This window comes from Pleurodeles waltl, chromosome 6, assembly GCF_031143425.1.
Source record: "Pleurodeles waltl isolate 20211129_DDA chromosome 6, aPleWal1.hap1.20221129, whole genome shotgun sequence".
Taxonomy (NCBI): domain Eukaryota; kingdom Metazoa; phylum Chordata; class Amphibia; order Caudata; family Salamandridae; genus Pleurodeles; species Pleurodeles waltl.
This window is the reverse complement of record NC_090445.1, coordinates 822,823,286-822,967,464: the sequence shown is the minus strand read 5'-3', so window position 1 is coordinate 822,967,464 and position 144,179 is coordinate 822,823,286.

The window sequence follows — 144,179 nt, the reverse complement described above, 5'->3', positions numbered from 1 at the left end:
ATATTTTCGTCATGCAGTTTGGCGTTGAAGACCACCAACGCAACGTGCATTCTGGGAGGTACATCCATGCTCTGATGGATGATATTTCGTCTTCATTTACGGAGCTCCCCCAGGGTCTCTTGGATGTGGTCTCGGACGCCCAGGCTGCTACGACCCAGATTATCCAGTCTGGGCTGGACACGACCGACTCGGTGGCCAGGGCGATGGGCACGGCTGTGGTGGCAAGAAGACAGGCCTGGCTCCGAAACTCAGGGTTTTCTGCGGATGTGCAGTCGACCCTGCTGGACCTCCCGTTTGATGGGGACAGACTGTTTGGAGCCAAGGCAGATTCGGCCTTGGAACGATTTAAGGAGAGCAGAGCCACAGCCAAATCGTTAGGACTGCAAGCTCCTTCTTCCTCTGCCTCTTCTAGATTTTTCAGGAGGTTTCGGGGATTTGGGCGTGGCTCTTCTTCCTCTTCCTTTCGGGGGAGATTCCAGCAACCCGCCTCTTCCCTCCCCTATAGGTCATTTAGAGGGAGGGGGAGGGGTGGGGCCCGTACCAGAGGAGCCTCTCAACAGCACTCTGCCTCTTCCTCGTCCTCTGGAGGGGTGCAGCAGGGGAAGCAGCCTTAGGCTTCCACCGTTTCCCACTCACTCCTCTCCTGTAGGGGGAAGATTACAGCATTTTCTCCACAAGTGGAAGTCTATCACAACGGACACTTGGGTTCTCGGCATTGTGGGGAAAGGCTACGCCCTTCCCTTTCGGGAGTTCCCGCCCCTCATCCCGCCCCGCCCATCTTATTGTTCAGAAGAACACCTCCTGTTGCTAGAACAGGAGGTTCAAGTCCTCCTTTCAAAGGGCGCGGTAGAGTTGGTCCCAGAGCAGGAAAGGGGTCGAGGTTGTTACTCAAGATACTTCCTGATTCCCAAAAAGGATGGTCGGTTGAGACCAATCCTGGATCTGAGGATCTTGAATTGGTTCCTCAAACAGGAAAAGTTCAAGATGCTGACCCTAGCTCAGGTACTTTTGGCGTTGAGCAAGGAAGATTGGATGGTGTCTGTCAACTTGCAGGATGCTTACTTTCATATCCCGATACTCAAGTCGCACAGGAAGTATCTCCGGTTTGTGGTAGGGTCGCAGCACTATCAGTTTGCGGTCCTCCCGTTTGGTCTTACTTCAGCACCTCGAGTCTTCACAAAGGTGATGTCAGTGGTTGCGGCGGAGCTCAGAAGGAAGGGGATAGCAGTATTCCCTTACTTGGACGACTGGTTGATCAAAGCCAAGTACCCGGAGCTTGTGTCGCATCATCTGCAGTCAACAACCCAGTTGTTGTTCGACCTGGGCTTTTCGGTGAACGTGCCCAAATCTCACCTGGAGCCCTCTCAGAGCCTCCTGTTCATAGGGGCAGTACTGGATACAACATTGAGTCGAGCCTTTCCTCCGCCTCAGCGGATTCAAGATATTCAGGAATTGGTTCCAATGTTTCGAAATGGAGCGGTAGTTCCAGTCCTCAAGGTCCTTCGTCTGCTCGGTCTGTTCGCCTCCTGCATTCTGTTGGTCACGCATGCTCGCTGGCACATGAGGGCTCTTCAGTGGTGCCTCCGAAGGCAGTGGTCTCAACACAAGGGAGATTTAGAAGGTACTGTCAAGATCTCCAGAGATGCTGCTGTGGAATTGAAGTGGTGGATTGCGGGCAACAATCTTTCACAGGGAAAGCCGTTCGCGCAGTCGCCACCAGTGGCCACGGTAATAACGGATGCTTCCACCCTAGGATGGGGAGCTCATCTGGGGGATCTGGAGATCAAAGGGCTTTGGTCTCCAGAGGAACAGGTGTTTCATATCAATCTGTTGGAGTTACGGGCTGTACGTCTGGCTCTCAAGGCCTTCCTCCCATCCCTTCGTGGTCAGTCGGTACAGGTCCTGACGGACAATACTACCACGATGTGGTACATAAACAAACAGGGAGGAGTAGGGTCGTACCTTCTCTGCAGAGAAGCTCTTCGGCTATGGTCCTGGGCAAAGGACCATCAGATTTGCTTGGTGGCAAATCATCTGGCCGGGGTCTTGAATGTACGTGCGGACAGTCTCAGTCGCCAATTCTCGGCAGACCACGAGTGGCGTCTCCATCCAGATCAGGTCTGTCTAATCTTCCAGATATGGGGGTTTCCTCGGATAGATCTGTTTGCCACTCTAGAGAACGCGCATTGCCCGTTATTCTGCAGCCTCCAGTATCCGATGCAGGGAGCGTTGGGGGACGCGTTTCAGATAACCTGGTGCGACCAGTTGCTTTACGCGTTTCCCCCCATACCCTTGATTCCTCGAGTGTTGAGGAAAATTCGCCAAGACCGGGCCCAAGTCATCTTAATAGCTCCGGATTGGCCAAGGAGGGTATGGTACTCCGACCTTCTCCAACTCTCACTGTGCCCTCCGCTCCGTCTCCCTCTCAGGGCAGACCTCCTCTCGCAGTCGCAGGGGCAGGTTTTACACCCCAACCTCCAGAGTCTGCACCTACATGCTTGGAGATTGAACGGGGCAACCTGAGTTCCTTCTCTCTCCCGCCTGATGTAGTGGATGTTATCTTAGCGGCCAGGCGACACTCCACTAAATCTATCTACGCTAATAGGTGGTCTAAATTTGTTATGTGGTGTGGAGAGAGACAGATTGATCCCTTACATGCTCATCTGTCACATGTTTTGTCTTTTGCACTGTCTCTAGCGCAGAAAGGTTGTGCAGTGGCTACCATTAAGGGTTATTTGTCGGCCTTGTCAGCCTTCATTTGTCTTCCAGACCAACCATCGTTATTTAAATCCCCTATTGTTCTCAGATTCTTGAAAGGTCTTCTGAATCAATATCCTCCAAAACCATTTGTTATGCCTCAATGGGATTTGTCCTTGGTCCTGACTTTCCTTATGGGGTCCCCTTTTGAGCCTATGCATTCTTGCCCCTTAAGGTATTTGGTTATTAAAACAGTATTCCTGGTAGCTATAACATCTGCAAGGAGAGTGAGTGAGTTGCAGGCCTTATCGGTTAAACCCCCTTATATAACGTTTTATGGGGATAAGGTGGTGTTGAGGACCAAGGCTGCTTTCCTTCCGAAGGTTGTTTCACCCTTCCATTTGGCTCAGACAATCACTTTGTCCACGTTTTATCCTCCGCCTCATCCTTCAAAGGAGGAAGAAAGACTACATCGCCTGGACCCAAAAAGGGCGTTGAGCTTCTATATCGACAGAATGAAGGATATCAGGCTGGAGGATCAGCTGTTTGTCGGATACGTGGGCAAGAGGAGAGGAAAGGCAGTCCACAAGAGAACACTCTCCAGGTGGGTTGTTCTTTGCATTAAAATCTGTTACTCTTTGGCAAAGAAGGATCCGCCTGAGGGCATTAGAGCTCACTCCACCAGAGCTAAGTCGGCCTCTTCGGCCTTGGCCAGGGGTGTTCCTGTGGTCGACATCTGCAAGGCCGCAACTTGGTCGTCCCTTCACACTTTTGTGAAACATTACTGTTTGGACTCTGAGGTCAGAAGGGACGGTCATTTTGCACGGTCAGTGCTGCAGGATTTCTTGGTTTGACCATTTAGGCACCCACCGCCGGGCGTGGTACTGCTTTGGGACTCTATTCATTAGGTGAGGAATCCACAGGTAGTTGTATCCATCAGAAGAACGAGTTACTTACCTTCGGTAACGATTTTTCTGGTGGATACATTAGCTACCTGTGGATTCCTCACGGTCCCACCCGCCTCCCCGTTGCCTTTTTGGTCTCTCCAAGCAATCCTTGAGTGTGCTCCTTTTGGTCTTCAAAGTTGCAATACATTTTGCATATATGATATTTGTATATATGTGTATATTTATATATAAATCTATATATATTGTGTATATACATGATTCGTATGTATAAATATATTTATTTGTTTAAAAAAAAAAAAGAAGGTTATATTAAATCTACAGCTATTTTATTGCAATGTTGTGTGATTTACAATATTAAGAGATGTTGCTTTGCTCTTTCATTACATTGGGTTATTATTATTCTCATGCACGTAAAAAATGTTGGTACTGTCATCGGCACGTTGGCGAGGACCTCTTATTGCCTGTATGACGTCAGACGGCGTCGCGTGGGCTAGAGTGACGTCCTCGTCGACGTGCAGAGACTAGTAAGAAGATTTCCGTCTAATGCTGGCGCCATGGGAGTATTCATTAGGTGAGGAATCCACAGGTAGCTAATGTATCCACCAGAAAAATCGTTACCGAAGGTAAGTAACTCGTTCTTTTATCCCATCCGGTGGGAGTGCCACCTGACAGGAGGCAGTGGGTCAAGCCAAGGAGCTTGAGTGCCTTGGCCTTGTACCTTCCCCTGAGACCCAGCCTCCAGCGGAGCACCATCACATTTCAGGGGAGGGAGTGGATCGGGGGAATTTTGACTAATATTGTTCTAAGTTTGAAAATGAAGTGGGCAACAGGACAGAGTGTACTAGCTCCCAAAATGTTATTGTTTCGACCTAGGGGGTTGCTCCTATTGCATATGGGGAGAGGGGAAATTGGAAAGGGGTTCTGTTTTTTTTTTATTTACTTGCAGATTTTGGAAGACATGTTCTCCTCTTGTACAGCCAGGTCCAGTCTGGTGGTGATGCGGTGTTTGAGTGTGGATCGTCCTCTCGGATGAGTGGACAAGAGGAGACAGTGGAATGCTTAACAATAACCGCAAATGGCAACCCCATGACTAAATGTTTAATTTGGAATGTGAGAGGCATTGCCTAGTTTGAGAAACCTAGACGGATGTATGCCTACCTTAAATGCTACAAGGTGCCCATTACATTTCTATAGGAAACGCATATGTGGGGAGACTGTATTCCTTGTTTTCGAAAGTGATGGAGATGCCAAATTTATGCCAATTCTTATTCAGGATATGCCCGAGGGGTGCTTGTCTGGGAGGCTGTCATAGGGCACATGTTGTTGATCTGGAGGGCCGATACATTATCGTGTACTGAACCCTAGATGGGCAGGAAATTTGCTTTATAAACATTTATGCACCAAATGTTGACAGCCCAGATTATTACAACTGTGTCATTACAGCAGCGTCGCTGTACCTCACTTTGGGTGTGGTACTGGCAGGGTACTGCAACTGCGTGTTGAGCCAGGCAGCACCCTCGGGCTCATACTAAGCCCCTTATGACCAAGGCCTTACAGGACATCATACAGGAGCTGCACCTCCACAATGTCTGCAGGAATAGACACCCGACAGAAAAGGTATTTTCGTGCTACACACCCGCAGAAGGGACTCACAGCTGCATGGACCAATGCCTGGTCTCTCCTGAGATCACACGTAGGTTCTCAGAGATCTCCTATCTGGCCTGCTGTCTATGGGGCCACTCCCCGATCCTGCTGGGCTTTGGGGGAGAACCCAGATGACCAGGGATCCCGTTATGGCGGTTGCATGCGGAAGCACTCATGTAGCCCCCATTCACGGCCACAGTCACAGAGTCATTAGCGAACTATTTTATTGAGAACTGTGGTTCGATACGTAATAGAGCCAAGGAAGAGGTAATCAAAATTGTCCAGGAGAGAAATATGCATTAAGATGACCTTTGGGGTTCACTGGCAGCTCGAACAAGAACTGGGTGCACCGGAGGCATTACTCCCCACACACCCTGACAGGCTAACTGATTGGCAAAAGGCCTGCACAACACTGTTGGATGACTGGCGTAGCCTCGAGAAATACACTCACACAGCATATAGCCAATGTCTACACATCCAGGGGGCAAAACAGGGGCAATTTTAGCCCATCTGGTCTGGCACTGCCCTAAGACTCCTGTGCTGATGCTCCACAACAGCTTGGGGAACCCGGTCTATACACAACGGGCTATTGATTCAGTCTTTTGTACTCATCCAAGTATTGCATACCATGAGCACCTACAGATCTCACCCACGCGCCTGGAGGATTTCCTCTCCGACCTTCCACTCCATGTTCCAGAGCCCAGGAAGACTTAGACAAAAACATCACTTGCAATGAAATTCTCATGGCAACACATAGCCCTTAAACAAAAAAAGGTCCGGACAGCGATGGCCTGCCCATTGAATTCTAGGATAGATATGCCGACCCATTGGCCGATAAACTTTTGGCGGTCGCTCAGCACAAGGGGACGCTTCCAGCTACGATGTGCAAGGCACTCATGGTGATGATCCCCAAGCCAGGTAGAGACCCAAAGACTACCTCGCCATACAGACTGATTTAATTCCTAAATGTCGATGTGAAATTCATGAGTAATGTGTTAGCGGCCCGTTTACTTCCTCGCCTAACGTCACTTATACACACTGATCAGTCAGGGTATGTCCTGAAAAGAAATACCCTTCACAATATTCAACGGCTTTCACACATATATCATGCTCCACAATTACAGGACGACACCTATGAACTGGCATTTTTAGATGTTGAGCAGGTGTTTGATGTGAATTGGCACTCGCTCCGGTGTAGGCCACAGATTCATCCAATGGGTCCAACTACTATATTCCGACCCATAGGCTAGGGTACGCTCGGGCGGTGTGGTTTTGGAGACTTTTAGTCTGTATAGGGGAACCAGACAGAGTGCCCTCTCTTGCAGCTCCTGTTTGCAATCACTGCGGAGCCACAAGCGGAGAGACAGTCCAGGGTGCTGGGCTCCAGAGGTATAACATTGGGAGAAACCACACATGTGGGCTTCCTATACGCTGACGATGTCCTGATGTATCTGAGACGGCCGATGTACTCTGTGCCAGTCCTTTTACAGGTTAGGCAGGAGTTCAGCAAATTCAGCAATTCGTTAACCCAGACAAATCTAGATTATTCCTGCTAGGACAGGTAATTGGGATTCCACTTAAAGCACTGCCTCTCATCGGTCTACCGTGGGTGACTGAAAACATTTGATACTTGGGCATTAAGCTGGCACACACAGTGCCGACATTGCTTGCCCTTAATATTATAAAAGCAGTGGAAGGGCTTCCAGCCCCAATCCTTTTCTGGAGAGAATGACCCCTGACCATTAAGGGTAGAATAGCCATCACAAAAACAATACTGCTGCCAAGGTTCCTCTACGCACTGCAGGACATATGCAATGCGATTCCTAGACATTATTTCCACACCATTGACAGCCTTTTGATAGACCTGCTCTGCGGTAATAAACGGAAGCGTGTCGGGTGGTCTACCCTGAAGCAGGCCTGGAGGCGGGGGTTCCCCGTATTGAACTATATTAAATGGCAGTTCACCACCAGCTTTCTGTCCACTGGTTGGATCCTGAGGATAATTGGGAGAAGCAACTATAAAAGGGCACCCACGGTGAGGTCTTTCTACCTTCCCTTTTAATGAGTGTATTGCATGTCTCGCCAGATATGCCCCAAGTTGACTGATTGGTGGCCATTATATGGGAACAGGCGGTCCAAAAGATGGTTAGATGTGGGCCTTACTCCTCAGATATGTCATTGTGTACTATACAGCCCTTTCAAAAAATTGCTGACTCTATATCAGTGTGGAGGTGGAGGGAGGGCAGATGCACCTTGATGAGAGTCCTTTATCCCGGGGTGCCAGTTTACTGGACCAGAGGAAGCTATGGATTCCTTTTTGTTAGATACAGGGCAATACTTACAATATGTTAAGCTCTCAACTACCGCACATTAGTTGTGGCCCACTTTCCCTGACGTGCCACTGAGGTCTAACATTTTAATGACACTATTTGGTACAGGTACTGTGCTCACTTTGCCAATGGATTCAAGCTAGCCTGGCTGATGAGGGTGATACCCTGAAACCGGTCCCAGGATGCTTGTTTCTGGTTCAGAGAGGAGCTGGCCTGGAAGTTTAGGCTGGACTGTTCCCATGGAATAGGGTCAAGACTGATTTGCATATAGCTGGGTCCAAACTGGGGTGGCATGGTGAGCAAAGGAATGATGGATTAAACCCAGATCTGTGACTGGGGGTGAGTGTTTGAAAAGTTTCAGCACTCTGTCCATCATCCTTTTGTGTTGCACTACTTGTCATGGCCCAAGGGCACTGCTTGATTTCTCATATTTACAGGGCTTTACATGATGACCTCCTGGCGGCACCACTACGCATTCAGACTAAATGGGAAGAGATGCTGGGGGAACTCTTAAGAGCCCGTGAGTGGATAAAAATCCATGAAGGGACTTGCACGGTCAGCTCCAATGCCTGGTTTAAGCTACTCCAATATAACTGCATACATCAGTCATATCTCACTCCTAACATCCTACACACTATATATAACACCCGATCAGACAATTGCCCACCCTGCAGGAACATGGCTGCAGAATTTCTACACATGGTATGGGCATGCCCGTTGCTATTGCCTTATTTGCAAGATGATGTGCGGGCTCTTAACTGGGCCTCTGGGTTGGCCAAGCAGTTGGAGATTAGGCAGATGCTGCTGGGCCTCCTGCCTTCTCCCCTCCCAAAAAAACTCAGCAGAAAGTTCGTCCTCCTGGGCTTGCATTTAGCAAAATGACATACTGTTGTCAAATGGATGAGTCTGCTGCCGCCTGTTTGTGTGGGCTGGCCCCAAGATGTCTCCAAATGGGCAACAGTGGAGGAGGTGCAAATGTAGCATGTACAGAGAGACAAAAAGATGGGTGTTGACCTGCATGACTGGTCCACCATGCTGTCTGACTTGAAAGAGTTGCAGGATGAGCCCCGCCCCCCTTGAGAACGAAAGGGAGTCCTTCGGGGTGGGGGGGTGGAGGAGGTCATTGCGTATTTTATAGGACCACCTTCAGGACCTTACACAGTCAATCAATCAATCATTGGATTTATAAAGCGCACTACGTACCCGTGAGGGTTTCAAGGCGCTGGGGGGGGGGGGGCTGGTGTTACTGGTCGAAGAGCCAGGTTTTGAGGAGTCTTCTGAAGGTGAGTAGGTCTTGAGTCTGTCGCAGGTAGGTGGGGAGGGTGTTCCAGGTTTTGGCGGTGAGGTATGAGAAGGATCTGCCACCGGAGGTCTTTCTTCGTATGCGGGGACGACGGCGAGGTTAGTGGAGCGGAGCTGACGGGTGGGGGTGCAGAAGCTGAGTCTGTTGTTTAGGTAGGCTGGTCTGGTGTCGTGGAGCGCTTTGTGAGCGTGGATAAGAAGCTTGAAAGTGATCCTTTTGTCCACGGGGAGCCAGTGAAGGTTTCTCAGGTGGTGGGAGATGTGGCTGTGGCGGGGTACGTTGAGGATCAGCCGGGCGGAGGCGTTTTGGATGCGTTGGAGGCGTAGTAGGTCTTTTGCTGGGATGCCTGTGTAGAGTGTGTTGCCGTAGTCCAGCCTGCTGCTGACGAGGGCCTGTGTCACTGTTCTTCATGTTTCTGTCGGGATCCACTTGTAGATTCTGCGGAGCATGCAGAGTGTGTTGTAGCAGGAGGAGGAAACTGCGTTGACCTGTTTAGACAAGGTGAGGGATGAGTCGAGGATGAAGCCCAGGTTGCGAGCGTGGTCGGACGGTGTTGGCGGGGTTCCTAGTGCGGTGGGCCACCAGGAGTCGTCCCAGGCGGAGGGGGTGGGTCCGAGGATGAGGACCTCCGTCTTGTCCGAGTTCAGTTTCAGACGGCTGTTTCTCATCCATTCGGCAATGGATTTAATTCCCTCGTGGAGGTTGGTTTTGGTGGTGTGCGGGTCTTTGGTGAGTGAGAGGATGAGCTGGGTGTCGTCGGCGTAGGTGAGAATGTTGAGGTTGTGTTGTAGGGCCACTTGTGTGACGGGGGCCATGTAGATGTTGAACAGCGTCGGGCTGAGGGATGAGCCTTGGGGGATGTCGCAGATGATGTCAGTGGTTTCGGAGTGGAAGGGGGGGAGGCGGACTCTCTGGGTTCTGCCGGAGAGGAATGAGACGATCTAGTCGAGGGCTTCTCCTTGAATTCCGGTTTCGTGGAGGCGTGATTTCAGGGTGCGGTGGCAGACTGTGTCGAAGGCGGCAGATAGGTCCAGGAGGATGAGGGCTGCTGTTTCGCCGTTGTCCATTTGGCGTCTGATGTTGTCTGTGGCGGCGAGAATGGTGGTTACGGTGCTGTGGTTTCGTCTGAAGCCAGACTGGGAGGGGTCTAGGATGCCGTTGTCCTCGAGGTGGCTGGTTAGTTGTGTGTTGATGATTTTTTCAATCACCTTTGCTGGGAAAGGGAGCAGGGAGATGGTTCGGAAGTTCTTGAGGTCGTTGGGGTCTGCTTTGGGCTTCTTGAGGAGGGCGTGGATTTCGGCGTGTTTCCATTTTTCAGGGAATGTCGCTGTTTCGAAGGAGATGTTGATGACCTTCCGTAGTTGAGGGGCAGATGGTGGAGTCGGCATTTGTTGTATACGTGGTGGGGGCAGGGGTCTGACAGAGATCCTGAGTGGATGGAGTTCATGATCTTGCGTGTCTCTGTGTCGTTCAAGTTGGTCCAGGAGGTCAGGTGGTTTGCACAGGTGGAGTGTTCGGGGGTGGGGTCTGGCGTGGGAGTGGCGTCAAAACTGTTGTGGATGTCAGGGATCTTCCGGTGGAAGAAGGTGGACAGTGCGTTGCAGAGTTCTTGGGATGGAGGGATGTCGTTGATGTTGGCGCTGGGGTAGGAGAGTTCTTTCACGATGATGAAGAGCTCTTTGCTGTTGTGTGCGTTGTTGTCCAGGCGGTCTTTAAAGTGGGATCGTTTGGCTTGTCTGATGAGTTGATGGTGCTTGCAGGTGGCATCCTTGGGGGCTGTGAGGCTGTCAGGTGTGCGTTTGAGGAGCCATTCCTTTTTTAGCTTCCGACAGTCGCGTTTGGAATTTAGGAGCTCGTCGGTGAACCAGGTAGCTTTTCTTCTGGCTTGGTTGTCAGTGGGTTTTTTGAGTGGCGCGAGGGTGTTGGCGCAGTCGTTGATCCACAGGGTGAGGTTGTTGGTGGCGGTGTCTGGGTCAGTGGAGTCGGGGGTGGGTTCTGGGCGAGGGCGTTGGTAAGCTGGTCTTCCGTAACTTTGCTCCAGCATCGGCGGGGTGGTTGTTGGGTGTGATGGTGCTCAGTATGTTTCTTGTAGGTGAAGTGGATGCAGTGGTGGTCGGTCCAGTGGAGTACGGTGGTATGTTTGAAGGTGACGTGGGCACTTGAGGAGAAGATGGGATCAAGCGTGTGGCCGGCGATGTGGGTTGGTGTTTTGACGAGTTGTCAGAGGCCGTGGTTGGTGAGGTTGTCGATCAGAGTAGTGGAGTTGGTGTCGTTGTTGTTCTCCAGGAGGAAATTTAGGTCCCCGAGGAGGATGTAATCCGTTGAGTTGAGTGCGTGGGTGCTGGTGAGGTCAGCGAGGGATTCGCTGAATGGTGCTCGTGGTCCAGGGGGTCTGTAGATGAGCGTTCCTCTGAGAGTGGTGTTGGGGTAGGTGTGGATGCGGAAGTGTAGGTGTTTGGCGGTCTTGAGGGAGTCGTCAGTGTGGGTGTCGACCTTGAGGGAGGATTTGTGGGCGATGGCTATGCCTCCTCCGAATCCGTTGTTGCGGTCCCTACGGATGATCTTGTAGCCATCTGGGATGGCTATTGCGATGTCGGGCGCCAAGGAGTCGTTCCACCAGGTTTCAGTCAGGAAGGCTACATCTGGGGCAGTGGAGTCGAGCAGGTCCCAGAGCTCGATGGCGTGCTTGCGTGCGGAGCGGGTGTTGAGGAGTATACAGTGGAGGTGGTTAGTTTCGGTCTTTGTTGGTTTTGTTGTTCTGTCGCAGGTGAATCTGCAGGTGCGGCATGCAAATGGTCCGTGGGTGTTCCTTGGTGAGGAGTGGGAACATGCTGTGATGCGGCCGGGATTGAGGGCATTGAGTTGGTCGGCCGTGTAGCGGCGTCTGGAGGTGCAGGGGTCTGGCGGACCAGGGGGGTGGCGCTGGGCGCGGACCAGGCGCGGTCGGGCACAGACGGGCTTGCCTTTGGCGCGCCTTCGGTGGGCCAGCGGCACGCCCGCTGTGTGGCTGCCATAAGAGGAGGGGAGGATGGGAGTGGCAGCTGGGAGGCGGGAGGGCTTGTCCTATGAGAGGGCTGGGGGGTGGGGCCCCAGCAGCGGGAAAATGGGAAGGAGCGGTGAGAGAAGGAGGTGGAAGGCGGGAGGGGTCGCAGGGGACGCAGCGGCGGGAAAATGGAAAGGAGTGGTGAGAGAAGGAGGTGGGAGGCGGGAGGGGCCGCAGGGGACGCAGCGGCGGGAAAATGGAAAGGAGTGGTGAGAGAAGGAGGTGGGAGGCGGGAGGGGCCGCAGCGGCGGGAAAATGGAAAGGAGCGGTGAGAGAAGGAGGTGGGAGGCGAGAGGGGCCGTAGAGGACGCAGCGGCGGGGGAAAAAGCAAGAGAGGGAACGAGAAGGAGGTGGTAGGGGCCGCAGGGGATGCAGCGGCGGGGAAAAAGCAAAAGAGGGAACGAGAAGGAGGTGGCGCGGAAGGCAGAGCGGGGAGCAACCTACCTGCAAGCAGGGTCAAAGGTTGCTCCCTGCTAGCGCACCACGGCTGCCATAAGAGGAGGGGAGGGTGGGAGTGGCAGCTGGGAGGTGGGAGGGCTTGACCTATGAGAGGGCTGGGGGGTGGGGCCGCAGGGGATGCAGCGGCTGGAAAATGGAAAGGAGCGGTGAGAGAAGGAGGTGGGAGGCGGGAGAGGCCGCAGGGGATGCAGCGGCGGGAAAATGGAAAGGAGCGGTGAGAGAAGGAGGTGGGAGGCGGGAGGGGCCGCAGGGGACGCAGCGGCGGGAAAATGGAAAGGAGCGGTGAGAGAAGGAGGTGGGAGGCGGGAGGGGCCGCAGGGGACGCAGCTGCGGGAAAATGGAAAGGAGCGGTGAGAGAAGGAGGTGGGAGGCGGGAGGGGCTGCAGGGGACGCAGCGGCGCGAAAATGGAAAGGAGCGGTGAGAGAAGGAGGTGGGAGGTGGGAGGGGCCGCAGGGGACGCAGCGGCAGGGAAAAAAGCAAAAGAGGGAACGAGAAGGAGGTGGGAGGCGGGAGGGGCCGCAGGGGACGCAGCGGCGGGGAAAAAGCAAAAGAGGGAACGAGAAGGAGGTGGCGCGGAAGGCGGAGCGGGGAGCGACCTACCTGCAAGCAGGGTCAAAGGTTGCTAGACGAGCTCTTGTATTTCTGCAAGGAGCAGTTCATGTTTGCTACAGGAATACAAAACTGATGCAAACGGGTTGCAAGTCTTTGCTCAGTGTCTCCAACAGCTGTTTATATAAAAAGAAACAAACATGTGTCCCAACAGTGTCTCTCGAGTCTCAATAAATCGAGGCGTATGGTGATCCTACACAGGAGCGGGGGGATGTTAAGGGATTTGTTGTGTTCAATAGATATGCCTAGAGTTCATTGATTCTGATTTTACTGACTACTCTTTGCTTGTATCAAATCAACAGTGTTACCCTATGGCACTATACATATACTAATTGGCAGATGTCGACAAAGTTGTTCTGTTGATGTACGGTCAAAGTAATGATGCATTTATTTGCCTCTTTGTCTGTAAATTGTGGACATTTCTTCTGCTAAACATTTGAGACAGTTGGAGCAATTCTGGTGATATCTAAGCATCTCTGCATTGTTCTAGGTCAGTTAGTTTTGGGTCGGACCTTGGGTTTCTTTACAATGTATCCTCCATTTCTTGGCAGATTACTGCTCTACTTCCTTTGTATCTGAGCCCTCTTTGGTGAAGAAGGACGCCTGTTGTCTGTTTTCCATGCGCACCATAACAATATTTCTGGAGTGAAAGTGTTTGGATTAGTAAACAATCTCGTTCTTTTCTGCCTTCCCTCAAAGCACATGTATTGGGTCCTGCATTGTCTTATGAAATCCACGAAAGGTTGGCCTTGGAGGGAGCTACATCTTAAACAGGATCAGAGCTGTTTGTCGAAAATCCACTTGGATTTTGCCCTCTACATTTTTTCCTATCTACAGGAAGTGTTTTGTTTGCTGAGGTCCTGGGATGCATTTGTCTATTGCGTTTTTTTCTCCCTTATCTTGAAAGTTAGATGCATGCCATTCTTTCGGGAATTGATGTGTGTTCTGTTTGGTCTGGAGATCAATTTGAAAGTAGGTTGCTGTTCACATCTTTATTTTGTAAGGAGTAACATGTGGAAAGGGTGATAAAGAGGTATGATTGTATGATGAAATATCGACCAATGTTGTAGAACAAAATATTGTGATAGAAACTTTGGCCACAAAAATATCGTCTTTCCACACAAAGTACAAATATACTGTGGTCAAAAATACCATCATCCAAAGTACTGACATTCTAATGGTACATTCCGCAAGGCTAAAAATGGGGCAGAACTGATGTTTATTATAAACTCACATCCATGACGCGTTTCGGCATCTCAGCCTTGATCACATAACCCCAAAACTCCCACTTAGTGCAAAATAGACTGAATCATAGAAACAAACAAATGGTACACAAAACAGGGTGGCTCGTCTCTATATCAATATAAAAGAAGGGAAACCAGCTCAGTAACAATGTCTTGCAAACAACGACACCATTTTATGCTGTTTGAATTATCATCTAAGTGACATAAGCGGCATCAGTATTTCGATTTTGGATGTGTCTCATAGTGTATCTTCAAAACCAAATATATCTCTCCACAAAATATCTAAATGTATATCTTCAAAAACAAATATATCTCCCCAAAATTTTATATACATGGGTACATCATAATTTAAACGTTTAACAGACGTCCTTGCTAGGATGAACATGTGACATCAGACTCAATAGGATGATTGTTTAGAAATAACATAATGGCTGTATAGCACTAACATAAAAAACAGAAGTAATTCTGCTCAGATCTAGACATCGTAAGACATTCAAGCAAGCGCCTTATTAGAGCCCAAGAGCACACAAACCAAAGGTCAGTATGTCATGTATTTTCTACCTGATAGACATACATAAATCACACAAGTAACAATATGGTATATGCACGTAAAATAAATTCTAGAAATATGTCTTATTGCCCGGTTGAGCAAGCTTCTTTGCAGTCTCATATGTAGAAACAATATAGAAAATAAATCTTATCTGGCTCCATGAATCCTCCAAATGATTTCCACATAAGCCGAGGGAAAGGATAGAGGCTGCTTAAGCTCAAACAGGCATATCCACCTGACAGAGCTTTCTTTCCTTATCTTTCCTCCTGAGAATAAAAATGGATATAAAAGATGATAAAAAATACCCAATATGAGCATTCTTCAAAGAAAAAAAAATATTTACATAAATTTATGGATAAGTCAACAATCACATAAAAGCATAGAAATGGGAACGTTATAAGAGAATGTACATCTACGATGGAAAAAGTCCAACCATATGCCGCCAGAGTCTGTTTCTTCCATTATGAGGCAACCCAGAAAGGGGGCCCCAGAGACAAAAAGGGGGGAGGAAATTATGGAAGATTGAAAGAGTTAAGGAACAGAGACAAATTCTGCAAAGTGGTAATACACAGACTACTAATCGGTTTCAACTTCCTATCAGATGTACCCTTTTTTTCATCAGTGTTCCATTCCCCTGGTGTAGTGGTTTAATCTCAAGCTCTATTATATAGCACAACTCTCTTTGTCTTCACCTCAGCTCTCTGTCCCCCCTCGTCTGTCTGCATGGATATGTTCGATGGCAAAGTGGGATAACTTACTGCTATCCTTATAATGGCCTCTTTCAAATACCTGGCTATAGGGTAGTGTGGTCTCCTCTTATCAATGGCTTGCATGTGTTCCAAGATTTTCTTTTTAACAGGATGAATAGTACTCCCCACATACCTCTTGCTGCAAAGGCATTCCAGTATATAAATCACAAACAGAGCACTACAAGTGTGAAATTGGCTGATATTCTTAGTCCCCTTGACATATGGAACTATTAAATCTTTCCTGTTGTTGCTATATCTACATGTTTTACAATTCCTGCATGGATGGAATCCTTTAAAAGGATCTTCAGGTCTGTTGCTGACTGTGATGTCACTTCCTACTAGCATGTCTCTTAGACTTCTCCCTCTCCTGTAGGTTCCTTGTTCACTCTGGGGCCCAAGACTGGAACAGTAATTATTATCCTCCAGTGTTTCTTAACAATACGTGTGACCCTGTTGGCTCTAACATTAAAGGTCGTTATCAGTCTCAGAGTGTTATCCTCATTGGTATTTCTAGGCTGTGTATTTTGGGAATGGGTGACATCTTTAATATGCATTTTAGCTCTCCTCAGGGTCCATTTGTGGTATCCCCGCTCTCAAAATCCCTCAATTATGATGACGTCTCTAGCATAATCTTACTCATAAATGCAGTTTGTTTTTGCCCTGAGCAGTTCCCGTATTGGAATGTTTCATCTGTTGGTATACAGACTTTCACTCACGGCATGAAGAACACTGTTTCCTGCTGTGGATTTTCTGTGGAGAGAGGTGGTGAGTTTACCTGCTCCAATCTCTACCACAGTGTCCAAGAATTCAACTTTGTCTTTGCTAATTTGGAATGGAAAATCTAAGTTCCAATTATTAATTTTGGGTTTAGCAACAAATTATCTGGCTGTTCTTTCGGTGCCATTCCATATGTTGAAAAGATCATCTATATAGCAGAGCCACAGTTCCACCTGTTCCATCCCTGTCATAGTTTCAGGTGCCATGGACACCTTCTCTTCCCACTACCCCATGAATATATTTGCAAAACTTGGAGCAAAGCATGTGCCCATCTCAGTACCTGTTCTCTGCCTGTATGGTCACCATAAAGAGGAATATATTGTTTTTAAAGCAAATTCAGGTCATGTTAAACAACATATTGGTATGGGAGTATAAATGTATAGGTCTTGCCCTCAGAAAATTATGGCAGGCCTCAATCCCTTGTTCATGATCAATACTAGTGCATAAGGAACATACATTCAAAGTCCTGAGGGGGAAATTGTCATTCCACTCCATAACTTCTGCCCCTGATGTATGATGGAAGTGTGGTAACATGTTCTCTCACAAAGGGGTCAATATATCTAGAGGTGTTTTCTAGCACACTTCCCCTGGAAGAGAAATGGGTCTCCCTGGAGGTTCATTTTGATCTTGTGTATCTAAAGTTGAAAGTATAACATCGGTATTTGAGGGTATTCTGTTTTGTGATACAAGTAATTATCTTGCTCTAAAATCCCAAAATCTCTACAGTTTTCAAGTTGGGCCCAGAACTCAATCACCAGGGTGGAATATATCTCTTTCTTGGTCTTTTCATAGACTCTACCATCTCTAAGATGTCTTTCAGCGTCTCTCAAATAAAGATCTCTATGCAGGATAACAATGTTACCACCTTTGTCAGCAGGTCGAATGACAATAACAGGGTCATTAGCAATGTTCCCTCTAATTTTTTTCCACTGTGTGCGGTCTCTGTGCGCTGCAGCCAAGGATACGTGCGCCAAGAAATTGACCATTCACGCGCGCGCAGCGCATAACTAGCCAAGATCTTTGGCATTAGCCTCTCCATACCACTAAAGCAAAAAAGGGATATCATTGCTCCATGCAATAGGGCATCAAGGCAGTTTTGTGACCTGGTTGCACACCCCAAGGACATGACCTGTTAAGTGCCACCTACACCCCAGTTAGAGAAAACAGAGGAACATTGCCCGCGGCTTTTAAACGCTGTTTTCATTGACTTCAATCCAGATTCAAATATGAGCATTTTCTGCAATAGGAGAGCACGACTATCGCTCTAAAAGGCTTATTTGATCTGAGAAAGTGATAATGCATATAAACAACTATGAAGTATGACAATGATGGAAAAGTTGATAACAGCACATTTCCTACTGTTCTGAAGCATTTCCTAGCTCATTAACCATTAATTTTCAACATGAATATCACTTGCTCGCTTGTATGCTAGGGTACGCCAAATGATGTTTAAAACACTCCCCGCGGCATTTAAACGCTGTTTTCATTCACTTCAATCCAGATTCAAATATGAGCATTATCTGCCTTAGGGGAGCACGACTATCGCTCTAAAAGGCTTATTTGAGCTGAGAAAGTGATAATGCATATAAACAACTATGAAGTATGACAATGATGGAAAAGTTGATAACAGCACATTTCCTACTGTTCTGAAGCATTTCCTAGCTCAATAACCATTAATTTTCAACATAAATATCACTTGCTCGCTTGTATGCTAAAGTACGCCAAATGATGTTTAAAACACTCCCCGCGGCATTTAAACGCTGTTTTCATTCACTTCAATCCAGATTCAAATATGAGCATTATCTACCTTAGGGGAGCACGACTATCGCTCTAAAAGGCTTATTTGAGCTGAGAAAGTGATAATGCATATAAACAACTATGAAGTATGACAATGATGGAAAAGTTGATAACAGCACATTTCCTACTGTTCTGAAGCATTTCCTAGCTCATTAACCATTAATTTTCAACATAAATATCACTTGCTCGCTTGTATGCTAAAGTACGCCAAATGATGTTTAAAACACTCCTCGCGGCATTTAAACGCTGTTTTCATTCACTTCAATCCAGATTCAAATATGAGCATTATCTGCCTTAGGGGAGCACGACTATCGCTCTAAAAGGCTTATTTGAGCTGAGAAAGTGATAATGCATATAAACAACTATGAAGTATGACAATGATGGAAAAGTTGATAACAGCACATTTCCTACTGTTCTGAAGCATTTCCTAGCTCATTAACCATTAATTTTCAACATAAATATCACTTGCTCGCTTGTATGCTAAAGTACGCCAAATGATGTTTAAAACACTCCTCGCGGCATTTAAACGCTGTTTTCATTCACTTCAATCCAGATTCAAATATGAGCATTATCTGCCTTAGGGGAGCACGACTATCGCTCTAAAAGGCTTATTTGAGCTGAGAAAGTGATAATGCATATAAACAACTATGAAGTATGACAATGATGGAAAAGTTGATAACAGCACATTTCCTACTGTTCTGAAGCATTTCCTAGCTCATTAACCATTAATTTTCAACATAAATATCACTTGCTCGCTTGTCTGCTAAAGTACGCCAAATGATGTTTAAAACACTCCCCGCGGCCTTTAAACGCTGTTTTCATTGACTTCAATCCAGATTCAAATATGAGCATTATCTGCCTTAGGTGAGCACGTATATCGCTCTAAAAGGCTTATTTATTAATGTGCGCGCTTGCCGAAGGGGCCTGCGCGATGGGGGAAGGAAAGGTGCGCGCGCGCTCGCGCGCGCACCTTACAGGGAACATTGGTCATTAGTAAAGGTGGAAATGCCATTCTTTTCATTCTTTGAAGGATTCCAAATCACTTTACTTTTATCATGCCTTAATAGCTTTAATCATGTATTACATGTTTCTGAAATACATTGATTGCACCTAATGGCATTTGAGGTACAAACACAGATTTAGGTTGAGAAGTCCTGGGAACATTAGAATCATACACTATACTTAGTTCCTTTAAAAAATTATCAACATTATTTACAGGAGCACCTAGCAGATTAACAGTTTCTAGATTGTGTAGAGTCAGAAGCATATCTAGATCTCCTGCAGTGAGGTCACCAATAATTTTAGGTCTAGGCATTCTTTCTTTAGTCCTATTACAGTCTGGTTTTAACGTGTGCCATTTCCATAATTTCAAGTTCCTCACAAGCTTGAAGAGATCAATGTGATTCTCAGTGAAATCAAACCTGTAGGTAGGGCAGAAACAAAAGTGTAGGCTCAGGACCCTTAGTTTATTTTGGTTGAGGGTTCTTTGGGAAAGATTTCCAACTGATTTGTTTACCATTAGTTCATCCATTATTGGCCTTTTTGTTCGCTTTTCTTACCACGTCTCACCAAGGCTTGCGTCTGTTGTCCTTTGTTTTCCTTTATTTCTCACTGGTGTAATTTCTTTTGCTTCTGCTGGTGCCTTCTTGTCCTTTTGGTCTTGTGCCTCTACCTCTCCTTCTGCCCATGGTGTTCTGTTGATTTATTACCCGCCCCCTCTCAGGAGGCAGTATTCCTCTAAAAAAGTTGACATGACAAGTTTAGGTAGTGTTGGTGGATGCTATGCTGGTTTCACCTGTCTCTGAGATATCTGTTTTGTCTCCTGTCACTGAGCCTCTTTCTGACAGGGCAGTATCATATTGTGAGGGCACTGATTCATTGTCATTCTTCTAAGATTCATCATATTTACGATTTAAGGTCAACTTATGGCCTTTCTGATAATCCTCACAATCGCTTATTAATTTAAGCTGTTTCCTCATTTTTATCTCATTTTCCAGTTTATCCACCCTAGTTTCCATCTCTTGGGGGAATTTGTTCATAAAGTGTTTTCTCTTTACATGCTTTAACTTCCTCAATAATCACCCTAATCTCTTTCAATGTTCACTCTCTGACTAGCCACACATATTTTATTTGGATTTCCAGCACCATTAATGAGCCTTTTGTTGAATTTTCTGCCCATTCCTCCAAGATCCTGTGGTCGGGCGACTCAAAGGTCAGGACAGTATAAATTCTCAGGCCTCGTGGGATCATATTATTTTCTAAATAATTGCTTAGCGAAGTGCCTTCCCACAACTCTGTCACCTCAATTTTTGTCAGCATCTCTAAACTTCTTAACTTCATCATTAACTCTTGGTCACTATCTTTGTTGGTTATGTTCCCTTTCATGCTACTTTCTGAGAATAAAAGACTAGCATCATTGCCCCTTCATTCTTTTCGGCTTTCCGCCATGGGTATGGATGTGTAGATTATAGAGTTTTAAGGCAGGAAGAATCTTCCTACCTACTACTGTACCACTTGCCTCCCTGGAAATTTCCAGGTGACTCCTCACTCAATATCATATATATTTTCATGGTCATCGTGCTTCCTGGTAAGTAGTTCTGTGCCTCGGAGACCGCAGATGTAAGGTCCACAGAAGTGTTCCCCACCTTCCTCCTGTCTACCCCTAAATTCCCACAGCCTCCGCCGCATGCACGGGACTCACAGAAAATGGGAGAGGCAACCCAGTCCCTTACCTCTGACTCCTGATCTCTTGGCACTCCTCTCGCAATAACGCATTGCAACCAGTACTGTCTCCTAACATCCCAAGACAGTGGTGTCAATTTCATCACCAGTTTTACACCCATAGGTTGGAAGAAATATTCTAGGTGTTGAATCAAACACCTGCTGTGCGTCGGGCAGAAAGGTAGATTCTCCCGTTCGCGTCCACAGTGTAACATAATATTGGCTGAGTAAATTTCAAGGACTGCCCGTAATTTCGCTCTGCCGTCTGTTGTCTATGATGAAAAGCTTAACGGACAGCATTTGTCCGTAGTTCTAGCCTTTCACCAAAGGACAACGGACGGCAGGGCGAAATTACGGGCAGATCAGTTTCCCCTGCTGGATTGAAAGGCAGGGACTCTCCTGTGCTCTGAGGGAGGGAGGGGCAGACAGATAAGGGTGTCTCCCTCCCTAAAGCAATGCAAATGTGCACAACTGGTAAACCTGCAAATGCAAAGGGGCTTGAAAACCTGCATTGACTTTAATCAAAGGAGTCACCTGAAGCATTCTGATGGCAAAGATATTTTTTTTTAGAGAGGTACTGTAATGGTGTTCTAAGGTGAGCTGCGGAGTGTGTGGTTTTAATGGAGTGTTATAAAAAATGTTAGTTTTCAGTATAAACAGTATTCAAATCTGTATTTGAGAAGCACTTTTTTTATTTAACCAAAATGTATTTGCGCATTTTGTAGCAGCCTATATTATTTTGTAATTGTATTTATATAGCACGAACTACCCCTGACGAGACGTCAAATGCATGTTTAAAATAAGGACTTACACATTCACAGTTCTTTCAGTGACGTCGGTACCTCTAAGCACAAACAAACATTGGCAAAGCCAATAGGTCTCGCCTATGCAAGAGTTATTGGCTTTGCCAATGTGTTTTAGCCATGTTATACACCATGTGGCTGCTGTTCATGGCTAAAAGTTAGTGGCATAGTGGTGTGGAGTAGCGTAGAGTGGCATAGGACCAGTGGCGTAGAGCCCAGTGGTGCAGAGTACACTGCAGTGGGGTACAGTGCAGTTGTTTAGAGTGCATTGGCGTAGAATGCAGTGGCGTAGAGTGGTGTAGTGCACAGTAGAGTATAATGCTGTAGAGTGCAGTTATGTGGAGTGATGCAGAGTAGAGTGGCATAGAGTGCAGTGGCAAAGAGTGCAGTGCGTAGAATGCAGTAGTACAGAGTAGATTGGTGTACTGTACAATGGCAGAGAGTGCAATTTTGCAGAGTAGAGTGTCAGTGTAGTGATGTAGAGTGGAATAGAGTGGCACAGAGAGCAGTGGCATAGAGTACAGTGGTGCAGAGTAGAGGGCAGCGGCGTACAGTGCAATTGTTTAGAGTGCATTGGCGCATAGTGCCGTGGCATAGAATGGCATGGGGTAGAGTAGCATAGAGTGCAGTGGAGTAGAATGGCACACAACAGCGTGGCAGAGAGTGCAGTAATGTAGAGTGGTGCAGTGTCATAGAGTGCAGAGTAGACTCATGTGGCATATAGTGCAGTGGCGTAGAGTGGTGCAGAGTGGAGTATTGTAGAGTGGTGCAGTGCAGAGTAAAGTATAGTGCCTAGAGCGCAGTGACGTAGAGTGCAGTGACACACAGTGCAGTGGGACAGAGTGCAGTAGCATAGAATGCAGTAGTACAGAGTAGAGTAGTGTAGAGTGCACTGTTGCAGAGTAGAGTGTCAGTGCAATGGTGTAGAGTGGTACAGAAAACAGTGACATAGAGTACAGTGGTGCAGAGTAAAGGGCAGTGGCATACAGTGCAGTTGTTTAGAGTGCACTGGCGTAGAGTGCAGTGTCGTAGAGTGGCATGGGGCAGTGTAGAGTGGCATAGAGTGCAGTGGGATAGAGTGTATTGGTGCAGAATGTGGTAGTACAGAGTAGAGTGGTGTAGAGTATAGTGGTGGCCAGTGCAGTGTTGCAGAGTAGAGTGTCAGCATGCAGTGGCGTAGACTGCATTGAACTAGAGTGCAGTGGTCAGACTGGTGAAGAGTGCAGTGGCATAGAATAGCCTGTTTCAGAGTTGAGTAAATTTTGCGTAAAGAGATGCTGGGTAGAGTGCAGCGACATGGAATGCAGTGGTACAGAGTGCAGTGACGTAAAGCAGATTGTTTCACAGTAGAGTGAAGTGGCTTAGAGTGGAGAGGTGCAGGGTAGAGTGGAGTTGCGTAGAGTGGCATAGAGTGTGATGGCATAAAGTAAAGTGGTGTAGAGTCCTGTGGCATAGAGTTGTATGTTACAGAGTAAAGTGCACTAGCATAGAGTGTATTATCTCCGAGTGAAGGGGAGTGCAGTGCAGTGTTGCAGAGTGGCATAGAGTGAAGTTGTGCGGACTAGATTGGTGTTGCCTAGACTGAAGTGGTATAGCATGCAGAGCTGCAGAGCGCAGTGGTGTAGAGAGGCGTAAAGTGCATTGGCATAGAGTAGAGTGGTACAGAGTAGAGTAGAGAGGCATAGTGTCAAAGAGTGCAGTGGCACAATGTGGAGTGGTGCAGAATGGAGAAGAGTGCAGTGCAGTGGCATGGAGTGGTGTAAAGTGGATTGATGCAGAGAAAGATGCAGGGGTGTGGAGTGGTGCAGAGCAAAGTGGAGTGGGGTGGATTATGCATGGTGTGGTAACACACTGCCATTACAGACACACACACTTTTGATTGAAATGACCATTACATTTGCACAGACATACAGTTTTTCAAATCAAACTACACTGTGCACAGACGATGATGTGTGGAAATTGCATCACCTAATGCAATTATTTGTTTTAAAAATATCAAGGAATTTGTTTCCAGCACAATTCAGAATTAACAAAAATGTGCTTCATTTGTACTCCTAATTCTGATATAATCTGATGTTTATTTAAATGTTGTCATGTGATAGAAAAAACTCTTTCCTAACCCCAGTATCCAGCAAGATTGTCGCATAAATCCTCTCACTTTGAAGTCAGAGAAAGAAAAGTAAACAGTAAGTTCTCACCGAAAACAGAGCCTGACATTTGACTTTGTTCTTTGAATGCACAGCAAATGTGATGAGAGAAGAACAAGATTTACAGGCCTATTTACAGAAAGGGAGCACTCGGAAGGATACTGTAAATAAGGTTTGGGCAAGGGAAGGAAACTTAAGCTGCATAGCCTAAAACAAATAAAGCCAGCAAATTGAACGCAACAAAATGTGAGTTACAAACCACGAGGCAAATGGCAAGCAACAGGCAGAATGCATTCCCAAGGAAGCTTTATGAATGTACTTAAAGTGACTGCCATGGGATACTTTGTGGGGAAAGTCCAGTATTTTAGTCCAGTCCATATCTTGCAGAGGTTTGGCCACATCAGTCACCCAGGTAGTATGACAAGAAGACCTGGAGTGGTTTCCATGTTGCAGGAAAGGTCTGTACACCTATTTATCAGTTTGCCACCATTTCCTATGGTACAGAGCTTCTTGCACACCACTTGTAGGGTTAGTGCTAGGTGGCAGACATGAAATAGGGCATTTAATGATTATTTAAGGTGGTTGTAAGTAAGGAGTTGACAGGGGTGAAGATGGTAGTCTGCCATAAGGGTTTGGAAATTTAATAGCTCGCTGTCCAGTAATAAATCCCCCAATGTTAAGACACCTGCAGCATGCCACTGATGGAGTTGCTCTGAGCACAGCCGTCCTGTACGAGTGGGAAGGCTTAGCAAAGATAATGCAGGAGCACAGGGTTTCTTCGTGTCAGTGAGTTTAGAGGTTCTAGCAAGGCAAGAGAAAGCTGTGTGTGATAACTCCGGGAGGAGATCCATAGAATGGTCAGCAGGAAATATGAGCAGTACATTAAGCCTTCCTCAAAAGTCTTTACTGATAAACCCCATCTCATGCAGGGAGGTGGGCAGAAAGCCAGCGAGCCACCCATTGGACCTGTGCAGCTGAATAATAGCATTCTAAGTCCAGAAGACCTAATCCACCCACAGTTACAGGTAGCTTTACAGTGGAAAGAGCTACCGGACGGCACCGCAGCGACCAAATCAGATGTGTGGCATGTCTGAAGAAAGAATGAAGAACGAGCAGGAGAAGGTTTGCAAAATAATACTATCATTGGGGTAGCACACCATCTTCACCAGTGCCACATGACCTACTACAGAAAGCAGAAGAGAAGATCAAAAAGAAAGGGGGAAAACAGTGGCATATGTTAAAGAAACACAAATTACAATGTTAACATTTTTACTTTTTGTTTGTGCAAATATTTTGAAGATTCTAGATGTACTTGACACTTAGGGATAACTCAGATCACTAGCTTGGCTTTTGCTCAATTTCAAAACCATTTAAAGACATGGACAAAGCGGGCAATTGCCTTGCACAACCTTGCAAGGGGTTTGGCCCCTGCTCACCCTTCACAAGCACGAACAGCAGACCATTGCAACAGAAGAGTTTGCCAAGGTGGATGGGTGTTGCTTGTTCAACCACTTGACAGTGCCTCTTCTGCATCTCTCCTGAGTGCAGAGGCAACTCCCCAGGTACCCATACCTTCTGATAGTCTTGGTGGACCCATCTTGTCTGATTTTAGGAATTGTCCCACCTTGTTCTTCTCTTCCTTATTTATCCAGTTCTTAGCAACAACCCTTTTAATCACTTGCAGTGGATCTCCCATTTGATCTCAATTTCATCCTCTTCTTTTATTATCTTTGATTGGTAGTCTGGGCTCTCATTTCTGAGATAAATGTAGAGTCCTGGACATACACTCTAGTGCTGTGAGACTGCAGACAATTTGTGGGTGCCTCACATCCTGACATTAGGTGTGAGACTGTCGCCTACACCATCTGCCCTGCCTCATTAATTTTTTTAAAAGTTGAAAGTCCAGGGGCAGTCAGGGTGAGCCAGATGCTTTTGTTCAATTTGTTTAAACTAGCATAAGGTTCATTACCTTAATGTTTCCCAAGCTGTTTGCCAGGGGTTTTAAAATGCTCAGAAACATAATCAAAATTTTGCTATTTGTTTCTCTTCAAGAAAGATTGGGTAGATTTGGGTAGGGGTGATGGCCTTGACACAGTGCTGAAGGGCATTCATTTACTACTGAATAAGGATGTAAAGTGACACCTGAATGTACCATACTAGGAGGCAATCACAAAAAGACCACAGTGAATAAATAGTGCTATGTTAAAAAAAGAGTAAATTAATGCACTGACAACATAGTGAGGCATGGGCTCTTGCGTGTGTCTGTAAAACTGACGTTTGTTCTGGAATTTTTGTCCTGAATTTTGACCCCTTGTCCTGATTTTTTTACAATCCTGTCCAGAATTTGCCTAAATGCCAGGTGGTCACCCTAGTGATTAGTGAGACTCAGTAATTCAAATCCAAATACTCCATTATGCTGCCAAACTTGTCAAATATACAACAGTCCGTAACAAAATAAACCCGTTCCACAATTCAAAAAATGGTGCAGTATTGATGTTTATTATAATCTCACATCCATGACAAGTTTTGGGCTCGCCATCTTGCATAACACCAAAATATATATGTGTGTACATATATATATATATAGTTATAACTGGAGGCCTCAGGTAACTATAACTTGCGCCCCCGCCATGCACAGTTTTCCATCAATTATTTGACTTCTGATGTTTCATTGCTATTTCTTTTTTACGTTTTAAAAGTTGTCATGAGTGTTGTAATATCTGGGGTAATTAGCAGTGCATAGTGAGGGTGCAAGTTAAAGTTACCTTAGGCCACGAGTTATAGTTACTTAAAATAACTCTAACTATAACTGCTGAATTTCTCTGGTTTTCTGCAAGTAAATTCTGAACCTAACTTTGAAGTCCCTGTAACCTTTGTTTTTCTTTTTTTGTATCTTTATTTTGCAAAAGAACATAAACAACCAAACTTCATGAGGAACAATCAGTATATAGCCAAAGATGCTTATCGCCACACAGTAAATTTAAATAAATGCATCTGTGAGTACAACATGCTGCACGTGGTCCATAAAACAAAACATTATCGTAGGATCTATAGCGCTATGCTTCTAAATGGAACTTGGATGTCGCGGATATGTAGTCAAATGAGGCATGGGAAGTGGCAAATTGCATGGGTAGAGTTAGCGCTCCCTTATTTGAGGTGATGCAAGTGTGTTGATTCAGTGATTTGACACACCCGGGTTCCTACCCCCATCATCAGTTGTGTGTCGACAGCTGCATTAAAAGCCAGTAAAAGCCAGCAGCACTCCATTGTTTTCAATGGAGCTGCCAATGTTCCAATGTTCTAATATGATTTTAAAAACCTCCTCCATGAATGATATTATTTGTGGACAGTTCCACACCAAATGCAAGAAGGAGGCTTGATCTTGTCCGCATCTGATGCAGTTTGCATCTGAGACCAGTCCTATTTTAAATAATTGTAAGGGGTATCGGTAGAGGTGGAGCAGGAAGTTAAAGTAGTCTGTAGTTGGGGGGAAGGTGTTCCAGTTGACTGCAGCAATAACACCATTATTCATCAGTGAGTATAGCTGAGATGTCCTCATCCCATTTAGTGCGGGCCCTAGATGTAGAGAGTGGGGTGGAAGCTTGGGTGGATGTGAAGAGACAGGTAATCAAACGCCGAGGTGATGGGGCTGCAAGAATGAGTTCTAAGGGTGACAATGAAGGCAGTGCAAATGGGAAGGTGGGCTGTAGGGAGTGACATGCTGTCTGCAATTGATAATACATAAGTGTGCCTAACGGGGTGTGGCACTCCCCTTCCACCTCAGGCAGTGTGCTGATCGAGTGACCATCGGGATACAAGTCTGCAAAGTGAAGAATATTGTACTTATGGGCTCCTGCTCCTGCGCCGGGTTCCTGAATAGGAGGAATTGTTGGGTTATTGAACAAGGGGATGGAGCGTGTGTACAGTATGGGCAAGCCAGCTCATCTTTGCAACCCATCCCAAGCCCAGAGAACACATGTGACTGAGCCAATATCGGCTGTAGGTGCTTTATAAGGAAGAAAGAGCACCATCGTAAGAGGGCATGGTGCTGCTCTATCCGCATCAATAGCAGTGTGTGGTTGAAATGGGCTGGGATGTACCCAGAAGTGTAAGTACTTAGCTTGCACACAGTATGCATATAAGGTCATGTCTGGTGCTCCCATTCTCAAGTGAGAAGTTCCCTGGATGCCCAAGGCTGTCTGTCCGCCCAGACCAGGGTGATCAGGTTAGATTTTAAGTGTTTGAAGAAAGGGGCAGTCAGGGGGATAGGAACGTTAATTAAAAGGTAAAAAACTTTAGGGAGGTTCACCATCTTCACTATTGAAATATGGCCTGTGAGGGAGAGGGGCAAGAGATCAATAGTGGTATCCTATCCTGTAGACAGGTCATTGCCCTTCTGTAGTTTCTTGCCACAAGGTGGCGACACCACGTCTGAGCCAAATACCAAGATAACAGACCCGCTCTGCAGCCCATTGAAGGGGAAACTCAGGGGAGAATGGCTGGGTACCATCTGAAAGGGGAAACAGCACAGATTTTTCCTGGTTTACCTGAATACCTGAATGGCGACCAAACCGAATGATCTCTTGTAACAGAGGAGTCAAATTTTCTAGTGGGTTACAGGTATACAGCACAATATCATTGGCGTACATTGAGACCACCAGGGCTCTAGATGTGAGGCCTATGCCCCTGTGAGCATGATGTTGCCGAAGGCGTGCCACCAGAGGTTCCATCACAATGGCGAATAGTAGGGGCGACAGCGGATAGCCATGTCTAGTTCCCTGAGTAATCTGGAAGGGATCCGAGACGATCCAATTCGTGTGTACTCTGGCCAAGGGGAGTGTATACAATAGACAAATCTGTTTATGAATTAGTGGCATCTAGTAGGGCTGCTGTTGCCGCAACACAGGGAGCAAGATGGTGTATAATTACAAAAATAGTGCAGAGATTATGAGAAGTGGACCGTCCTGGCATGAAACCTACCTGATCGGGCCGTTTTATTTTCAGTAGGAGTGGTAGTAATCAACTAGCTAGCACCTTGGCGTGTATTTTATTGTTAACATAAATGAGGGAGAGTGGTCAGTAAGAATCACAGTGCGACACTGGTTTGCCCAGCTTAAGTAGGGTGACTATAATGGCTTTTTGTAATGAAGTGGGGAGGCAGCCCATATTTAGGGAGTCTTGGTATATGGCCAGGAGGTGTGGGACCAGCAGGGGGCCTTACTCTTTATAAAAATGAAGCTGTGAGGCCATCTCTGTCCACTTTATCACCGTGGAGGTCTGCAATTACCTGTGTGTGATCTCCTCAATCGTGTTAGGGGCCTCGAGTTAACCGCGATGGGCATGGTCTAGCCACACCAGCGGGACCATGTCAAAATATTCATTAAGTTCTGGACCATCAAGCACAGAGGTCTCTTGGTATAGTTGAGCATAAAATGAAGAAATTACATGGGAAACATCTGGTGTGGTGGATACTAAGTTATCATCCAAATCGAAAGGTTCAGAGATATGAGAGGCATGATTAGGGCATACAGTCGCCCTCGTCATATCTTCGTGTTTGAGCTTATCTAAGTAATGCATCTCCCGTTTAGCCTCCTCCTGGAATTCTTTCAATTTGGAGTTAACAGCGGCCAAAAGATCGGGACTTTTTGAGTGGAAATAGTAAGTCTCAACGGTTCGGATCTCTTGTTCAAGGTTGGCCAGTAACCAAGGGATGGATTTCAAGACCTCGGCCTGCTAAGCTATGCAGGTGCCTCTCACAACCACCTTAAAAGCAAGTGGGCAGGAAAAGGACCGTGGCATGGAGTCAGGGAGCTGGAGCTCCAGTAAGACAGGCGATTGGCCAGATAAAGTGTGAGGAAGATGAGTGACCCCAACTGACAATGTCCTTACCTTTGGGGACACTATCAAAAATATATACAGGACCAGGAGCCGTGATATGTTGAGATGCATGTTCCTTCGAGTGTGTGCAGGTGTGTGAGTCTCCATATGTCCTATAACTGATTGTCTTTCATGATCTTGTGGAGCATTTTTAAGGCGTGTGGGTGTAGACCTCTGGAAACACCAGATCTGTCCTGCCGGTCCTCCAGGATGGCATTGAAGTAGCCGCCCCAGATGAGGGCCTGCGGACCAAGACCCTGTACCTTGGTCCAGAGCGTGGAGTAAAATTCAGGATCATCCACATTTGGTCCATACACTGCCGCCAGTATAATGGGATGGCTACACAGTGCTCCCATAAGGAGTACGTATCTGCCCTCCAGGTCGAGCACAGTATGAGTCAGTTGCCAGGCAAGTCCCCTGTGTAAAAGTATTGTGACTTCCCTGGCATAATTTTAGTATGTTGAGGAGTAAGTGCAGTCCCAACCCCTGGTTTGCAGACAGGGGGATTAGGGGTCAGACAGTTGTGTTTCTTGTAAGAAACATATGTCGATTTTATGTTGATGTAAATAAGAGTGTACGAGGTAACCTTCCTGCCATCATTGAGGCCGCGTACATTCCAGGTTAAGCACTTCAGAGTGGCCATAGCGATGGAGCATGTGTCATCCAGAGGACCATGGGCGCATGATCTGTTGATTGTTGTGTGGCATCGCACGCTGTGCGGGGTAGAAACCTAATTGTGTACCTCAACATAAAGGGCAAAAACAGACAAGCAAAAAACATAACTGAACGACAAAATCCCAAACCCTCCCCCACCCACTCCAATCCCAAAACTCGGTTGAGACAGAATACCCATCACCCACCTTGTCTTCCCCATACTTTCAAAGAGGAAATAACGATGGGAAACATCCCTTGGGACGAAGTTGCACCAGGCATCAGCCCAACCTAGTGGTTAGGTGGCAGAGCCCCGGATAAGGGGCTATGTCTGAATATGTAGCAGGCGTAAAGTTGACACAGTACTCATGCAAACAATTGGGAGTGAGGGGCCACCCAGATTGTCATTCAGGGAGGCCCGCTCGGCAGCCCCGGGTGAGCCCCACAGGTATGAAGTTGCGAAGTTCGGCCTGCACACTCTGAGTAAAGTCAGAAAAACACTATGGGGGACATTACGACCCAGGCGGTCGGTGTAATAGTGGCGGTAGCACCGCCAACAGGCTGGTGGTACATACCGCCATATTATGAAATTGGCGGTTTGACTGCCACAGCAGTAACGACTGCCAGGCTCGAGACTGCAGTCCCAGCCCGGCGGCTGCCACTAGGCCACCCATGGAAATATGACCCCACCCACCGCCACGGTTTCCGTGCCCTCTGTACCGCCACGAAAACCATGGCGGCAGGCACTATCAGTGTCAGGGAATTCTTTCCATGGCCTTGATAGGGGTCTCCCACGCCCCCCTCCCCAGAGTCCTTCCCCAAACCTCCTGACCCCACCAACATACACACACCTACATGCACATACATACACACATGCATACCAACATTCACCCGCGCATGCATACATTCATACACACACACAGCAACACTCACTAACATACATTCTAGCACACACGCAATCACACAACACAACATACACGTACACTCACACCCATTCATGGACACACGCATTACACACGCCTCACACCCGCATGCACGCAAACAAACACAGTCACACACCCCCACACACACACACACAACACCCCTAGACCTACTCCCCTTGTTGGAGAACCCAACTTACCTGCTTGCAGGGGGTCCTCCGGAGGGAAACAGGACGTGGCGCTGCTGCCAGCAGCAGCGTCCGCCAGCAGAACACCGCCAGGTCGTATCATGGCAGTGTTCTACTGGCATGGAACTGATGCTGGTAGCAGGGCCACCTTACTTCTATCATGACCGTAGCCGGAATTCCACAAGCGGAATTACAGCTACGGTCATAGTTTGGTGGGCGGTTGGTAGCCACGTCGACGGTATGTTGGCGGCAGCATTTACCACCAATGGTATAATGAGGATCTATATGTTATTGCCATGGTGGTGCATAAAGCCTTTTTTGCGGGCCAGTCGTAGAACCGTGTCCCTGTCCCAGTAATTCAGGAGTTTAGCAATTATCGGACTGGCTTGCGCACCTGGGGGCAGTCAAGGGCCAAGCGATCGATGGGCCTGTTCTACAATAAAAACTGGACACAGATTGTCACCAAATAGGCTACGTAAAATAGTCTCAACAAAGTCTTCCATTTTCGATATGGAGTTGGACTCTGGGACACCTGTGATGCAAAGTTTACTACGTCGGGTCCTGGCTTCCAAATCCTCGTTCTTGGTCTTGATTATGTCAAGTAACTTGTCCATTTTTTAAATTTGTTTCTTGGATTCGGCCTGTTGGTCACTGATGCCAGATATCGGGGTTTTTAGGTGGTCCAGTCTGGATTTGTGAGTGTCTACCCGCTGCTTGACCTGATCAAGGCGAGCAGCGCGCCAGAGTCCTCAACCTCCTGAAGATTCATTGTTGCTCCGTAGATTTTCTCCCCCTCCATTTTTTGCCCTCAAATGTGAGTTTTGCCTGTTTGGTATCCGTCTTGCCCATGATCCAGGACGGCAAGTGCAGTCCAAGGAGAAATCCGGCCTCCACAAGCACTCCCAACCAACACCAAACTATGGCGCCAGGAGGGGTTCCGCCAGCACAGGGCATGGGTGCCAGTCCAGAGGCACAATTGCATTGGCCGGGAGGGTCCTGCTATGCCCCGCCACAACCTCTTTGGCGGGGGGCATGAGCAGGCCCTCATATCTATCTTGGATAAAGAGTGGGTGCTGGTACAGCAGGGGGGTACTATACCATGTGCTTGTCTAGGTCAGCACCCCCTCAGCATATAAGTATGGCCTCACTCTGTGAACAGGTCCTCCAAGGCAACTGTTCGGGCAAGGCAGCCCAGTCCTGGCGTCATTGGGCATTTTACTCAGTATTCAACAGGGCACCCTCGCTCATCCAGGTAGGGGAAGCATTACAGGTAGGACTAAAGAGGGGACCCTAGAGCAAGGACAATAGAGCTCACCCACATAGGCCCAGAGCCCCACTCCGCCCCTACCGTCCCTGCTGCCTATGCCACAGGAGCCGCTGTCACGTGCAGGGCCACCAGTCACCCACCGTGGTTCATACCCCACCGAGTGCCGTCCTTCCGCACTCCCTGTCTCCGGGGAGCACGGCTATGTGTAGGCCTTGCGTCTTTCTGCCATTCTGTTCCCCAGTGTGCCTATGTATCAGGCCACATTGCGGGCCGCTCTCCCGCATATCCTTCTCGACTGGCTCTCAGATCCAGCCACGTGCCTGCCGACTGCTCAGGGCAGGGGTGCCCTCCAGTGCAGCCCCCTCAGGTTCACAGGAGGTCACCGCATGCCAGTCTGTCAGCTGGGCGTCTCGCTAGGCCACGCCCAGCCCTAGCTCGGCCCAGCGGTCCAGAGGCAACTCACAGACATCTGCAGCCCCCCACGTATTCACTGCAGCTTCGAAGCGCTGTGTCTCATGATTAGTGAGCTTGATGGCCTCTATATGCCTGGATTTTAGAGGAATTATTGCTACCGACAGGCAGAGCCCTCTAAAGAGCGGCCATTTTGCAGCCCATTGAGGCCACGCCCCAACCTTTGTCGTTTTAAAGAGAATTTCTACTTTTTTTACGCAAAGTAATTTTAATTACTATACGTTAATTCAACCACTGCTGTGCATGCCCTTTGGCCGTGCATAGTGTGGGTTGGCCGCAAGGTCTGCGGCCAACACCCCCCTAACCATCCAAATCCACACTGTGCACGGCCTTTGGCCATGTGCAGCAGGAGTTGGCTGCAGGGTCTATCTCTCTGGGTGCGAGAGGGTATCTTTGGGTGTGAGACCGGGTGTGAGAGTGTCTGTCTGGGTGTGAGAATTTCTATGTGAATATGACGGTGGGTGTGAGAGTGTCTCTGTGAGTGGGTGTCTAAGTGTCAGTGTGGGTCTGTGAGTGTATGTTTGAGAGTCTGACTGGGTCTGTGAATGAGTGCATGAATATCTGAGTAGGTCCGTGAGTGGGTTCATGAGTGTCTAAGTGGGTCTGTGAGTGAGTGTGTAAGTCTGAGTGGGTCTGTGTGTGGGTGCGTGAGTGTCTGAGTGGGTCTGTGACTGGGTGTGTGAGTTTATGAGAGGGTCTGTGGGTGGGTGTGTGAGTGTCTGAGTGAGTCTGAGTGGATGTACGAGTCTCTGAGTGGGTCTGTGAAGGGTGTGAGAGTTTGTAAGTGGGTCTGTGAGTGGGTGTGTGAGTGTCTGAGTGGGTCTGTGAGTGGGTGTGTGAGTCTCTGAGTGGGTCTGTGAGTGGGTGCATGAGTGTCTGAGTGTGTTTGTGAATGGGTGTATGAGTGTGTGTGTGGGTGTGTCAGTAGCTGTGTGAGTGACTCTGCCACAAAGGAACCTGACCTGCCCTTGTATCCAACAAAAGTCCACAGCTTTGCTCAAAATATCTACCGAAGTGGAGTTCTTTTTGCTTCCTTGTGTAAATGTCCATTACCTATTCTACACTACAGCTGTATAATGGAGCACAAGGAAATGTCACCGTGACTTTGTGTGCGTTTTGGCAACATGACTGTATCTGTTGTCTGTTTCTCTAGAATTCTGTGATAACATGAATCCTCCTATAGAGAGGTCAACCAGACTACAAAGACGTAAATCACCACCAAACCAGATCACTTCCTCTTATCTATATAAAGTAAGTGCTACTTTGTTTTGTAGAAATGTCCTCATATTCCTAGCCATCAAGAGCGCGTCATCAAAATCAAAGCGAAACGCACTGGGGGCCCTCTGGGGATTCTTTGTAGTCTCGTTGGCCTCTCAATAGGAGGATTCATGTTATCACAGAATTCTGGAGAAAGACCCACGAGGAACAATCACATTGCCAAACTCACACAAGGTCATTGGAGACATTTCCTCGTGGTCCATTCAGAGCTGTCGTGTTGAATACACAATGGACATTTACTCAACAAGGTAGCACTTACTAACTAACCAGTAGAAAGTACTCTAGTTTGGTAGACATTTTGTGCAAAACTGTGGAATATTGGTGGATAAACAAGCAGGTGAGCTTCTGTTCTGGCCATAACGCTTATTTAACAGAAATTCAAACCTCGACAGGAAACACTTACAAATATAAACATGGCAGGTGCCCCAGGGGAAGCTATCTGAAAGTTATCTGAAATCCTTCATGGAGGTGAATGCATCATTGATCTATTGATCTGTCTGTGACTGTGTGGAGTGGGTTCTTTCTTGACCCTTTCCTGGGGGGCCAGAGGGGGTGCGCAGCCCCCCTCCCCAGCCTATTTTGGCCCAAGGGACCCTATCACCCTGGGCCCACCTCTATTAAATGGAGGAAGGGAGGCCACACAACTTCCTCCCAGGGATGATTTTGGCCCCAGGGACCCCATCCCTTAGGGCCCAGCCTTAACGTATATATTATTGGGGGAGGAGTGGAGCCACAAGGCCCACCTCCCTGGGTTGATTTCGTCCCCAGGGACCCCATCCCCCAGGGCCCAGCTTTAACAAAAACAAATTGGGGGGGGAGAGGGGAGCGGCCCCCTCCCGAGCTGATTTCGGCCCTGGCGACACCATCCCTTGAGGCCCAGCCATGGCACTCAGTGTGCGATGGGGAACGCAGGGGCAGCCTCTAGGCCCCGAGGTTCCTGTCTGTGAGAGCAATAGTTTCCTAATCAGAGGAAACCTCTGCTCCAGCAAGCGAGAGCTGTTTGACAGCTCTTACTTGCTGTAACCAGAGTGTTTGCTTTGACTTGGCAGGAGCTGTTGAAGCTCCTGCCAAGTCAGAGCAAACAGCAATGTCCCAAGGGTGGACTCTGCCTGCCCCCGCCCCCCCTGCAGCCCCGGGGACCACCACCTGCCTAGGGCAAATATTTAGTTCTGTGCGGGGATCCCGCGTGCTCCCGGCAGCCCCGGGGACCACCACCTCCCCAGGGCTAAAATACAATATTCGGGGGGGTCGGCTTTGGACCCCCAGCCCCTGGGACCACCACCTCCCCGGGACAATAGTGGTTGGATGGGAGCCGCGTGGACCCCTTAAGGAGCCAATGATGGATCTGGGGACCACCACCCCCCAGGGCTGGCTCCTACTATTTGCCAGGGTGCCAACCCCTGGGACATAGCTGTTTGCTTTTGCTTGATGGGAGCTGATAGTTCCCACCATCAAAAGCAAAGTCTGCTTTCTGACAGCGGGAGCTATCAAACAGCTCCCGCTCGCAGAAGGCAGAGTTTTCATCTGTTTCCCTGTGTGCGAAAATGTGTCCCGCAATGCAGGCTGTTTGAGGAGATCGACAGTGGGCGGGACTGCATCTCCCACAATTCCCTGTGCTGCCAGGAGGTGGAGAGAATGTGACAGGTTGACACTGTGTTTTTGAGAGTGCTTAGAGTCCCACACCGCAGGACCCAAGTGAGAGTGCTTAAAGTCCCACAGCGCAGGACCCAGATGAAGAGTGGGCCCGTCTGCATATGAGCAAGACAAAGCTAGGCCATGTCCTTTTTATCTCACCTCCAAACTTTGTGTCATTATGAGTAAGCAGAAAATGCCTCCATTCGCCCATACTACTGCCCGAAGGCTGCACATTAAGGCCCTTTAATACTCTCCTATTTGGCCTCTGCTGTTGGCGTGATTTATCTTGTGAAGCGATCTTGTCAGTAGACCAATAGCTGGGATTGGGACAAGGAGGGATGGGAATGCCCCAAGCCTTCAATTTGGTAAATATGCTGGTTCTTCTGAGACCCTTGAGGTGCCCACCCACATGAACCTGATGGGACCTAGAAGTACTTCAGGATGATTCAGTCCCCAGACTGTCACAGTTGACGTGCACCATTCTAACGGGGAAGTTAGGCACGGCCTGCAATCTCGCAAAATAAAAAAAGAGACAGTAAAAATGTGAAGAATGTCCTAAGTCCACTGCTGTTGGCCTTTCGTTGAGGGCTGATGTGGGAGCCCCTATAAGGCCTGTTGCAAGTACTGGGAGTTCTGTGGACCTTAATACTTGTGATAGTAATATGTTGGATACTTTTGTGAATCCGTTATATACTAGATTCAAACTACTTCTAAAGAACTCTCTTGCTGCCATTTTTAGTCGCTTGTCGAAGATAGTAAAAAACATTGCTGACTTACCCAGGGTTGGCTCCCCTTGCTGTTCGAAAAGTGCCCAAGATATAATTCAGCCTTTGCCATTAAGATAGGATCCTGACCAAAAAGGAGTGGGAGGGCAGCATGCTACAGAGGGAGGTGTATATACACTATCTCATGATCATGAAGGGGTGTAGGTAAACTCTACTACTCACATCTTTTATGAGCAGCCCTTACCCTCATTTTCCCAGGCATCAATTTCCCCCCCCCCCGGCTGTTTGCAGCACAGTGGTAGCACCCTTTCAAAAGGGGGAGTATGGGCTCATTCAAGCAGCTGAAGAGGACAGGTACACCCCTAGATAATTTCCCTGGCACCTGAAGCCACCCCCTTTGTTGCTGTAATTGTAAATGTCCCTTAAAGTGCGGTGCACAGAAAATACTGAACAGCTAAAGATCAAGGCTGTTCACAGGTTTACTGGACGTAGGAGAAGCAGACCTTCTTTATTCAACCACATAATAATGGTCAGGCAGGTTGACTGGGTGGGGATGCACCCCATTACCATTGAAACTGATTGTGTAGTCATAAATTTCAACCAGCCTAATTTTGAAGAAAAGAAAATGCCTCACAATTTGGGCAGCCAACATTCCATGATTCAACTTCTTCCCCTGGGTTGTTTAAATCCCCCTTTGTACCTCTCATTTTCCATTCAGGATTATGCACCTTGTAGTAGCCCAACCAGATTATCAAATTACCAAATTCCTTCGCTCCCAGCCAAGACTATTTACCCTGTATTATTCCAATTGCAAACAGATTTGACCCCTTGAGTTGCATGGATACAAATGATTGACTGAGTACCACTGTAGTGTTACCTTCCTCTTCCAGAGTTACTACTACACATGTAGAGAATCTTGGGGTTGTTCCTACTAAGGAATCTAACTTGTTAGATGTGCTTTTCTATAACACTCTACGTATGGGCATCAGATATAATTATACCTTATGGCTCTATTTCATTAAAAATGTTAATATTTTATGCTTCCAGGAAACGTAGACGGTGTCCTTATATTTTTTCCTGCAGGGTTTTATTTCTTATTTTGCACTATCAACTTCAGACTTGATGAGTATATCTAAATATTCGGCTTATGCTTATTTCTCTCAAACCAGATTGTAAAATCACAGTTTATGATACTCAGTCCCCTGAATTATTAGCAGTCTTGTTATCTTTTCCCAACTCATTCAACTTCTTGGTACTTAATTGATATAATCCAAATGCTACCTTAAGAGCTCCAGATGTTTTGGGAAGTCTCTCTGCCCCTTGCTAAAATGACTTTTAGTCTGGTCTAACCCTGAAACTGAGATTAATAGATTACGTTTGTGGGACTATCTACTAATAGAAGGGGTGGGGAGAATCCCCTGGTTACTTTATGTTAAGAGCCCTGGGGGGGCCAGAACTGTTTAGTCATCCTGAGTGTATTAAGAAGTCAGATTTGTTATGAGCAAAAATGAATTTTCTTGGTTATCAGCAGTCTGCTAAAGAATAATTAGAAGTGAGAAAATCCACTGTGCAAGCGCATGTCTTGATTACCGCAACATTATCAATTGAGCCCTATCTTTGTCACTTACCCAAATGATAGATTTGCCTTACCAGGTTTTTATTAAAATTATTCCATTGCCTTTTGGCATTCCTAAAAGTGTTGGATCAACTTAGTTATTTGAGACCATGTGACATGTTTTCAGACCAAGATACATTGCACATTACCCTGATCTGTTGTTTTATGCTGTTGTTCAAGCTAAGTTAATTTGGCCTTTGTTAAGAAATATGAATTTCACACAGGCCAGCCCTGATCTTTTATAAATGTTTTTTCTGAGCTGAGCTGTAATTTTTTTGCCATTTTTTCAAATCTGGCGTTGTAAGAATAAGGTTTTAATGGATGTTTAATTGTTTTATTTGTATGTGCTTTTATTGTTTGTGATCAGATTGAAAAAAGTTATTTTGATGATGATGAATAGGAACTTGGGAACTGGCTTACTCTTTTGTGTATGGATATGTGTCCCGCTCTAATCCCTCACTACTCCTCCCTCACCTGCTCCCATTTTGTACTAAGTATTTCCCATATTTCAGTCACTCTCACATCTACTAGTAAAATGTATATTTACGTGTCTGGCGACTCTACAGATGGGGCACAGATCTCCATGAAGAAAAAGATGGTAGTCAGAGGAACCTCCACACACTGGTCTATGAATAGCATTTTGTAGTACTAGTATAGTACTACAAAATTGAGTTTGTGAATAGGCCCTACTATCCACTTTACAACAATTGTAAAATATTAAACAAGTAACAATAATTAATATATACTTTAAAAATAATGAGACAATGTGGCCTACTGGGCGCCTTCTGCACATTTGATGGGATTGCCTGATAATTCGCCCATTTTTGGCTGAAATTCTTGCACAGAATAAGGATATTTTAGGGTATCCAATTCCGGATACCCCAGACTTTGCATTATTGGATCTGAAGGATGAAATGCTGACACATCAGACAAGCGGAGACAAAGCGATATTGTGGCTGTGTTTGGTGCCGCCAAGATGGCAACTGCTGCAGCGTGGAAGAAACAGTAGGTCCCTGGGCAACACCAGTCGTGAGCTCGTCTCCGCCAAGCACTTACTCTTGAGCACATGGCAGATATTTTCTGAGACGATTTCAAAAACTTTGAATTTATTTTGGGGCCCTTAGTAACATACTTATCTACAGGACTGCCCTGGACGGTCTTCCATACCCGAACATGAGCCCTCTATTGTTTTCAGTTTTGAGGCACCTTTAAGCATGCAATGCTCCAGGGTTTAGTAGTGTGGCCCTTCTCCTCTTTCGGGGCCCCTTCCCATGCGGCACCTCTCGCACTACACGATTCTCTCTCCATTCACTGTTGTACATTTATTTTTTATTTTTACTAGTTCTTACCCTCATTCTGATACCCAGGACATAATTTTCCCCCTGAAGTATTGACGATGGACTCATGAGAGTTAATGGGGTCGAAACCAATAGGGCACAGTGGTGGCTTTGTTTTGGATTCGGGGGGGTCAACGCTGATGTGCACAGTGATGTGGATGTAACGGTTGCATTGTTACTAGAATAATCTGTCTTCCACCGAATTGGGCTTCAAGTCAACACTGCACTTGGTTTTGGAGGGTTGCCGACATGTTACTATGAAGGATGCTGTTCCGTATGCTTTATACTATGTTGTATTAGTAAAATCTTAAAAACAAAGTTTTGACAAAAATAAATAATGATACACAAACAAGCCTAATACACAACACTAGCTCTAAAAACATAAGATAGCAGTTTGCAAAGGTATACAAATATTTTTATAAATTAAAAATATTTACACATGCAGATAAAAATGTAAATAAACAATTTGCACAATTAATGCACTAATCATTTTAAACATATTTTACTCAAACACTACTCATCCACTTTCCCAATAAACCCTTAACATGAAATTCAAATGTATTAATGCATTTAAAATGTATTAAACAAATAAAGAAATAATAAAAAATCCTCCATCAATTAAAATAATTAATAAATAATTACACAAAACAAACCATCATCAATCCACACAACTCAAAATTAAAATTAAAAAAACAGTGTATAAAACATTTTTCATAACGAAAATGACAATAAAAAGATTTGGGAAAGAAAGACAAATGTAATAAACAAGTAAACCAATAAATAATAAAAATATCAACTTAATCAAATAAAAAATAATATATCATTACAAAACCACTGCCCATTCAATCATCCAATACACCCAGTAACCAGAAAACAAAAGTACACGTAAATATCATATTGTTTAGAAATAATTAAACATAACTTTCACACTAACATAAATAATGAATGCAAAAAATAACACAATACAATTAGACATCATAATAAAAACAATATAATTGTGAACTGTTAGACCTATCAGATTAGGGTGGTCTTACCCCAAACGTTTTGCTTACTTATCACCATTTCTGGTGTTGAAATTCATTTTTGTTGGCCTTAGGACTCTGTGCACTTTACCACTGCTAACCAGTGCTAAAGTGTTTGTGCTTGCTTCCTTACATGGTTTGATTGGCTTATACCTGAATGGCATACATAATATACTTATAAGTCCCTTGTAGAGTGGTATACCATATACCCAGAGCCTGTAAATTAAAAGCTACCAGTAGGCCTGCTGCACTTATTGTGCCAAACCCTTACGTAGCAGCTTAAAACATGTCCCAGGCCTGCCACTGCATGTTGACTTGGCTTGGCATTTAAACCCCCTTGCTAAACTTTAAACTCCCTTTTTATTACATATAACTCAACCCTAATGTAGACCCTAGGTAGCCCATAGGGCACTCACCAGCTATTTTCTACCACAAATATATTATTACTCCAGTGTACTCATAGCTCATAGCATCATCATGGGGTCTCCTTCTTCCCCTAACCAAGGGGGTAGTTCCCACATAAGTCCAGGAAACTATTAGGGATATGTAAACAAAAATACTAAAAAGTGCAGTGAAAGTGAGAAAGTGATCTAAAAATGCCTCCATCACTTAGCTACAATCCAACTTTACTCTGGCTGGGATAGGGTATGTTTAAAAGCAAATATAATGTGATATGAAAGAATTACGTGTCCTTCACACATATAAGGTCAGGTTGACATGTTTCAGCCCACTCTTGCCCAAAAGAGTCATTGGCTTTCTTCAGGACCAACGAATCAGCGGATCCCAAGGTGCCCAGATATGGGATTTACCTTCCTGGACTTCTCAATTTAGTGTGATGACTTTGCAAGCTCCATACTCGTGGTGCCCAACTGCTCCTATGGTGAAGACATTTATATAAAGTACATATTGATATTTAATATAATTTCTTTTATCTAACAACTTTCACACCTTTTTCTAATGTGGAGGTGTTAACTCATACCATATTTTGTGCACTACTCTAGAGCTAACTTATACCACATATTCAAAATGTATTTACATAGTCCAAAAGAAAATGAACATAACAATAAAAATAAAAATAAAGATAAAAAGGAGAAAATTCCTCCCTATTTTTGTATGGCAGTCCCCCCGAATTCAAAGATGGCCTCCATTACACACAATTAGCTCCCATTTCACCTACCTTAATAAGAGAAACACCTACTCCTTCTATTTTTTTACAGAGTCACATTTCTTGCTGTTTTACATCATTTTAAAGGCAAGAAGATATGAACATCATTAATCTGTGTATACTTTTTATAGCCTTTGCCTAAACCTTCCTCTATTAATCAGTTTTCCATAAATCAATTTAAAATAGATGGGCATTATCAGAATGGGAAAACTTTCCTTGCATCGGATGCCCATACCAGCAGCAGGCAACAGATATAAGACAGTCAAAAACAGTCAACAAACGGGGGTTCTGTTGGTTATTCCATACTCACTTCTATGTAATGGCCTCAATTGTCGCATTCACTTATAAAGATGTTATAAATCTTTCCTCCCACTAAAATACCCTGCCATTTCTATTCTTAAAGGGCTCCTGGTTGAAACAACCACAATGCAGTCAAATGCTGCTGTTTAAAAGCAGTAAAGTTTAGCTTTGAATGTACACAAGCATTAATATGTGATCAAATGCCTCTGTGTCATTTTGACAAGCAGGCCTAACCCACTCATAAGGTTAAGACTCTCTCCTCTCCGTCCCCTAGTTATGATGATTATAATCACATACATTTTCAAGGTTGCCTCTTTCACACACTAGAATGTGTTTATTTTATCTCCTAAAACTCTAAACTTAACTCCCAAAAATCAGCAATTATATAAACTAGAGAGAAGGCCTTCCTTTGAAGAGGGCTACACAGTTAAGTAACTTCTGCATTCTAACAACTCTTAAAACATGCTCTGAATAGAAAACTAACCATGATTTGTGGCTCACCCCTAGTTCTTATCTTATAGAGGTAATTTCTTCAAAACATTATTAAATGCTTCTAATGTTATGTGCCCCTCCACTTACTTGAGTTAACATCTGCGGATTCACTTGAGCAGCAGCTTGCATGACCAGGTAGCTACAAACTGTGGCCTGTTCTTTTTCTTTTTAAGCTATTGGAATACACCTATGATTGCTCACAGCTTTGGATCAGACAGATTTAGCTGCTGCACGAGAAAGCAAATAAATCCTTCATAAGTATAATAGGTTTTTTTTATAATACATATTTTTCAAATATTCAAAAAAGGGAACAGCCTTAAGGCCCAGATGAATTATAAAAAAGGAAAAGGAAAAAAAAAAGGGGGGTGAATGCACTTTCTTTTGGTGTATGCTATTATTCAAATCGAGCTAGTAGCTCTCATCCTCACATATATTCCACCAATCTTTTTTTCAAATTACCCCACAACTGATGCTTATCTTATTATCTCCTCTATGTCGTTGGAACCTTGAAAAAAGTAAACATGAGTAAAAAATAATAAATAAAGAAATATTAACTATGTAGGGAACTCAGCACAAGAATTTCTTCATCTGTCTCCCATTCAACTGCTGGCCAAGTCCACCCCCTGCTTAGCTTTCTAAAGAAATCTCAAAGACTATAGGTGTAGTTATGTGTTAGGGCCTTGCTAGTTGTTACTCCAAAGCCTAGGAACTAGCTACTATTTTTTTGAGGAACCAGGGCAAAAAGGTTCTTTTTTTTCCACTTAAAAAAGACATGAGATAAGTCCAGAGTCGAAATCACAATTCTATTATTTTATAGGTCCAAGATGTGTGTATTATTTTAAATGTGTCACAGTCATTTGGGGATTATTGAAGACTGCCATTCCAGGGTATGTTTTGGATTAAAATCAGGGACGGGGTTCTATGTCTTGTTTTTAAAAAAAATCCATATATAACTCCATCCTCAGTCTATACAAGTTATGGGGAAGAATTATTTGAATGCATCTTCTCTACTTCTTCCTTTCATGTCTTCGTTCCTCCACCCCATAGTTGGTACTGACTCTACAGAGTTGTCAGCAAAAGTTACAGATCTCTATTACATCACTTGGGTCCAAGAGATCTAATCATTAAGGCCCTGGTGACGTGTCTTCAAACGGTAAATCCAACATTGTTCTTTTTGTAATAAGTTTCTGTCTGCATGTATATCTACATTGTCAAGGGTCTCCAACACCACCAATTTCAAATTGGCCACTGTATGTTGTGCAATCAGAAAATAACTACTCATGTGGGTTGTGATTCCTTGGCACCTAATATTACTCCAATGCTCTTGTATACGTCTCTTGATCTTCCTGCATGTCATGCTGGTTGCAGGGGCATGTTATCATGTAAATTTTGCAGCTTTACCCGCTTCGTTTTTCCCTGGAGTGGCAAATCCTTTTCCGCTGTCCTTTGACCTTGGGAAACTCTACTCAGTTACAGCCCTCTCCCTCATCCCACTGGATATTTTTGACTTTCATTTCGGCAGTTAAGTTTGAATGTAGAAATCCTCACTGCGGCTTTGACCCAAGGTCAACTGACAACGTTACACTCCCTCCACAGACACCTCCCTGCAGTCATATCCTGCTGAACTTAACTTTCTGAGACACTTTTTCTCAGAATTTCTTTGAATACTGAAAGTAAGCACTGCCCAGCACCATCAACTTCTTGTATCTGAAACCTGCTCCACCACAGCCAGCCATATTTTTCAACTTAGACCCGATCTCGTGCAACTAGATGCCAAGCTACCCAGGGTTAAGCATAGGTTAATTTAGTGGTTTTTTATGGTTCACCCTGCAAGGGATTGTGGCTGTTGCTTGACCAGGGCTCACACCCCAGTCAACCAACAAATCAATTTCTTGCATAAACTACATTTTAAACACCAATATTATTGTAAAAAAGTAAGGAAATGATATACGCACCTTCAATATTTTTGTCCACCATATTTTAGCCATTATATCTTGACCACCATACTATGGTCAATATTTAGAGGAAACAATTGAGGTAGTGTGCCACAAATATTCTTCCTTATTCCAGTTGCGTTTTCCTGTTCCAATTGCTTACGACACTCCATCTCTCTTAAGTAATATGCCCTGGATCTTCCTAAAGGGAAGATAGAGCCCCCTAAAGTGAGGCTAGAGACCCCTTCATTGACTCCCTGTATAGAAGAAAGAGTTAGGGAAAGGGAAGAAGTTAAGAATAATTCCATAATTTTCTGGGATAAGGGAATGAGAATTGGGAAGATTACTGAGAAATAATCTGCACATTTAGTTACAGACTTCACTGGGAGAAGTGTGTAAAGTCAGTTCAGTCTCTAGCACTCAAGGCGTCCTCAGTACTTCACCTTCTTCAGGCCATGCTCTGTTCCTCGTCTTTACCCTGGATCTTTCACTGTGCTTTACCTCTTGTCTCCTTAAAATGCAGTTTAGTGGCCAGATTCTAACTATGTGTAGTCCTGGTCACGATCAGGTCACTAATCCTGCTTTGAGTACAAAACTGGGTTATGTTGTGTGCGCAAAGTATAGCTGTGTGCTCCCTCAATTTGTGTCACAAATCACAGGAGCAAACGACGCAGGTGTGATGTTTGTGTATGTGAATGGAGACTTCCATGCGCCATTAGTGGAGTTATGCCCCATTCCCAACTAAATTAGGTTTAAATTGTGCATTTGCTAATTTGCAGACCCCATGCGATGACAAGTTGACTGGCGCGTAATTTGCATCTGATTTTAAAATAGAGTAATCATAAAATTCCACACGGTACTTCTTTTTTAAGATATCCAGTTTGCATAAATCCTTGGAGAGCCATGGTGTGCCAAATGGTGCCTGAACATCACAGAAGGCTGAAATAAGAATGATCAATACTGTTCTTGCACATTTTGTTTGCTTTTATGTTTCGCTAAAAAAAAGTTAACATTTAATAATAGTGTGCCATTTGAACACACACTTGGGAAGCTTCAGGCAGCATTAATGCCACCACCGAGTGTGCCCCCTGCGGACGAGTCAACTCGTGCATCAAAAATAAACCTGTGGGCATAACCAAGCTGTCAGAACATGTTTCTGTTATTTGTGTATTTGAGCACGATAAAGAGGAAGAATAAATAATCGAGCGCGCAGCATTTCAATTGTATTTATAGCGTCTTGAGTCACCATTCAGTACCCCTCAGCAAGGTCTTGAATCCGCGGCCCTCAATTTGTGCAGAGAGCGTTAAGAATTTCATTTAACATGAACACCAGTTTGTCGGCCATTTAGGCATAGAAAGCCAGTGTTCAGGGAGATTTAACGCTTAACTTGGCAATTTGCCTCTGTAATCGTTGTGAACTGTGATGGCGAAGTGTTTTTTTCATTTAACGAACCAATTTCTGTATCTCAGCATGTTTAAGTTTCTTGCCTGAAGAAAGGCACGGAGACTTAGGCGTTGTAGATATCAGGTGTCACTATTACCTAAATCAGCGGTAGCCATTTTATGAACTTTAAAATTATGAAAGTCTGAATCTGTTTCTTGACTATTTGAACCTGAGATGACTGTAAAAACCAGATGTGAAAAGGTAGTATTGGCTATCGCTCCACCACGTTCAACCATTGGGTGGCGCAGAAATCTCAAGGCCCTTTAGCGGCAAGATCTTGTGTGGACATTAGAGAGACAGTAGAATTTAAAACTTTGGAAATAGTCAGAATTTGAAATAAGCCATTGGTGACCACTTGCAAACCTACAAGGATAGCTGCATGCTGTGCATATGATCTTGTTTGGGCCTACTTTTAATCCATATTGTATTGGGTTTTGGCAAAAAAGTAAGGCCAGAACGCCCATAAACATATGAGAGCAGTAAATGTACGGCGAATACTCATAAATAACAGTGATACATACAGAAAACATTGCATAGTCTTTCTCCCACCACCCCTTAAGTCCATCCTATTCTGCCCATGCACATACATGATAGAGTCCCCGCTGTATCTCTCATGTTGCAGTACCATACATTTGTATTTCAATATCAAATTAGGCCTCAGCAGTGCATCCCGGGGCCAGGACCACACCTCGATAGCCGGCCCAACGTTGCCATCTCCATGTCTTCTGGTGTTTCTGTGGGCAGCCCCTAGCCTGTAACACTGCAATCTCGAGACCCAGGCAATGATTAATCCCTCTCTTCCATGCCCCTACTGTTGGTGGTGAGTCCCGTTTCCACAGTCTGGCGATATCTCGATTTGCCAATGTGAGTCCCAGGAATAACAGATGTCTTTTATATCTTTCAACCCATACTTTGACTTCTTACAAGTCTCATGTTTTGCAACATGAAATTCAGTGTTGTTAACTTCTCATTTGAGGAACAAATTGCATATTGTACTTTTTCATAGTCCAAAAATGCATGAAAATACATAGTGATTTTTTTTTTTCCAGATTTGTTTTGGGGGGAGTATTTCACTCCCACCATAGCAAGTTTACACCATGGATGTCTTTAGAGATGTCTGCTGCTCCAGCAGACATCTCCTGAATTTACAGGATCCAACTTCATGGCTGTTCTTGGAAATGCATTGTAAGATTGACAGATGGCTCTAGCAACATGACAGAGCCATATTTACATTTTTTTTATTTTCAAAAAGAAAGTCCCAAAGCGGGATTTTCTTTTTGAAAGTAAAATAACAATTACCCCCTCACCACAGGTGCATTGGCCTATGGCATTGGTGTCATTTAGAAGTTTTCACCAACCCTTACCGACACAAATTTCATGGTGGCAACGAGCAGTCAAAACTGGCCACGTGCGCACTCTTAAGAGGGCGGGTGGACACAAGGCCAAAACTTCAACAGCCCTTATTCCATTGGGCCATCTGAGGGTTGTGTTGGTGGCAGAAAAATAATAGTTTCTGCAGCCTACATACTGATGGTCCGCATCACTCTAAATGATGTGGGCGGACATTCAGATTGGTGGAAAGAGTGCTCCATCACCGTTGCCACGGGGTACCACTTCTGCTAACATATCAATCAGGCTCTTTGTATTGAAATGCCTTGCTGGGTGTGGGCCTCCCCTCTTGCTGCTTTCTCATCATAAACAGAGAAGGCCTCTATACAGGTATGCAAGAGCTCAGCCTGTCACAAATGTCTTTTGGCAAATGTGTGTGCACCTTCACTGAAGAATAGCAGGAGGCGCTGAATTTCATGTGTGAAGTGCATTGCCTTGGGAGAGCTGTATTTATGGATAGCAGTGTTGGTTTTACATCATCATAGGTCAGGGTTGAGGAAAATTGCTAAATCTATCTGGTGCACATAATACTGAAACCCTAGACCAAGGTAGTATTTTGTCAATGTATCTGTATTATGATCTGCAATGTCCATGACCATCATAGTACTGGGACATTTAGAGAGTTCTCATGTTACATGTATACACTGCTGAGAGACAGTCACTGATACGACTCCATCCTAATCGTGCACTGCCACCTAAGGACTTAGATATCATAAGAGCTCTGAAATTGCACCTTCATCTTGACACCTATATTGGGGTGTCACACACCGCTGTATAAGTACTGTCATATCTGCAACGCTCTAGCACAGCCCCTGGACTTTGATCTTTGCTCTTCACAAGCCTTCAACTAAAGTACCCACCAAGCTTTCCAAATGCATCCCTCTGCGCCTTCAGTCCTGCAACATCTGCAGAGCTCTCCCAAAACCGCTCTAATTTGGTTTGCCCCATGCACTAATAAATGTTGACCCATTCACAGAACTCTCATGATACGCCATCACAACACATGCACTTATGGCCATTTACTGAAACATCAGCTGACATTTTTCACTTTGGTAGATTTGCCATAGAGCGTTCTTAAGGATTTCAAGATGCAACAAATATTATAACTGATTGTGTCGCTTCATATAAAGCCACTGTGGTCCATCTTAGATGTTCCCATGAATACTAGTTACAATAGGGTTTGGGTCACTCTTCCTGGGTGGTCACCAGAGTGAAACGCGTCCGTTGTACTTTGTCATAAAATATTGTAAGAATTTGCTTATTTGTTTGGTCATATTAAAATCTTGAACTTTTATTCATTGGAAGTAGAGCACAGAATAAGTTCTTTCTACGCTCACTTAATAGTGTGATTGATGTAGGGTAGCACCAAGTGAAATCCTTAATCACCTACGATTCAAAAGAAATCCGATTTTGAAATTCTGGCGCAGTGCTACCAATTCAGGACAATTTAGAACTCTATTCTTTAAAAAGTGACATTTTTGTTTGTTTTCTTTTTTTCTATTACCCAATCAAAATGGGGGGAAGAGCAATAGAAATTGACTCAAGTGTAGATTGTGGCACCAAAGTGCTAAAATGCAAACATTCACATTCAAAACAGTGGCCTCCATCCAAGGCCGCATTTCCACATGCAATGAGACAGATGCCCCTTAAGGTCTGAAGAAGCTGAACAAATCACGAAACATCTTGAGCACGAGGGTAGGACAAAGCCAATTCACTGCGCACACACATCTCTCGCGTTAACATTCACAATAGCCACGTGACTGACGCTATAATCCTGTGCTAATGCTATTTGCAGTGTTTTTGCATGCCATGCCTCTGTTTGACACAGTTCGCGAAGGCAGCCAGTGAACAGACATATCACCTGAACTGAAGATCACTGGGACTGTCAACACAGCTGCATTAAACAGAAAGTTTTTGAAGCACCTCAGGACGAAGTGAGACTTGTGTATATGTCACGCGCACATCTGTGCGCGGTATGAATCCCCTGCACGGGAACAGGTAAGAAAACACAGACACACTGCGTTATGTACTAAGGTGCGGCTCATGTGGTATCAAGCCTCGCCAATGGCGCAAAGTTTGCTTACCAATTATAGGTCTACACGTGCAGCGCAAAATTGCACAGCGCGAGCGCCCGCGCGACTCTTACTAGATTAAGGCCTTACTCTTCCAATGGCGATCCCCATGCATTTGGCACATATTTTCCTGCACTTCTGTCCTTCATTTTGACTCCACTGTAATATTACAATTTCAAGTCTAAACCAGTACTCACGTATCCTTCTGTTTGTTGTTTTAAATGCATGTCGAATAATAGTTGAGGCCTACTGAGTATCTGTTTTCATACCCATGGATGCAATTATATAAATTAGCATACCATTCTTGTGTGACTTGTCACATAACTTATAATGAATGACAGCAGCTAATAGAAATAAAAACCGGGTTACATGCATTTTCCAGATTTTCCACTAAGAGGCAGTAAAGCACAATACATTGCCAAGCCCCGTATTAATCCCTAGCAAACGCCTCATTACGAAAAAATATATATTTCTAGGAACAAAATAATGTGGACTGGACTGGCTAACATACCTGTCAAAACGAGCTTCTTTTACACGAACGTTTCAGAAAATCTCTTCTAGGCTTTGCATGATACAACTAGGAAATCCTTTCTTGGCAGAATTAGCAAGTTCGATATATGAAAGAAGACTCAACGCTACATTTTCACCAAGTGTTTATAGAGTAGTTCGTAGGATTGGGAGATCACAATGAGATTCCAGAGTGACCTGCAGGTCACCAGGGTGAAACAGGTGGAGCTTAAAGCCTTTCCTCCTACTTAGGTTGATAAAACGAATACTTCGGAATTATATACATCTATTTTAGCGTCAAGACAAAATATGCAGTGTTCACTTTACAAGTAGCCAACATATATAAAATCCGAGAGCACACATAAAACAGATATCTTTTTGAATTGCTTGACATTAAGCACACAGTTGGTAGATTTAGGCAGAGTTCTAGGGGAATTGTATTTTAAATATACACACTTAGTGACCCTTTTCTTGACTAATTTAACTCCAGAATTAAGGAATAAGAGTAAACAGTGGGCATGTACATAACTAAGTAAGATCACCAATTTATAGCTTTAGAGCACAAGGAAGTCCTCAGTGGGACGTCATCATTTGTAGATGCCGCAATTCGTATAGTGAATATAAAATGGGAAACCACTCCACAGGAGAGTGTAGTAGAAAGTATTAACCCTCCATGATGTGCTATCAACATTTTATTGTGTAATGACATACATGCAAAGCCAAATCTGACTAGGTTACTGTTAGACCTGGCATCTTGAGGCATGGTTCCTCCTGACTTTTTGCTTTCTGGCCTTCTGTTTTGACTGTGTGCTGAACTTCGTTTTTGCTGGCTTTAGGACTCTGCACTTTACCACTGCTATCAAATGCTAAAGTGCTTGTGCTCTGTGTCTAAAACATGGTATCATTGGCTTCTCAATGTTTGCCATTGCAGAGCCTGTGTGTGTAGTTTAAAATGCTATTTGCCAGACCCAAATCTTTCTTTTTATTACATGTAAGTCACCCCTAACGTAGGCAGGGTGCAGTGTATATAAAAAGCTGGACATGTACTTTTAAGTTTAACATGTTCAGGAGATGAAAAACTCTTACATTTGTTTTTCAATATTACAAGGATTATCTCTCCCACAAGCTAATGTTAAGGTTACCTTGGAACATCTAAGTGTAATTTCCAATTGGTAAAAGATAGAAAAATGGAGTTTGGTGTCTCTGGACTCGCAATTTAAAAATATATCTTTTGGTAGAATTGTTTTTTAAATTGCAGGTCTGAAAATGCCACTTTAAGAAAGATGGCATTTTTCTTACTTTAACCATTCAGTGCTTTAGCCTGTCTCTGAATACGTCTGTTTTAGGTGACAGCTACATTTATGCGTTCTCTCCAGACAGCCACAAACAGAAAGGGCTAGGTGTGACAGGAGATACATCTGCATACTGGTAGTCATCCTTGGCACGGAGAGGGAGAGGCAGTTCACACTTACATCTGAATAGGCTACGTCCTGCCCTCACACAAAGGGCTGAGTTGAAAGGGAACCTTGCGCACTTCAGCAAATTCTTTTGAAGTTATCCCTACATCAAAGGCCATTTTGGATATAAATACTGGGCCTCTGACACCGTATACTCAGAACACTTCTGGACTGAGGACATTCTACCAGGAAGAAGGACAATGTGCTGTCAGGAGGGATTGCCACTTTGCTGTTTGCTCAGCTGTGTTGGCTTGCTGCCTGCTACTTCTTGCCTGGGAGTGAGAGGACTGGATCTAACTCTGCACATCCTGCAATCTAAAGTTTGTCCAAGGTCCTGAATGAGCTTGCCTCCTGTTTGTGAAGTCTCAGGGATATCAGAGACTTTATCTGCATCTTGCTACCAACACCTGGGCTCCTCTGCTGTGAGTCATGTTCTTCCAAGTGGTGCCAAATCCAGTCCTGGGCACTTGGAGGTGAGTGAGGTGCTGCAACCCAAGAACTGATGCAACAACACCAGTGCATCACTTGGAACAGATGCATTCCACAGCAGAAATGCTGCTTTGCCACTGCCCGCACCAAAGCAGCGGATACCACTCACGGCCTGCGTGACACAATGACCCCGACAACGCAGCCCGACTTGGCCGATGCAGCACTGACGCATCGGAACCAGTACCCATCACTTCTGGATATCGACACAACAACATTGCCCAATCAGAAAACACGCATGACCTGCAAGCGTGACGCATCCCCTCCTCTGGATCAATGCATCATCACCAAGCATCGATGCAAGAAAGGAACTGTCAGTGGGTCTGCCTGATTCCTGTACCCAGCCCGAGCTCCTTTGCGATTGGACTGCACTTTTGCATGTGCCCCAGTCCAGCATGTCTAGATAGTTCTGGTTGGAGCTATTGTCCTCTAAGCACTCCATTTTGATCTAACCTTTACAAATTCATAACTTGACTTGTGTATGTTGGATTTTTGTTGTTTTGGTCTTGTTTGACTCAGATAAATATTGGCTATTTTTCCTAAGCTGGCATGGTGTCCTTTTGTGGTGTTTTCACTGTGTTACTGTGTGTGCGCACAAATACTTTACACATTGCCTCTTTAGTTTAACCTGACTGCCCAGTGTCAAGCTACCAGAGGGTGAGCATAAGTAAACGTTTAGTGTGTATCTTACACTTGCCCTGACTAGGATTGTTGTCCCTACTTGGATACACCTCTGCTAACTAGAGACCCAATTTCTAACAGTTAAAGTAGTGAGAGCCTGAGGTCCCATCTACAGTTCTGGAGCCTTCAAAGGCTTCAACAACATGCTGATAACAAGTACCGTCAAGTATAATACACCTTGTTGACTTATTGGCTTTTTCAATGCCTTTTTGGCAATACTGTACAGCATAAGCAAAAAAGGGTGATGACTGCTGTTGCTGGTCACTTCCTCTGTTGAACACATGTATAATAAGGTATGTGTGTGTGTTCTTTACTTCTCATGCACTCACTCTACAAAATGATGCTGGCATCATTTTATGTTTTATATACCAATCATAGATGGTGGGCACCACTTAGATCAGTAGATAAAAACATGAGAAAAGGTATTTTTGGCTAGCTGAGAGACCGGGCAGAAAATGTCAGTTGTTGAGCCTTCCATAAAACATTAAAATTATAAAAAATATTGACATGACTGTGAGAGTAGGGGGCTAATGGAGGAGTAGATGTGGGTCTACTGGGGAGCGGGAGCTGCAGAAAGCAATGGGGAATGGGCAAATAAAAAAATGTAATTTTATTACCCCAAAAGCACTTTTTTCTATCGGAACAGCAAGGCAATTAATGGCATCTGAAGGGTCATCCAAAAAGATTAAAAAAAATTATGAAATGCCTGCTAGGGGTTAGGGAGCAATGGAGGAGTGAACAAGGGACTGGTAGGGGGGGAGAAACGGGGCAAGAGAGCAACAGAGGCACCAAAAAACACTTTTTAGGAATGTGAAGTGGCCCTGTTGCAAATGGTAGCTGATGAGCACTGCAAAAAAATTAAATTTATTTAAAATATCCTGTTGAAGACCCGTGAGGGTTACAGAAGCTCAAAGAACTGGGCGAAGTGAAGGCAACAGGGACATAGTTATTTGAGGTGGGAGGTAAGCAGCTCACGAAAGAGAGCAAGAAAGCACATCCACTTTCATGAAGTGCTTAAGGAAAAAGAAAAAGTAGTTCCCTAAATTTGACAAGTGGAAGAATACAAATCATCCACTCATATAGATAGTAAAGAGGGTATGCTCTAAGAAATGTACAAGAAGAGTGTAAACTATTGAATTAGAAGCAAGCAAAGGAGCGTGACAATAAAGTAAACTAGTGGTAAACAAGAAGGGGCTCTAAGCCCATTGTAAGTTTTGGTATGGTAGTCAAGACCTAAAAACACCTGTAATCACTGAGAGAATGCCTATTTGGATGGTTGAGAGTGCACACCAAAAGTCTTCTAAAGCTAGGTGAAAGTCTAAAGAGAATCTAATGTTAAAAAAAAAGAGATACATTTGCAAACTAAATAAGGTTTGGCAGTATTTATCTGTTGTTCATGTTTTGTATAAAACCCCAAGATGAGATAAAAAATTAGCAATTAAGGGAGGGCGGAAGGGCTGAAGGGCTACCTTCTCAGAGAAAAAACATTGAATGGTGAGACCATTCTCTTGCCTCAATCAATTTAGCTTGTCCAGGAGCAATCCCAAAGACATTTACAAACAGAACAAGCCAACCCAAGCATGAAACACCTTTGAATCGGACACAGTGCTTGTTATCCAGTGTAGTTTACTCACTTAGACTAAAACAAACACACACACACTCTGGTCTCCATTTTGAAGGTCTTAAAACATGGTTATTTTTGAACCTAGTCCTTTCAGCAGGGTCACCCCCAAACTTTTTGCCTTCCTCCTTCTGTTTCTGACCTTGATTTTGTTGGCTTGTGGACTCTGGGCACTTTACCACTGCTAACCAGTGCTAAACAGCATGTGCTCTCTGCTTAAAACATGGTAACATTAGCTTATCCACCATGGGCATATTTTACTTATAGGTTCCCAATAAAGAGCACTACATGCGCCCAGGGCCTGTAAATTAAATGCTGCTGGTGGGCCTGCAGCACCGATTGTGCCACCCACTTCAGTAGCCCCTTTAAACGTGTCTCAGATGTGCTACTGCACAATTTGTGTGTGCAGTTTTAAACTGTCATGTCGACCTGGCAAGTTACCCTCTTGCCAGGCCCAATCCTTCCTTTTAATACATATAAGTCACCCCTGCGGTAGGCCCTGGACAGCCTGAAAGGCAGGGTGGAGTTTATTTAAAAAGTTGGACATGTATTCTTTTAGTTTTACATGTTCAAGTGATGAAAAACTCTTATATTTGTTTCTCACTACTTCAAGGCCTATCTCTCCCAGAGGTTAACATTGGGGTTAACTTATTACATTTTATAAGTGTCATTACTAATTGCGAAGAGGTAGGACCCTCGAGTTTGGTGTCTCCAGAATCTCAATTTAAAACTCCAATTTAAGGTGAAGTTGGATTTTAAACTGTAATTATGAAAATGCCAATTTTAGAAAATTGGCATTTTCTTACTTTAATCATCTAGTGCCATCTGCTTGTCTCTGAATACACATCTGGGTGAGTGACAGCTGTGCTCTTGTACATTCCCTTCAGACAGTCACACATAAAAGGAACGTAGGTATGACTGATGGACCATCAACATCCTGCTGGCCCATCCTGGGCAGGATGGGAGGTAGGAGCTGACATTATACCTGACTGGGCTGTGTCCTGATTTCATGCAAAGGGTTGCATAACCCCCTGTAGTGAATCTGGAGACAGGGCAAGAAGGGCAGGGACTCTGTGCATTTCAAAGGCCTTTCTTTGCAGTCTCCCCCACTTCAAAGACACTACTGGGTATAAGAACTGGACTTCTGATCCGACCCAATCAGTACACTTCTGGACTTTAAGTCATTCTGCCAGGAAAAAGGACTCCTGTGCTGTTGAAGGAACTACCAGTCTGCATGACTCTGCAGGGCTTTGCTGGGCTCCTGCTCTGCTGTGCCTGCCTTGGTGCCTCCTGCGCTCCTTGCCTGGAAGTGGGAAGGACTGGATTTGCATCTCTACATCCCCAGAACCAAAGTGACTCCAAGGGCTTGCTGGCTTTCCTCCTGGTCTGAAGTCTCAGAGACATCAAATACTTCACTTCAACCTGCAACAGCACCTGGACTTTGCTTGCTGCAAGTCTTGCCCTGCCAAGTGGTGCAAACCCAGTCCTGGGCCCTTGGAAGTGGGTATAAAGTGCTGCAACTGCCAGAACCTGTGCACCACTGATTGCACCAGTCCATACCACATCTCACCTCAACACCAATACATCGCATTGCCACCAAGGACAAGGACAAGACTTCGCCGATTAGGCTGGCAAGAACCAACACATCACCCCTCGGCCTACCTTTGAATAGGGAGACCATTCCATCGCCCTTTTCTGCTTAGCTTGTGCAGGAGAAATCCCAAAGATATTTACACATAGAACAAGCCAACCCAAGCATGAAACACCATTGAGTGGGATGCAGTGTTCATTATCCAGTGTAGTAAGCTCTAACATAAATCTCATCTATGTTGATTGCTACTGTAGAGCCTTTAGTCATGGCCCCTCGATGCCGATGCATCACTGCTGTGGCTGAGGATGAGGACATTGCATCGCCAGCTACACAGATCGTCGACGATGCATCACATACACACAAGGCTGCTCAATGACAACGCATCCCTGAGTACGCGGCTCAACAACAATGCATCGCCTACAAATCTTGATGGATAAGAACTGATGCATCGCATGTCTACTTCTCGCATCTCACCCCTCGACGTCCACACAACCCTTCAACAAGGTATTGTTTTCAGGGTGACAAGGTTGGACCCAGTAGCCGGCCTGCACTCCATCGTGGTCAGCCTGAATGTTTGGATTTACCCCGGTCCAGGGAGACCAGATAGCCCCAGTTGGCACTTTATGCTTTTAAGCACTATATTTGCAGATATTCTTTCAAAATTCATATCTCTACTTCTACTTATTAGATTTTTGCTGTTTTAGTATTGTTTTGTTCATTAAACTAAACTCTAATTTCAAACCAGGTGTGGTATCTTTTTGTGTGGTGTTTTCACTGTTTTATTGCTTTGTGTTGCACAAATACGTTACACATTACCTCCTAAATTAAGCCTGCCTGTTCTGTGCCAGGCTACCAGAGGGTGAGCACAGGTTATTTTATGGTGTGTAACTGACTTGCCCTGATTAGGACTGAGGTCCCTTCATGGACAGGGTGCATACCTCTGTCAACTAGAGACCCAATTTCTAACAGTTATTTTACAATATACTATGCCTAAGTACTCCTCACAATCTGCACTCCTCTCTCTTTCCACTTGCACTTACGCCCCCCTCATGCACTGCTTCCCATTTCATAAAAAAACATGATATGCCAGCGAGATTGTCTGAAAATCTGAAGCTCCAATCTTACTGGCCAAGCTATGCCTCTGGTCACTGCCCATTCTGATATTCTCATAGCACTGATTCTGCTCTTCCCTCCATCTCTGGATGGTGTGAGACATCCTACAAGACCTTCTTTTGTACACATAGCTGTGGAGCTCCAAATGAATCCTCCCTCAGGGCTATTCCTTTTTAACATCTATGTAGCATCGTTTGCTTAGCTCATTGAGTCCTCCAGGCTCTCATTTTCCACGTGTTGATGATACCCTTCATCCTAATTCACACTGATCCCTTTCTGATCTTTCTTTCTGTTCTTGTCTATTAGCTGTTATATCTTAGATGAAGTCTACCCATCACAATCTAAAGACCAACAAGGTGAAAGTAGTTTTGCTTGGTATTTCCACAAATGCCCGGTCCTCTACCTGGTGACTAGTTGACTTAGAGCTCTTACCTACACCTACTGTCAGTGCAAAACACCACAGTGTCTTCTTTGATTCCGGTCAAAAAGCCAATTCCTCTTGCTATTTCTATGTCAGACCTATTTGGAAAACCCGACCTCATATTCCTGAAAGCAGCCACAAAACAGTTGTCCAAACAGCCATTCTTTCCAGGTGAACCTACTCTACTTGCATCTACTTTTGCCTCCCACAATACCCCTTGGCCAGACTCCAGCTCATTCAGAGCTCAGCTGGTGGGCTTCTAGTGAACATTTTACGTCTTGCGTCTATCTCTGCTGGCCTTCTCTCCATACACTGGCTCCCCATCGAAAAGCTTGACTTGTTCAAGATACTTTGCTCCTGCCATAAGGCCCTCTTTGGCACTATAGTCTGCAAATTGACTTTACCATCCCAATTGGACTCTCTGCTCTTCTGGAACTCTGCTAATGACAGTTACTCTTGTTTATTATTATATCTATATATGTGATTGGGTTTTCTCGTTCTCAGATCCTAGAATTGGCTCCCTTACTCTCTGCAGTTCTTGTATCTTCCGTGAATCACTTAAGACGTACCTGTTCTCTTTTTAAGACGTCCTGTTCTCGTCCCTTTAGCACCTTGTCAGGGAACAGTGTGCTGTATAAATATACATTTTCATTATTATTGGGCAGCGTTGAAGAAGGAAATGACATGACTCCTTGGGTGCACTCATGAGGATACATCTTTTCTGCTGTCATTGACAGAGTGTTTGCTATAAACAGAACTTAAAACATTGAGTTAGCAAACCATGTTATGCTTCAAATTTTTATATGTCATTGTTTCTCCTTCCACCGAACACTCTGATGTCTGTTATAGAAGCAAATAGCACTTAAAAATATTGGATAAACATATCCATCTTTCTTTTGTAAACTAAAAATATCAGAAAATTGTGTCATGGCTCCTTCTTCTGAACATTCTTCGGTATGATGTTTGACTCTATTGTCAGTGGAATGAGTAGGGCCCAAATAGTTTTCAACTGATGTTCAAGCACGACGCATTCAGCTCAGATCTGTGGAAACATGGTCATAGGTCTAGATGTCAAAAAAGGGCTTAGTGCATGAGGGGTTGGGTGGCTTCGCCTTCGAGAGAGGGAGAGAGAAAGAGAATGAGAAGGGCAGTGAGCAAAGGGCAAAATCTTCTCATGTTCCTATGTATTTAAGCTGTACTTGGCAACAGACTTTGCTAGCAGACGGGGCTCACAATAAAGGGCAGCGTCTAGATTGAATGCTAGGTTGGGACGACAACTGCGGATGACCCGTGCCATCCCAATGGCCTGGTTTTCCCACTCTGCTGCTATGTTCTAATCTCACTGCCAAGAATGGTGGTAAGACCGCCAGCTGATAAGGGCAATATGCTCTTCAGGCCAAACAACTAACTCATTTGTAATGGAACTCTCGCTGCTCTGAGGGGTGTGATGCTGAAAGTGAGCACAGCAAGATGAAGCCGGGAGCACAATTGTGGTTCAATACTGCTCTTGTTGGCCTCAAAATATTTTATTCGTGGGTGGAACGAAAATGATGAAAGCCAGGGTTAGTAACTAGCTACCGCCAATGAAACTCTGACCATTCGCGATACGTCACTCTCATCGCTGATTATTGCACATTCATAGAATGACGGGCGCCGCTGAATCATTTTTATATTTACGATCTATACTCAAATATGAATGTTATAACCTCTGAAAAACTACAGTGGCCCTAAATAGATGAAAAACGTGGGGGAAAAACAGAAAGGCAGAGCGATAACACTCAGTCACCTCGGTGGAACACTCAATAATCAGAGTTGGGGTTCAGTGCACCGTAATGGGAATGGGAAACATGCAAGTAATGGTTCGATGCAGTGCAAAGCGTTTCCAGATGTCCCAAACCACGCACACCTGTCAGGGTTCCACTCAGAATAACCCCGCCACCTCACCCCTCCCATCAACAGAAAAAGAAGTCCCCAAGGCCTTGGCAGCCGCAGCTCCTAGAAGCTGCGCTGCCTGACCCGCTCCGGTGTCACTTTGTGCCTCAGCAGCTCTCGACACCCACATTCCTCCTATCATGGGAGATGGGGTTGATGGGATTGCCACTGACACCTACCTCAGTCGGACGGGGGCGCTGCGAGAAGACAGTCTGACAGAAATTGATTTTAAACATGTTATATTTGTATGATCGTGCACAGCGATGTTGATCGATAGATTTCAGAACATGCTATGACAATGACAATGTCTATGTTACATGGGGAAGGCTTCAGACACATATGTCTATAGGGAAGAGAAGTCGTTACATTGGGTTTTTGAAATAAAGATTTGGGGCCTCCTATATTCAGCCATCTCGGTCCCATGAAAACAAGAACTGTGAGTGTTCTTTCATTCTCACGGAGAAAGATGAACACATCCTCGTTTATGATCTATCTCTAATCTAACACACAATTGTTTCACTATGGGGAAGTTGTTTAACTTTGAGGAAGTAAGATTAAAAAAGGGAAGTACTGAGAGTGACACATGACGCTGACATTTTCCAAGTGATGAGTTAACATGCTGGGCCTGTAGATAAGAACCTTTATCTGCAACGAGGGAAGAAAAAGGTGTTTCTATGAAGCTGGAGGGCAAAGCAGATGGTTATTAAATACAACGACTTATTCAGTTTTGGAGGAAGTCGAAAGCCCAATGTGGGATATAGAAAATAAATATTGGGGGGGATTGCAGTGGCTCAACATGAATTGGGGTCGTGCTCCCCTTTTTCACCTCTAAGTAAACAGATCATCAGCGCTGATTAATGCACTTTTTAAATAGGAGGAATGAGTTTGCTGCTCTCAAGCATGTAAAAAGGGAGCTCTTAATTGTGTGACAAAATGTTGAGCCAGTTTGCGTTAATCGAACCCACGATAATGGACACTTGGCCGAGCTTCGTGCCTGTCTGCCACACCTCAACGAATTGTGAGGAGAATCTCCTCATCCTAGATATCTGCCATATGTTAAGATGCTTGTGAGGGTCATTTAGATGATGCGCTACCTTCACAGTCCAATGGGATTTGCATGCTGTACAGTTTCAATGATCATCACAGTTTTTCTGTACTCTTTTAGCGCTTGCCTACCCTACCATACTCAAAGTTTGCTTATCTCCGGTAATTTGGCATCACGAAAAGAGTGAATGACACACCAACAAAGAGTAGGCATCCAGTTCCCACAATGCACTCCCCTGCTGGGACGGTGGTATGTCTGTTTCGTCAGTTACGACCAAAGACATTTCTTTGGCAAGTACCACTGCAAAATGTAAAAATGTAAATATCTTCAAAATGATGTTGGCTGATCCAAATTGTGGAGGTTACTTAAAACAAACAGTGACTGAATAGGACTGAGTCAAAAAAGCTGGTGGCTGAGTGGTGCTGGCCTAAAGCCCATTCCTCGTGTATTGCTTTTGAAAGAAGGTATTGGCTGCGCTTGACCTAAAAATGTAAAAGCTTCAGGAAACTGCCAAACTGATTGTCCACTCTCTCTACTTAGAGTCGGGGAGACTAGACATGTTCACGTGCTGCTGCTGGTTGTTGACTAGGCAAAACGAAAGGCACAATTCTGTTGGCAATACAATAGGGGTTCAATCACAATACAGCTGAGAGGTCATTCAACCCAGTGGAGCTGGCGTGGGTGTCAGGTTACATTAAAGATAGCTATCTTGGACACCTATAGCCAATTTTAACTGTTTTTGTTCTAGCCCCTCTCACATCCATTCACTATCAGCATTTTTCCTTAAAAAAGATCTCCAGCAAAGAGCCCTCTAATAGAGGCCCATCAGGCATTGCTGTGCCAGCCTGACAAGAAGCACGGCCCAATGATGAAGCATGTCACCTGTTGGTGAGTGAGGGCTATTGTTCCTGCAAGGCTAATGTGTAATCTATCTGACCATGTGGCATGGGTTAACAATGAGCATAAAAAATATGATCCATCAGTGCTTTCTAGTCCTATTTCTGACATGTGTTGATACCACATATTGTCTAGCAAACTAGCAGAATACTATGAGATACATTGCTATGTGTAGCTATTTCTCTCCACAGGTGCGTGACATTTTGACATAATCATTGTAAAAGTGCAAGGTAAGCAGCAACATGAAAAGACATTAAAGGAAAAAATAAAACAGAAGAACGTAACTGTCCATTAATAGAGTCAAGAAAGTGTCCCACTTGTGCACTGGAGAGAGGGTTTTTTCCATTTGATCTTCTGTTCCCCCCTCTTTTTCCTTTTCTGTCTGTGGAGGTGTCTGATGCAAGGCAGGGTCCAGTCAAACATTCAATAGGTGAATCTATGGCTTCCTGACATTTACTTCGATCACTGTGGGGGTACATAATGTCACTGAGAAGGGGCCATCGAACTTGGGATCCTTCCATTTCTGGACAAAGTTAAAGATGTGCAAGGTTGGATGGTCGACCTCAGTAGTGGCACGCTACTCCTTTAGTTTACTTGCCTGTTTGGAAAAGAACTTTGCGGCCTTTGTTAGTTCTGACAGATATGATCCCATTTCATCACTCAAAACCTCATCTGAGATGCCTGCAATTGTTGCACCTGTAGATCATATCAACAAAATCCAAATGTAAAATTTTAAATGAGCATGTTAGGCGAGGTCTCATTGATATAATTACTTTTAGTGTGGGTTTGGTGCTGTACTGTTGGCATACTGCACACTCTGAAATGTACATGGTAGGGAATCAATTTGCTTGCAAGGTAGTGCTAAGGATTTTAGCAGTTGCGATAGTAAGTCTTTGTGCATTACTGGTGACCCATCAGACCTAAGGAATCCTCTCATTTCCCATCAGTGAATGCTAGAATGAACTGTGGTGGTGACATACAGTTTTAATAAACGGTACTTCCAATCCCTTAGCCTGGTGTAATGTTTCAGTGATGACCACTAATTCTGCTGACAACTGTCTGGGGGACCAGGAGGATCTGCTCCAGTCCCCTCCATCTAGGCTTGAGGCAATTTGTTCACTAGAAGCTTTTAGTGAAGACCCACTCCTTCGGTTGACGGTCATGGCTTTAATGGCCCTGACAGACTTGTCCATTACCTGTCCACTGATAGATGCAAGTTGCTGTAGTCACGGAAAACAGTAGTCTCTCATCAGTTCGTGTGACATATATATTTATAGAGTGCATTGCTACCCAAGACCAGGCTTCCCAGTGCTGGCAGAATCCAGTAAAGCATACATGATTTTAGCTAAACAGATGTGTCTTCAGTTGTTTCCTAAAATGTAACAGATTTTTATTTGCTCTGAGACTGAAGGGAAGGGAATTCCATAGTTTTGCAACCCGATATGCAAAGAAGCAATCTCCACCTCTTGCTCTCCTAATTTTGGGGGACGTCAGCAGTGAGAGGTCATTAGATCTCAGCTCTCTACAGCTATGTGTAGTGTGATGAGATGCTGAAGGATATTGGTGCTGGATGTATACTTTAGCTTATGAGCAATACACAAAGCTTTAATTTGTATTCTTTTGGCTATTAGCAGCCAGTGAAGTTTGGCAAGGGCACAACATGCTGATTCCCATTTGGAAAGACCTAACAAAACTCAGTCCGTGGCATTCTGAATAATTTATGCTTTCTTATGACAAAGGGAGGACGTCCCAGAAATAGAGAACTGCCATTGTCCAAGCATGATAGAATGAGCCTTTGGACGATTGTCCTTCGGGTTTCCACAGAGAGCCACTTAATCGTTTTCCTGAGGGCTCTTAAAAGGCCAAAGCATGTCCCTGCCACTTTCTTAGCTTGACAGGCCATGGACAGATGTTTGTCCAAAACCACTCATAGGATTTTAACTTCAGGTCTTAGGACAGGGAACTCCCCTAGGAACGAGGGACACAAAAGCTGATTGTTAGACCTGACAGCCTGAGGATGTTCTTCCCTCAACTTTTTGCCTGCCTCCCTCCAAACGAGTGCTAAAGTGCTGTCTCCCCTAAACATGGTAACATTGGCTCATACTCCATTGGGATATTAAATGTACCTTTAAGTCCCTAGTAAAGTGCCCCATATGTGCCCAGGGCCTGTAAATTGTGCCACCCACATTAGTAGCCCCTTAACCATGTCTCAGGTCTGCCATTGCAAGGTCTCTGTGTGCAGTTTCACTAACACTCCGACTTGGCATTTAAAACTACTAGCCTTAAATTCCTCTTTTATTACATGCAAGTCAGCCCTAAGGTAGGCCCTAGGTAACCCATAGGGCAGGGTGCTATGTAAGTAAAAGGAGGGACATATACTTATATGTTTTTCATGTCCTGGTAGTAAAGAACTCCCAAAGTTGTTTTTCACTACTGCAAAGCCTGCTACTCTCATAGGCCAGATTTGGAAATTCCCTTATATGCTTTTAAGTGGCAATTTCTGATCTGAGAAGAGTAGCCTTGTCTTGTTTGGTATGGCCAGAGTAGTAGTGAGAAATCCTGCTTACTGGTGAAGCTGGAGTTAACATTACTATTTTAGAAATGCCACTTTTAGAAAGTAGGCATTTCTCTGCACTTACTTCTGTCAGTGCCTTACAGGCTGTCTCCAATCCACTTCTGGTCTGTGCTGGGAGACAGTTCCCCTTGTGCATTCCACCCAGTCAGGACACTCAGCTGTATCTGCATTCATCTGCATACTAATGGGTCATCCTGGGCAGGAAGGATGGAGGGGCTCTTACTTACACTTCAAAGGCTAGTGCCTTTACCTCACACAAAGGACTGCTCACACCCACACAGATCTCCTGGAGGACAGGGCTGGGTTGAAAGAGGAACTTGTACACTTGAAAACCACTCTTTGACATGTCCCCCACTTCAAAGGCACATTTGGGTATATATATTGGGTCTCTCACACCACCAAATCAGTCACGTCTGGACCTACAACTGGTCAGAGGGACTGCTGTGCTGCCAAAAGGACTCATCCAGACTGCTTTTCTGGAAGGACTGCTCTCCTGCTTGTTGCCCTGCTGCCTGCTGACCCTTGACTCTGCTGAAAGGACTTCTGCCTTCCCCCACAAATGCACTCCACTGGCTTGTACTGAGCGTACCTCCTTTTGAGAAGTCTCAGGGCCATCAAAATCTTCATCTGAGGTAAATCCACTGCTTTGAAAAATTCAACTTAAGGCCTGCAAAAATCGACGCAGCGCCTGTCATGCTGCTGAAAAAATTGATGCATTGTTTACCAGATCAACACAGTCCCTTTTTCATCATCACAGCTTGTTATGGATTTTCCACGCATCATCCCTGGATGTCAAAATATTCTGGCACCGCACTGAGGAACCAAGGCTGTACGACCTGAAATCGATGCATCACCTTGCCATGTGGAAAGAATTGATGCATCACCTCTGCCATGCTGGAAAACCCGACGCATTGCTTTATTTACTGACGGGTCTTCTCCTCTGAGGCCCCTTTGCATCATTATTTTCAACTCATGCCAGGTACTGAGTATTAAAAAGATACAACCACTGATTCTTATGGATTAAAACACAAATAACCCTTTAAAAGGTGATATCTTGACTTGTGCTCATTGGATTTTTGTCATTTTGGCCTTACTTTATTTAGATAAATATTATCTATTTTCCTAAACTGGTGTCAAGTGCATTTTGTGGTGTTTTCACTGCATTACTGTATGGGTTATTGCACAGATACTTTACACATTACCTTCTATGTTAAGCCTACCTGCTTTGTGCCAAGCTACCGGAGGGTGAGCACAGGATAATTTAAGTTGCATTGTGACTTACCCTGACTAGAACTGCGGTCCCTACTTGGACAGGGTGCATACCTCTGCCAACTAGAGACTCAATTTCTAACACTGACCCCATAGGGAAATGTTGTTTCCCATAACCACGACCTCTGCCTTATCCCTATTTAGTTTGAGGTGACTGGCCACCATCCAGCTGGAAACTTGTTCCAAGCAGGTAGAAAGTTTCACTGATGTTATTTCAATATTAGGCAATAAGGAGACTACAATCTGGGGGTCGTCCGCATAAGACACCATGGCGAAATCTGAGGCACAAATGACAGGTGGACATACACATTAAAAAGCATGGGGCTCAGGGAGGATCTCTACGGCACTCCACACTTTAACTGATGTGTCTCAGATAAGAAAAGCCCTTCATTGACCTGGAAACTCCTATTCTCTAGAAACGAGGTCAACCAGCTAAGTACCTTGCTGGTGATACCAACAACCATGTCAAAAGCTGCGCTTAAGTCTAAAAGAATAAGTACAGCCGAGCCTCTTTGGTCCAATATCTTTTCAGGATCTTCTGTAGCTAATAGTAGAGCTGTTGCTGTACCCAAACTGGGAAAAACCCAATTTGTGCCTAGTACAGTAAGTTGTTAGTTTCCAGATAGGTTGTAAGATGCCTGTTTATCAACTTTTCCAATATTTTACTAGCCCCTGCGTGTGATGATATTGGACTATATATTTCTGTCCCATCAGGGTCTTCAACAGTGGATGAATGACAGATTGTTTCTAGGAATCTGGACAAAGGCCACTTTCTATTGACTGATTATAAAAAGTTGTTAAAGCTGAGACAATGGCATCTCTCCCTGTCATCATAATTTCTATGGGGGCAGGGTCCCGTGGGGAGCCAGATTTTACAGAGCTAACAGTTGTCAGAATATTATCTTTACTTAGTGGAGAAAGGTAGAAAATTCCATTCCGCCCATCCCTATAGTGGCTCCGACTGTGGAATTAGGAGTCAGAGTCCTATGATAGTGACTCATATATATGCCTAAACTTTCCCAGAAAGTAATTGACCAACTCTTTACATCGTGCTTGAGACAGGGGAGGGCCCTCTCCGGTGACCTTAGGTTTTAAGAATGAATTTACAATGGAATAAGTTTCTCTAATAGGCTGGGAGGACTGATTAATTTGATCCGCAAAGTCTTGTAACTGTCATTGCTCCTAGAACCCCCCTCCCCAAGCTGTCATTGGTCTGTCAGTAACTATTCCATGGAGCTCAATTATTGGTTTTGCATCAGGGGCATCTCTCTTGCTCATGAATGCAAATCAGCCATGCGTCTATCCATGTTAATTATATTTCTGCACATAATTTACAATCTGAAATTTTGAGCATGCCATTCTTCCTTTCTACCGCACCCACTGCTTCTGGGTGATAGGCAGCATAAGACCACATCACAATTTCATTCACTTATATATTTTCCTCATTTAAGCAAAACCAGGCTTAGTGCACATTAATAAAAATAGAAATTATGAAAGCATTACATTACATTTTGTAAGGCTAATGCAAAAAACATTTTACATGGATACAGAATCAGAAGGCATACTCTTGCAGGGTATTGTTATCTGGAAGAAAATAAACCTACCAAACTGGCTGCTATATCAGTTTTTCTCATAAATACCCACTTGTTTTATGATAGACCATCTTAGGGAATCTGCAATCTGCATGGCCTACAAATTCATATAAGTATGAAGTAAAGAACTATAAAAAGTTATACCTTATTTAGTTACCAGGTAGTACAGAATCATTCTCAAACACAACTCAGATTTATTTAGCCTGCAAAACAGACATATCATTGTATTCTCTGTCCATGCTGTAATGTATTCTAAAGTCTGTTTAGAGGTGGTACAACCGAAATATATGTAATGCTCTCCATGTCCAATTGTCTCCGCGCTTTTCTACAAAAGGTTACCAAGTAGAAACCTTTTTACTGAACAAATTGTATCTTTTCAGGAGACACCTTGTGTCCCATGGCATTTTACAAAATTCAGTTCATTTACAGTTTCTCTTATGCACTGTTCTTTAGCAGTGCTGATCAATAACAAATCATTTTGTACTGCATTAATGCCGTATTGTGTTGACAGGTAAGAGTATCAAAAACCCTTCTTCATATACCAAACAGTCACTATAACCCGAGGGAGCCTGCATGAAAATTTCATGAAAATTGCATAGCTGATCTCAACATTCATTCAAAATCAGTCCTTTTATCTAGTACATCAGATGAATATGTCTGTCTATTTGCACCTTCTGCATTCTGATTAGTATTTTGTTCTCCCCATCCTCCTGTTATCTGTTCTTGTTGTTGCAGCACATGTACTATTTTAAATCCTGAATGAGGTGTAGTAATTGTACAATGTAATGATCCCTGTTCCATAAATTCACCCCTGCCTCTGTCTTTTAATTCGGTACCATTGCCTTAGTATATTGTCCCTTTTGTACAAAATATCTCTCTAATGTCAACTCCTCTTCTTTACAGGCTGTATCAAGTACCTCTTCCATTCTTTCCCTTTCATATTTCATTACTTTCCCAAAAGTATCTCTTGACTCTGCCACTGTCTCTTTCTTGCATAATATTTCCATGCATGAAATGCCTCCCACTGCAATGTAAGTCATCCTTTTCCCTTTTTTGTCACATTCTCTTAGACAATCTTTCAAATAGTCTATTCTATTTTCCGTATATCACCCCCGTTTTGGACAATATCTGTGTGGGTCTTTACGTTTTTGTTAGAAATGGGGTCTTTGGTTGGCAGTCAGGTTAACCCCTGTCCAAGCAAGGACCCTCACTCTAGCCAGGGTAAGTCACACACAATCCAAATTATCCTGTGCCCACCCTCTGGTAGTCGGGCAGCGTTGTCCAGGCGGGCCGTGTGCCGAAGTTCCAGTCGCACCGGAGGCATCGCGTCGATCTTTTCCTCGCGGGGTCGATCGGCGTCTTTCCGGGTCGGCGTGCAGTGAATTTTTCACCGCGGAACAAGCTGTGCGTCGAATTGTTCACGGCACAAGGGGTCCAGTTGAACGAGAGAAGTCTTTTTGGTCCTGAGACTTCAGGGAACAGGAGGCAAGCTCTAGCCAAGCCCTTGGAGAGCACTTCTGCAGCAAGGCAAGAGTTCAGCAAGGCAGCAGGGCAACAGCAAGGCAGCAGTCCTCTGTAGAAAGCAGTCAGGTGAGTCCTTTAGGCAGCCAGGCAGTTCTTCTTGTCAGGGTGCAGGTTCTGGTTCAGGTTTCTTCTCCAGCAAGTGTCTCAGGTGGTAGGGCAGAGGACCTGTTTTATACCCAAATGTGCCTTTGAAGTTCGGGAGACTTCAAAGAGTGGTTCAGAAGTGCACCAGGTCCCCTTTCAGTTCAATCCTGTCTGCCAGGGTCCCAGTAGGGGGTGTGGCAGTCCTTTGTGTCAGAGCAGGCCCTTCACCCTCCCAGCCCAGGAATACCCATTCAAAATGCAGATGTATGCAAGTGAGGCTGATCACCCTGTGTTTGGAGTGTGTCTGAGTGAATGCACTAGGAGCTGTCAACTAAACCCAGCCAGACGTGGATTGTAAGGTACAGAAAGATTTAAGTACAGAGAAATGCTCACTTTCTAAAAGTGGCACTTCTAAAATAGTAATATTAAATCCAACTTCACCAGTCAGCAGGATTTTGTATTACCATTCTGGCCATACTAAATATGACCTTCCTACTCCTTTCAGATCAGCAGCTACCACTTCAACAATGTATGAGGGCAGCCGCAATGTTAGCCTATGAAGGGAGCAGGCCCCACAGTAGTATAAAAACGAATTTAGGAGTCTTACATTACCAGGACATGTAAACTACACAGGTACATGTCCTGCCTTTTACCTAGAAAGCACCCTGCTCTAGGGGTTACCTAGGGCACACATTAGGGATGACTTATATGTAGAAAAAGGGGAGTTTTAGGCTTAGCAAGTACTTTTAAATGCCAAGTCGAAGTGACAGTGAAACTGCACACACAGGCCTTGCAATGGCAGGCCTGAGACAAGGTAAAGGGGCTACTAAGGTGGGTGGCACAACCAGTGCTGCAGGCCCTGGGCAGATATAGTGCACTTTACTAGGGACTTATAAGTAAATCAAATAGTCCAATTGGGTGTGATCCAAGGTTACCATGTTTAAAGGGAGAGAGCATATGCACTTTAGCACTGGTTAGCAGTGGTAAAGTGCGCAGAGTCTAAAAGCCAGCAAAAACAGTGTCCAAAAAGTGTAGGGAGGCAAAAAGTTAGGGGTGACCACCCTAAGGCTGTCAGGTCTAACATGTGTCCCCACCAGCTGAAAGTGGGGAGAGCTACCCAACCTCCTGGGAGCTCTCATCGCTAAGGCAGAAGTATCTGAAGAGACCATCAGCATTGGCGTGGTCAACCCCTGGGCGATGTTCCACCGTAAAGTCCATCCCCTGTAGGGAAATGGACCACCTCAAGAGTTTTGGATTCTCACCCCTCATCTGCATGAGCCATCTGAGGGGCCTGTGGTCTGTCTGAACCCGGAAGTGAGTCCCAAACAGGTATGGTCTCAGCTTCTTCAGTGCCCAGACCACAGCAAAGGCTTCTCTTTCAATAGCACTCCACCTCTGTTCCAGTGGTAATAGTCTTCTGCTAATAAAGACTACTGGTTGGTCTAGGCCCTCCTCGTTTCGCTGTGCTAGGACTGCCCCTATGCCATGCTCTGAAGCATCTGTCTGCACGAGACATTCCTTGGAGTAGTCAGGGGCCTTGAGCACGGGGGCCGTGCACATGGCTTCCTTCAGAGAATCAAAGGCTTTCTGACAAGCCTCTGTCCAATTCACCAACCTAGGTTGCTTTTTGGATGTGAGTTCTGTCAAGGGTGTCACCATGGTTCCATAGCCCTTGACAAATCTGCGGTAATATCCGGTGAGGCCTAAGAAGGCTCTCACCTCTGTTTGGGTTCTAGGTGGTTGCCAGGCCTTGATAGTTTCAATCTTGGCCTGGAATGGTTGCATCTTGCCACCACATACTAGGTGTCCCAAGTACACCAAGGAACCCTGCCCAATCTGGCACTTACTGGCTTTGATGGTCAGGCCTGACTGTTGCAGGGCCTGAAGCACCTCCTTGAGGTGGAGCAGGTGTTCCTCCCAGCTGTCACTGTAGACGGCAATGTCATCCAAGTAGGCTGCGCAGAAGGCATCCTTGCCAGCTAGGATCCCGTTAACCAACCGTTGGAAGGTAGCAGGAGCATTTTTCAACCCAAAGGGCATCACCCGGAATTGGTAATGGCTCTTGGGTGTGGAAAATGCTGATCTCTCTTTAGCCCCCTCAGTCAAGGCGATCTGCCTGTACCCTGATGTGAGATCAAAAGTACTGAGGAATTTGGCAGCGTCTAGCCTGTCTACGAGCTCATCAGCTCGGGGGATGGGGTGAGCGTCAGTCCATGTGACTGAATTGAGGCCCCGGTAGTCCACGCAGAACCTAAGTTCTGGCTTGGCACCAGTGGCAACAGCCTTGGGTACCAGCACAACAGGGCTGGCCCAGGGACTGCTAGACTTCTCAATAACCCCAAGAGCCAACATCTTGGAGACTTCCTCTTTGATGCTGGCCTTCACCTTGTCTGACAACCTGTAAATTTTGTTCTTTACAGGGGGACTGTCTCCCGTGTCAATATCATGGACACACAAGTGTGTGCGTCCAGGGGTGAGAGAAAACAGGGAAGAGTACTGTTCCAGTAACTGGTAGCAGCCCCCTCTCTGGTCTACGGTCAGGGAGTCAGAGAAAATGACACCCTCCACTGACCCGTCACCTTTCTTGGCAGCGAGGAGGTCGGGGAGAGGTTCACTCTCCTCTTCCGCCCCCTCATCTGTCACCAGAAGCATGTTGACTTCAGACCTCTCAAAATGAGGCTTCAGTCGGTTGACATGGAACACCCTTAGGGGGTTCCTAGGGGATTGGAGGTCCACTAGGTAAGTGGCCTCTCCTTTCCGCTCCTTCACTTCAAATGGGCCAGACCAGCGGTCCAGGAGAGCTCTAGGCTCTACTGGCTCCATTACCCACACTTTGTCTCCAGGTTGAAACTCTACCAGGGTGGCCTTCTGGTCATACCAGCGTTTCATTACCTCTTGACTGGCCTCAAGGTTACTTTTGGCCTCTTTCCAGAAGTGGTTCATCTGGCTGTGGAGGGCCAGCATGTAGCTGACCACATCCTGAGGGGGTGCCTTTGGAGCTTTCTCCAACCCCTCCTTGACAATGCTTAAGGGTCCCCTGACAGGGTACCCATAGAGGAGCTCAAAGGGACTGAACCCTACCCCCTTCTGGGGTACCTCTCTGTAAGCAAAGAGAAGGCATGGTAAGAGGACGTCCCACTTACGCCTCAGGGCCTCAGGGAGGCCAACAATCATGCCTTTCAAGGTCTTGTTGAATCTCTCCACAAGACCATTAGATTGGGGGTGATAGGGTGTGGTGAACTTGTACTTTACACCACACGTATCCCACATAGACTTCATGTATGCAGACATGAAGTTAGTGCCTCTGTCAGACACTATCTCCTTTGGGTAAATATCCCCATCAGAGTTCTTGTCACCACCGGTGCAGTTACGGTCCTCAGAGGGATTGTCTCTGGGTAACGGGTGGCATGGTCCACCAAAACCAGGATGAACCTGTTGCCTAGGGCAGTTTTGGGGTCCAATGGACCAACAATGTCGATCCCCACTCTTTCAAAGGTGGAGCCAATGACAGGAAGTGGAATCAGGGGGGCCTTAACCCTTTTTCCTGTTTTACCACTGGCCTGGCATGTAGGACAAGATCTACAGAACGTATCTGAGTTTGTCGTCATTCTGGGCCAATAAAAGTGGGTGACAAGCCTAGCAAAGGTCTTGTCTTGCCCCAAATGTCCTGCCAGGGGAATGTCGTGAGCCAGTCCCAGTAGGAAGGTTTGGTAACACTGGGGGACCACCAGCGCACACGCTGCCCCAATGGCCGGAACCTTAGGCTCACTGTAGAGGAGATAATTCTTCCAATATATGTGGTGATCGCCAGAGGCTTCACCTGCTGCCTGGGCTGAGGCTTGCTGCCTCATGCCCTCTAGAGTGGGACATTCTATCTGCGCCGTGCAGAATTCCTCCCTGGTGGGCCAGCAAGCTCAGGTAGTTCACCTAGGGCAGCAATGTCTTCCCCAGTTGGCTCAGGGGCCTCCTCCTCAGGAACCCCGTCAACCACTGCGGGAATTTCTGGGACCGGTTTCCCGCGCCCCTTGCCCCTCCTCTTGGCAGTTGTCTGGTCCATTGTTCCAGGCTCCAGACGCCCTTGACTTTCCTCTCGGTCAGCCATGGACCGTGTGGTCATGCAGACCCACTCAGGCAATCCTAACATTTCCAAGTGAGACCTTAGCTCTACCTCCTTCCAGGTAGTGTGCTCAAGGTCATTGCCTAACAGACAATCTACAGGCATGGCAGGACTCACAGCTACTTTTAGAGTACTAGAGCTACTAGAACCAGAGCTACTGGTAGGTGGCTCTCACGATGGTCGGCAACTATGACTTGGTGGAATGTATTTGGGATGAGCTGCTCTGCTGACACCAGCTGACCCTTGACAGTAGTCATGCTGGCTCCTGTGTCACACAGAGCCTCCACCCTTTGCCCGTTGATGGTGACCCACTGTCTATACTTGGAAGTATTGGCAGGCATGTGGGCTTTTGGCACCATCTCTGCATCCCCCAGGGACACTAGGGTTACCTCTGTCTGCTCCCCAAAACTGACTGGGACCATCTCCTCCCCGAGCGCTACGCTAGCCAACCCAGGTGTCTGCCCTCCTTCGGGGGGCTGTGCCCTCTTGGGACACTTGGAGTCGCCCTCAGAGTGCCCATACTTATTGCACTCTACACAGTGGGATACATACCTCCCTGTCTTATGGTCAGTAAAACCTTTCTTTTGAGAATCAGACCGGGACTGGTTACCACTACTCCCTTGGGAACTATTTTGGGGGCCTTTTGAGAACTCCTTGTTTTTTAAGTTTTTCTCCCCCCTCTTTCTTCTGATGGGAACCCTGACCACCTTTGTGGGTATCCCCCCAGAGACCTTTTTGGACACTCTGATACTAGTCCAGAGGTCCGCCTCTTCAGCAATCTTCCTGGGATCAGTCAGCTTACTGTCTACTAGGTGCTGGCGCAACTCTGTAAAACAAATACTGAGCATATGCTCTCTCAGAATCAAATGATACAATCCTGTGTAATCATCTACTTTGCAGCCCCGCACCCATCCATTCAGTGCCTTCCTGGAAAAGTCAAAGAAATCTACCCATGTTTGGGTGGATAGTTTGGTGCTGTCCCTGAACCTCTGACGGTATTTCTCAGGGGTCAGCCCGAACTTGGCAAGTAAAATGGCTTTCTGAAGTGGGTATGTGTTTTGATCTGGTTTATCCAATGTGAGAAGTGTGTCCCTCCCCAATGGTGGCACATTACTCCACATAGCTGTACCCCATTGACCTTCAGGAACCTCATGAGCCCTTAGTGCAACTTCATAAGCAGCTAACCATTTATCTATGTCATCTCCCACCACAAAACTGGGCACCACATTTTTGGGTATACGAACCTTCTTTTCTCCAGCAGGTCCTGTCTGTATGCTGCCACCATTACTGCTGGATTCAGACTGTCTTGCCTTAATATCCAGCTCCTTGAGACTCAGTTCATGAGCCAACAAAAGTTTATTTTCAGCCAAGGTTCTCTCAGCTGCTTGAGCTTCTCTCTCTGCCCTTCTTTCCTCCTGTTGAGCCTCAATTTTAAGTCTTGCCATTTGCAATTGGAACTCCCTCTATTCTCTCCTTTCCTCTGCGGTCAGGCCTTGCTCAGAGACACTGCTCCCTGGTCTGGAAGGGGGCACAATTGCAGTGGTAACATCATCCACTGATGGCAAAAAATCCTCTGAGGGGCCATTTTCTGGCTCCTCCTCCTCAGCATCCTCCTCTAAATGGGCTTCTGCCCAGGCCCTCAGCGCCACTTGAAAGTCCTCCTTTCTGGAGGCCCCTTGGGTGGGTACACTCATCTCCCTGCAGAACCCTTTTAGCTGTTTGACAGTATATGTCTCCAACAGGGCTAGGTCAAAATCTCCTGCTTGAGACCCAGCCAGAGACATATTGAGTGAGGATTTAGGTTTAGAAAATTGTCAGGAAAAAACAAATTTGCAAAAGAGATCAAAATCAAGTTGACCTTCAACTGTGGGTAGGTAGTGAAATACTTAGCTACTGTATGTCACTGCACAAATACAAGTCCTATCCCACCGCTTCCACCAATGTTAGAAATGGGGTCTTTGGTTGGCAGTCAGGTTACCCCCTGTCTAAGCAAGGACCCTCACTCTAGTCAGGGTAAGTCACACACAATCCAAATTATCCTGTGCCCACTCTCTGGTAGTCAGGCGGCGTTGTCCAGGCGGGCCGTGCATTCAAGTTCCGGTCGCACTGCAGGCGTTGCGTCGATCTTTTCCTCGTGGGGTCGAGCGGCGTCTTTCCGGGTCGGCGTGCAGTGAATCTTTCACAGCGGAACAAGCTGTGCGTCAAATTTTTCTATCCAAGCCCTTGGAGAGCACTTCTGCAGCAAGGCAAGAGTTCAGCAAGGCAGGAGGGCAACAGCAAGGCAGCAGTCCTCTGTAGAAAGTAGTCAGGTGAGTCCTTAAGGCAGCCAGGCAGTTCTTCTTGTCAGGGTGCAAGTTCTGGTTCAGGTTTCTTCTCCAGCAAGTGTCTCAGGTGGTAGGGCAGAGGTCCTGTTTTATACCCAAATGTGCCTTTGAAGTGGGGGAGACTTCAAAGAGTGGCTTAGAAGTGCACCAGGACCGCTTTCAGTTCAATCCTGTCTGCCAGTGTCCCAGTAGGGAGTGTGGCAGTCCTTTGTGTCAGAGCAGGCCCTCCACCCTCCCAGCCCAGGAAGACCCATTCAAAATGCAGATGTATGCAAATGAGGCTGAGTACCCTGTGTTTGGGGTGTGTCTGAGTGAATGCACAAGGAGCTGTTAACTAAACCCAGCCAGACGTGGATTGTAAGGCACAGAAAGATTTAAGTGCAGAGAAATGCTCACTTTCTAAAAGTGGCATTTCTAAAATAGTAATATTAAATCCAACTTCACCAGTCAGCAGGATTTTGTATTACCATTCTGGCCATACTAAATATGACCTTCCTACTCCTTTCAGATCAGCAGCTACCACTTCAACAATGTATGAGGGCAGCCCCAATGTTAGCCTATGAAGGGAGCAGGCCCCACAGTAGTATAAAAATGAATTTAGGAGTCTTACACTACCAGGACATGTAAAATACACAGGTACATGTCCTGCCTTTTACCTAGACAGCACCCTGCTCTAGGGGTTACCTAGGGCACACATTAGGGGTGACTTATATGTAGAAAAAGGGGAGTTTTAGGCTTGGCAAGTACTTTTAAATGCCAAGTCGAAGTGACAGTGAAACTGCACACACAGGCCTTGCAATGGCAGGCCTGAGACAAGGTAAAGGGGCTACTAAGGTGGGTGGCACAACCAGTGCTGCAGGCCCACTAGTAGCATTTAATCTACAGGCCCTGGGCAGATATAGTGCACTTTAATAGGGACTTATAAGTAAATCAAATAGTCCAATTGGGTGTGATCCAAGGTTACCATGTTTAAAGGGAGAATGCATATGCACTTTAGCACTGGTTAGCAGTGGTAAAGTGTGCAGAGTCTAAAAGCCAGAAAAAACAGTGTCCAAAAAGTGGAGGGAGGCAGGCAAAAAGTTAGGGGTGACCACCCTAAGGCTGTCAGGTCTAACAGTTTTATATAACCGCAATTTGTCTAAAAACATAGTCATGGGGTAACCCTTCTTTTTGACCACATATGCTGGTATGTAAGACTCTGGTGGTAGTAGAGTCTCATCAAATTTCTTACTTCTGTTACAACACTTAAATACATAACAAAACATTTTATGAAAACAGCCCATTGCAATGTAACATCAATTGTCTTTTATAATGGAATTTCAAGTTTAACTAGATGAAGTTGGCAACCTGTACCTGTTACCAGGGTGTTGGAGCTACCTTCACCCCCCTTTTATACCCGGAGACTTCAATATGGAATATTAACTCAAAGTCTTGCAGTCATGAGACAAATATCTGGTGTTGGGAACTCAGTAACTCTGTCTCCTTTATGATTATGATATACTATACAATTTTGTGTGCCCTCCTTACTCATGGAGGGATATCCATTTATAAACTAATGCATTTGTTAGGTTTTGCAACCAAGGGTCTGGTAGTGCTTAGGGTAAAGTCAACTGACATCAACCATCTGCTTATCCCCTTACCAAAATGCAGCAGCAGCTCCTCCATATAGGTGGTGGAGCGTCACACCCCGCCAGCAAACCTTTCACCACAAATGGTTAATTATCCCTTTGTGGTGGACGGGGCGGGGCCACGGGGTGACGAGCACCAAGGGGAGTTCACTGTGTACTCCCTTCAGAGCGCATGTGTGTTTGGCCAGCCGCCTCGGGCCGGCCAAACACACATGCGCTGTAGGCACTCTCCAGGCCAGCAAAACGGCTGCTGGGCTGGAGAGAGCCTGCTTAGGCTCCCAGTCTGCTTGGGAGCGCCCAGCCAGGGCACTCCTAGCCAATCCTGATGCTACTCGAGGCAGCGTCAGGATTGGCTGCAGAGCTGGCTGGGAGCTTATGTCTGAAGGGAGGAGACGAAGGAGAGGAGAGGAGCGGCACGCGTGGAGCAGATACGTTTTTTTAATTAAAAAAAATAATAAATTCTAAGATGCGCTCCTTTGTGCCACCTCCCCCCACCCCTGCACACCACCCCCTTCGCGCTGCCACCTCCTCATTAGGGACGTGAGCCTCGACTGCCAAAATGTCAGACTCACACTGATGCCTCAGCCTTGGTTGGTCTTTCCTTAAATGCCTGCCAAATGTCTTCAATCTGGGAATTTGAGAGTCAGAAGTCTGACCTTGCTCAGAGTACAGCTTGTCAGCATCAGTCATGTCTCCGTCTCCTTACCAAAACATCAGACATAACATCTGTTGCCCAGTCCCAGACTCACTACTTCTACTCTATACTTTCTCTTCTGTGCGAGCCACTCACCTGAATTTCAGGCGTTCAGATGGGGTGATGACAATTCCCCAATCCCAGTGAGGACTAACGTGACCACAATGAAGAATACATTGCCCTCTCGCTAGTCCTCAAGGGGAAGGGATTTTAGGAAGAGAAAAAGAGAAAATACCAGCTTCTGCTTCGTGGACTGCAGAATTGGGCTGCTGGACCCTGGACTGCATGTCATGTTGTGTGTCAGGACTTCTGATTTCTCAAAATACTGTATTCTTGGTTTTTAGGATTCTGGGCTGCAAGCAAATTACTTAATTAATACATTGAACTTGCATAAACTATTGCAGAATCATACATTGCATAATGTCAGTTATTTTTAACACAGAATGCATTTCTACAAGGCTGAACAAGTCTCTTCCTCTTTTTACAATACTTTCGCAGAGTCTCTGAAGCAATGTCCAAACTCAAGAACAACCAACTCGACTAAAGGGCGTCTTTGTGTTCTAGTGGAATCTCTTGCCAATAATAGTTTTGATAAACGTGCTCCATTTCCGATCTCCTAATTCTCAGGGGAGTGCTTGTTACAGGAAATGCATCTTTCCTTAATGCCTGTGTAGCGGTATCTTGGATTCCCACCCAAACGATAAATCACACTAGTTCTTGTGGTCATAAATTATTTAAAAGACAAAGCTATGTTTTGTTTAATTGATTTTAGTAGAGCACCCATTAAGTGATTCATCTTTCTTTACCTTGAAATGAAGTTACATGCTTGAAAACTTCAGAAAAACCCAGACTGGGTTTTTCCACCTTTCTTATTTTCTCTATTTTATAGGAAATACAGGATCGTCAGCAGAAGATGGAAGAGGAGAGACAGGACTCTACAGGAAGTTGACTGGAGGGCTAGAAATGCTGAAACTCAACTAGAAGCTAGTAGGAGAACAAGGGATACTGCAACTCACCCAGTAATCTATCCAGTCAGGGCAGGCAGTTGTCCATTGGTAGCAGTGAGTGAAGATGAACTGGACTCCTGGCTGGCTCGCCAAATGTTGACTAGGAAAAAAGAAAGACCCAATTCTGTTGGCAATACAATATGGGTTTAATCACAATATGACTGGGAGGTCAGTCAACCCCATGGAGCTGAAGCTGATCTCAAAGTACTGCTCGCAGAAAGCTCCTTTTATACTCAAAAACTACAATGACCTCATTCATGCTATCTTAAAAAAGCAATAAAAAATGTCACAGAGTAAGCCACTTTGCTGATATATTTCCACATAAACACCACAACACCTGCAACCTTGAACTCATGTCCTCTCTTCTCTGTTCTCCTTATCTTGCAACTCTGACAGAACTTTAAATTAACTGAGATTTACCCTTTCCTTCCTGAGTGTGTGAGAGTGCCATTGCGCTGTTCCCAGGATTTCATATCTGACTTCCTTCACTGTTGGCTAAACCTATCTAGACTATATGAAGTAGTTCTGCACTTATGAACACACATTTGTCTAATGTACAGTCTACATAAATGGGTACAAAATCACCAAGGTACCCATTATATTTGCACCAGGTGTCATATGAATATTTTTACCTGATTTAGTGATCGGCATAAACATAGAAGGGACTGATGCATGCATGGTATTACTGCCTCAATGCCACCTGCACTTGGCTTTACCATCAGATTAAAGCTGGTGGAAAAACGATTTGCAACATTCCAGGGACTGCAGGTAACACTGCATTGTTAACCAGTGCAGATATAAACAACTGCAAATACTATTCCCACCTTTGTTTGCTGCTGTCATCTTTAAATATGGGCCTTGATCTTTAAACTGAAAGTACTTAAGATCTAATTACCAGTATCCCTGTAATGTGCCCAGTATTTCCCTCCCCCCCCCAGGTTTAACCTGTACAAATACTGGGGGCATCAGCAATTCATGGGTTATGGGACCTTAGTACCAGGTATTGCTACCTTGAAGGTATTCTCATAAATGAGGAATTTACACCATATCCGACCAATTAACTTCACCCTGGAGTTTCGACCACTGATAGCCCATCTTCAGTCCTGCCTGGAGACAGCTTAAACTGTGTCTCAGAGCTAATATGTCCCATACAAAGAGAGGGCCAAAAGGTCAAACCCTTCAGTCACTGATTTTTGCTATTGTAATGCATTTACTGAACAGTCGCAGTTGCATAACTGCTACTGCTACAGCCAATCATAACATATGGCGTATTGGTGCAGTAATCAGATGAATCTGCACAAAAGACATGCACACTTTTTCCCTTCGCATTTTCAGCCTCCCTCAAAAATGATCATGAGTTGTGGATACCCACCACACGGGGTTCAGCCCTTACATAGGAGTAAAAGTGCATAGCATAGCCCCAACTCACACTAAAAAAAGCCCAAACACTTCTGAGGGGCTTTGAGTACATTGATCCAGTCCTGGTGGAACTTTCTCAATGCATTCGAAATTTTTGCCTGGCCACATCCATACTTTTTGATAATTTATGAAATGAGAAAAATATTACTTGGTATCTTAATTATGTGATCAGCAGGGGAAAGGTATAAATTATGCTCATTGAAAGAAACTGCCAATTTACACTTCAGTGTGGTGACTTTTTGCTGCCATGCCGGGACAACACCACACTGGTCAGTGGTGACTGCCAATTGCAAGAAATGCCATACCCCTCTTCCTGGTGTTATGGCCACGTCTAGCTCAACAATGGCAGACGTAAGATCATTCTGGGCTGACATTCTTTGCCGTCAACTTGTTAGTTGCATTGATTCTCTCTGCTTAGGTACCAGTTCGCACTCATGTCCGTTCCTCACATCTGTTGTGTTTTGCCTTTTTCGTTCCGGCTGTACTTCCCTTTGTGGTTCTGTATTTCCCTTTGCCTTGTTACCTTTTGATTGAGTGTTTGCCTCATGTAGTTCTATATTACCGTTGTGTTTGTGGCAGTGACTGGATTTCTAGTTGGAACAAGGCTCAACATGACAATCTCTGCTTCCAAAACTTGTAAAATTGTATCTTTATGTGTGATTATGTTCTTCTCCCTGGCCGGTTTGCTGTACTCACCTATCCTTCTTTGTTTTCCAGCTGGTGAGAGTAAACCACCTACTTAACATCAAGGTTGAACAGTTTTGCCCCTTGACTGAAACAATTCCATTTGATAGTGGGCTCCAGTCTGGTGTTTCTCTCTCTTCCTTCCCCTGTATCATCCCAGATTACTAACATCTGCAGCACTTCGTAGATAATCACTGGGGTAGGCATTCAGGAACTGAAGGCGTTTGAGCAGATCTACATCCTTAAAACCTGAAACAGAGACATTTTCTGCCACATTATGGATTTGCCACATAATTCATTAATTGCAACGCAATTTGAAGATTTTTACAAAAAATGTGTCTAATTCAAACAGGTTCAATGTTGTTAAAAAGGAGGCAACAAGCGTTGCTGTGCAGTGGAACGCACTTTGTAAGGGTTGACTTGTAGCTTTTCCTGTATTTGGGGGTTGCACTGGCACTAATTAGGTGAAACCCTCATTTAAACAATTTCCTTTTTTTCCGGTGGTATTAAATATTTTTATTTGGATTTTGCGTAACATGAGAACATCTAAGTAAAACATGCTTAAAAAACATAGTACGAAAGACAACTTGTTTCAAATGATTATATAACTAACAGTTGATGTTATTGTTTCCTTACAATACATCTGGGGGCATGCCAGTCCTGTGTCCAGGTTGTGGGAAGTGTTATCTGCTCCCCCAGAGGTGTTTTGGTGTGGGGCTGGGGCAGATAGGGTGGTGGGGGGTACAGATGAGGGCTGGGCTGCACCCGCAGTCCTCTGCAGTTTTACCAGTAGAGGGCTCAAACTCGTAAAACTGGGTCTGTTGTTTTCACACCTAGTAATCCTGTACTCCGAAAAACAAGATAACTTGTAGTAATTAAATAGGCAGAGCTCCCCGACCACTTACATGGGACAGGTACTCCTGACCAGTCTTGGCCCTTACAAATAAGGCCTTGCACTTCGAGGCTCCTGCCTTGCTCCTTCTACTACTGCTTCTCTCCTCTCTCAAGCGCTGTCCTCTCACATTTGCTCATGCCCCTATTCTGCTTCTCGCCGCTTCTTGTGTCCTCTCTCTTTAGAGCCTCTGTCTCTTTTTTACCTCTTTTTGTGCTTTCTGCTCTCTTTTTTTGCCTTAGTGCCTCTCTCTACTTTGCCTCTTGCTTTCTGCTCCTTTTTACCACCTATTTAATGCTTTTCCTGCTTTGTGCTTGTTTTTTCATTGTCTCCCTCCATCTACTTGTGCCTCTCTTGTGCCCTTCCTGTGCGCTTTTCTTTCATTTTCTGCATTTTTAGCATCTTTTTGCTTTTGTGCCATTTCTCTCTTAGAGCCACTTTTTGTGTGTCCCACTTGCTTCTTCAAGCCCCCTCACCGACCTCCCGAACGTTTTCTCCCTCCACGTCTCCCCACTCCTTACATGCTTCCCATGTCTTCTTTCCACTTCCTGCATCTCCTTCCCAGCTAAAGTAGCTACGCCCACTGCCTCCCCCCACTCCTCCCCCTTCTAGTACTTACTTAACAGTGCCCGTAGCGCAAGCGTGGCATGGGCATGCCAAAGGAGTGCCAAAGGCAAGCCCATCTGCGACCCCTCCGTGCTTGAACCGCTCCCAGATCCATGACCGCTGGTCCAATCAACACCTACAGATACATAGCACCAACCCTCCGCAGGCTATTTCCAGGCCACCAAACTACCTGCTGATGTAACACTGCACCACACACCACAGTAGAACCATTTACCTGCACTCACGCGCAACATGCTTCATGTGCAGCAACACACCAGAACAACCCCCATCGCACCAACAACCCCATCGCCCCCTCAGATTATTGCTACAAAACACACCACACCACAACAACATCTCATCAACCACTTGCATGCATACTTTTCAACAGCCTCTTGCTCAGCAAACATGCCACCGAAATCTGAGATCTCCTCAGCAACAGTGCTCCAGACCTCCTCTTCCTCACTGAGACCTGGCTCAACCCAGCACTGAATCCCGACATCGCTGTAGCTGACAGACTACAAGATTCCACACCAAGACCACCTTCACAAATCAGGAGGAGGATTCGCAATTATTTATAAGGACACCATCAAATGCGCCACAGACACTGACATCCCTTTCAATGGAACAGACACTTCTGCCTGCAAACAAACAACAGAATCGCCTTGAAAGGAACCCTACCATACAGACCACCCGGGTCACGCACCAATTTCAGCAAACTCATCACAGACTTAATTGCTCCATTCATCATCGCCTCCAAGGACTTCATACTAGTGGGCAACCTCAATTTTCACCTTGAAGACCCCAGAGATCACTAATTCTCAGGTGTCCTTGAGAGCCTGAACAACACTGGACTTTCCCTGCTCATCATAGACCCAACGCACATTGCAGGACACACTCTTGTACCAATCTTTGCTTCCGGCAACAAAATCAAGTACAACTCTGGCTCATCACTCACATAGCCCACGCCTCTATCATACACTTCCAAATCCCCACACCACATGCCAACGCACCCACCAGCATCAACCTGCCCAGTCGGACCTGTACCATAATAGCAGAGGTGAACTGGTGCAATGCCCTCAAAACAGACTCGCCAAACACCACTGACAACCTAGACAAGGACATCACCATCTTCAACCAATGGAGCAAGAACTGTGCAGACTCACTCATACTCATCAAACTTAACAGACAAAGAAGAACAAATTAACAAGCTAGCTAGTATACAGAATGCTCACTGACATAATATAGGAACCAACAACATCGTTCAACAAAAATGTTGTATCAAAAATATTGCTAATAAACATATAATTTTCCTATACTTTAAATGGTAAGAACAAAAATATCGAACAAAATATTGTTTCACATTAGTATCATTATAAATATACAAAAATATGGCTATATATATATATATATATATATATTCATAGTACATCCATTAATATACTGTCAGTTAAATACATCTCTCTAATCATTGTTATAATGTTAGTTAAATAAATCTCACTAATATTTAATACTATATAAAAATAGATATTTATATAAACATGCATTCATGTATATGAGTATCTTTATATAAATATATATATATAATATAACACAATTATTAAACATATATATTTTACATTATGTTACTTTTTGCTTACTTATTTATATTTACCACTATAAAAGCATTTTTTAAATCTATCTATCTGCATGAAACATAAAAACATTAACAATTAAATTCCAAAACGTTATATAAATTACTAAATAAATACAATTTGAAAAAATGTAAAAAAGACATATACAAAACATATTAAATTTAAAAATAAAAAATATATAAACACATACTATAAAATTAAAATCCTAAGCAAGTATTAGTAAATAATATTTCAACAATATTAGGAAATGCATTTATGTCTGGGAATTATACATACACTATTCCCACTCCAGTTTATGTGATAGTAGGAAACGCCTTGGACTTCAGAGGAGATAAATGTACTGTTTTTACTCCAGTCTGTGAAACAGTAGGGAAAGAGGAGATTTCGGAGGGGTTACATTCACTATTGTCACTCCAGTTTGTGCAACTGTAGGGAAAGTGTTAGACTTCATTAGAGTTAAATTTAATATTCCCACTCCAGTCTGTCCAACAGTAGGGAAAGCAATGGACTACATAGAGGTATAATTTACTATTGCTACTCTAGTCTGTGCAATAGTAGGGAAAGTGTTAGACTTCATAGTGGTTAAAATCACTATTCCCACTCCAGTCTGTGCAACAGTAGGGAAAGCATTAGGCTTCAGAAGTGTTAAGTTTACTATTCCCTCTCCAGTCTCTGCAACAGTATAGAAAGTGTTGGACTTTGGAGGCAGTGGCATTGTGAATAGCTTAAGTAGGGTGTGGTGCTGAGAATTATAATTATTTATGAGCCTTTCCTATATGCCGCTTTGTAGACAAAATCTCTTTAAAAAGTTAGGCTAAACCATAACAGAGGTCATAGGTGTGAAGCCATTCATAGTTAAAGAGGATCAAAAGGTGAAATCATGAAAGAAAGAAAGGGAAAAAATGTACAGAGCTGAAACTTCAAATGGTGCAGCAGGTGCAGTGGCATAGGGGTACAGAGGCACAAGGGGCCCACTGAATCCTGCTTATTACTGTCTTTTGTACATCAAATACACTGCCTATGCTACTAAGAGTCAGAGAGAGACAGAAGGGGCTGGGAAGAAGGGTGAAACAAAGAGAAGAAGAAGAAAGAAACTGTGGCAAGAAATAAGGTCCAAAGCCATGAAATGTTGGATGTGAGGGTGAAAGGATTGATGGATGGGAGTGTAAAGTGACTTCTGAATGGAGAGGTGAAAGAAAGAATGGCTGACATGATTTAAGGCTGGTGAATGGGTGGATGGAGGAATGAATAAAAGTATGGACAGATGGATGGATTGCTAAAAGCAGTGTGAAATGATGAATAGATAAAAAATGGGAATGGATGGAAAAAAGATGAATGAATAGCTGGCAGTGTGAGTGGAGGGATAGAAGAATGGATAGAAGAGTGTAATAATGAAAGGGTTGTTCAGACAGAATGGTTAAGCAAGGATAGATGTAATGGTTAAAGATGGATAGATAGCAGTGTGAAATGATGGATAGATGGATGGATGCATTGATGGCTTAAAGGATGGAGTGATAGACGGATGGAAGGTAGGACGAATGGACCTCATCTAGAGTGGTTAAGGCTACTCACTTTGCTCACCCAATGGCAATCAAAGTGTGTATCAAGTGGGGGGTACCTTGATTTTCTGACTTCTCTCTTGTTCGGAGGTGTTAAATTTACTATTCCCACTCCAGTCTGTGCACAGTAGGGAAAGCGTTGGACTTCGGAGAGATTACATTTAGTATTCCTACTCCAATCTGTGCAGCTGTAGGAAAAGAGCTGGACTTTGGAGGGGTTAAAATGACTATTCCCTCTCTAGTGTAAGCAACATTATGGAAAGTGTTGGACTTCAGAGGGGTAAGATGTATTATTACCACTCCAGTTTGTGCAACATTAGGGAAAGTGCTGTAATTGTGAGGGTTAAAATGTACTATTCCTACTCCAGTCTGTGCAACAGTAGGAGATTGGATGGACTTCGGAGGGGATAAAATTACTATTTCCACTCCAGTCCAAGCAACTTTAAGGACAGCGGTGGACTTCAAGGGGGGAAAATGTACTATTTCCACTCTAGTCTGTACGACAGTAGGAAAAGAGTTGGACTTTAGAGGGGTTAAAATCACTATTCCCACTCCAGTCTAAGCAACAGTAGGGAAAGGGTTGAGATTTACTATTCCCACTTCAATCTAAGCAACAGCAGGTAAACTACTACACTTCAAACAAAAAATTGAAAACTCTTATTATAAACGTTATCATTTCACATAATATATATAATTTTAAAAAATGGAAATAAAAAACACTTACATTTTTTATCAAATTCATAAACAATGTAATAACTAATTTTCAATTTAAATTTGTATTTATTTAATTATTACTTATTTATCTTGCCATCCTATACCCCTTCAGGCCTAGCAACCCATAGCTAAAATAAGTAAGTATAACACAATTTACACAATTGATAATCAATTAAATAACTAAATAATAATTATTTATTAATTAATAGTTGATTAACTTCCTGCCCAAAAGCCATACGAATCCAGCAACCCACAACTCAAATGTAACTAATATTTATGATTATTACATAACATAATTAATAATCACTTACATATTTAATTATGCACTAGTAATTATAATTTAATAAATATTATTTAACTTCCCATCTTATACCCCTACAAACCTAGTAACCCGCAACTCAAATATAACTAAAATAATTCAGTATTACATAATGTACGTGATTGAAAATCACACCAAATAATAGTTACTTAATTAACTTCCCGCCCAACAGCCCTACAAACCCAGCAGCTCACACCTAAAATATAACCAATATATAATTATTATACACTTAACATAATTAATAATCAATTACATATTGAATTATGCAACATCAATTATAATTGAATAAATATTATTTAACTTCTCATCCTATACCGCTACAAACCTAGCCACACGCAACTAAAATATAACTGAAACAATTCACTATTACATGATGCACGTAATTGAAAATCACTCCAATAATTAATAATAAATTAATACTTTATTAATAATTGTTATTACCCAATTAACTTTCTACCCTTTACCCCTACGAACCCAGCAACCCAGACCTAAAATGTAACTAAGATAAATTATTATTGCACAGTTTACATAATTAATAACCAATTAGTTAATAATAAATCAAATATTAATTGTGAATTAATTATTACCTAGTTAACTTCCCACTCTACTCCCCTACAAGCATAGCAACCCACACCTAAAATATAATTCATGAAGGCAGTATTGCATAATATCCATATTTCATATCAATCTCACACTTAAAAATGAATTAACTTATAATTAATTGTTACTTAGTTAACGTCCCACCCTATCCTCCTACAAACAACCTGCTACAACACTATAAATTACTATTAACAATTACATCTAAAATTCTAAATCACTTAAAATTACAAACTGTATTTAAAAAAACGAATCATTTTACAAAGAATAGTAACACATAAAATTAATATATGAGCTAAAACACATTGGCCCTTATGCCGCCCGCCAAGTTGTAACTGCTGCGCCGCCGCACTCCCGCCGTGGCCATTTGGACATCCCCCCTGGGCCGGTGGGCGGAAACCAAGTTTCTGCCCGCCGGCCCAGCGGGGATGAAGGCCGCAACATGGGAGCTGGCTCCAAATGGAGCCAGCGGTGCGACGGGTGCAGTTGCACCCGTCGCGCTTTTCACTGTCTGCAATGCAGACAGTGAAAAGCTTCATGGGGCCTCTAGGGGCTCCGCGACTCCCCTTTCTGCAGGAGGGGGACTCGTAATCCCCACGGCAGCGCTGCAAGCAGAGGTGCCCTGGAGGATTGAATCAGCCGGGACCAACGTGGCGGAAAACCGCCGGTTTCGGCAGTGCGACCGCAGTGCTTCCGCCGCGGTCCTAATGTGCAAGTTTGCTCCGCCAGCCTGTTGGCGGTGCAACCTCCAGAACAGCCCTGGTGGTCTTTGACAACCAGGGCTGTAATGAGGCCCATTATTCTCTACTATAACTATATGATCGCAAACAATATTAACAACAACAATATTCTTAATAACAATATTACTTTCCTGAAAAACTGATATTCTTGTCAACAATAATTCTGCATCACAATATTTCTGTATCACAGTATTTTTTCCGATATTTCTGTGTTCCGATAATAAAAACTTGATATTTTGTGAAAATACCATACAGAGAGCCTCCAAGAATCCAAACACCACTGCAAACAGCTAGAAAGAAAATAGAGATCTAACCAAGATGCAGATGCCAAAACTACCTACAAGGCTGCACTCAGGCACTACCATCATCTTCTGACAAACACCAAGAGAAGAGCCCTAACCAAATGTATAGAAGCAAGCTCCAACAGCTGCAAAGAGATCTTCGCAATCCCCAAGGAGTTTACCACCTCAGAGACAGCAGCCAACACCATCACAGGAAATCCTTGACAAGCTATCCAGCTTTCACAGAAAATTCAAAACAAATCTACAGCAAATCCGAACAACAACCCAACCCTAAGGATCTCACCAGCAACCTAGACTCCAAAGTAACTGACTGGAAAACACTCACAGAGGAAGACACCACACCAATCATGAAAACAGTCCACTCAGTGGCCCCAACAGACTCCTGCCCCCATCACATCTATAACATGGGAGGATCACAGGTCAAGACAATCTTCACCCACATCATCATCAACTCCCCCATGAAATCAGCCACCTTCCCAGAAGACTGGAAACATGCAGCAGTCAATGCCATCCTCAAAAAAACATTGGCTGACCCCAGTGGGTTGAGCAACTTCTGACCCATCTCCCTGTCCCCGTACCTAGCCAAAGTGATAGCAAAATCAATTGGCAAATGACTCACCAACCACCTCGAACCCCACAACACACTGAAACACACCCAGTCATGCTTTAGGAGGAACCACAGCATAGAAATAGCACTCATATTAGCCACGGGTAAAATCCTCAAAATAATGATATAACATACACCATACCTGAAGTGCAGATACACACATTTTGCACACTTACAAGAGAAATATCTCATAGCCAAAGAATTGACATCTGACAAAAAAATTGCATGAAATAGTAATAGGGACCAACTACTCGGCACTCGTCAGAGGAGAGCTTATTTGGGTTGCTCGTGGGGTCCCACTCACACAACAACATACTAAAATAGATCTGGAAGTTAGATATGTGGTGGCGGAGGGTGTGTTCAACAGGGGAATTTATATCTCTGGCTATTGTGTATGCCTGAAACATCTTGCATTGTTTCTGAGAACTCTTTCACCAACCATAGTTGGCAACACACAAGCACCCTGCATTTGGACAGGGGATTTTAATTGTGTATCAGATATAAACTTGTACAGGTCATCAACTGTCTGAGGGTGTGCAATCTATGAAGGCTACACAATTTCTTAGACCAGCAGTTCCTAACTTTTTGACTTCTGGATACCTCCACTGAATCATTACTGGAACCCGGGGACCCTGACTGAGTAATTTTGGAAGCTAGGGTCCCCCGGCCTAAGCAATTTCTATGATTTAGACCTCCAAACAACACACAAAAATTCAGACATAAGTATACATCCAACAAGTGCTCAAATAATTAATATTTTGTGTCAGTCAAAATCAAATATAGAAAATGTTTTAAAATTTCAATGTAGATTTCTTATTTGTATATATGTTATTCATTTTAATAGATTCATTTTAAAATTATGTGACGTCATCACGGACCCCATGTGGAGACCTTGCGGACCTTGGAACACAGATTAAGAACCACTTTCTTAGACAGGTGGCCGAGAATAACCGATTAAATGACACATGAAGATTGATTCATACAGGGTGCAGAGAGTAATCATTTTACTCAGGTTTACCTGCTCTTCACCCTAGAATAGATCTCTATTTCTGGAATACATAAGCTGGAACAAAAGTGGTGGATACAGAAAATGTAGGTCCGCACATTATCCAATCATACCGTCTAAAGATATCCCTTGATTGGGGGAGAACATCCCCAAGGATTCCCATATGGAGAAGACTCCTTGAGGAGACACTTCACAACCAGACATTTAGTACCAGTATCTTGCAGTACTTTACTGAAAAAGAGGAATCAGTGACAGATGCCATAGTAGAATAGGATGGTTTTAAGATATTATTAAGGCGCCTTTATACAAAAACTTTGTGTTGTATGGCCTCAGGCAAGGATTTCATATTCAAAGAGAATTACATCAGGGACATAAAAGTCCTTTCTCTCATGGATCGACATGTCTCCCAAATGCTTGCCAAGATGAAGCTGGAGTATGAAGACCCTTTAGATGGAGTAGGCAAGATAGACCATAAGGAACATGTTGCATGTCATTTAAACCTGGAAAACACTAGAACCCCGATAGAAGCCATCTGGAACCCTCAGGGTGCAATATTAAATACTTAGGCTGAAATCAAAATTCTTTTGAGGAACATTATAGTAGATTGTACGAGCACCCCCTCCCGCCCCCACCCTGATAAGAATGAGCATTCAGTGCATGTCTTCCTGAAAGGGGACTGGAACCAAACATTAACTACACACAGGGCCTTAACACTAGAGAGGCCAGAGGAGGAGATACAGTTGTAGATCACACAAATAAAACTCCAAAAATGGATCCCTTACTGTTCACTACAGGTGTACGAGACAGCAAGAAATAATGTGATGCTATCATCCCCAATGAGGTAAACGCTGATAGTATTTCTTCATAAAACAGAGTAGAGATATTCTGAATCTGAGCTCACATGCTATTTGTCCTTGCTGAATTTAGACAACAAGGTTCTTGGAAAGGTTTGGAGAATTATCTGTGGCCTGTAGCAAAAACAGTAATTCATATGGAAAAAACAGCTTTATTCTGAGCAGAAACACTTTCCTTACCTACACCAACTGCTTTGAGTAGTGGATTGGGCCAATAGATGGAACCATGCACTGGGTGGTCTCAATAAATATTGAAAAAGCCTTTGACTCACTATGTTTGCCTTATTTGTAGAGGTATTTGCAAAATGGGGCTGGGTTCTACATTTCTACAATGAGTACAATTATTGTACTTGGCACCCTTGGCAAACGTTGCACAGGTATGGATACATCAGGGTGGGTGGGTACTAGACAGGGGTGCCCGCTATCACCTATCATATTGGTGCTCACTATTGAACCCCTGCATGTCTGTTGAGAACATAAGGTGAGGAAAGGGGAACAGATAATAATGACGACTGCCACATTAAGGACCCGATTTTGAGCTTGACAGATGGAAAACTACATCTGCCAAACTCCTGACAGGGTGGCTGCCGCCAATGTGGCAACCTCCCCTCTGGGGTTAATAAGAGTTTCCTGCTAGGTCAGCAAGCGGAAACCTAAGTGAACATTGCAGGGGTGCTGGCCAGGGGGGGCCAGCACTGCTCATGCCAAGAGCATGGACAGTGCAAGGGCCCCCTGCTTTTGATCTCTGCCAGCATTTTCATGGCGATGGTATGGCCATGAAACTGCTGGCGGAGAAGGGGGGTCATAATTCCTAGCAGCGGTGCCCCTGGTGGATTAGGACCGCCACCACCTCCAGACCTCTGGGATCTCTGATCCTGGCAGAGCTGGTGGTTCCCTGGCGGCCAGACCGCCATGGTTGTTAAGTGGCGCTTGGGCCTCTGCATTGGTAGTGGTCGGACCGCCATCTGCGAGTCTGGCTGTCTAGTGGCCGTCAGACTCATAATGACCCCCTATATTTTTAAATGCTAATTCTGCACTAAGGTACCTTAAGGAGAGCCAGGATAGCTTAGCATCAATAATGTAATTGCTTAATGTATTTTGGGTGGTTTTTCACTTCAAAAATAAATTGGGAGAATTCATGTTTGTTGATACTTAAGAGGCTATTGGATAAACAAAGCCGGTTTCTACCCATCAATACATTAGAATGAATATTCAACACTACAAAGTATTTGGGTGTGAACATTTATCATAGTGAAGCTGACCTACTGGCAGGGCAGTGGCCACAGTTCAGAAGAAAGTGTTGTTCTTGAGCATGCTCCTGTTCTTACCTTTGGGATGGGTGTCTGTGTCCAAGATATTAGTCCTGCCTAGGTTTCTGTACTTTTCACAGCGCTGATGGTAGTGCTTAAGAAATAGTTTTTCAGGTATTTGAAAAGTATACTTACCTCTCTGGTGTGGTGCCCAGAGTGATGCTATGAACAATGCATATGTGCCTCCCTTGGAATGTGGGCTGGGAGCTCCTTTTTTTTTTTTAAAGGGGAACATGAGAGGAGAAAGGAGGCAGGAGGAGATAGCTTTTTTTTTTATTTAAATGGGGCTATGCGACTAACTGTGTGGGTTAACCTGACGGGGGTTTCGAGCACGAATTGCCAATCCCGGGACAAATATCGTCTTGAAGAAAATGTGCTTGAACAAGAGGCCGAGGGGGGGGGGGGAGTGCCCACGAGCAGAGTCCACGAGGTGGGAGGTCAGGGGAATCCCTTGTGATAATATTATGTGCTGGTCCCTGGTGTTCCGGACCGAAGTGACCGGCCCCATGGGAAGGGTTTCAAGGCTACCACCCATGGTCCTCTACTACCGACAAACCTCTCCCGTCTCAGCCCCCAATAGAATCTCCTGTATCAAGTCTCCCTCTATCTGGCCCCCTCCATTCGCTACATATCATCTTGGGGATGTCTGCTTATATAACTCATACTGTGTGGTACATTGCGGTTGAGGTGTGAATTGGGTCCGGGCCGTGGCGTGTGTCCGTGGGCCACAAGGTCCAGTTAAATCTTGGATTTTGTGAGTTATAGTCTATTGGTCAGGCACGACCGTATAATTGGGGGGGCGGTAATTGTCCTTAGTTTCAAATAAGGTAACAAGGGTGTCCCAAATGTCTATCCCCTTGACTTGTGTTCCCCTGTTTTGGAGTGAGTGTAGCGTTTGTGCCTCCGCTCTCGCCCACTTCAACAGATCTTTTAACCATTGTCGGGTGTCTAGTGCTGCCGGTGCCTTCCATCACATTCCTACTAGGCGCTTAAATAGGATGAACGCCAGCTCAATGCATCTTTGTATTTGCTTGTTCTTTTTCGGCCGAGGGCGGATGCCCAGGAGGTACGAAGCTAGTGTGGAGGAGAGCCGACACCCAACCAGCTCGGCAGTCAGAGCAGTCACGTTCTGCCAGGCACGCAGGAGAGGTGGACATTCCCATGTCATGTAGAAAAAGGTTGCACCCGCCTCCCCACATCGTGGGCACTCCCGGGGAGATTGAGGAAACATGTGCTGCAGCCGGTGCGGGGATAGGTAAGTTTGGTGTAGGTAATTGAACTGGGTAAAGTGAAACCTAGGGTTGCGTGACACAGACCGGACCAAGCCCAGAGCCATGTTCCAGACCCGCTGGTCCAATGGGGCCGAAAGGATGCCGTCCCACCTCGCCTTTCAATCAATCAATCAATAAAAAAAGTTATAGAGCACGCTATTCACCTGTAAGGGTCTTAAGGCGCGGGGTAAGGGGAGTAAGGAGGGGGGCGATTACTGTTCGAAAAGCCATGTCTTGAGGTGTTTTCGGAAGAGCAGGAGGTTCTGAGTCTTGCCGAGGTTGGTAGGGAGGGAATTCCAGGTTTTGGGGGCGAGGTAGGAGAAGGATCTGCCTCTGGTGGTGGCGTGTTGGATGCGGGGGACTGTGGCGAGTGCGAGGTCGGCGGAGCGGAGGTGGCGTGTGGGAGTGTGGAAGTTCACTCTTTCGTTGAGGTAGGTTGGTCCAGTGTTGTGGAGAGATTTGTGTGCGTGGATGAGGATTTTGAAGGTGATCCTCTTGTCGATCGGAAGCCAGTGAAGGGATCTGAGGTGTGAGGAGATGTGTTCATGGCGTGGGAGGTCCAGGATGAGGCGGGAAGCTGCGTTCTGGATCCTCTGGAGTTTTCGCTTGAGCTTGAGTGTGGTGCTGGCATAGAGGGCGTTTCCGTAGTCTAGCCTGCTGCTGATGAGTGCATGGGTGACGGTCTTTCTGGTCTCTATGGGAATCCATTTGAAGGTTTTTCATAGCATGCGAAGGGTGTTGAAACAGGAGGCGGGATGGCGTTGATTTGCTGGGTCATGGAGAGGGAAGGGTCTAGGATGATGCAGAGGTTTCGTGCGTGGTTTTGCGGGCGTTGGTGGGGATCCTAGGGCGTTGGGCCACCAGGAGTCGTCCCATATAGTTTTGTTGGGGCCGAAGATGATGATTTCGGTTTTGTTGGGGTTTAGCTTGAGGTGGTTTGCTGTCATCCATTTAGCAGTGTCATGAGTCCAGTGTGGAGGTTGGTTTTGGCGGTGGTAGGGTTTCGGGTGAGGGAGATGACGAGCTGGGTGTCGTCTGCGTAGGATATGATGGTCATTCCGTGTGGTCGGAGGATGTTGGCGAGCGGGGCCATGTAAATGTTGAAAAGGGTGGGGCTGAGGGAGGACCCTTGGGGGACTCCGCAGATGATCTTGTTGGCTGTGGAGTGGAAGTGAGGGAGGCAGACTTTCTGGGTTCTTTCGGTGAGGAAGGAGGCAAGCCAGTCTAGGGCCTTGTGTTGAATACCTGCGTTGTGGAGGCGTGTGCGAAGTATTTGGTGGCAGACAGTATCGAAAGGCAGCAGAGAGGTCCAGGAGGATGAGTGCGACGGTCTCGCCCTTGTCAACTCTGGTTCTGATGTCGTCAGTACAAGCGATGAGGGCGGTCTCAGTGCTGTGGTTCTTGTGGAATCCAGATTGGGAGGCGTCAAGTGCGTTGCTTTCCTGTAGGAAGTGAGACAGGCGGGTGTTCACTATTTTTTCAGCGACCTTTGCGGGGAAGGGGAGAAGCGAAATTGGGCAGTAGTTGGTGAGGTCATCAGGGTCTGCTTTGGGCTTTTTCAGGAGTTCAGCAACTTCTGCGGGTCCATGGTGGGGGTGTCGAGTGCCTGTGGTGTGAAGCTGTTGTGTATGACTAAGATTTTGAGGGGGAAGTGGTTGGAGAGGGAGTTGCAGAGGTGTTGTGTGTGAGTGGGGTCGATGTTGCTAGCTTTGGGTTTGGAGAGCTCTTGATGATGGTAAAGAGTTCCTTGCTGTTGTGTGAGTTACTGTCTATGCATTCCTTCTAGTATGCTCTTTTGGTGGTGCGTATGAGTTGGTGATGTTTGCGTATGGTGGTTTTGAGGGTGGAGAAGTTGGTGGTTGAGGGTTCCTGTCTCCAAGCTTTCTCTGTTTTGCGGCATTCACGCTTGGAGTTCAGTGGTGAACCAGGGGGCGTTCTTGATATTGCGGGTGATGATGTTTCTTCTAAGAGGGGTGAGTGAGTCTGCGCAGGTTGTGATCCATTGTGTGAGATTATGGGCAGCAATGTTGGGGTCGTTGGTGTTAAGGAGGTTCTGTGCGAGTTGGGCGTTCATGTGTTCTGTGGGGATCTTGTCCCACATGCGGTAGGGTGTGGTGTGTGGGGGGTTTGGAGAAAGTGAAGTGGACGCAGTGGTGGTCAGTCCAGTGGAGTTCGGTGGTGTGAGTGTAGGTTATGTGGTTGCTCAAGGTGAAGACTGCTTCTAGTGTGTGTCCTGCTGAGTGGGTGGATGATGTGACCAGTTGTTTGAGTCCGAGGTTCGTGAGGTTGTCTAGATGGGATGTGGAGTTGTGGTTGTGGGGGTTCTCCAGGTGAAAGTTAAAGTCACCAAGGAGGATGTAGTCTGTGGAAGTGAGGGCGTGAGAGCTGATAGTGTCAGCGATGGCGTCACAGAAGGTGGGGGCGAGGACCTGGTGGTCTGTAGATGAGGGTTCCTCTGAGGGTGGTGTTGTCGTTTATGTGAATTAGGATGTGCATGTGTTCTGCGCTGTTGAGGGTGTCGTATGTGTTGGTGTAATGTGTTTTTGTGTATAATGGCGATGCCACCTCCTGGTTTGTTCAAACGGTCTATACGATAGAGTTTGTAGCCATCTGGGGTGGCAGTGGCTATGCCGGGTTCAGATGAGGGGTTCATCCAAGTTTCCATGAGGAAGGCAATGTCTGGTGAGTTTGATGTGATAAGGTCCAAGGAGTTTGATGGCATTCTTGTGTATGGAACGGGTGTTTAGGAGTATGCAGTTTAGGTGGTTGCGGGGCTGTTGTTGTTGTGGTGCGTGATGGTGTTGGTGTGGGGGGTGTTAGTGCCGTTGTTGGGTGTGTTGGTGTGGGGGGTTTTGGTGTTGCTGTGGGTTGTGGTGGTGTTGCTGTGGAGTGTGTTAGGGCTGTGGGGCTTGTTGGTGTTGGAGTAGGGTCTGTTGAGGTGGATGAGGACTGTGTGAAAACTTTTGGTGTTGATGTTGTGGTATTTGTTGTGGGGAGCGTTGGGGTTGGTGTGGGGCATGTGGGTGTTTCTGGTGTTTGTGGGGGAGCAGGAGAACCGGCAAGCATAGCAGGTGAAAGGTCCCTGCGTGTGTTTGGGGTTGGCTTGGGTGCAGGTGGGGAGTAGTCCTGGGTTGAGGGAGTGGAGTGTGGTTGTTGAGTAGTGTTGTCTGGGGGGTCTGGGTTAGGGGGACCAGGGGGACTGGCGCTGGGCGCGGTCCAGGCGTGGATGGGCGCAGACGGGCTTGCCTCTGGCACGCCAGCGGCCACCATTAAGAGGATGGGGTGGGAGGGTGGAGCAACTGAGAGGCGGGATGGAGGGCCAATGGGTGTGCGAGGGGGGTGGGGCCGCAGGGGAGACAGGGGGAAACAGTGACCGGCCGGAGCCGGAAGAAAACGGGCGGTGAAAAACAGGCCACAAAGAAATACAGGGGGGGGGGAACGGGGGCAGAACGCGCTATGCGAAACAGCACAGAAAAACACAATGGGTCAGGAAAATATGGCTATAACAAAATGGATGCGAAAAACGGCAATAAAACGGCAATACAAATTACAAAAACAAAAACCCAGAAGGATTACTTTTGCGACAAACCAGGGAATGCCTACCACTAGGCACCAGGGATGAGGCGCAGGCGGGTGCCTGCGGGTGGAGGAGGGCCTCGAACTGCTGTCCAGTCGGCAGTCGGCAGGATCAGGGGCAAGGGGCAGGCTGGTGGAGCCAAGTGGACTCCTGGCCAGAACCCGGTCAGAAAGTCACTCGGGGCTCCGCGCAGCGGGCACCATTAAGAGGGTGGGGTGGGAGGGTGGAGCAGCTGGGAGGTGGGAAGGAGGGCCAATGGGTGTGTGAGGGGGACGGGGCCGCAGGGGAGGCAGCGGCAGGGGGAAACAGTGTTTGCCTTGGGTTGGGCAACCTCTGGGTTATCTAGTAGTACTTTATATAGTTGTGATATGCTGCGTTGTTCTCCTAGGCCGGAGAGCAACTCGTGCAGTACTGGTGATGTGGGAGGTTCTTTATCTCCGCATCTCCAGGTGTGACGCATGAATTGTTGTAGAGCACAGTATGTCAGGAACCATCTTTTATCTACCTCAAACCTCATGATAAGTTACGCAAAAAGTAACATGAGACCCTCCGAGTATATATCACCGATTGTTTGGACGCCTCTCTCAGGCCATTGTTGTATATTGTGCTGCTTGGTCAACCTAGAGATCCCTGGGACAGACAGGAGAGCCATTCTGGGTGAGTATGGGGGTATGCGGTTCCCATCTAGTATGTAGTGGCCCCAACACCAGTGAGCTATTCGAATCAGGATATTGTTTTGAGCGGCCGAGCTACAGCCATCAAGCAACCATTGCATTATGTTTGTGCGTCCGAGAGCGGTCTGTACTAATTGAGCCTCTGAGTTCGGGGGGTCCTGTAGCCAATGCCAAGCCCACTGTATTTGCGCTGCAGCGTAATACAGTTCATAGTGTGGTATGCCCAGCCCTCCTAGCTCTAAGGGAAGTTGTGTGGCAGTTAGGGCTACTTACCAGCAGCCTTTGCCCCATATTAATTCCGTCGTGAGGCTATTCAATGATGCGAAAAAATCACGAGGTATTTGTAGTGGCAGAGCCGCAAAATGATAGAGCATACGCGGCAAAATAATCATTTTGGCAATTGGTGATCTGCCTATAGGCGAGAGCGGAAGTGATCCCAAGAAAGGCAGAGATTCTTTTATAGAACGAAGCGCACGCCCCAAGTTGCCCTCCCTCGGGTTGGCAGCGTCATGATATATGTGTATGCCTAGATATTTAAAGGTTGTGTACGCCCATGGCAATGTATATGTCGGAGTACTAAGTCGCATTTCCACCGGTGTCGGTGCCAACGGAAACAGACAGGATTTGGACCAATTAACCTGCAAGCCTGATATGTCACCGAATTGATCGTAGCATGCCCTGGAGCGAGGCAGCATGGTCGCGCAAGTATATCAACGCGTCATCTGCGTATAATGAGATAATCTGGAACCCCTCCCCATAAGGTATGACCGATTCCCGCGCCCTCATTCTGAATTGCGCTGCAAGTGGTTTGATTGCTAGAGCAAATAGAAGTGGGGACAGTGGGCAGCCCTGCCTTGACCGCTACCCGGTCGTGGTTAGTCGGGGGCGTTTCATTTATGGTTTGCAATAAATGTCTAATGTTCATAAATGTGTTACACACCGGGATAAAGCCTGATTGGTACTCGTGAACCAATTGTGGCATCAGTGGGAGAAGGTGATTAGCTAGGATCTTGCCTATCAGTTTACAATCTAGGTTTAGGAGAGAAAGTGGCCTGTATGAACGAACATCCAGTGGGTCCAGTCCCGGTTTAGGCAGCACTACAATTATTGCTTCTCGCTGTGACATTGATAGCCTGCCTCTCTCGAGCGCTTCATGTACCATTTCAACATAAGGTTGGATCAATTGCCCTGAGCATGCACGGTAATATTATGCAGGAAGGCCATCGCTGCCCGGAGCCTTACCTTCCGCCAATTGCTGCAGGGCTAATTGAAACTCCGTTGTTTTGATGGGTGTGTCTAGTTCACCTTGCTGCGTCGCTGTTAAGCAAGCCATAGGAAGTGCTTCGAAAAATTCCGCCAATTGTTGTGTGGATGGGGGGGCTGTGCTGCATAAAGGGTACTATAATATCGCTGGAAAGCCCTGTTTATTCCTGATTGGGTGTTAATCACTGTTCCCGATTCTAATGTTATTGCTCCTATAGGTCTGTGTTGTTGTTCTCCTCGTACCAGCCAGGCCAGGAGTCTACCGGAGCGGTCTCCCTCTGAGTGTGCTCTAGCTACGTGATGGCAGTAGTTATAATTACATAAGCACCTATTGATCTCGTCTACTTGTTTGTGGAGCGAACGGAGGTCTCCTGGGGCCACCTTGCCCGATGCTGCGCCCCTCTCCGCCAGTCGGAGCTCAGTCTCTGCTCTCCCCAGATCATCCAATAAAACATGCCGCGTCCCCCGCCGCTGCCATGCACATGCCTCTCACAACCACCTTGTGGGCATCCCACTCCACAGCACGCAAAGACGCTGACACCAAGATTGAGCTTAAAGTACATTGAGAGGTGCTTTGATAATTTGTGCCGGAATGGAGGGTCGAGCAGCAGGCTGGGCTGTAACCGCAAGGCGGGGATGCACATTCTTATTTTGCCCCAACAGAAGGTGCCCAGCAGTGGGCAGTGGTCTGACAGTGTTTTAGCAAGATATGAGGTTCCAGTGAAATTGCTAACCAGCGCGATCGAGCAAAGCATCAGGTCTATGCATGTTTGAAGGTGGTGCACCAGGGAAAAAAAGGAGTATTCCCTGTCCAGGGGACATAATGTGCGCCATGCATCTACCAGCCAAAGTTCCGAGATCCAGGCCTGAAACACCTGGGAAGTCTTCCTACAGAGGGCTCCATCCAAAGTGGGGTGTGACCTATCAGCTATGATATCTGGTATGCAGTTCCAGTCTCCTCCCCATATGTATTGCAAAGTGGGGTCCTGAAACAACTGGGGAGTGAGAGACAGGAGGAATTCTCCCTGTTTTCCGTTGGGAGCATTCACCCCAGTTATAGTAAGTGGCGTGCCATCTAATGATCCCGCTAGCTGCACATATCGGCCCTCTGTGTCTATTTTGTGATGGTCTACAGAGTAAGGTACTTCTGGGGCTATCCATATTAGCACCCCCCTGGCATATGCAGATAGAGTGGTGCCGTAAGCTAGGCCCCGCCATTTGTTCTGTAGGGTACGTAACTCCTCTGTTATTGAGTGTGTTTCTTGGAGTATAGCGATGTGGACTTTATGCCTTTTAAGATATATGTGAATCTTGCAGCGTTTAATGGGGCTAGCCATGCCTCGCACGTTCCAGGTCATTTTGTTATAGTTGGGCATGTTCACATATGTTAGGGGTAGCGTGGGTCCCAGTGACCAGCCAGGATAAGGGTCTTGTGCCAATCGCGATCGCCTCCCCATTTTCGTCCCCCCCCAGTAACCCGCTGTGGTTCATCCTTGCATAGGGTAATAAAGAAAGGGAGGAAAGAGAGAGTAAAAATTGAGGGACAACCGGTGCCCAATGGGTTAACTGTCATGGCAAGGTCTTTCAGGTGTCCCCTTGGGGTATGGGGGTGTGTGGGGTTCATCTGGTGTGACCCTTTCATGGCGATCCCCGCTGGATATTCATCCCCTCCAGCCATGCCCTGTGTGCCCCCCCTCCATTCTTTATGTCTCAGTGTCTGCATGAAAAGGAGCTCCAGGGACCGGCAGTAACCAGCCGTCCCTCCACTGCATCTGATGAGTCCTTGTGCTATAATCTGCCATTGTGCACTGCAGTGTGGGATCTAAAGGTCATCTGCTGTGCGCGGTGTGAGCTCCGGGCCGAGGGAGAGGAAGAGCCACTAGATGGATCTGCCGAGGGGCCCGAGCCCGCCCCGTTTGGGTCTCAATATGTTTGATGTAGTGGTGATTTAAAAAGGTTGGCTTCCTTCAGGGCTCGTTCCTGGCTTTCTGCCACCTGTGCTTGCGATGGGCGTTTCCTTGATTTAGATTTTCTCCGTCTACGGGGTTGGGGAGTGAGCTATGTGCTCCGATTAATGTCATCTTGCTTGAGCTGGGCCATGCCCTTGGCGTGCAGCCATGTCCAGGCATCTTTGGGGGACGGAAAAACATGAGTCTTTTCCCCATCTACTACCCGGAGTCGTGCGGGGAACAGCAAAGAATAGGAGAGATTATTGTCTTGCAGAAAAGGATGCTCTCTTGTGTTGTACTTGTACGGTGTAGTCTCATTATCCATCTGTATGGGGCTCTGGGTCCTGAATCTTTGTAGAATCAGGTCTCTGTCCTGAAAGTTCAGCAGGCGTGCTATCAAAGGTCGAGGGGGAGCCCCGGCCGCGGCGGGCTGCTCGGGATCCGGTGTGCGTGCTCCACTGCATTGGTGATGCCGTGTTCATCAAGACATTATCCAGAAGCCACTTTTCCAAAAATTGTTCTGCGTTTGGTGACTCTGTGCGCTCCGGGAATTCTATGAATCTGACGTTATTTCTTCTAAAGCGTCCTTCCGCGTCCTCTGCTCTTTTCTGGAGTAGGCTAACCACTGTTTCCATTTGTTGAACCTGATCGCGCAAATCTTTGATTCCAGGTTGAACAACTGCAGTCGATCGTTCGTTGTTGCTCACTCCGTCTGCTAGTTTGCGATGGTCCGCCCTGAGTAGGTTTACCTCAATTACTACAGAGTCTATTTTTCCTTCCAGAGCTGTTTTTTGTCTAGCACTGCTTGTAGCAGCTTATCAAACTGCGCTGAATGTGCTTTCAGTGTCAGGTTCATTTGTTGCAATGTCGCTGCCTGTTTCCCAGCTGGGCTTGTAGGATTTAGCTCCTCCCCATCCGCTAATAGATGTGGCCTGGGGGGTTTTGGCTTGACCATGCTTGATGAGGTCTTTGAGGGCACTAGTTAAGGCTCTAGTCCTCTCGAGCCTCTGGGACAGTCAAGTCGTGGTGCAGCCAGTCAGGCTCCGGTGGTCGAGTGTATTTCCGAGTTCGGCGCAAGTGCCAGAGTGGGGAGGCCGCCGCTGAGGTCCCGCACACCAGTGTCGGGTCCCCGGTAGCGTTCCGCTGTGTATATTTGGCGTGGCGGCCAGGTGTTGCGCTGCCCCCAGGGCCAGGCCGCAGTGGTTCCTTGGCCGTTGTCCCAGTGTTGAGCTCACCGGTCCAGGGCAGTGATCAGCGGGCGAGTCGTATATGACAGTTGGTTGGGGGCTATGCGTATCTAGAAAACTATCTGGCGCATTATTAGACGGTCCAAGAAGCGGCCAGAGGGGCCTGCGCCCCAGGAAAAGATCTTGTCAGAAGTCTTGTGCCTTCACCACGTAGCGGGATAGGGCCATGTGCCTGTACTCCGGGCCCAGCTAGGCGAGACCATCGCCAGCGCGCTCACCTGCCCAATCGTCGAGCGCAGTCAGCTCAGTTCCCACGGTGTCATTAGGTGCTGTCTCCACAGTGCTGTTCGCACCTCATGTCGATCTGCCCAGGTCCAGGCCTCCCTCCGTGGGATGACGTCTGGTGTGGCCCTCCCTGTCGTTGCTCCGCGGGCATGCCCGCTGTTGTGCTGCCTCAGAGCTCCGTCCCCTGTGCGCTGCCGTCTGCACCCTCAGGTCGCCAAACCTCTTCTCCCACGGCCCGCTCCCGGAGGCAGCCCCACACCTGATCTCCCCGCTCAAGACCGGAGCGGACCTGTCGAGCTCCTGAGTGCAGTCTCCGTCTGGCAGGCGATTGGGTCGAGTCCGACCAGGCCGCAGCGGCCGGTGTGCTCCCCTCGCCCTGCCTGCAGTGCCGCTAAGCCAAGTCTTCTCGTCAGGGAGGCCTCGCGGCGGGCCCTGACAACATCAATTCCTCGCCCCCACGGGCAGCTTGTTTCCGCTGTTTCAGCGGTGCTCGGAAGGCCTCGGCTCGGCAGCCCACACTGCCGCGATTTGCCAGGCAGAGGCGCCGCTCCACTCCGCACCTCCGCTACTCCTCCTCTGAGGCCTCGGCCGCCCAGCCCACAGCCTTGCTCCGCGCGATACCCGGCTTACTGTCAGGAGCTGCTAGTCGTACGATCGGTTCTCCAATGTCCAGGGGACCCACTTATCGAGGGGAGGGCACCTGGGACCCATGGGGGGAATTTAAAGGATTAATGTACAGGCCGCAAGCGGAGCTTCTTAGAAAGCGTCTGTGGTAGCCGCCACCTTGGCCATGCCCCCTGGGCTGGGAGCTCCTTAGTGTGAAATCTAGTATGCAGCGGCTCAACTAAAATGGAGGATGTGGTGGCTAAGAAGTAACCCTTGACTCGAGCGGGAGGATTAGTTTCGGTACTAAGAGAAAGCACCATTTCTGAAAGGTTATTACACTTCAGGAAACATGAAAAATCCAAAGAAATTAAAAAAAAAATATTGATTTGCTAGAAACCAAATTAATTTCCTTAAAAAAAACACAAAAACCACAGGTACAAGGGAAGACTTAAATCTCTAAACCTGTAGAAAACCTATTTTGAATTGTGGGAAAGAATATAGCCATGTGTGCTCTTATATAGCATACACCATTCCATTATGACTGTTTGAATCAGGAGAAATGGAGCAACAAATAACTTACTCTCCCCAATACTTACGCAAAATCGATTCAGAATTTTGTTTTACAACACACGTCCAGTCATCACTGAGTAAAGAAAATATGTGTGGAGAGGAGAGGAGCAGAACCAGTTCCTGTGGCTATAGCATATAACTTTTCAATAGAAATGCAATTGATAATGTACTCACATGACTAAGAAAATTAATACATTTCCCCAACATTTTATTTTACTATAATCTCCTAATGAAAAGGGACCCTGCCTTCCTTATTCTCACTGTTTAGATTTACCACAACATGTCTCAGGAGACCGTATACTGCAGCAAACTAATCTCATGATTTACAACTGGGACAACAGGCATTAAATAGGTAGAGGATAAACATAACTCCAGATCTTCATCTGATATGGATACTGGAGCATCATTGTTGCTCAACGTCTTTCTTTTGATGCAAAGAAATCTCTAGGGATTTTAGAAGCCCTGGTTGTGGTTAGTACGAACCAACAAATTAATTCAGTTCCTCTGAAAGACATATCATCATAATTACAAAACATTAATATTTGCTTGCCTGCCAACTCTAGTAAATTATGTTGCCCTTACCAGTCAGCCCAAGCTAAAGGAGGATGAAGAGAGATCAAATACCTCAGGAGAGATCCCTGCAAGAGAAACAAGTTATAGACTTTAACAGAAGAGACACCAGCTCTAAACACAGAAAATAAAACAAATAAGGCAGTCACATCTGTATATATTTCCAGGTAACCAATGCTGGTAAGAAAAAGCCTGTAAAACCATGGACCCATAAAATTATCATCTAATCCAATGCTCTCTCTATACAGAGATCAAAGTAAGGAAAAAATAGACACTCTATACAAAACAGAAGCAAGATAAATTATTCATAATAAAAGAAGGCTTCATATCCTAAACCAGCACCCATGATCAAATAAAAAACTGAGGATGGTCAAGGGTTGATTTGCTAAGCAAAGAGATGTAATGAAAAAGGCATAAATGGCACGAATTGCAGTATCTGTGCCAGTAACAGTGATAGCAAAAAGGGAAAGAGACAAGTTGTTTGAGGAAGTACCATACACACATTACGAAGCATTTGAATCAGAGTACATTGAGACTATGACCACCTCTAACAAATACAATTTTGATGATAATAAAGATGAAGACCTGGAGCTACATTTTGACATCTCTCAAAGAGGTAAAGAAGCAAAGAACCTCCACCCACTGAATAGATCAAAAATCATCTTATTATTTAAACAAATTCTGTACATTACTGAAATTATTTCAAATGATTTAAAATGCATGGGATCTGTTACATCTAGATATGGAAAACAATCTCTCTTGTGTCTTCATTCATAAAGAGTAAGAATATAAAAGCAAGAGACTCTCTAATAAATAATACAAATATCAAGTAGAGTCCAAAATTATTAATGAATAAAATCATGCAGGTATATTAACCTGTACAAATATTTTTTCAGAGTAGTCATTCTACTCTTAGACAATAACAAAGACTACTTGTGAATCATCAGCGCCTTTCTAATAAAAGTAACCTCTGTCTTGCAATAAATGATGAAATTGGAAGTAAGTGGATGATGACACCATATAGGAATTCAAGTCTAAATTGCTATAATATTTATCCCAATGTGATAATTGTTCATTGCTTTAACCATGTAACAATATCAAATAGCATGAGGTGCTCTCTAGCAACCATAAGTTGACGAGCTGGAATGTTCATGAATTTGGTTAAATAAGTATGAACATTTGCCTTCTAGTATCTGTACATGTGTGGAAAAATATAGGCAGACGGCTAGCAGAAAAGGGGGTTGTCTGCTTAAATGGGAGTACACCCTTGGACTTCCCAGCTAATAAAACATTTTGTCATCGATTTTGTTCCAGTCCCATTAATTATATGTATTCTCAAATCTTGCAGTTTTACTTTTATTGTGTTTTTAAGATGCTTAAAACTGATAGGAGTGGTCACTGGGCAATGGAGATATCTCACTTTTTAAGAGCTAGAGAAGAAGAACGTATTCTAGAGAGAGTTCTTCCAACATAATCTGAATATCCAAGATGATTAACCACACATTTGGATGCTTCTCACTTTTGAGTATAGTATGATTATCAAATTGCCAACTGCAAGCATGATGATTTTAATAAAATCATTAAAAGGCTTTAAAGGTACACACTAATAACAGACAATATTGCTGCATGTCCTTGAGCAGTGTGTCACCAAAATCATGTCGGTATAAATATAAAAATAAATGCTGATATAAACAGTTTGATTCATTCTGTCTGGGATATAAACAAAAACTACCTAAAATTTAAAAACTAAAAAAATGTGCCAGGTTAAAGACCATTAACATGGGAATAAAAGGATCAAAAAGGAAATATAAAAGACTAACACAAGGAAAGGGATAACATATTTTAATAGTAAATGGAAGGAAATGAATACTTTAATTGAAAATGGGACCAAAACTATTTTGGAGGTTAGTGAATAATGTATTCAATTCAAGTACTATCTCTTTATTATGCAAAATTACTGCGAAAAAATGTGAATCCCCTCTACATAATTTATTTGGGAAGCCTACTGCAAGATTACCACCCATTAAACAAGAGGCTGATTAAGCTATCATTAAATCTTTCTCTGCAACCAATATAAGAGACATTATTCAATCACTTAAATTAATCAGAACTGCTGGCCCAGGTATTCTTTCAGCTTTGGCAGATAAAAATAATATAGAATGGTGGGTCAATTTTTTTTAACTCTTTCTTATAAGTGGATAGCAGAGACAGATGAAATTCCTTTCCGTTGGAGAGGGATGGTAGTTAACCAATTTATAAAAAGTGGGGGGAATCGCCCAATATTTACAGATTAATAATTCTGACTGATGCTGTCTCCAAAATCTTTGCATAGATTATTTTGTCAAATTTAGAAGAGTAGGGTGTTAATAAAGATGTGATACGCCTGGAACAGAGGGAATTTCAGGAAGGACACTTGATCATGGACCACTGTTTGGCTTTATCAGCCTTAGTTTAGTTTCAGCATAGACTGGCACAACAGTATATATATATATATATATACACTGCTTTCAATATTTTCATATATCTGTATTTATGCCATTTGTTTTATGGACCTTTGTTTCAATAACCATTTTTTACTTTATCTTTTTGTAGAATGATTGATACTTTTATTTGGACATAAAACTAATAACATGTTCTAAGTAGTGCTAAATACAGTACTTCTCCCTCTTCTAAGACCTGTAAAGAGTAGGTGTTGCTATTAATTTATGGAACTCAAAGCTGAGTACTAGCATGATGAATTAGGAAGTCTGAGCCTGGGGCACTGAGATATAAACTAATGACCTCTCGCTGGTCCCACTGGAGCCTGGAGAATTCTTATGTACATAGGCAGTGGAGTATCCAGAGTTGAGCTGGGATACTGGTGCTGCACCATCATCCCCAGCTGGATTTTTCATGGCCTATCACAGCGCCTGAGATCTAACAAAGCTATGGAATATGTTGGGCTGGAAGCTGTTAGCAGAGTGATCTGCAACATATTGTTTTCCTTCTCATATTTGTAAGTGTTTGGTAATCTATCACCGGCCGAGCACGTCTGTGATTAGGAAGTGGTAAAAATGCCAATGCCTGGCATGGACCAATCAATGACAGGTGAGACGGACATTTACGCCTGGCGTATAACCCCTTCTGTGCCGCGGACGTAATGGTTACGTCCTGCGGCACAGTGCTGCTGTGCCCAGGACGTAACCATTACGTCCTGGGCACACAGCCCAGAGGGAGCGCTAGCGCTCCCTCTGTGCGGTTCAAAAGTCAGGGATGGAAGGGGAAGCCCTTCCCCTTCCACTCCGACCTCCCCCCACCCCCCCCCCTGTGACGTCAGCGCACGCTGATTGTCACAGAGCCTCCCCCATCGTGCTGGAAGCTCAGCTTCCAGCGCGATCGGAAGAGAAATGCTTTGCATTTCTCTTCCGATCACGTGGGGGAGGCCGAGAGAGGCTTCAAAGGGAAGGAAAGTTATTTCCTTCCCTTTGAAGTCTCTCTCTGCGTTTTGGCAGCCGGATTGAAAGCAATCTGGCTGTCAAAACGCCCACTAGACACCAGGGATGTCTTTTTAAAAATTAAATGGACATAAGGGAGCGACCCCTTGGGCAAGGGTCGCTCCCAGGGGGGGCATTTTTTTCTAAGACTTTTTCTGCCCCCCATGGGGGCAGATCGGCCTATTATGGGGGTGGCAGAAACCTCTAGGCACCAGGGATAATTTTGTTTTTTTTGTTTTGTTTTTTGTTTTAGAGGTGGGGAGCGACCCCTTAGGCAAGGGTCGCTCCCCTGGAGGGGCAAATTGTATTTAGGCCATTTCTGCCCGCTTTGGGGGCAGATCGGCCGATTTTAGGTCAATCTGATACCACTAAGCACCAGGGATCTTTTTTTTTACGCCGTCACGCAAGGAAAGCGAACCCGTAGGCAAGGGGCGCTCTCCGGGGGGGGGCTGGGGGGGACACATATATTTTAGACCATTTCTGCCCCTCCTGGGGGCAGATCGGCCTATTGGTATTAGGCCGATCTGCCCCCGGATGGGCAGACACCTCTAGGTGCCAGGGCAAATTTATTATTTATTTCTTTATTTCATTTTTTTTTTTTTTTTTTTAGAGATGGGGAGCGACCCCTTAGGCAAGGGTCGCTCCCCTGGAGGGGCAAATGTATTTAGGCCATTTCTGCCCGCTTTGGGGGCAGATCGGCCGATTTTAGGTCAATCTGCCCCCAAGGGGGGCAGAAACCACTAAGCACCAGGGATCTTTTTTTTTGCGCCGTCACGCAAGGGAAGCGACCCCGTAGGCAAGGGCCGCTCCCCAGGGGGGAGTGGGGGGGCACATATATTTTAGGCCATTTCTGCCCCTCCTGGGGGCAGATCAGCCTATTGGTATTAGGCCGATCTGCCCCCGGGGGGGGGCAGAAACCTCTAGGCGCCAGGGCAAATTTATTATTTATTTATTTATTTATTTATTTATTTATTTTTAGAGATGGGGAGCGACCCCTTAGGCAAGGGTCGCTCCCCTGGAGGGGCAAATTGTATTTAGGCCATTTCTGCCCGCTTTGGGGGCAGATCGGCCGATTTTAGGTCAATCTGCCCCCAAGGGGGGCGGAAACCACTAGGCACCAGAGATCTTTTTTTTTGCGCCGTCGCGCAAGGGGAGCTACCCCGTAGGCAAGGGTCACTCCCCGGGGGAGGTGGGAGGGGAACATATATTTTAGGCCATTTCTGCCCCTCCTGGGGGCAGATCGGCCTATTGTTATTAGGCGATCTGCCCCCGGGGGGGCAGAAACCTCTAGGCGCCAGGGCAAATTTTTTTTTTGTGTTTTTTTTTTTTTTGTTTGTTTTTTTAGAGATGGGGAGCGACCCCTTAGGCAAGGGTCTCTCCCCTGGAGGGGCAAATTGTATTTAGGCCATTTCTGCCCGCTTTGGGGGCAGATCGGCCGATTTTAGGTCAATCTGCCCCCAAGGGGAGCAGAAACCACTAAGCACCAGGGATCTTTTTTTTTGCGCCGTCACGCAAGGGAAGCGACCCCGTAGGCAAGGGTCGCTCCCCGGGGGGGGCAGGGTGGGCACATATATTTTAGGCCATTTCTGCCCCTCCTGGGGGCAGAAACCTCTAGGCGCCAGGGCAAATTTATTATTTATTTATTTATTTATTTATATTTTTTTAGAGATGGGGAGCGACCCCTTAGGCAAGGGTCGCTCCCCTGGAGGGGCAAATTGTATTTAGGCCATTTCTGCCTGCTTTGGGGGCAGATCGGCCGATTTTAGGTCAATCTGCCCCCAAGGGGAGCAGAAACCACTAAGCACCAGGGATCTTTTTTTTTGCGCCGTCACGCAAGGGAAGCGACCCCGTAGGCAAGGGTCGCTCCCCAGGGGGGCAGGGGGGGCACATATATTTTAGGCCATTTCTGCCCCTCCTGGGGGCAGAAACCTCTAGGCTCCAGGGCAAATTTATTATTTATTTATTTATTTATATTTTTTTAGAGATGGGGAGCGACCCCTTAGGCAAGGGTCGCTCCCCTGGAGGGGCAAATTGTATTTAGGCCATTTCTGCCCGCTTGGGGGCAGATCAGCCGATTTTAGGTCAATCTGCCCCCAAGGGGGGCAGAAACCACTAGGCACTAGGGATCTTTTTTTTTGCGCCGTCGCGCAAGGGGAGCGACCCCGTAGGCAAGGGTCACTCCCCAGGGGAGTGGGGAGGGGGCACATATATTTTAGGCCATTTCTGCCCCTCCTGGGGGCACATCGGCCTATTGGTATTAGGCCGATCTGCCCCAGGGGGGCAGAAACCTCTAGGTGCCAGGGCAAATTTATTATTATTTTTGTTTATTATTATTATAATTTTTTTTAGAGATGGGGAGTGACCCCTTAGGCATGGGTCACTCCCCTGGAGGGGCAAACGTATTTAGGCCATTTCTGCCCGCTTTGGGGGCAGATCGGCCGATTTTATGTCAATCTGCCCCCAAGGGGAGCAGAAACCACTAGGCACCAGGGATCTTTTTTTTTGTGATGTGTCCATGTTGTGTTTTGGGCCATTTCCTTTTGTGGGCGCTAGGCCCACCCACACAAGTGAGGTAACATTTTTATCGGGAGACTTGGGGGAACACTGGGTGGAAGGACATTTGTGGCTCCTCTCAGATTCCAGAACTTTCTGTCACCGAAATGAGAGGAAACAGTGGTTTTTTTGGCCATATTTTGAGGTTTGCAAAGGATTCTAGGTAACAGAACCTAGTCAGAGCCCCACAAGTCACCCCATCTTGGATTCCCCTAGGTGTCTAGTTTTCAGAAATGTGCTCGTTTGCTAGGTTTCCCCAGGTGCCAGCTGAGCTAGAGGCCAAAATCCACTAGTAAGCACTGTTTTCTGTGAAAAAATGTGATGTGTCCATGTTGTGTTTTGGGCCATTTCCTTTCGTGGGCGCTAGGCCTACCCACACAAGTGAGGTACCATTTTTATTTGGAGACTTGGGGGAATGCTGGGTGGAAGGAAATTTTTGTCTCCTCTCAGATTCCAGAACTTTCTGTCACCGAAATGTGAGGAAAATGTGTTTTTTTAGCCAAATTTTGAGGTTTGCAAAGGATTCTGGGTAACAGAACCTGGTCAGAGCCCCACAAGTCACCCCATCTTGGATTCCCCTAGGTCTCTAGTTTTCATAAATGCACAGGTTTGGTAGGTTTCCCTAGGTGCCGGCTGAGCTAGAGGCCAAAATCTACAGGTAGGCACTTTGCAAAAAACACCTCTGTTTTCTGTCAAAAAATGGGATGTGTCCACGTTGTGTTTTGGGGCATTTCCTGTCGCAGGCGCTAGGCCTACCCACACAAGTGAGGTATCATTTCTATTGGGAGACTTGGTGGAACGCTGGGTGGAAGGAAATTCGTAGCTCCTCTCAGATTCCAGAACTTTCTGTCATCGAAATGTGAGGAAAATGTGTTTTTTTAGCCAAATTTTGAGGTTTGCAAAGGATTCTGGGTAACAGAACCTGGTCAGAGCCCCCCAAGTCACCCCATCTTGGATTCCCCTAGGTCTCTAGTTTTCAAAAATGCACAGGTTTGGTAGGTTTCCCTAGGTGCCGGCTGAGCTAGGGGCCAAAATCTACAGGTAGGCACTTTGCAAAAAACACCTCTGTTTTCTGTAAAAAAATGTGATGTGTCCACGTTGTGTTTTGGGGCATTTCCTGTCGCGGGCGCTAGGCCTACCCACACAAGTGAGGTATCATTTTTATGGGTAGACTTGGGGGAGCATAGAATAGCAAAACAAGTGTTATTGCCCCTTGTCTTTCTCTACATTTTTTCCTTCCAAATATAAGAGAGTGTGTAAAAAAGACGTCTATTTGAAAAATGCCCTGTAATTCACATGCTAGTATGGGCACCCCGGAATTCAGAGATGTGCAAATAACCACTGCTCCTCAACACCTTATCTTGTGCCCATTTTGGAAATACAAAGGTTTTCTTGATAGCTATTTTTTACTCTTTATATTTCAGCAAATGAATTGCTGTATACCCGGTATAGAATGAAAACCCAAGGCAGGGTGCAGGTCATTCATTGGCTCTGGGTAGCTAGAGTTCTTGATGAACCTGAGAGAGCGTAGTTTTAATATTACATATATTAAAAGTGAAATGCTTATATCAATGTTTAATGATGCTGCATAGAAAACGACAATAATTAGTGTTCTGCTTAAACACGCATCTAAATTACGACTATAATGTGTGTGGTCACAAATATATACGTGAACTAACAATGATGAGTAAAACTGTTCATGCTATGATTTATATTAACATTTACGATATTGCATTTGTATTAAAAAATCTCATAGGCCTTAAGTTAGCGTGAGTTGTAGATTTAGCTGCCTGCCTCTCGTATTAAAGCATTTTCTCTGTTTTTCAGTGTGCTGACTCGCAAAGGGCCATGACCCTGCATTTGTTCCTTTTCTTCATTTCATGTATCAACCCAGATTCTGTTCTCACCCGCATGCTCGTTGTTTAGTATAAATTCAATACAAAGTTGAAACAAAAGTAGATTAATGTAATATACAAGGACGTTTAACCATGGACAAAGGAAACTCATGACCCGAGAAGACGTGCCAAATGGTGAAGTAAATCCGGATGTGCCACCTCCGAAGGCGTCAATTATGAAGACCAATCAAAATGTTATGGATTATCATGGGGTGACAATTGGAATTACCTAATGCTTAATTTGATAGGTTAAAGATAGTGGGGTATAGTAAATGTCCAATAGAATTTTGGGGGAAGGTATTACGAAAAAGGGATAAAAACCCATGTCACAGAAGGGTCGTTAGAACGAGGTAGGGAATGCTATTGATTTTATCCAGAAACTCTGTCACTCTGTTTAGTGACTTTGAGACTTAATAAACCATCCTCACCCATAGACTGCCCCTTTACGCATCTCCTCCTTATGAGGGAAGTGTACCCTGTCCTTTAGACGAGGTTAGACTGATGTCGATTCGACTGATGTCCTGAAGACGAAGACTGATCCTGTGTGCTGACCTAATCCTTGGAGAGTAATTATGACAATGCGATTTGTAATTTGTCTGTTTGCTTTTCCTTTCTAGGTACCAACTGCTCATTTTTTAATAGAGGCCATAGTTAGATGTTTTCTAAATTGGTGTTCTAAATTAATTTGCATGAAGCCCAACATGCTGATGCTAATTAGTGGTTAGGATAGGTGATCACTCTGACTGACGCAAATAGACAAAGACTGACGTTGCGCTATGCTGAACTGAGACTTACGGAATATTCTTTGTATTCTGATCTATGTTCACGCCGTGCTATGTTCTTATTTTTGTGATTCTTGCATTAATTAAATCTTATCACAGTTGCCATATTGTGACTATGCTCTTATTCTTCTTGGTTTTGAGATTGACACTTCTGCTAGTAGATTGTAATCAATAGGGAATAAAATTCATAAAATTCTATCAAAAGATGTGGTTATTCATGGCTGAAAGGTCATGGTTGCGTCAACAAATTGATTAATGTCTATAACCAAAATAAAGTATATTGTGGTGGTGGATATTGATGACATTATTGATATATTGCTCGACATATTGATCAGTTATCTCGTCCTACGGTGTCTCACCACTGGGTCACAAGATTCATTGGCCTAAAACGAGTCCTAATGTGTATAAAATTAACATAAAGGGACGCGTTAACAGTTCTGGTAGCAGAGCAACGGTTTTGGCCCTTGGGGGCCCTAGGACGGAGAACCATTGTTTAATTTGTTTTTCTGTGATAATGCAAATTGGAGATATGATGGGTTTCTAAGTTCACCATGACTTTCCCGGGATCTCGGAGCCTGCCTAAGTGAGTTGGGGATGTTCTCGGCACCATAATGTGCGTGGTTTAGGGTTTTTGTGCTTGCTAGCTTATGCCTTTTTGCAGGTGATTGCGAGATTTGTGTATATTTAGGACAAATATGTGTTTAGTAGGAGTAGGCGTACTCCGCAGTATGAGAGTAGGGAAGTCGGCGTACTTCATATGAGTGTGGCGCTTGGTGCTCAAAATTATCCACGTGGTTGGTCGTTTATGTATGGACCTGTTGTGGTCTAAGACTCCGGAGTATATTGACAAGTGTAGGAGACACTTGGGTTTATGTTGTAATCTGTGCGGTTCTAATAGGTCAATCGGGCGTGGTTGACAAGTTGAGTTTGAGTTGAAACGTATGTGTGAAACCTTCGATGGAGATTTGGCAAGTTCTAAAGTGCACTAGGATGAGCCATTGACAAGTCGAGAGTAGAATTAGCGGGTCGAATTCTGCTTGCGTATGTGGGAACTGACAAGGAGAAAGTAGCGGCCGAGGCTTCAAGTGAAATCTCTGTAAAGTTCTAAAACGAATGTGTTACCCTTCCTGTAGTAAACCGACAGATTTGTGTTGTCATTTAAAGTGCTCGCAATAATTTGCATTAGTTTGTGTGGGTTTAGTGAGGAGCGGACAAGCCGCAAGACTTTGTCAGCTGCAGTGTGTGTGAGTGTGATGTCAGTGGTGCCGCGCTGAGATAGGTCAGTTGTCGAGAGGGGTCGCGCACGGATTGGCTGCTGTCCGTGAGAGGCAATAGGTCGAGAAAGGTGGGTGAAGAGTGTCCTGGGAACTAAGTCACTTCTGATTAAAATACAAACAAGAGAAAAATCGCAAATTGAATTTTGTTAAAGCATTTAAGAGTGCTCTGAAGGGAGACACATATATCGTAGCAACTGATGGGTAGCCTACACTACCTGAGGGTACTCCAGCTTATATGGGTATGGAAGAGAAGGGTGTTGCACCATGTTTATGGATGAAACAGTGGCGCAAACTAACAGAGAAGGAGGGATGTTTAGCGTTTCCGGAGCATGGGACATTCAATCCAAAGATGTTGGAAAACTTAAGGTGGATGTTAAGTACACAGAAACCACCTCCGAGGCCAGCTCAATATGAGGCTTTAGCGATTTGGGATTTGATGGCCCTTAAACATAGACAAGAAAGGTTCCATAGAAGGCTGAGAAGGGCAGAAAAATCCTATGCTGAAGCTAGATGGGATAATGAGAATAAAATGTGGAGAAGGGGAATTGTTGACGGACTAAAACAGTTCCCAGCAATAACACAGGGAGAAGAAACACAGGGAAAGAAAGCCTCCTGTAAGACAGATAAAGACTCAGGCAAATCTAAAGAGAATAAAAGACCTTGGGAAGAGGAAGATGATTCAGATGATGAGGAATTTATGGGCAGGTTACTACATGATCGCCCGCCACCTTATGCGGTGAGCTATAGTGCTCCAAGCACTAGCATGGATCCTGGGAACCAGACGGAGGAAAAGGGAGTTGCTGATACGGTACAGACTAGTGATACGGCTTCGATACAGAATGGTGTCAGTGTACCCACTGCACCAGACATACCAATACAGTTGCAACCTCCACCGCAGATACAGAGAATCTACCCAGACGTTCCAGTACTTGAGACTACTACAAATCTGATAGTACCGCCAGACCCGATATACACGAATTCTAAATTAGTACAGATTGAGTCAACTCCGAAATTACTGTCCCAACCGCAACCACAGCTGATACCAGGATATAACCCAGTAGCTGGTCCGCCATTAGTACCTGTCCCGGGTACCTTGGAACAGACTTATGGAGTTACTGCTCCGCGGAGTCTGGGACCAGGTCAGACACCTGCTGCCATATCGTTGCCAATCACCGTTGGTCCACCAGTGCCATTCTATGCGCAGGGTAAAACTGGCGTATGTGATCAGGGAGTGATGATTCAAGATGTGATAAGAGGAGGGTCTATGGGAACCCCCCAGATAATGGCACCAGGAGAGCAAGCAGTTGAACAGCCGAGGTCTTTAATGGCCCTTAGTCCAGTGGGAGCACCCATCGAAGCAATGCGTCAAGCAGGGTTAGGAGTTTTAACTCCACAGACAATGAGTACAAACACCTCACATTCTCCAATGATGCATGCAGGGAACATTTCGCTACAGAGTTTCACAGTCCAACAGCTAAATGAATGGTTAGAAAAGACTTATACTTCACAAAAGGCTGCAGTGGTTACGGTCGAACCAGAAAAAGAAAAACAAGACGAATACCTGAACTTTGTAAGATTAGGGGCAGAAGCTGCTGAGTTAGTGGAAGGTACAATGGGAGTAAATAGATTGGAGTCATACACGGAAGCAGAATTAAGATTCCTATATCCCAAGATTACCAAAGAAGTAGGCAAGGTACATCAGAGATTAGCGAACCTGGCAGATAAATACAATATTGATATAGGAAATACTAAACACCTGAAAAGAAGTTACAGATTGGATTTTGACTCCAAAGACTTTGAGCACATGAGGTCTGCGGAAATGAAAACACATTTGAAAGAATTGTTGCAAAGTGCACAAATTTGGGGTGCACTGGAGAAATGGGAAGGCAGGTGGGCAAAGAAAAGAGATAAGGAAAAGGGTGACAGTCCAGGGTCTAATCAAGCCAAGGCCTCATCCGATCTGGAATCAGTAAAAATATTGCCTATGAGAGAGACAGCTGGGGGTGTCTTAGTCCATGTACCGTGATCCAGAGGAGACATCCTATCTTTTACTAACGATTATCCCAGATTGAGAGAGAAACCGATCGAGTGGTATCAGCAAACAGATAGGTTTGTGAAACTTGCGAAGTGTCTCTGGGAAGACTTGAATACCTTGTTTGAGATCATTGTTCTGCCTGATTTGTGGCTCGAGTGCAAGAAAGGGGTAGATTGGCCGACGAAGGAGCCGGCAAGAGATAAGGTGACCGGGGCACCCTCTGAAGAGGTGATGAAGTATTATCATAAGGTGATTGAGTTTTTGAAGCAAAAGGTGTCGCCGAAGGTGACTGATTGGCAGAAAATTGACCTGACCTCTCAAGAGGTTAAGGAATCAATACATGCTTACTACGAAAGACTTCTAAAGGCATTCAAACACTATAGTGGTACTGAGACAATTGAACCGAAGGACATGAATCATCTTGTATTTAGGTTCGTCGAAGGATTGAGACCAAAAGTTAGCCAGATGATTAAGAATCATTTGATTTGTTGGCAAGAAAAGCCGATTGATGAGGTGTTGCAGTATGCGAAATACTGTAGTGATGAGATTGAATTGAAGCAAAAGAAGCTGAAAGAGAAAGTGATGGTGATGCAGATAAGGGCTGCACAGGCAGGAATACAGGGAAACGGAGTTCAACAGTTGATACAGCAACAACTGCAAATGAATGGTGTGTTTCAGACACAGCCGAGGGGTCGAGGGTTTGTGAATCGCGGTCCAGACTTAAATACTGTTGTGGTTCAAAATGACGTACAAGGAGCGAAAAAGATGTCACCATGTCACGCGTGCCGGGGCGTGAGGCACTGGAAACGGGAGTGCCCGAATATGGTGCAGGATGGTGTTGTTCAGCAAAGTGCTAATGTCTGTACATTACAAAATGTACGGGGCCTGAAAATGAGACATCAAAACCCGAATTTTCAGAAAAATCTAGTACAAATGCAAGGGGTACAGCCCATGCAACAGATACAAATGCCGAGTTTTCAGTCAGTGCAAATGCGACCAGTACAACAGCAGATTCCTATGGTACCTAGACAGCAAATGCAATTACCAATGGCTCCGATGGGACAGCAACAGGTGATGGTTCCTCAACAGGTCACAGGTCAGGTAACAAGTCAAAATAATACAGACAACAATTCCCATTACGAGGTGAAAATGGAATGAATGAGGAATGGTCAGACGATAGCTCAGACAGTGAAGAATGCAGGCTTGCAACATCCTTAGAGGTGGATCAGAGGGGCCCATATGTGGAAGGAAAGGTGATGGGTTACAAGGTCTCGTTCCTGGTTGACACAGGAGCCACACGCTCTACAGTCAGAAGTGCAGAGGTTCCAAAATTGCCCCTTTCAGGGCGTACCATAAGAGTGGTTGGAGTAGCAAACCAGTATCTGACAAACCCGATTACAGATCCAGTGCAGGTTGAGATCGGCAACTTTCAGGGGCTACATAGGTTTGTAGTCTGTGACTCGAGTCCGGTATCCCTACTGGGAAGAGACTTACTGTGCAAGACAAAATGTTCAATTATCTCTTCCAATGACGGAATCGAAGTGCAGACAAATAGTGATGATGAGGGAGATGAAGGACAGTTCTCAGAAGAGGACACAGGAACAGCTAATGAAGATTACCCTTTGATAACTCTGTTCCCGATGCTTACCTTGATTGATTTACCTGTCGAGTTACAGGGGACGGTAACAGAGAAAGTATGGGACCTGACCGGAAAGGAAGCAGGACTAATAAAAGGGGTAGAACCAGTTAAGGTCCAGATAAAGCCAAGTGCGGTATTCCCTCAGCTGCCACAATATCATATGACCCAAGACATTCTCATCGAAGTGTCACAAATAATTGCAGATTTTCACAGGCAGGGAGTCCTGAAAGAAGTTTTGAGCAGTCCATGTATTTCTCCCATAATGGGTTTAAAGAAGCCCTGTGGGAAAGTTCGAATTGTACAGGATTTGAGAAAAATAAATGAAATAGTGGTAAAGTGTTGCCCTGTGGTGCCCAATCCAGCAGTAATAATGTTTCAGGTTCCCTGTGATGCTGAATGGTTTACTGTCATAGATCTGTCACAGGCCTTCTTTTCGATACCTCTCCAAGAGGATAGCCAATTTTTGTTCAGTTTCAAATTCCTGGATAAGGTGTACAGTTGGTGCAGATTTCCTCAAGGGTTTTCTGAGTCACCGTCCATCTTCAATCAGATATTGAAAAAGGATTTGGAGTCCCTGGTACTGCCTTTTAATTAGACTCTTGTGCAGTACATTGACGATTTGTTAATTGCATCCAAAACTAGGGACAGTTGTAAATACGATACCATTGCATTATTGAATCATCTGGGAAAAAATGGGCATAAGGTGTCACCCAGAAAGTTACAATACTGTCAGAAAGAGGTGAAATACTTAGGGCATTTGATCGAAAAAGGTTCCAGGAGGATATCAAAGGAAAGAATAACAGCCATCTTGCAAATTAACCCTCCAACGACAAAAAGAGATGTCAGGATGTTTTTTGGGAATGGGGGGCTACTGTCGCCAGTGGATACCCAACTGCTCGATCATTTCAAAACCTGTGATAAAACTGACAGGCAAAGAGATCAAAGATGAGCCATATACCATAACTTTGTCTAAGGAAGAACTTGAGTCATTCATGGAGTTAAGAGAATGCATGTGCAGGGCGCCAGCTTTAGGAATGCCTGATTATACAAAACCTTTTCTGTTGTTTTGTCATGAACGTGATGCTTGTTCTTTGTCTGTCTTAACACGGGTCCATGGAGATGCAAATCGCCCTGTAGCATATTTTTCAGCTACCTTGGACCCTGTCGCAGCAGCCTTACCGGGTTGTTTGCGCACAGTTGCAGCAGTTGGTCAGAGCCTTACACAATGTGAAGGCATAGTCATGGGATACCCCCTAACAGTAATGGTTCCGCATTCAGTTGAAATTCTGTTGACTCGAACTAAAACTCAGCACATGACAAATGCTCGTCTCCCTAGGTATGAAACAATCATATTGGGGTCACCAAATGTTTCACTCAAGTGGTGTACTGTATTGAACCCGGCAACTTTACTTCCTGTTGAAAACACTGAAATCAAAAATGAGGAAGAATTTGAACATGACTGTCTTGAGGTAACTGAGTTATGTACCAAACCTCGTCCAGACATTCAGGACACACAGTTGAAGGAAAATGACTGTATCACGTTTGTTGATGGGTTCTGTCTAAGAGATTCTGCTGGAACACTGAGAGCTGGTTATGCGGTATGCACCATAGCTGGTATCGTTGAGGCCTCCTGGCTCGAGAGAGTGTTTTCCGATCAAGTGGCAGAGTTAATTGCCCTTACTAAGGCATGCCACGCAGCTGTGAATCTAAGGGTCACTATCTATACCGATAGCTGATACGGATTTGGAATCGTACATGATTTTGGCCAACTTTGGTCACAGAGAGGTTTCATGACCTCTTCTGGTTCTCCTGTGAAAAATGGTGAACAAATAAAGGATTTGTTACATGCAATTCAGTTACCTCTTGAAATTGCTGTGGTGAAATGCAGTGCTCATATTAGATCACAAGACTTTGGGGGTCATTTTGACCCTGGCGGTAAAATCCGCCAGGGCCAACGATCGCGGGAGCACCGCCAACAGGCTGGCGGTGCTTCCTTGGGCATTCTGACCGCGGCGGTACAGCCGCGGTCAGAAACGGAAAACCGGCGGTGTACCGCCGGTTCTCCGCTGCCCTGGGGAATCCTCCATGGCGGCGCAGCTTGCTGCGCTGCCATGGGGATTCCGACCCCCATACCGCCATCCTGTTCCTGGCGGTTTTGGCCGCCAGGCAGAGGATGGCGGTATGGGGTGTCGTGGGGCCCCCGTAACAGGGCCCCACCAAGATTTTCAGTGTCTGCCATGCAGACACTGAAAATCGCGACTGGTGCTATTGCACCCGTCGCACCCCTTCCACTCAGCCAGCTCCATTCGGAGCTGGCATCCTCATGGAAGGGTGTTTCCCGCTGGGCTGGCGGGCGGCCTTCTGGCGGTCGCCCGCCAGCCCAGCGGGAAACCCAGAATAACCGCGGCGGTCTTTTGACCGCGCAGCGGTATTCTGCCGGCGGGACTTTGGCGGGCGGTGGAGGTCAGAATGACCCCCTTTGTGTCCATGGGAAACTGTTATGCAGATCAAGTCGCAAGGTTTTGCGCATTGAACTGTATATCGTTCAAGGAGCAATGGGAATTGTTACCGCAAACTGAAAATGACACATTTCTGAACCTTGCATTACGGGTGGTTGACACGTTGGATGAGTTAAAAACATTAAAGGGTCGTGCAAGCAAAGAGGAAAAAACGCTCTTGGCAAAGAATGCAATGTGTACAAAGGGCTGATGATTTGTGGGTCTCAGAGTAAGGAAAACTAGTCTTGCCAAACAGTCTTCTATCTCAGTTTGCCAGACTTTATAACGGACAGGCTCATCTTGGGAGGGATGCAATGATCAGGTCATTTAAAATCGACTGGTTTAATCCAAAATTCAGACATGCTGCCGAGGTCATTTGTCACAGGTGCATCATCTGTCAACAGATGAATGCCGGAAAAGGAACCGTGGTAACTTTGAGCCACATTGGGAGAGCTGGCGGTCCATTCAGCAAAATGCAAATGGACTTCATTGAAATGCCTGTCTGTGGAAAATTTAAGTACGTGTTGGTGATTGTGTGTGTTTTCAGTCACTGGATTGAGGCATACCGCACACGTAGGAATGACAGTCTTACAGTTGCAAAATGACTACTTAGGGAACTGATACCAAGGTTCAGGTTTCCGGTCTCTATAGAGTTAGATAGGGGCAGACACTTCGACAATGAGGTGATTAAACTCCTGTGTGCCGCACTTGACATCGAACAAAAGCTGCATTGTAGCTACCGCCCGAAGCATCAGGACTAGTAGAACAAATGAACGGTACTTTGAAATCAAGAATGGCAAAAATGTGCGCAGCTACCAATATGAAATGGCCAGATGCATTGCCTTTAGTGCTGATGTCAATGAGAAACACCCCAGACAAGAAAACAGGATTATCCCCCATGAAATCCTCATGGGTAGAGCTATGAGATTACCAGCAGTACCTGCAAATGCTCTAGTGAATATTACAGATGATATGGTGTTGGACTACTGCAAGGGTTTGGCTGATGTGATTCGCTCTTTCTCTCACCAGGTGGAAGCTAACACATTGCCACTGATTGGCGATCCAGGCCACTCTCTACAAGCTGGTGACTGGGTGGTTGTCAAGAAGCACGTGAGAAAGTCGTGTCTGGAACCACGTTGGAAAGGGCCATATCAAGTAATCTTGACAACTACTACTGCTCTAAAGTGTGCCGGAGTTCTAAACTGGATACATGCCAGTCACACAAAAAAGGTAACGTGTCCTGCTGAAGAGGAACTTGAGGTTTCCGGCACAACAGCTTCAGGAAGAGAAGTCTCAGGGCCAGAAAACAGCCAAGAAGGAACTGAGACTGCCGGAGGGCTCACTGAGAACAGCCTCGTCCCTCAAACAGTGAATGAGTTTGAGAGAGGTGACAGAGTGCCTACCTCAGTAGAAGCAACTGGAGAACTAAATCAAGGAGAGGTTCTCCCAGAAGTAGACAGATACGGGTTAGAACACGAACCCGGCACAGACCCAGAAGAAGAAGGAGAAGAAGGAGAAATCGTAGAGAGAAATCAGAGCGCACCAGAGTCTCCTGAGCCAGCTGCAGGTCCATCAAGTGAAAACACCATATCACAAGAGGAGGGTGCTGTCCAACGTCCTGAAAAGACACATCGAAAGAAGACGCACATAGGTGATAACTGGCCAGAAAAACCACTCTTCAAGATAAGAGACACATCAAGTGAAACAATAACAGAGGAAAACGATACATCCCGAGTGGAAGATCTAAGTGAAGGAGAACAACAAGGTGAACGAAGGCTGAAAAGAAAGAGAGTCGCAAACAGAAGACATACAGGTCCTGAATGGGCGTATGCTACAACATCTGAATGGCAACAAGAATTCCTAGCATTCTAATTTGATCGAGAAGTACCAGGCCAATACTATGGTACCTGAACGAATCAAAGGAAAACTTGGTTAAAATTGAAAATCTGAGAACTAAAAGACTTTATAACTTACCGAAAGTGACACTAGAACCGGATTGACTTTAAGAAACCTGATTATGACAAGCTGCTAACCTGATTTGACACAGGGGGTCCTGGAGTGAGTAGAGACGCTGTAAATACACGCAGAAAGCAAGAGAATATTCTAAATCATCCTCGAGTTGATTGTTGATCTACTATCTGATTCTATACAGACATGGCTTATAATAGAAGTAGTAACAAGGGAAGTAAGGTGTGTGGTTGGCTAGGACTTATAATAGGTGTTGTGTGTGCAATAATAATTGTGGGAGCGATTGTGGGAATGCCATGGATAAAGAAAGAGACCATTAATGCTACTTCAAAACCTGAAACTACAACACTAACACCGTGGGAGAGATTTGAGCAGGATGCAAGACACTTGCATGAGGGAACTAATTCAAAAGGGGAGCTTTCTACTAATGTCTTCTATCGCTTGCTAAATGAGTATGTGGAAACCATGGATGCGAAAGATTGTTATGTGTGTACTAAGATTCCTTCATTTGTGCAGGAGGGAGTTACTTATCATAGCCTCCCTCTAACTTATGGGATTAGTTGCAGCTTGCTACTAACAAGGTTCTATAATCAAGAGCATGTGCAATACTTTTATTCAAATCTGGATGTTGTGTTTTCTTTTGTGCCTGTGATTGAATTTTTTAATTAACTAGCTAAGGAACACGATATAAAAATAATTAGAGGATTCTTTGAGCCGACGCTTACATTTGGAACTGCTTACGCACATCGCAATAATTTGACTTGCTTGCTATCACCTGTAGAGAAAAGCTTTTTAGATCACACTGATGATAGACGCAAAGCATTAAAGGAGAGATTAGAAAAAGGGTTAGAAAAATGCACATATGCAAATGATTATGCTTACACTGCAATCAAAACACAAGGCAAATTAGCTATAGATGCATTACATGTAGGTAGGCTTTGTATATATAGGCCAAAATCTGAGCAAGACAATTTGTTTGTGGGAACAAGTGAATGCAGACATGTGTTTTTGTTTCAGAGTAAATAGACATTTATGTTGAATGGACAGGATCCAGCGATCCCTGGGATCTACTATATCTGTGGGCTAAATGCTTATTACCGTCTCCCTAAGGGATGGTATGGGACATGTTATTTGGGAATAGTTTTCCCAAAGATTTATCAAATTGATGATTTAAAACAAATACCTAAAACGTCTGAATTACAACATCCTAGACAAAAACGAGAATCAGTGGCTGCTGTCATTGGTGACATATTTGGAGCTATAATCCCTTCAGTGGGGGTTATCTTGAATTCCATGAAAATTCAAAAGTTGTCTACTATTGTGGATAACATGCTGATAAATTTCACAGGGGCTATACTCCTGATGGATACTGAACTTGCTGCAGAAAGAGCTATGACTCTTCAAAATCAGCTTGCTTTAGACATTCTTTTAGCAAAGAGTGGAGGGGTCTGCAAGATGCTCAACGAGAGTCATTGTTGCTCGTTCATTCCAGACAATAGTAAAAAGATTAGAAGTATGCTTACTAACCTTACTAGAGACAGTACAGATTTGAAGGATTTGAAGGAACTTGGTGTCTGGGAAAAGTTTGGAAAAGGAATTGCCAGAGTTGGGAGCTGGTTTTCCAATATTTGGAATGGGGTGCTTGCAAAAATATTAATGGGTCTATTAATTGTTTTGGCCTTTCTATTAGGATTGTGGGGGGCATGCAAAATTAATGGCAAAATCAAGAAAAATTGGACTAAAAGAACCAGAAGAAACGAAGAAAGTGAAAGAGAGAAAATGTTCAATGAAATTTGGGAAAGTTCACATAAAGGGCAAGATGTTGAAATGCGCATTATGCGCAAAGTGAAAAATTAAAAGTGAAAGGTCAAGGGAAAGGTTGGTGTGATGACGAGCGTCATCAGAGGAGGGACTGAGAGAGCGTAGTTTAAATATTACATATACTAAAAGTGAAATGCTTATATCAATGTTTAATGATGCTGCATAGAAAACAACAATAATTAGTGTTCTGCTTAAACAGGCATCTGAATTACGACTATAATGTGTGTGGTCACAAATATATACGTGAACTAACAATGATGAGTAAAACTGTTCATACTATGATTTATATTAACATTTACGATATCGCATTTGTATTAAAAAATCTCATAGGCCTTAAGTTAGCGTGAGTTGTAGATTTAGCTGCCTAGCTCTCATATTAAAGCATTTTCTCTGTTTTTCAGTGTGCTGACTCGCAAAGGGCCATGACCCTGCATTTGTTCCTTTTCTTCATTTCATGTATCAACCCAGATTCTGTTCTCACCCGCATGCTCGTTGTTTAGTATAAATTCAATACAAAGTTGAAACAAAAGTAGATTAATGTAATATACAAGGACGTTTAACCATGGACAAAGGAAACTCATGACCCGAGAAGACGTGCCAAATGGTGAAGTAAATCCGGATGTGCCACCTCCGAAGGCGTCAATTATGAAGACCAATCAAAATGTTATGGATTATCATGGGGTGACAATTGGAATTACCTAATGCTTAATTTGATAGGTTAAGGATAGTGGGGTATAGTAAATGTCCAATAGAATTTTGGGGGAAGGTATTACGAAAAAGGAATAAAAACTCATGTCACAGAAGGGTCGTTAGAACGAGGTAGGGAATGCTATTGATTTTATCCAGAAACTCTGTCACTCTGTTTAGTGACTTTGAGACTTAATAAACCATCCTCACCCATAGACTGCCCCTTTACGCTTCTCCTCCTTATGAGGGAAGTGTCCCCTGTCCTTTAGACGAGGTTAGACTGATGGCGATTCGACTGATGTCCTGAAGACGAAGACTGATCCTGTGTGCTGACCTAATCCTTGGAGGGTAATTATGACAATGCGATTTGTAATTTGTCTGTTTGCTTTTCCTTTCTAGGTACCAACTGCTCATTTTTGAATAGAGGCCATAGTTAGATGTTTTCTAAATTGGTGTTCTAAATTATGTTGCATGAAGCCCAACATGCTGATGCTAATTAGTGGTTAGGATAGGTGATCACTCTGACTGACGCAAATAGCCAAAGACTGACGTTGCGCTATGCTGACTGAGACTTACGGAATATTCTTTGTATTCTGATCTATGTTCATGCCGTGCCATGTTCTTATGTTTGTGATTCTTGCATTAAATAAATCTTATCACAGTTGCCATATTGTGACTATGCTCTTATGCTTCTTGGTTTTGAGATTGACACTTCTGCTAGTAGATTGTAATCAATAGGGAATAAAATTCATAAAATTCTATCAAAAGGTGTGGTTATTCATGGCTGAAAGGTCATGGTTGCGTCAACAAATTGATTAATGTCTATAACCAAAGTAAAGTGTATTGTGGTGGTGGATATTGATGACATTATTGATATATTGCTCGACATATTGATCAGTTATCTCGTCCTACGGTGTCTCACCACTGGGTCACAAGATTCATTGGCCTAAAACGAGTCCTAATGTGTATAAAATTAACATAAAGGGACGAGTTAACAAACCCACAAGCCCTATATATCCCCGCAACCAGAAGAGTCCAGCAGACGTAACAGTATATTGCTTTAAAAAATCTGACATTGCAGGAAAAAGTTATAGAGCAAAACGTAGAGAAAAATTGCAGATTTTTTCATCTCAATTTCAACATTTCTTTTTTCAGTTGTTATTTTCTGTAGGAAACCCTTGTAGGATCTACACAAATTACCCATTGCTGAATTCAGACTTTTGTCTACTTTTCAGAAATGTTTCGGTTTCTGGGATCCAGCATTGGTTTCATGCCCATTTCTGTCACTGACTGGAAGGAGGCTGAAAAATGGGGTATGTCCCAGTAAAATGGCAAAATTGTGTTGAAAAATTGGGTTTTCTGATTCAAGTCTGCCTGTTCCTGAAAGCTGGGAAGCTGGTGATTTTAGCACCGCAAACCCTTTGTTGATGCCATTTTCAGGGGGAAAAAACACAAGCCTTCTTCTGCAGCCCGTTTTCCCAATTTTTTAGAAAAAAATGAAATTTTCACTGTATTTTGGCAAATTTCTTGGCCTCCTTCTGGGGAACCCACAAAGTCTGGGTACCTCTAAAATCCCTGGGATGTTGGAAAAAAAGGACGCAAAATTGGCGTGGGTAGCTTATGTGAACAAAAAGTTATGAGGGCCTAAGCGCGAACTGCCCCAAATAGCCAAAAAAAGCCTCGACACAGGAGGAGGAAAAGGCCTGGCAGCGAAGGGGTTAACAATCTTTTCTTTGCATTGTGGGACTTGTAGTTTTGTTTTTAGCATTATGAGCATAGGAATGAAAGTCCCAGCATACATCTTTTACAATAATCATTTATAGAAGTATAGGTAAAACAGAAACCCGGCGCTTTTGCTGGTTCTGCCCATGCATTTGCTCTGAAAGCCAAGTCGCATCCATACCTCGGCTTTTCCCATCGATTCTCCGGCTTTCCCGCTTTAGGACTGCGACGTGAAATGGTGTTTACCCATGACGTTGGATAGGAGTCTAGAAAGTTTTAAGAGGGAGTAAACTATGTTGCAATGTTGTTCTCAGCAAAAATAAAAATATTTACATTTAGGACTCAAAAGACAGTGGCAGTCTTTATAGAGTTGAAAGTGTGTGACAATGTTTCATACTGCTTCAACTCACTTCCGAAAATACCCGCCTTAGGTTTTAACGTAACCTACCATTGTGCAGTTGTGGCTGTCAAACACAAAACATTAGATCCCGATCGTGACCAGTGAGGTCGTGAGTTAAATGAACCAGTAGAAGGCTCGCGTGCGAGTGTGCTGTGTCATGACGGTCGAGCACGCGCAACCATTGTCTGTACGTTCTAGACAGCTGGGGCCGCGTGACCGGTCCTGTGTGGAACTTGGGGTCAGGGAGGGAGGGTGGAGGGGAATGGTTTACTTGGGGGAGAAGCGGCACGTACTGAGGCAAATACGTCCCCAGGTGCTTACATCGAAGTCAGGCCTTGTCCTCTGAAGTTAATCAGGGGAGTTAAAAAACAAACAAATAAACAGGCCTGTTAGAGAGGGGGCGCCCAAGCATGTGGTCACGCCCCCGCGCTCTAAGTGTGGCGCGTGCCACGGGCAAAAGAAGGGCCCCCAAAGGATGAACAAGGTTTGTAAGAGGGCAATGGAGAAACAGCAGGCACATGGACGAAATGTGTGGAGTAGTCTGAGCAGAGCGAGAAAGAGCGGTGGGGAGAAGGGCGACAGGCCTCCCGACCGAGGAGGGCAAAAGGAAGGCGGGCAGAACCGGAAGCCCAGCGAAACGTGCACTGCCAGGTGCGACAGGGATCTGGGAGACGGGCACGAGACAGAACCTCACATCATTCCAGCCCTCATATGTTTTTTAGTTGGAAGCATGGGGAGCAGCAGCAGCCTCCACTCATTCCCCAGGGCCACGCTCAACATGCTTGGAAGGCTCCATGAGAGAGGTAGGCCGTAACTGCATGTTCAATATATTTTCCAAAGCATACTTTTGCATAGTTGGTTGAGTGTTTCTCGAGGTAAACATGTTTTGCTATTTGCTTGCCCACCTGTTACCGCGATTCTGTTGTAAAATAAACCTTACCCTCCACTGTTAAATTGCAACATAGCCTTTTCGGTGAACGGCTCTGTCTGCCTGTGCATTGCAAAATTACTATGATCTCTGTTTGCGTGTCGGTCCTTAATAAGTTAACTTATAAGGAGACAGGAAGAGGCCGATAGACCTTTTGACAGCGCTTCGCGTTTTCCCCACCATATATCCTGTACCAATACAGATCAATATCAACAATCAATGACATTAGTATTCAATTGGAGTCAGTAATTGTCACTCACCACGACCTTGCAGTCATAAATAACCACCTATATGTAAAAATGAGAATATTTATTTCCCTATATTAACAGTGCTAATGTTACATATCTGTAGTGAGGGTGGCAGTCAAGGAAGACGAATGCAGGCTTTAGAAGTATGGTTTATTACTTCAGTAAAGAGGACCCACAACCGTGAGCAGCCTCTGCGTCCTGAAGTAACGGCCGAATGACAGAATCATGCCCTGAACTCCAGAACGCCGAGACAACAACCAATGAAGGCACGTTCTAAACATAGAACTCAAAACACAGTAACAAGCATTTACATTTACAAATACATACTACATCACCTCCCTCCTTTACATAAAAAGTAAATAAAAATTAAATCCCCTCCACGTGAAACTAGCGTTGTTGCTTTAACAAATCAAAACAGCAACACTGCATGCGTAAAGCACTTCAGGGCAACACCACGAATTGCGCTAGCAGCGTGTGTGGAACCAACCTTGCTCTATCAGCGTTTTTCCTCCAGATGCCCTCACGCCGAAACAACAAAAGTAGGTGACCCTGGAACACCTCGCCTTGAGTGCTCCGGAGCAGCTCCGTTGACGGGTACCCTTACCGACGGTGGGATTCAACTTGACCGCCCCACTCCTGGTACCAAACTGTAGTGAGGGTGGCAGTCAAGGAAGACGAATGCAGGCTTTAGAAGAATTATGGTTTATTACTTCAATAAAGAGGACCCACAACCGTGAGCAGCCTTCGCGTCCTGAAGTATAGCCGAATGACAGAATCATCCCCTGAACTCCAGAACGCCGAGACAACAACCAATGAAGGTAAGTTCTAAACATCAAACTCAAAACACAGTAACAAGCATTTACATTTACAAATACATTAACAAATACATACTACAGTATCTTAATCTAAAAATCAAATGATAAACCTACAAAAACACTGGCTGTCCAAAGCGGTGCAAGAATTGCAGTCTACTACACGGCTTGAGCTACCGCACATTCTAAGGTTACAGCACAAATAATAGCAAGAATAACTGTGCAAATGATATACTGTAGTGATATTTGTGTTTTGTCCACTGAATCCGTGTCGCACCACTTTGCACTGGGCTTAGCTGTCCACCGTCACATTAGCAGTCACAAGTTAAAATTTTGTATTCATCTTAGCCTTAGCTTCACCGCCACATTAAAAGTGCGAGTATCTTTCCGTACAAAACATGTTATGCAACGTGTTTTTGTATTCTACGTGTCTGCTTGTTCTTTTCTCACCAAGAGGCTAGGACATAACGTGGAGGAGTCAGTCAGTGCGATAAGGATGTACTAGAATGATGTTTATGGTACAGCAGGGAACGGCTTAGGCTTGGGAGAGACACCTTTGGAAACTGGTCAGTTCCAACCTGTTTCTTTAAACACTGACCTAAAATAGCTGGCATTTTTAATACTTCTTGCGGAGCTGGAGTTTTTTTTTTTCTCTCCAGAAATCTCCTTCCTCGTTTGTTTAAGATATATAAGAGACCCAGGTCGACAGTGGGAGAATCAGAGACCTCAATCAGGATTTAGACGTCGAATGTCTGATATATTTCCCGTGAGGGTAGATCCCTCTCTTTCTAGTTGCGGTCGAACCAGGGTCAAAGACTTGCTGGCAGGAGAAAGATGAAGCACCAGAGTGGCCCTACGATGATTCATTTTTATTAATTATTCGCTTTGCAGTGTGTGTGTGTGTATATATATATATATATATCATATAGGTGTTTGTATCTTTGCATGTATATATTTGCTGTCTATAGATTGAAGACTCTTTGTACATGTTCTTACATTTTAAAAGTACACTTTCGGTTATACTGACCGTCCTTCACAAGCTTTGCAAAAAGATATAATAAAGATCTTCTTCATATTTAAAAAGTGCATTCCAGAGAATCTTTTCGACTCCTTTCACTGTGTGTATTTTGGCTCGGTCACCAGTAAAGCAAAACACTTTGGTGTAGGTCGTCGGGGAAGGTGTTATAAATTGAAAGTGTAGGTTTAAAAGTGAAAATTTGTTTAGCAAGAAAACTAAAGCATCTCCTTCAAAAAATGTGTGTGAACAGAGTGTATTTCAAATTCCTGGATGGTACCGGGCACCCTATGATCAAATCAAATCATTAACATTTATAAAGCGCGCTACTCACCCGTGCGGGTCTCAAGGCGCTAGGGGGGAAAGGGGGGGTTATCGCTGCTCGAACAGCCAAGTCTTTAGGAGTCTCCGGAAAGCGGAGTGGTCCTGGGTGGTCCTGAGGCTGGTGGGGAGGGAGTTCCAGGTCTTGGCCGCCAGGAAGGAGAAAGATCTCCCACCCGCCGTGGAGCGGCGGGTGCGAGGGACGGCAGCAAGTGCGAGGCCAGCGGAGCGGAGGGGGCGGGTGGGGACGTAGAAGCTGAGGCGTCTGTTGAGGTATTCCGGTCCCTTGTTGTGGAGGGCTTTGTGTGCGTGGGTGAGAAGACGGAAGGTGATCCTTTTGCTGACTGGGAGCCAATGCAGGTGTCTCAGGTGTGCGGAGATGTGGCTGTTGCGGGGTACGTCGAGGATGAGGCGGGCCGAGGCGTTTTGGATGCGTTGCAGGCGGTTCTGGAGTTTGGCTGTGGTCCCGGCGTAGAGGGTGTTGCCGTAGTCCAGGCGGCTCGTGACGAGGGCGTGGGTCACGGTTTTTCTGGTGTCGGCGGGTATCCAGCGGAAGATCTTACGGAGCATGCGGAGAGTGAGGAAGCAGGCGGAGGACACGGCGTTGACTTGCTTGGTCATGGTGAGAAGAGGGTCCAAGATGAAGCCGAGGTTGCGGGCGTGGTCTGCGGGGGTCGGTGCGGTGCCGAGGGCCGTGGGCCACCAGGAGTCGTCCCAGGCGGACGGGGTGTTGCCGAGGATGAGGACTTCCGTTTTTTCAGAGTTCAGCTTTAGGCGGCTGAGCCTCATCCAATCTGCGACGTCCTTCATACCCTCTTGTAGGTTGGTCTTGGCGCTGGCGGGGTCCTTGGTGAGGGAGAGTACAAGTTGGGTGTCGTCGGCGTAGGAGGTGATGATGATGTCGTGCTTGCGTACGATGTCGGCGAGGGGGCTCATGTAGACATTGTAGAGTGTCGGGCTGAGCGATGAGCCTTGAGGTACGCCGCAGATGATCTTGGTGGGTTCTGAGCGAAACGGAGGGAGGTAAACTCTTTGGGAGCGGTTAGCGAGGAAGGAGGCGATCCAGTCCAGGGCCTGGCCTTGGATCCCGGTGGAGCGTAGGCGGGTGATTAGGGTGCGGTGACAGACGGTGTCAAAGGCAGCCGAGAGGTCGAGGAGAATGAGGGCGACTGTTTCACCGTTGTCCATCAGGGTTCTGATGTCGTCTGTGACTGAGATGAGGGCGGTTTCCGTGCTGTGGTTGGTTCGGAATCCGGTTTGTGAAGGGTCGAGCAGGTTGTTGTCTTCCAGGAAGGTGGTCAGCTGTTTGTTGACGGTCTTTTCTATTACCTTGGCTGGGAAAGGTAGAAGAGAGATGGGGCAGAAGTTTTTCAGGTCGCTTGGGTCAGCCGTAGGTTTCTTTGTATTAGCTAATGAAATTTCACATTTGGCTGGTTTATTGGGGAGCTGGGTTGACTGTTTGAAGGAAGCAGATCCAGCAGATGTTTTGTCTTGCTTAAGAAAAGTACCGGTTGAAGGGAATGATCTTTCAGTTCTTGGCAGACGTGGGTGTATACTTTTGTCTGCCTACAGAAACATGCATGAAAAAAGTTTAACAGAAAGGGTGAATGAACAATTGGAAAAAATAGCTTGTTGATTCAAAGAATACTGTAACCATGTTGTCTTGTCAGAATAAATTATTGCAAGATATGGCAGACACGTATCAAACCATCGCAGAATGTGCTGCCGTCAAAGTAGCTCACAACAAATATCATAAACGTAGAGGAAGGATAAATCATAAAAAGGTTCATTTAGTCATTGCTAATGCTGGTTTGAACTGGTTCCCAGATTAGTCTTGGGATAGTAACATTTGGACCAGCAGTAATCTTTCAAACTATATTGATGAGGAGAGTAAAAAAGGTGCGGGCAGGGGGACTTAGAAGAGCAGAATGTAGTGCGTGCACAGCCAATATTTGGATGAAAATTGCAGTACACACCACAAGATCCAGCAGAAATTGCACAACACGCTCTAGAAAATTACACTCAGCAAGAAGTAAATTACATTATGGATTGCTGTAAACAGAGAATAGGGGAGTCCCTACTTGCTTGGGTCGTGAGGTCGTTTGACACCGGTGCTTATGGTGTTATGTTAGATATTGTAGACTCTCGCAAGTTGTATACTTGAAGTTCTGACCCAGTAATACATGAACAGTTCAGGAGTTTTCAAGGACAACACCAGACCACTTTGTACAAATAGTTGTTGATGGATGTAATCTGAAGTACCCCACTGATTCAGAGTGGCCTCCCAATGCGAAACCCTGGTATACCTTATGAGATGCAATGCAAAGAATTAAGGAGGAGGCAATTAAATCTGCCATTTTGTTGGGCAATGCACACCAATCGTTAGATGGACCTCTTACTGTGCCAGTAAGAAACTAAATAATTCTCCTTGCCCCACCTGCCTATAAGCAAGTACTTATGACTTTATTAATCAGTCAGACAGGGGAGGCTTTGAAAGATGTACTAGAGGTGGTCATAGAGTTAGGTAAATTAGGAATTTGGGATAAACCAGAGAGATCTTCAAGGTCTGAGAGGCGCACAGATAACCGAGCGTCCAGGAAAAACATGTTTACAGCGCCACTAAAAGATGGTGTCAAGAAAGAAAAGATTGATGGGATAGATACCAAAGCTTGTGGGAGATCTATCGTAAAAGAGGTTTGGATCGAAAGAAAGGCAGTAAAAGGGTAAGTAAGCAAGATAATAAGCGTGAAACGCAGAGCCAGTCACAGTTATCAGGAGAAGGAAAAGAAAGGGAGAGAGATGTTTCCTCATGAGAGAGAGGGGGAAACCCGGACATTGACTGATTAACTTTTGAGAACAGGGACATGACAAGCCTGCTTGCAAATATGAAAACATACATCCAGACCTCACTTTGGCATAAGTTGACAGGTTTAAATCAGACTAGGAAACTGGCCAAGCTCCGGTACAAAGTTTGGCACGTTGAGATAACAGACCTCATGTTGATTTAGAAATACATTGGAAACATAAAAATGTGCAAAAAGTTCAAGCCTTAGTTGACACCGGGGCGGAGGCCTCTTTGATTTATGGAAATAGTAAGAAGTTTAACGGACCGAATTATACCATCACAGGGTTGGGGGGAACGCAGTCCCCCGCTGCGCAAACTACAGTACAAATGAAAATAGGGAGAACAGCAAAAAGAGAATATACTGTGCTGATTGTGCCTCTTTTGGAATACATACTGGGAATTGACATTTTGAAAGGAATTACTTTGTATCTGGATGATGGTTGTTATCAGTTTGGAACAAAAAGATACATTTCAGTGGCAGCCATGAGAGTGGGTCATTTAAAAATTCCCCCAGTGAAGGTGCCCCTGGCAACTAAAGTAATTAATTTGAAACTGTACTGCATTCCTGGAGTGCATGATGAAATAAGTGAAAACATAAGACATGCTTGAGGCTGGTGTGTTAGCTCCAACTACTACTGAATGGAACAATCCCCTCTGGCCGGTTAAATGACCTAACTGGAGGTACAGAATGACAGTTGATTACTGTGAGCTGAATAAACATACATCCCCTTTGACAGCTGCAGTCCCAGACACCATCACTTTGAACAAATACAGAAATATACAGGGACATGGTATGCCACCATCGATATTGCCAACGAGTTCTTCTCTATACCTTTGGCACCAGAATGTTAAGAACAATTCTCATTTTCACACTGTGGAAGACAGTTTTGCATGTTATCTTTGCCTCAAGGGCACATACATAGTCCCACTATCTGTCACCGGCTGGTGGCAGAGCACCTGGATGAAGTATCTGTCATTCCAGGTGTGCAATTGACCCATTACATTGATGATGTGATGATTTGGGGAGAGACAGATGAACAGGTGCAGATTCAGTTGGAGAGAGTGGTGGAACTCTTGCAGAGTAAGGGGTAGATGATAACACAGATAAGACACAAGGACCATCTCAAAATGTGAAGTTTTTAGGCATTCAGTGGAATCGGGGACACAGAGAGGTGTTACCGCAAGCGAAGCAAAAGATTCTCAAGTTTCCACACCCCGCACTAAGCAGAAGACATCGAGATTTATTGGGTTGTTTGGTTTTTGGAGACAGCACATCCCTCGTTTGAGTCAGATCTTGGCCCCGCTGTACAAAATGACAAGGAAGAAACATGAGTTTGAATGGGATGAAGAGCAGCAGTGTGCTTTTGATTTGGCAAAGGAAGCAGTGAACAGGCTTTAGACTTATGGCCAGCGCAGGAGGGAGACATTGTGTTACATGTAACTGTTCAGGGACAATATGCAAATTGGAGTATGTGGCAAAAACAACGAAGGACAAGGGTGCCCCTGGGGTTTTGAGGGTGCCCCTGGGGTTTTGGACTAGAAAACCACCTGACTCTGGGGAGCGGTATACTCCTTTTGGAAAAACAGCGTTTGGCCTGTTATTGGGCTTTAGTGGATATTGAGCAAATAACACTAGGTCATAATGTAATTCTGACACCTGAAATACTAATCATGCAGTGGGTGATGAGGTCACCTAAATCTCACTGTATAGGACATGCACAAGAGGCTATTATCATATGCTGGAAATGGTACATATAAGACAGGGCTCGAGTAGGACTGGCAGGCACTGCAGCCCTACATGATCAGGTGTCACAAGTAGCCTGTACAGGATGAGGAGAGGGTGGAGGAGGTACCACAGGAAAGAGTCACCAGTGAGATGGGAAGCATGTTGAATCCTTGTCCCCTGAGGATAGGAAGCGTATATGGTTTACTGATGGTTCATCCAAATATGTGGGTACCAAAAGACATTGGAAAGTGGTGTCAAATAATTCAGTTACCAAAACTTTGTTGACCACTACAAGAGAAGGGAAAATTAGCCAATATGCAGAGTTGTACGCTGTGTATCAGGCTTTAAAGGAAGAGCTGCCTGGGACTTGTCGAATTTATGCTGATTCTTGGTCCACTGCCAGTGGTTTAGCCATTTGGCTGCCCGTATGGCATGCATAAAATTTGTTTATCCACTCAAAGGAGGTGTGGGGCAAAGAGCTGTGGCAGAAAATTTGATTTGGGAAATGTTAGAACAAAGTAAAGTCACTGTGTACCATGTGGGTGCTCATTGTCCCATTGACTCACTAAAGTGCTGGTTCAATTCCCTTGCAGACGACAAAGACAAAATTTCAGAGGCAGAAGTGGCAACACCAAAAGGCTAGGACATAATGTGGAGGAGTCAGTACGATAAGGATGAATAAGAATGATATTTATGGTACAGCAAGGAACGGCTGAGGCTTGGGAGAGACACCTTGGGAAACTGGCCAGTTCCAACCTGTTTCTTTCAACCCTGATCTAAAATAGCCAGCATTTTATAATACTTCTTGCGGAGCTGGAGTTTTTTTTCCTCAGAAATCTCCTTCCTTGTTTGTTTAAGATATATAAGAGACCTAGGTCGACAGTGGGAGAATCAGAGACCTCAGTCAGGAATTAGATGTTGTTAGCACGCCTAGTCCTTAGTAAGTAAACTTATAAGGGGACGCGTATAGGTCGATGAAACTTTTGGATCGCATGGAGTATCCTAGTCAAGCGGTAACCAATGGATCATCAATAAACATTATAATCAACAAGAAACACCAAGGAAAACCCTATCTAATAAGAAAATACCATGACTCTCAAAAAGATTAATCGTTTTTATACCCTATTAGTTACAATTCTAATCCAAAAAGTTTATTCGACTTTATTGTTAATCAAACGTTATTAGCATCATAAACAGCTGTTCACCATGGAGTATTGATAAGCAAAATGAGCATCATCAAAAGTCAGCAAATTCTTTAACATTTTGAATAATTCAGCAATGCAAGTCAGTCAGTCAACTGTCACCGTTAAGTCACCCTTGTCAGCCTACCTAACTCAAATTAGCATCAGCATGTGGGTCTGCATGTGAAAACTATTTGGGCAAAAATCATTAATTTGGAAAAATCTATCTAAAGAGAGAAAAACAATTTAAAGCAGCGCAGTTGGTACCTAGAAGGAAAAGCACATGTTAGTCAGTAACATTTTTTATAGCTACCTATCCAAGATAGATCAGCAACGAGTCAGTCTTCGTCTCCAGGTCATCAGTCATCGGCAGGTATCAGGCTTCACAGAGAGTAAACCCAATTATCAGCACTTTGGACAGCATCTCCGGACGTCATCAGCTTTCGCCTCTCCGCTCTGATTTTCCTTCCCTTGTCATGACTTTTTATTAGGGTCTCTCAGTCCATCCCACAAATTGCTAATTGCTCAACCTCATCAGGGGTTATGATTCTAACCTATAGTTCTTGTTTACCACTTGTTTGCGTTGGTTCAAGCATCAAGTTCCATTAATATGATTGGTCCTTCTGTCGATGAGAACATCATCCGGCTCTTCAGGTAACAAAATTGTTGCCCACAGTCTTTTAGTCAGTGCCTCTGTTGTTCAAGTCCTGGGAAAGTTCATTTAGCCCACTCTACACATAATTGTATCAATTTGTTCTCATCATCTCCTGTCCTCTGGTACATTTGCAGAAATTTCTAGCAGAGCCCATCTGAACTCTGTGCATTTCAAGGTCCTTTTCTCCAGTTCCAGTCCTCGGCAGCTCATCGCGTCTCCACGTTTAAGCAAGCAGGGCTCAGCGCCGACCAGGCCTCTAGTTTGGCTAAGTTAAGAATATGAAGCATCATAAAACATAGGTTATACATTCACATATGACATATTAGTACATAATTTTTAATATTTTTAATTATTCTAGCATTGTTAACACATATGGTGACCACTCCCCGTGGGCACATTTGACTCATTACACGTTATTTTCAATTATTAGTTTCTTTTATCAATAATTCTCATTAGTATGTATACGCAAATCATTAGAAATTTCTCATATTAGCATATCTGCTCCAACAACGTCAAATGTCTGATATATTTCCCGTGAGGGTAGATCTCTCTCTTTCTCATTGCAGTTGAACCGGGGTCAACTACTTGCTGGCAGGAGAAAGATGAATTACCAGACAGGCCTTACAGTGATGCATTTTTATGAATTTTCTACTTTGCATTGTGTATGAATATATATAATATAGGTGTTTGTATATTTGCATGTATATATTCGGTGTCTTTAGATTGAAGATTCTTTGTACATGTTCTTACTTCATTGTTGCACATTTTAAAAGTACACTTTCGGTTATACTGACCTTCCTTCACAAGCCTTTCAAAAATATATAATAAATGTCTTCTTCAGATTTAAGAAGTGCATTCCAGAGAATCTTTTCAACGCCTTTCAGTGTGTGTATTTTGGCAATTAACAGTGTATGTCTGTACAATATATTTATTATTTCAATATCATCCAATTGTGATTTTAATACAGGCAGAAAAGATACAGACACGGTACATATGAGAAAGAAGCACATCCATAATGGGGTATCAGGGGTGCATTTGAGTACACTATTGTATAAGTTGGTAGTGGAGGTACATATAAAATGATATGTGGTTGTGTGTAAGATAAGTGATTCAAAAGTTTTATGTTGAGAGCTAAGGGATGTGTACTGGTGAGAAAATGTGGGATAGATAAAGTCGGACACCCCTGCGAGTAGCATAGAAGTAGCAAAAGAAAGTGAATAATAGTGTAGAGAAGAAAAGGAAGGGAGGGTGGAGGTGTAGGAAGGAATGAGTGATGGGGGATGGTGAGGAGTATGGTGGAAAGGAGGGATGGCAACTATTATGAGGACAAATCTGAGATGAAGGAGTCTGATGTGGACCAGATTTTCTCTTTTCTCCTAGAAGATGTCTCCAAGTATGCATTTAGTGAGTTAGCCTCACGCCTGTGGAATTGTACTCCAAGTGAGGGACGAGAGTTCGGATAAATCTTTCTACTTGGAAAGGATGGTTTTGAGGTCGGTAGAGACAAGGATGTCCTATAAGACATTGTCTTCTTTGTTTAGTGTAAAGCTTGTGTTAGGGGGTAGAATTCCCAAGGTAATGGAAGCTAGGGTAGTGTAATGATATGTGAGTTTTGACCAGTGACTCCATGTTGCACTTAGCCTAGCTGCACACTGTCACATTAGTGAGTGACCACCAGCTTCATTTTGCCTATAGACTTTATTTTAGCATTAGCCACTGCCACGTTAAAAGCTGCAAGTAGTTTTCCACATTGTACAGTGTGCACATGTTTTTTATTTTTTGTGTTCTTTGCCACCAAGGACTTAGGCTGATAAGAATGTACTCAGACGGCAGGGAACAGTCTTGTTTTGAATTGGCACCTTGGAATTGTGGCCAAGTCCCGACGTGTTATTTTCAAAGTTGGCCTAAAGCAATCAGCATTTTTTGAATAAATAAACTTCTGCAGTGAGAGGGCGGTTCTAAAATGTTCCTCTCTTGTTTGTTCAAAGTATAAGAGGCCGAGACCAGATGGACCGGGGACAGAGAGTGTTTGCAGATCTCAGGCATATCCAGGACGCTGGAGTGTGTCATCCTTCCCGTGAGGATAATTGATCTCTCTCCTCGATCGATTCTGGGATCTGGGGCCAGATGTATCAAAGGGTTTTATCCATTCTGTGTCTGGGAAAATGTGTTCATACATATGGCCCCTGGCGATCTGATGCTGAAAACGAGGGAGATGGAGCAGTGATGCCTTTGCCTCATGGTGATGCATATTTTTTAATTATTTGCTCTGCATTATAATATAGATACATATATTTGCTGTGTATATTGCAGTGGAGAATCATTTGTACATTTTTTCATTTCATTGCTGTGACCATTTTTAAACGTGTGTTTTCAGCATGCTAATCTCCTTTTACGAACCTTGCGACGTGAAATAATAAATGTCGTCTTTGGACTAAGAAGTGCATTCCAGAGATTTTTGTCAGTGCATGAGTGTTTCAGCTCGGTCATAAGTGAAGCAAAACAGTTAAGCGTCCAGTTTGTGTGTAGGGTTTGTGAGATGATTTTTGCCAAGTTTGGTCCAGAACTTCTTAGAGAAGGTGCAGTCTAATACCATATGTTTCAGGTCACCTGGTTCTTCCTCACAATTCCAGCACATGTCCGTAGTCCGAGTTTGGATAATTTTGCAGGGGTTCAGTGGGTAATTTGAGCAATCCAATATCTACTTTGAGCTAGTGATGGTGTAATTTTGTTTGAGGTAAGATTCGCCCATATGGATGGCCATTTCAAGGGTATTTCTTGGGTGCTACACAACTGGAGTAGGAGTGATTCCCACTTATTTCATATTGATTTGGTTACTGTAGAGCTTGTCGAAGATAGGAAAGAATAGAGTTTGAATGCCAAGTGGCCTCCTTTGGCATATGTGTGTAATGTGATGGGTAAGTCAGGGTGTTTGAGGGTTTTTGTGTCTGGATATAACTGTTTCAATTTTTAAGAAGCGATAGAAGTCGGCCTCCTTTGGCATATGTGTGTAATGTGATGGGTAAGTCAGGGTGTTTGGTTTTTTTTGTGTCTGGATATAACTGTTTCAATTTTTAAGAAGCAATAGAAGTCCAAGTCATCTATGTTAAATCTGGTTTTGATTTTGGAGAAAGGTGGAGGTTTTGAAGGAGTACGGAGATCCCCTACTAGTAGTATGCCTTTTTGTGTCCAGTTATCTAGAGAGTGTCCTACTGACTAGTTTTAAGGTTTGTTTTGTGCCATAGTGATGCAAGAGTTGAATGACCCATTTTAATGAGAAGTTTGTTGTCCATTTTGCAGAGGGCCTGGGCTGTACTTGATAGGATGTATAGCGAGTGGTCCGTTCTTATTTTTTTGGTTGTAATAAGAGACGTGTGCAGTAAACTACCCACTGGGTCGAAGCATCACAAGCAGTTGCCATTAGGGATCAGTCCCATGTGGTGTAACTAGACCCTAGTGTAATAGACCCTGTGGAGGACTTTCAGCTGTATTAGTCAGAATTGGGAGGCTATATCTGCTCCCTGGGTGCCTCTACCGCCTCTCTCCAAACCTCCTCCTCTAAAAGGCCCAGTTCTACCTCCCATACCCTCCTGATTCGGCCATTGGGTCAGGTAGAGTGCGCATTAGCATTTTGTATATGCCTGATAGTTTGTGTTCCTCAAGATTCGTGAGTAGAATCTTAGCCTCCATTAGGGAGGATGCAGGGATCATCTTGCCCCTGTATAAGGGGGAGGAGAGCATCTTGCCCCTGTGTAAGGGGGAGGAGAGAATGGTGTCACTGTAAATATTGAAAAAACTGAGGACGGTGCAGATTGTACTCCTTTTGCAAATTTTGGAAGGATTTAAGCGTCCCATCTTGGAGCACATCCCCCAGCGCAAAGATACCAATGGTGTCCCAAGCAGAGAATTCCCCATGGGTCGTCATCTGCCACAGTGGTGTCTTAAGAGTTAGGCAATCTCTCCACCCCATATTTCTCAGAGCCCCATTCCATACATCAAACACCACCTGCGTGGCTGGCTGAAGCACCGCAGGTACCTTACCACAGTATAACAAGTACAGAAGGTCCCGGTCGCCCAACGACCGTACCGCAGCCGCATATGCCAGGTCCCTAAAACCCCCAAACCACCATTCATTCACAATCAGAAGGTGTGCTGCTTAGTAGTAAGGGAGCACATATGGGGTAGCAATCCTCCCATCGACCACCGGTCTACAACATTTCCTTAAAGCAATTCGGGGCATCCCACTTCCCCAAAGTAGCAATCTGATCAATGCTTTGACCTCATTGCAAAAAGTTTTAGCAATCTGGTATGAGTGTTTTTGCAGGTAATATAGTAGGTGTGTCAGGAAAACCATCTTAAAAATTTGCTGAACAACCCAGCAGGGACAAAGGGAGTGTGGACCAGAATTTGATGTCCCATCTGAGACAAGCTAACTGAGGTGTCAAGTTCCTGGTCAAAAGAGTGAGTCACATCGCTAGTAACAGATTCCCAAGTATTTAAAGCCTAAGGGGAGAATCGATATCCCCTATGCCCATAGCATGTCCGTCGGACAGAAAGCAATGGGATATATCTCCAATTTATGGGTGTTTTATCAGGAGACCAGAATAAGATCCGAATATGTCAAATATTGGCAGTACCCTGGGGTCTTTTACCTCCGGGTCATCCAGGAACAGGAGAACGTCATTGGCATAGAGCAAAATTTTGTCGTCCACCCCTTCCAACCACCTAAAACCTCAATATAGCGCATCAACGCACACCCAAGCTGCCAATGGTTCTATTACTAACCCGAAAAGCAAGAGCAACAAAGGACAGCTCCTGCGTGTGCCGCGCACCACCGGAAACCACTCAGATGCCACCATCGTGACTCTCACCCTAGCCATCAAACCAGTGTAGAGGGGAGACACATAGCTTAAGAATTTCGGTCTGAATCCAACCCGGGGAAGGAGAGTGAACGTAAATGCCCAGTCCACCAAGTCAAACGCTTTCCGAAAGTCAATGGAGAGAAGATCTCTGTGACCCTGGTAATTGCTGCACAAGGCCATCGCAATATGGGCTCTTTGAAGGTTATTCATAGTGGCCCGTTGAGGCATAAATCCAGACTGGTCAGTGTGTACTAACCATGTAATAACTCCCGTCAGTTGAGTAACCAACCTTTTGGCCCATATTTTCACCTCCACATTAAGGAGCAATATAGGCCTGAAATCCTTTCAGCGGGTACCGGACATGCCTGGCTTTGGCAATACCACTGTCTCAGCGGTACAGAGGTCGGGAGGCAATTCACCTTTGTCTAAGGCCTTACAAAAAGTCGGTAGTAGAAGTGGGCCAGCCTGGGGTCACACTAGACGCCAAAATTCAGCTGGAAAACGATTGGAGCCTGGCGCTTTGCCTGCATGCAGCTGAGCCAGGGTTACCCGCAGCTCTTCATCTCTATGGTCGGCCTCCAGCCCTTCTCTCTCTTCAAGAGACAATCATGGCATCGGTAAGTCAGAGACGAATTGGGCCAGATCTTGTCAGGGACTCGCACTATCCACCCTATATAACGATTGATAGTGTGCTGGAAATGCTCAGGCAGTGGTTTCACTCCCTGTTACCCAGGAGCCATCATCTGCCAGTAGGTACACCACTGGAGCTCCTGCCTCTCTTAGGGTACACAGCCAATTCAATGTCTTGCTGGCTTTATCACCCTGTTAATAGATTTTGCTACGAGTGGCTAACCACGCCTCTCTGGCCTCTTGTGTGAGCTCCTGTCGGAGCACTGTCTTGAGTATGTAACAAGTCTCGGCAGAGAGAATTCTGATGTGGTAGCACGTGTTGCCTCTTCAGGGTCAAAATACACTCCTCTAGGTCCATGACTTTTTGCCTGTCCCTGTCCCGCTGCCCTTTAGTGTAGCTAATAAGGTGCCCTCTAATCGTAGCCTTCAGAGCCTTCCAGAGGAGAGGGTAGAGTAGCACATCTATTTTGTTGAAGGACCCTAGGAGGTGTATAGGCGACATGCTAATTTAGAAAATTAATAAGAGCGGTAATCATCATTTTGATGGATTCTATTCCTCCCCACCATGTGATGAATCTGGCGGACCAATTATCCAGGGAGTTTTTAATTTTGTGTAGTGTCATTTTGTCATTGTAGGTAATGGATTCTCTGAGGGTTTGGGTGAACTGAAGGTATTTTATTTTATCTGGGACCCATTAAAGACCGTGGCTGGCGATGAAAGAACTGTTGCGGTACCCCTTTAAAGGGAGGACCTCTGACTTGTCTTTTTTGAGACAGTAGCCCGCTACAAGCACATAGTTGTTAATGGTAAATATGATGTGGGGCAGAGCTGGGTCTGCATGAGTAGTAAATAAGAGAATATTGTGTGCGACGGTAGCTAGTTTCTGTGGGCCTGCATTGAATGGAATACCTGCAATGTGTGTGTTCTCTGATTTAGATAAGGAGGGTTTCTAGTGTTAGTAGAAAAAGCAGGGCAGAGAAAGGGCACCCTTGTCTGGTTCCTTATTGGAAAGTAAAGGAGTTGCATAAGGTTCCATTGATGATTATTCTAGCTTTGGGTTCCTTGTATAGAGCAAGTATTGTTCCTTTTGTGGGGAAAATGTGATTTCAAGCAAAGTTGGAGGTTTGCAGGGCATTGTGGGTAAGAAAAAGGTGAGGGGTGTATGTGAAGACACACCACCCTGGACTCGCCCAGATATTTAGTTTTCAGATATGTCTAGGTCTCGTAGATTTTTCTACATGGCAGCATCCCAAAGTCCAAAAAGGGCAGCCCTCACCATTCCAAGTGGGAGGATTTTGAGAGTTAGCCAAACTTTCATTGCCCAAATGTAAAATCAAAACCCAAAATAATCAAATGTCCTCTTGCTTGCCGTTGGGATAAAATCTTTTAGTGTGTGGGGGGGAGAGCGGAAAGACTGCCACCCCCTTCATTTGGGGTAGTGGCATAACCATGCCCTTATTAGTTCGTAGCCACCACCCCACAAATGATTTAATTCCCAGGCATCTAGTAGGCTTTGCCCCCCAGGCGTGTGACCTTTGCCTAAGGGGCAGCTCCCCAACTGTTTTAAAAAATAAATACATAAATAAAAAAAAAAAGAAACAATCCCTGGTGCCTAGAGGTTTCCGCCCCCCCTTGGGGGCAGATGGGCCTAATTAATATAGGGGGGCAGAAATGGCCTTATAAAAAAAATGTCCTCGCCCCCTGGAGAGTGACCCTTTCCCAAGGGGCCACTCCTCTCATGCCAAATACATAAAAATAACAAACTTCTAGGTGACTAGTGGGCATTTCTGCAGCCCGATTGCTATGCGATTGGGTTCCAGGATTGCACCGAAAGACATGAAAGGAAAGGAAAAGCCTTTCCTTTAATGTCTCTGTGATCTCCCCGACCCCCCCGACCTGAAGAGAAATGCAAGCATTTCTCTTCTGATTGTGCTGAAAGCTGAGCTTCCAGCAAGATAGGGGCGACCTCTGCTGAGGTCAGCGCGCTATTGCGTGCTGATATCATCAGACGTCGCTGGGGGGCATCTGGGGTGGGAGGGGAAGCGATTCCTCGTCCATCCCTGCCCAGGGGAAGTGGGTGAGAGGCCCTCAAGGGGAGTGCTTGAGCTTCCCCCGAGGGCCAGTACCAGGATGTAATGGTTAAGTCCATGGCACCTCAGAACCAGACGTAACCATTATGTCCTTCGCATCGAAGGGGTTATTACCTTTATATCTTTGAGCCATTAAGTGGGCTTTGTTGCTTAGAATTTTATTATATTCGTATTTTAATTTAGTTAAGAGGTGTAGTTGTGACTTGTCTCTAGAAAACAAAGGTCTTTTTCTATCGACTTTGTTGTTCTAGTTTGTTTAGAGCACAATGTTCTTGTTTATTTTTCTATGACATTAGTTTAATCATGTGTTCCCGGGATGGTGGGGCTTCCCATACAATTTGGGGGTCAGGGCTTGCATCCTTGTTGAATTCTATGTATTGGTCTATCCCTTTCCTCATTATTTCTCTAAACCCGGGGTCCTCTGTGAGATCATTCACTCTCCATGATTTGGAGTTAGGGGCGGTGCCTGAGATGTTATATATTAAGGAGATACAGGTGTCATCGGAAACTAGGCTTGGTTCAGTGGTGGGGGTTACAGTTGATTGAGACATGCAGTTTATCAATTGAAATATAATCTATGTGAGAAAATGACTTAGGAGGGTGAAAGAGACGCATTGGGCCTCATTATGAGTTTGGCGTTCTCAGGACCGCCATGTTGGCTGCGGCGGTTGAACCACCAACGGACCGGCGGTGAAGACCACCAAATTAGGACCATGGTCTTCCTAACAAAGCACAGCCAAACAGCTGCCAGTGCTGTTAGGCCACAATGGACAGCGGTGAGCACCTTCAGAGCA